This window comes from Falco peregrinus, chromosome 1 (genome assembly GCF_023634155.1).
Source record: "Falco peregrinus isolate bFalPer1 chromosome 1, bFalPer1.pri, whole genome shotgun sequence".
NCBI lineage: Eukaryota > Metazoa > Chordata > Aves > Falconiformes > Falconidae > Falco > Falco peregrinus.
Genome location: NC_073721.1, coordinates 26,882,832 through 26,995,284, shown reverse-complemented (window position 1 = coordinate 26,995,284; position 112,453 = coordinate 26,882,832). Strand labels below are relative to the sequence as shown.

Genomic DNA, 112,453 nt, shown 5'->3' with positions numbered 1-112,453 from the left:
ACAAATGAGAGCTTCCAAAACAGAATACTCACTGAACTGAGACAAAACTTCCAGCACCGACAATGATGATGGTGGGGGAGCAGAGGCTATCTAGTTATAATTGCCAATTTAGCAACAGCTGAGCCTGTACTTATCTGAATTGGTACTTCTGCTAAATTCATGATGTTTTTGTCCTGTGCTAAGCCTTGATGTTAGCAGACACAATGCAAGTGCAGTGTTCCAGGCATAACTCCTCTCTCAAAAAACAGCAGGTGGTGCTTAATCTGAGGACTGAATCCTAGGGTAAGATTGCTTTTTCCCTCATGTGGGCACCTGCTATTGAGCTGAGATTTTTTTTGAATCTGCCTGCAAGTATCAAGGTGATGAGCATGTGCTGTTTTTTTCAGTAGATACAATCACCAAACACTGCTGAATAAATTGTAAATATGCCTTATTCTATCAAGGATAGGTGATTTGTGGGACGTAGTTGCTGTTTAGCCTGTTGAGTTTCTCTCTCATTGCAAGATGTTTCAAGTTAATCAACAGTGTATAAAAGGATACATAAAGATAGGTAAGAACCATTTGTCTGAAATAAATTTTGCTCCAGTGCAGTGAAGTGCAGATGAGTGCAATAACAAAACAAATGTGCTTACCCTTTTACATGAAAACCAGTGTCTTGGGGGATTTATATGACAGCAATAACTCATAATCTAAAAATAATCATCAACATTAGGCATAGGAAGTCCATGTAAAAAAGGAACATGTTGAGTGTATTGATGGTGTTTAGTATACAACATGGCATAAACAAAACAGAAAGAAGACAGAATCCTGAAATTAAACTTAAGACTACTCATTACAAGCATAGGGGATGGCAAGAAACTCAAGTAAGAAACAGATCTTTTCACCTTTCATCTATAGGTATACTGCTACCTGTTTTGGGACAGAAACCTTTTAACAGCCTTCTAACCCGCATTGTATACAGGAGGAACTGTGTTCCTTCTCCAAGACGACAGTTATTCTAGTCCCATAAATAGCTTGCTATAAATTATGCCAGAGAAAAATAAAATTGGAGGGATGACACAAAAATAAGCCAGATGATCCAGAGAAGGGATAAAGTTGTCTTCAGCTGAAATTTGAAATGTTAGAGACCAACATGCTGCACCGTAAGAGGCTTTGGCAGGTGTAATTTCCTTTCCTATCACGTATTCTCCAATGCATGGCTGCAGGCCTTTCTTCTTTTAATATGAGTAGTGTGTTTGGTTTGCAGTTTGGAGATGAGGCAGATCGTAGGTGTTTACACTGCCTGTGGTCTGAGGCATCAATATTTGAACCAGCTTTTACCAAAAATACTGCACTGGAGCTCATGTGGTGCTGCTGGAAGGGGTAGGAGCTGGCAGCACCCGTTCTCTGTTCGGAGCATGGGTGCATCAGGGAGTAGGAGCGCAAGTCTCTGTCAAAGGCCTGACTCGGCTTTTTGTGTACAGATTTCGCTTGCCTATTTGGAAGTCACACGTGGAGTGTACGTTCATGGGGAACGCTGTTATTCAAATATTGGTCTTACTTAAGTAACTACTATTACTAGAATTTAAGGAGACTTTAGATTTACAAGGCTGAATTCTAAAGTGAATGAAGAAAGATGCCGGAACAACAGATTCATGTATCCTTTTTATACTGTGTGTAGCATCGTATTAGACTTCCTATAAACCCGTGTAGTCCAAGGGCATGGCTTTAACCGAGCCAGCATAAAGGCTTGCGCTGTCCTTCCTGGCAGGAGCTGTTTCAGTTCCCCACTCCTAGCTCCTGACAGTGGCCCAACCAGGTGGGTGGCTGTGAAGGAAGATGGAGACACACACCTGCTTCTCTCAAGACAACCATGAGATTGCTGCAGTCATCTATAAAACTCGCCTTCAGACTCACCCCCATTTGAGTACCTGAATTCACCTTTTTCTTTGCTGCTAGGTTTAGATAATTTATTACAGCTCTGTGTATATGAATCTGACCTGTTCTCCATGAAAGGCTGTAGCAGAGAGGGTCAGAAGAAGCAAGCTTTAGCTTTCTCCCTCTTGCTCTTTAATATGCAAGTAACATCACACTTCAGACTTGCATCACAGTGGTTAGCCCGCATAAGTAGGTCTAAGGCCATTCAAGCTGACAAATCTCTGACTCATGTCTCCTCTCTGTTGGGATGATACGCTTTCTGCATTAGCTGAGGTCTTTGAAATAAAAAACTGACAAAGGAAAGACAAAAGAGAATTTTAACAAAATGTGATAATTAATTCAACAACGTTTTAAATCACCAACTGCAATGTTATTCAGTTTCAGTGAATGGGAAATTAAATAATTCAAAATATTTCAAATCCCACAGAGCAATTATTCAATTGAAAGCTCAAAAGTTCAGATCAATCTTCATAGGGGTATATTTCTAATGGATGGGACTTCTGTCAAGCCAAGAACATGCATTATCTCTGCAATGTTCTTTTCAAGCTTACAGCTCTGAGAGTACAATTTATTCATCTGTCAGATTTTATGCACTTCTTGCCAGGGTTTCATTTATATCTTATCTCTCCAAACCAGAAAAAAAAAATATTTTTAGAAAGAGAGAGCAAGCAGAATAAAGCCTTTAAATACAAATCAGCTGATTCAGAGTCCCTTCTCCATTTTCTGTCTCCTTCAAACACATTGCCTTGTACTTACCCTTAAGTTAAACCAGTCATGTGAACTTCTGCTCTCTGTGACAGAATTACAGAAAACAGGAGCAGCAGTTCATCCTTTCAGTGTGCAAACCAGGCATCTCTTCGAAGCAGATGTATTAGCAAGCCACCACAACCAGGTGAGCCCTGCGATGCTCACACCCAACAGTAAGCCTGACTCAGGGAAAAAAGAAGCTCCTGCTGCATGGCAAAGAACAAAGGGGCAGAAAATTCCCATATTGCTGTGTAATTCTGTTCTTCATTCACTGTGCTAAGTATGCTGTTAATGACAGTTACCTACTGCAATATGAGGACTCGTATTGCTGCTCTTTCCCCAGCACTCACTGCACATACCGATGTGTTCACAGACTTCCTCCAGCCGAGAAAGTCTAGCGACAGGGGGAGAACTATTAGTACAAACTTTTGGAAGGCTTACATCCAGGATCCTTTCTGTTCAAGGATATGTCAGCCTTAAGTTACAGAGCTCTGCAAGGAAATCCTTCGTCTTCCTCCACTCGCACCTGACGCAGGAAGCCTGCTCCCGCCACCAGGTCGCCTGGTGTTTCCTTTAATAAGACCACATTTCCAATTGCTGAGAACCTTGTCAAACTTTAAACACCATCCTCTGGGGCCACAGTGAGTAACTATCGAAGATTTCTTCTGTGATAGTTTGGTCACTTAATGGGAAAATGCTGCAGGTCTGCAACAGTCTCAAAGTTTGAAGCAGGGAACTAAAAATAAGGTGGTAAGGAGAACTTCAGCTTGGTGGTTGAGGTGGTGGCTTTTGTGACTTGTATGAATAATCTTCCCAGGCCCCTTGCAAATTTGAACGTTGGAGCTGCTCAGTTGGGATTTGGTGAAATTGAACTGGAATTTCCCAAGGGTTTCTTGTGTAAAAGGGCCACGTTAAGAGAATAAATGGGTCTTAGTGCCTTATCACTGCCCACAGTGCTGTACAGCTGGGCCTGAAAGCAGAAAGCCTGTCCTCCGGAGCGCTAAATGTCTTCCTCGCTTAGGCTGTCCTACTCAAAGGCAAAAGGTACAATGTGGATTCAACAACAGGCGCAGTGAATGAGGGACAAGGAGGCTGGGGACTGAGCAGTCATTGAGAAAAATGGGTAAAAGATAGTGGGTGTTATCTGTGACACACAGCCCGGGAGCTGTGGAAGGGCTCAGGGTGCCGGGAGATCACAGGTCGCACCAAGGAGGGTGGTGACAGATGGGCGAGATGAGGACTGAGACTGGCCAGGGGAGAAGGACGTGGACCCAGAGACAGGCGAGGGGATGGTTGGGTGGAAGACGTGGAGGTCTGTTACCATGAGAGGCTGGAGCAGAGTGTGTCTGTCAGCAACTTCGCTGCTCTCCAGCACCTGGAAGTGCCAGTGACGGGGGCTTATCACACAGCCACACGTCCAGCGCCAGTGACGGGGTCATCGCACAGGGGTTATCGCGCAGGAGTTATCGCACGGCGGTTATCGCGCAGCCGCACACGTCCTCGCTGGCGCGTCCCGCACGTGACAGGCCCCGTGGCCCTCCGCCCTGGCGGTATCGTGTGTCCCTGTCACTACACGCACTTCACTGTCAAGCCCCCCATGATGTCAAATGCTGGAAATACCAGAACCACGGCAGCCCACGCAACCTTCCTTCTTCCCCCGTTAGCGAGGGGTCTGTCACTGCCCCCCCCCGCCCCCTGCATGCCGCTCTCCCTGAAACCGGCGCCGAGGCGGAACGGCCGCCGCTCCTGAGGGGCCGGGGGTGCCGGTGGCTCCTGAGGGGCCGCGCACCCCGCAGCACCACCTCCCCGAGCCGGGGGGGGCGGGCAGCGCCGGTGAGCGCAGACAATCCCACTGGCGATGCCCGTGGCCCGGTGCGTGCGGCCTTTCCCCTCAGCGTAACGGGCATCAGCACGTTCAACGCACGGCAGAGCCGCGGCTGCCTTTGCTGCCCTCAGCGCTGCCACAGATCAACCCCCCGTTAATTCATGGACACCCCCAAGAAGAAAGAGGGCGCCGGGAGATAACGGCGCCCGTGACGCCCCGCTGCTCGCAGAGGCCCACCCACAGCCCGCCGCGCCCCAGCGCCGCCATGCTGCCCCGCGCACCCCGGCCCCCGGCCCGGCTGCAGCTCCCCCCCGCACGGGCCCAAGCCGGCGGCACGCGGGCTCCCGGCCCCGCCCACCCGCTTCCCCTCGCCTCGCCCCGCCCTTCCCGGCCCCGCCCATCCGCTTCCCCTCGCCCCGCCCTCCCCGGCCCCGCCCGCCGCCGCTCACCGCCCCCGCCCCGCGGCCGCCCGCGCCCCCCGCCGCAGCCACCGGCGCAGACGGGCGGGGAGCACCGGCCGCCGAGCGCGGTGCTGAACGTGGCCAGGCGAGCGGCCCCGCAGCCCCGCGCCTCCTAAAGCACACGCCTGGTCCACCGCCGCGATTTACAGTGATTTATTTTCCTCCGATTAAGCATTTAAACTTCTCTTCAAATCTGTCTCTGTACAATCGTACAAACACGCTTTTCCTCAGCGGAACGAAGAAAATTATTTTCATGCAGAAGGACGAGCCGCACAGCCCTGCACATTGCTGCGGGGAGCACCGGCCACCGCCGCGTGGTAGCACCGAGGAGGACTTTAACTACAGGCGCCACCCAAAGCTGCGGCGCTCCTGGCCCGGCACTTCAGCTGGCAGTTTTGTTCTCAAGTATATGCGGTTTTCCAAGCGGTGAAAATTAAACTCTCCATTTAAAAAATTGCCACTTTCTACAAATTAAGTTACGAAATTGATTTCTTCTTTTGCATAGCATTTATTAAAAAAAAAAAAAAATTCAAAACAGGTAAGAAAACAAAACCAAACTAATGAATTCTTCCTTTCCTGGTCTTCCCTTACCCCCACCTTGTCAAACAGCAGGAATTAATTACGCAATATGCATGACATGATGAACCTGAACATTCCTCTGCAAATTAAGCACGCAGTCCTACTCTTAAATTCATTAATGTAAAAATGGCACTGAAGAGTTTGGTATTTACTGTCAATTAAGTCACTTCTTGACTTTCCAAGTCAAAAAATATTTTGGGAAGCATGAGCTCTAAAGACTCAAGAAGGGGCAAAAAAATTTCAGCTTTAGGTCTTTCAGTCTCCCTCACCATGACCAGAACAGCCCGTCCTGGTGCTCGCTCCGCAGACCGGGACTAGATGGGGCAGGTGATTCCCCACACGCACCCCCAGCTGGTGCCTGGCCGCACAGGTAACTGGCTGGAAACGGCACTAATTAGCGCACTATAAATACTGGAAAAGAGGAGATATATTTAAACGTCCTTTCTGTCGTGGAAAAGGTAGTAACAATAATATCTTGAACAAAAGGAAAGATCGGGTGAGTAGGAGACTGGAACTGCTGTGGAACAGAACCTCACCGTTTGCCCAAGGCACCGAGACTGGGAGAGGCCAGCAACGACGGGATCACCCTCCCTCCGGCCGCCCTCAGCCATTCACACCGTCAGGACCAGGAAGAAACATTCTAAATTCAGCTTCCGCGATCGACAGGCTGCTGTCGGTCCCCGGATGCTGTAGCACCATCCATCCCCTTCACACCTTCCCAAACCGTGCAGTCTCTCCCCTGCAGTACCCGGCTACCAGGACTGCGCACGCTGTGGCCAGTACGGCTGCGGTATCACTTACGAGGGCACCTCAGAATGTTCAATAAACCAGAAATTACCAACAGAATAAGTAAAACGGTTTAAGCTGATTGTACTATCCCTTATAGTCTTATTTAATGAAAAAGTTTAAAGTCTACATTCTGTTTTGATTTTGTGTTGCAGTCTATTTTGTGAACAATTACCTCTTCCTAAGCTGCTGCACAACCAGAAATATTAAATCTTTCCACACAGTTTTGAGAAGGTCTATTATTTACTGTAGCTTAAGAGAAAGTGATCAATTTATTACATAGCAAATGCATTCTTTACAAATGTAGAGACACGTTATCTTGGGGTTTATTTATTTGCTTGCACGGTGGATGGTGACTCCTGGGGAATAGCGAGGCAGCTCCACCAGCACCTTTGTAACAGATTTCTGTCACAGAAGATCTAACATTGCCAAATTAAAGCTCACCCCAACAAGCTATTAAACTACAGGACTCTGTTTCTTTCTATGCAAGACAGAGACCCTGCATCCGGATCTCAAATTAAAGAAAATCCATGAATGTTACAAGACTTCCAGGACTATTAAGCTATTCCAACAGTATTTAAGATTATTTGAAATTACTAATCAGTCTATGCCAAACCATTGTTAAGATACGCATTTTATAATCTAGGCCCATCAACACACCACAAGGCAACACATTTACTCCAGTTGTTAGGCCAGCTTAAGGATTTAGTTATTATCTCCATTAATTTGAAATTAATAATTATCTCAACTGCCTGTGTGTGTGTGTGTCTGTCTGTCTGTCTGTTTGGTAGAGAATGTAGAGCTAAAAAAATTAATGAGATTCTCCTACTTTTATTCTGTTGCTTTCAGAGCTAAAAGAAACTTACGATTGTTCAGACACTACGAACTGTCCTGAAAACAAGGTCTTGTATTCACTCTTAATTACTCAATTCAACATTTTAAAAAGCTGAATACAATTATTAGCTATACAGCACCACAGTTGTGCATTGGTAGTTTACAGACATAACACATGACCCCTTTTCACAGGAATTTGTAACTTATACACAGTGACATAACGGATAGACATGATTATCAGACAAGTGCAAAATGGCATGCAGCTAGTTGCTTTCAATTTATAAGCATTATCTTCCATTTCAACATTATTTTTATTAAGTCGTTCATTGTGTGGGCAAGCACCCCAGCTCACACTTACATTTTGTATACATTGAGCTTAATACAATCTTTTGTATTTTCACATTCATCACATCTTTAAACTAATGATTACTGACACTTAAATTCAATTGGAAAATCCAAACTACAAGCATTCTTTGTATATACATTCTTCAAATTACATCAAGCCTACAACCTATTCCACTCTTAAATATTCCCACTTCCAGGAAAAGGCTGCATAAGGTACATTTTTATTAGATTATTCACAGCAATAAAAACAAATTGTGCATACAACAGCAGATCAGTCTCCTGCTGCGGTTGAGTAGCACCTGTTTTCAAATTAATTCTGAAGCAGTCCTACTTGCTTCCCTCTCCCGCTTGGCTGAGCTTCAGCAGCAGTCCAGTGTGGCTCTCCAGGCTCAGACATACTGTAAATGCCATCTTTGTATAATTTTATGGATAAAGCTTGCCACGATTAGAAGGTAAGTTCTAATCACAGAAAAAAATATCCTAGAAAACCCATGCAGCCCACACCCGGTGCATCCCAGTGCTAAAGGGACATCAATGACACCTTTGGCTGATGTAACAGTGGGTAACCTCACCTTGCTCAGAGAAACATGACACAATGCGAGATTAACACCGGAGCTTTCTGCCTCGGAAGGTGACACACAGAGCATCAGAACTGAACAATCAGCTTGTGGAGATGCCACATGAAGTTATACATACAGATTCCTGTGTTCCTAAAACACACTTAATGCTGCAGAATTGTCACAATTATGTTGTTTTCCTACATTTTTGTCTGGAAATTAACACTAATCAAATCTGTGAACAACAGATTTGTCTGCGTAGATTTTTTTTCAGATTCCTGAAGATTCACCCCTAACAGGTATGTGCCAGTGAATGATACTGGTATCTCAACACACTGAACTTCCCGTGCAGTAATTGGTCGTTAGAAACACCTTTTTTTCCCCTACTACTGCAGAAGGCTTGGAACACACAAGTGTTAGGCAAGCTAAAAGTTACTGTAATGACAAAAAGATAAAGTGGGGAGATGTTGACCTGCTGACAGCTTACTGACTCCAGAGCACCGATGGGCACTAATCTGTTGTGAACTTCCCTGGCTTCTACACACATGCACAAATAACCAACTGGGCTGAAACCTGCCCTGCTAAACTAACTTCATTCCAAAGCAAATTAGAATGTCTGAAAAATACCAAATGAACCATTTTTGAGCACTACTGCTGTGAAATGATTACGTATTTCTGGTAGTTTAAACCAGTTCCAGCACTGCCTTATCAAGCACACCTCTTCAACACTCTTCAGCAAATTTTTAAGACCACTAAAAGGCATCACGTCCAAAATTGTGATCTTCAAAACCCAGTCTCAGCTTTCACTAACATTTGTACACACCCACATTTTCTACATTGATATCCCTGATACCATTTTTGCGCATGCTCTGAAATGACTCAGTCTTAACTATGTAAAATGCATTAGTATCAATCTCCTACATCTCCCTGGAAGTCACAAGCAGTTGTCTTTATCTCTGCCCTCACAGGAGTTCATCCTTTACAACAGACTTCACATAAAAAGCATGTTCTTCTGCACCACAACTCAGTGGTTAGTGCGAGTTACCAACAAAACCAAAAACCAAACAAACAAAAAAATCAACTTAATTTCCACCTTCTATTAGAATTTTCTCTAGCCTATTTTTCCCCACTTCCCAGAGGTTAGTAACATAGCTTGGGGACCTCCTCATTCCCTTCTCTTGAAGGGAATCTCTTCTAATCAGAGTAAGACTATGTGCATGTATGAGCCCACACATACCACTGGATCCCCAGTTCTGCGTACGGGTGGAGGGGAGGGCTGGAAGGGGGGTCCTGAGTTCTAGCTGCTGCTGCTCCAGTGAAAAGTTTACATTATCTTTGGCAGTCACTACAGAAGTACCACGATTCCTTACTCCCCCTTCTTGAAAGGAAAGCCGAGCAGGTAGTGAAAAGCTGTAATGGAAGTCTGAAGCAGAAGGAAGGACAGCTAACACACAGTGAGGTGGTGATGGATCCTCAGAAAGATGTGGGATTTAAACCTGGACGCCTCTCACTAGAGTTTCCCATTGGCCAAGCCCAGTCAATTCCTTGCTCAGTGCAACAGGAACCTGAAGCCCACTTGGAGCTGTGTATCCTCCCCCAGCCACTGCACAAACAGCCAAGAACTGTAAGAACTTGCATTGCATCACTGCAGAGGGAGTCCTCTAAGTTAACAGCAGCAAATGCTCGGCAGTGTGGTGCCTACATCCCTTAATGCTGCACTTTCCATTAACAGCCTTGGGGTGGCTTACAGATCTTAATTTAAGAAACCATAAATATTTTCAACCTTAAATTCTGTTTAGATGCTTGAGTTCAAGTTGGTTTAATTGTGACATTTCCCATTCTGCTGAGCCTTTGGCCTTACACACTTTCTTCCTTTGAAGTAGACTTCAGATTTCACATACTACTAACGTTACAATCAATCTGGATAGCTTGATTTTTGCAAAAGACAAAGCCAATGAGTCAAGATTTACACCAATCCCTAACAACTAGGAGTGGAGAAAGAGAGCCCTGATGTCAGGGTCAAATGCTTTTCCAGGTGGGTTGCAGGCGTTTTATTTCTTCACCGAGAGTACCAACCACTCTTCCCAATGCCAAGGACAAAACCTGTCTCTTAATGTTGCTAACTGTCAAATATTGCTTCAAGTAGCCCCATTAGGAACAGCAGAAGTACCTGCTGACCTGTATCTTTGCACTGTCAGAATTTGGAATTGACACTATTTACTGTTCTAACAGTCACACTTACTCCTAACCTTTCGAAAAATAATCTTTTGGCACGCATAAAAAAGAGATCAGGGAAAGTAATTTCTCAAAAGCGACACTGTAAAGCTGCGCTAGGCACAATTCAGTGTGGCTGCAGCACTGCTCTGAAATTACACTTTCAGATTTGATAATTAAAATCCTGTCTTGTGCAAATATTTCTACCTTTATATTATTAAGATTTCATACACTCAGAGAGCAACACAGATGGATCTACCTTAAAAGGTGTGGGATGCCACACAGGGAAGTCCTCTGAAACTTCCCTGAAAGTGACTGGGAATACTTTTCCAGCAATGCTGTATCAGCCTAGTAACTAGTCCAAGCAACTGGATAGCAAAACACTGTATAATAAAAAACATGCACAGACTGATAGATGTAACATTACCAGTATGCAAAAAACTGAAATGAAACAAATTAAGAACTCCAAACATTAAATTCAGATTGTTTATTGTAAACAGAATAACTCTAGCACTCTGTCATACTGGCTGTGTCACATGCACCCAATTCCACATCAACTGCTTAAAATAGCACTTGCAAAAATTACAGTTATGTAATAATAATTTATGGTTTCTTACATAAACTAATTAACAAGCACTAAAATTGAATTACAGTGTATTCTAGATAGTTTTTTATTGCTTGTAGACACTGCAGCTTTGGATCCATTAAAATGAACCCATTAGTATGCCTGAGTTTATCAAAATTTACTGCTATATCAAACTCAGAAACTGTAAAATGCTGGAGAACACTTAAAATCAATTAAGAGTTGCTGGAAAACTACATGGGTTTCCACATCCAGTCACAGAACTCTGAAATTCTGCATTTTTTTTCCTCTGGAAAACGTGATTTGTGAGCTTTTATTAAATACACTGCTATTCCAATTTATTTATATAATTTGTTAAAATTAGAGTTGATAGTACTTCCATGAATATATATATATATATCTATTTTTACACACGATAGAAGCCATTTCATTTTATTCACCATAAGAGTGGTATGTTTAAATACTAAATCCCAAAATATATATTTTTATAATATGTTGTCAAAAATTTTAATATCTATAATACAAATACTTTTACTAAAGGAAAACTATAAACAAAAGTGAAATGCAAGAGGGTAAAAAGCCCATTTTATGTGAAGGATCCATGAAAAATGCGGTGAGCAGAGACACCTTTACTGCTTTTGTTATAATATGTTTAAATTTTTTTCCTCTTGGGCTACAAAAAAATGCTAGTGCCCTTCTTTGGCAACAGGTTACATCACAAATTATCAAAAAATGTATTAAAAATAGGTTGAAACATGTACTGTTAGGCTTTAAACAACTTTTAAATACACTGCATTTATTCAATTAGAAGAGACTCTCAGATAAAACACAACTTAAGGCCCTTACCCTGGCAACCATTCATTTATTTTGGCTTCAAAGCCCGTGTAAGAACACTGACTCAAGGAGAAGAACAGCCCTATCAAATATATCGGGATTCTGACATATGACAACATGTGTGTCACATCAGGGCCTTGGTTTCTGGTTCTTTCAGTAAGAAGCAAACTCACAGTAACACCATCAATGAACAGATTTTATATCTTCGGTGCTTTGCATACTCTATTCCTGTCTGAATTATTACTATTGATTTTATGCATTAAGCAGGTAGGAGAACATCATTAGTAAGATGCTCCCTTACCTTTTTGTATTTGGGGACTGTCTCAAGTACAAGACAACTCTGCAGAAGCCAGTAAACTTGGTGAAGATTAGTTACCACGAATGTTTTCCCAGTTTACTAAATTATGGAGATACATACATACAGTATTTCAGCATAATTCTTGATCCTGTTGGGTTTTGCGCAGACTTTTTAGAAGAAGTAGGAACAAACATTTTGTGATGCAACCTAAACCACAGCCTGTGCTACAGCAGTACCGCTAACCCAGTACTGCACTGTCCCAACGCCTTCCTGAAGGACAAGGACCCACGCAGATGTATCAGAATGATGTATCTGATTCACTACAGGGCCCATATTTGACATTCACCTGTTCTTGAGTCAAGAACTAAGGTGTGCTTCAAGTTATTTGCACTATTAAGTACTTTGCTGGACTTAGACCTAACATAACAAATGAGGCAAAATAGCTCGAGTTCTCCACCAGTAAACGCACAACTGAAAACAAAAAATGACACCAAATAAAGTATTTTATATACCAAATGGAAACAATTCACAATAACACTGAAAAACTGAACAGAATGTTGACAGTATTAAGAGACTGGGACAATACTTTTGGTAACAAAAGTAAGATACACTATTAAAGTGTTTCCAGCATTTTACTAGTTTTAATATAAAATGTCCCCAAATCTGTATAGAAAGATTAAAATCATGCCCGTGTCTTCAATTATGCTCATTAAGACAATTCTCTCACTTACTACTGCGTTGTCAAATTTCCTTTCCCCTCCCCACCCTGGTCTTCATAAAACTTAAATAGAAAACATGTTGGTTGCATTAAGGATCAATTAAAAAAGTATCATTCAACACGTCACTTCAAAAAAATGTGTAAGTCCCTATTTTTAAGAAAAATTGTTGACCCCATCTCAAAAAGGACCTACTTTTCTCACCCTTTCCAGCCCCCAATAAGATAATTATTGGGATACTAAACGCTGTTTTTCAAGAGTAACGAGGATATTTCAAGCCATTGTTTTTGCTCTGGAGGGTTATTTTATCAAAATGAAAATGTGAAGGGATATACTATTTTAAAAATATACTGCATCTACAAGTTTTTTATTATTATTGTTTCAGTTGATTTTGGTTTTCAACAGGTAGTCTGTTATATAAATGACACGTGACCACAACTGATTTTTATATGCTCTCTATTCCTAACACACAGCTAATGTCAAATGAACCGAGTAGTAATTTGGGGCTTTCATAACGGACAGAACCATTTATGCTAATGATCTTTAATAATTTTGTTCATCATGGAGTCCCCTGAAACCATGTCAGTACTGATCATTTGCATTTCTTCATCCATTGGGGTTCTTCACAGTTTTGCAGCCATGAAATTGATATGTGGTTTCACCAGTGGAAACAGTGGCAGACTGCGCTTGAATTCTGTCATATTTTCAATCACACTTGGCTGCAAAGAAGCGTACGCAAGAGAAAGTCTGCTCAATATCTTTGATCAGAAAAGTGAGAAATTCCTTGCTTTTATTTTAACTTTTGCTACAGCTACATATGAACATCTTTCTTGCTCTTTTCTATGTTAGTGATTCATGCTTCATTATTACAAGATCCCCAAAATACAGTGTTATTTCTTATAAAATAAATGGTTTCATATTTACTCTAGATAATTTAAAACAACAGCTATAATGCCGTAATTGCATTACTAATAATGGCAGGAACTTTAGTAAATGCAGAGCTTGTCTTTACATTTACAAATTCTACTTCAAAACATCCCACCTACTCTTTGAATATCAGAGGTAAGATCATAAAAACAATAGCAATTCAATGAGCTATTATTTTTAGTTGCAGTAACAAAGCAACTTTTAAATATTTCAGTCATAATGGTTAACATAGCCACATATAATTCATAAAGAAATCTCCACCCATGGTGATTACCTCGCCTATTATTTCTGAATAAGAACACAAATCTACTTACTACTGCATTGTGAAAAGTTAATTATCTGCTGGGGCAAACACTACCATCCTTCTTCAAGAAAATTCATTTAAGGTCCAGTGCTATCATATTGAACCACAAAGTGAAATCTATAATACTTTTATGCATAGAATTTGTCAAATTTCTTCCTCCACAGGTTACACATTGACAGGAATATGCATTAATATTTTAAGATTTAAGATAATGACCAGATAGTTGGTTTTGTTGTTGTTGGGTTTGGGTTGTTTTTCTGTTGTTGTTGTTTGTTTTTAACAAAGATGATAAAATTGTTGATGCATATGCATCTTTCTCTTGACACATCTGATCATATACAAATCAGTATTTCCAGACAATAATCTGTATTTACTCCACAGTGTAGATACTCTACTACTACTATTAGCTTTCATTTCAATGGACTAGAAGGAACAAAAGGTAACAAGACAGACTGTTAAAAAGGAAAAAAAAAAAAAAAAATCAGGAAAATTCCCTGTTATTAAGGATAACAATGCATGTGGAAAACAGCTGAAATGTCAGCCCCACAACAGCATGAAATTAAAGAAGTTCATTTCTCCCTATATTTTTATACATATTATACATAAATATATTTTATATATTATATTTAATAATACTAAACTTCCATATTAAGAATACAGGCTGGGATTTTTTGTGTGTTTTTTCTTTTTACCTGTGGTAGTGGTGGTGCTGGTGCCAGGTTCACATCATTTTGGCATGGAAATTCTCCAACAACAGGGCCTATTTAACATCAGCAAAATTAATTCAGGACCATAATTTAATCAGTACCTTTTACATAATAAACTGTTTTCTTTTATAAGAGGTATCACAGGTTATTAATTTTCAAGTATCTGTACATAAGATTTTCGGAAGATTTTGCTTTTATATCCATGGCTGTCTGTAGCAATACAAAGAGCTTAATCCATGATTTGACTTGAGAACATGTGCTGGGGCAGTGCCTTTTATTCATTTTACTTACACATTATAATGTAGAAATAAAAATTGCTAACCTACAGATCAATGAATACTTAACATTGTTTTTCAGCATGGATTCTGAGAACAGTAGTAAATGCCATTGGTGTATGCAACAAGAGCAATGCAACAACAGCACACCTTTTAGCGCGGACAGGCCTACGGACACGTGAGGGTTACTCTACGTACCAGAATTCTGGATAGCAACCCCAAGCCTTCTGTGCCCATCCCCACGCATGCCCTACTCCAGTTCCCCCAAAACTTTTTCCTGCATCCAATCTACTTGTCCATGAGAACTTCTAGTCTTAAATTCCTTAAACTGGCCTCCTACATCCATACTCAAATTTCAACCCTAACCTTCACCCTGGGAGTTCAAGTGCTTCGCCCTCCTTAAATCCAAGATTTCTACTCTACTGCTTCCGATTCTTTTCCACTCTCAGAAAACGGTGTGTCTGCCTCCAAGAGGAAGGGTTCTCTCTGGGAAGCTTTTTAGCCTTCCTCCTTTGTGTTACTCTCTAGAGGATGGGCACCTGCTCTTGGAAGAATGCTCATTTGGAGCCACAGAAAACACATTAAAGTTCCAATTTCTCTTTCACGGCAGAAGAGAGGCCACTTGCCAGATTAAATGGTTTACAACTGAGAAGTAGGAGAGAATACCTTGCTGTAATCTCTGTAAGAGTAACCACTTGTTAGGTTTTCTCCCATGCTCACCCTTGTCTTAGGAAGATAGTATTTCAAGCAAATGCTAAACCATTCTGGCAATATAATTATTAGACTTTAAAAAGTCTTCTCTAGATAGGAAAATTATTAGAAATATTTCTACTTAGCAATGACTAGTCATGAAAACTGGAAAGATGCTTTGAAGCAATTCTTCCTTACTCAGCTGCAGAGTTACAAATTCCACAGTACCATAAAAAAATCAATCATTCTGAGACTGGAAGTGTTTCATGACAGGCACACAGCTATCTGCTTCTTTCTGTTCTATGGACAAGCCTTTAATAGTCTTGATTTTGCAACCAGTTACTTGTTGGAATTTAAGTCCAGTAAAACTGGTACAAAATCCGCACAGAACAACATAGAGGTTTTTCCCTTCTGTTTATTTATATTAGTGAAAAACACTTCTGATCTTTTCCTTCTTGAATTCTAACATAGAACACCACAGTATACAATGCACAGCTAATCTAGATTATTTGAAAATAAAACCTGAATAAACTTCAACTTTCTCAAGTTGAAATATAATGTTTGCATTCCCAGAGGGTTGGTTGGTGGTTGTTTTGTGGTGTTTTTTTCCCTTTAGCAGTGCTTGAATAAAGTTGTGGATTCATTCATTGCTTGTCAGGAAAAAAACCCAACCCAAACCACACCACACCACATTGTATTGATAACTGCAAATCCGAATTTTGTTTTTCCCTGTAGGACTATTACAGAGTTTTAAGTTTGTTTTAAAATAGCCTGTTGAAGAACTAGGTGCTAGTTTAAGATACCAAGTTTTAGTATCGATACACTTCAGAATGGCTGAAGAACTTTGTCACAAACATCAATCAGAAAATTTGAAGCACCCATGTGAAGAAAACCTGTAAAAAGAAATACTTTTTCCTCTGAAACATATATAAACTCCAGGGCTGAGTTCTTCTTACAGTGCATTTGTATCACATAACATGGTTGTCTTTAACTAGGACTTGCTTGAACAGGAATTGATTAAATGCTATATTCAGCACAATACTTACAGGAATCCATTTCCCTTGCAAGGACGTGTACTGATACCTTGTGTCTTCTGGGAGCATCTATTGCCAACAGCACCTACAGTAAAAAACATCAAGTCCTTCAGGTGTGGGAAGTATCACTCAGACATTATAAAACAGTAGAAGAATGAAAGCATTTAATTTAAGCTTTAAAATGAGGGATGAATTTTGGGATGTCACTTCAAATATTATTAAGAGCCATCCATACAGTACTTTGAATTATTTTACAAACAAGTTAAGGAATTTATCTACTGTTTGGGACTCAGAAAAACTGGAAGTAACATAAATTCAGCCATTAACTATCACATTATCAGGAATGCAACCTAAAATCTCTGCAGAATTTTCAATCCCTAGCGGCCTTCTGGAAGCATATCACCCTGAACACAATTATTTAACTCAGCTGGACTACCTCACCAATCTAGCCAGCTATTTCTGCTCTGGAATACTGGATAATCATGTATTGAGCATTAGTGTAAGCAAAATAGTATATAATTCTACAAAACCAGAATGTGAATCAAGTTAGTATTTATTAAACGATGGCTGGCTACAAGAACTCCATTTACTAAGTTTGTATTTGTTGCAATCTTCACCCATGCTATCATACTATTAATAATAATAATTAAAAAAAAAGACTAAAATGTTAAGTGTTCACTGTGCCATGTAAATAAGAACCAGTTTTAAGCATTAAGACTGTCCCATAAAAATAGATGCTAATATAAAATGACCTTGGATAGTGAAAATAATAAAACTGAATACAAAAGAGAAATGACTTGGAATAACACTAGCCCCCTTCTAAGAAAGAAAAACAAGAACACACAGATACACACATACACATGCTGCTTCACGGGCAGAATTTTTTCCATCCAATAATGAATTCCAAGGATATATATCTACATTATTTTTCAAAGTACTCCCTGAGCTATTAGCTGCTCTGTAAGTAATAAAATACTACGTACATTTCACAATCTAGTGAATTATCACTGTCCATGAAAACTGTTACAAAATGAAAAGAATGAGGCCCAATTTATTCGGGGGGGGGGGGGGGGGGGGGCACCCCTAGTATTTCAATTGCTTATATTAGATATCTGTCTAGCAACTTCATGCTGAGCTGCAACATACAATTATTGCATCATTATGCTGCTCCTTTGTTCTGCCTAACTTATTCATGAAGGAAGGATAAATGAGACAAGAGAAGACTAAGAGCTGGTAAGAAGAAAAAAAACCCGTAACAAAAACCAATCCTTCTCCACAAATTTTACAGTAAGCTAGATGCCATTAAACTAAGTCAGATCCAGGAAACAAGATTATTATTATTAAGGTATCTGCATCAATCATATCATCTACCTAAAACAGGCATAACTATATGCTTTCATAGTTCACACAAATAACATCCAGTTATATCTACAGCCCTTTCCAACTACATCACTAAATTACCTTGTAGAACTGTATAATATCATCCTTGGTCAAGGTCTTTAGATAAGCCACTTCAATGTTATCTGCACAACAATAGCAAAAATTAGAACAAGTCTGCAAATCGTAGTTGGTTATTAGCACACTACTTATTCAAAGTATATTTCTTTCAAATACAGATGCTGTAATTGACTGCAAATGATAAGCCTTTCACTGTTAACTTTCAAGCTAATACTTGCATCACTAGAAGTATCATTGGAAGCTTGGCAGAATATTTTACTTCAGCAAGTCCACTTGATTTACCAAAAAAAGTGCACGTTTGAAGAATACCGACTGCACTGTACGTTATTCAGTAGCTAAAAAAGACACTCCTACATATTATCTTCAAATCAATGTTACACACTTCTAACGCAGCCTGACTATAGATGCCTTTTATTCACAGTTAGGGAACAGGATGGTAGGATGCACCTTGGCAGGATGTACTTTTAAATAAATGTAAGGAATAGTGCCTACGTCATACCTGTTAAGTAACAATAACCTTTGAGGTATCTGGAAACAATGTGTCTCAGTAGCTACATCGCTTCATATAAATTAAATTTTAATGAACTAATCATGAAATATCATTCCTGCATAAGCCAGAATGTTTTTTTTGTTGCAGACATGCTTGCTTTTCTTAGCAGGAAGATCAAGAAAGAAATGTGTGCATGCAAGAGAACAAATAATGCAGCTAACAAGTCTGTGAGGCAGGCTGTAAGTCATTAATATGAATTTCTACATGGAGAAAATAAATCTTTGAAAAATCAACAAAAATTAATTACATTTGAGATAAAATTTTTAAGCAAAACCATAAAAGTAGTCATAATAAAAATGTAAAAACCTGAAGAAAAAAACCCTTTACTTCTTCAGGCTGGAATACGAATTTCTGATTTTGACAAGAGAATTATTAATGAAATAAAATTACTAGTGGGTAGAGGGGAATTAAAGATATAAAAATCAAGGGAAGTAATAACTTGAGTGGGATTTAGATATTAAAGATATGGCTACAGCTAGCAGTCAGATATTCCAGAGAGGAAATATAGATCCAAGTATAGTAAAAACAGAAACACTTAAGGCAGAGAAAAATTAAACTGTTTCATTGGACACACAGAAAGTACTCGATGGGGTAAGTTCCTGAGCCTCTCCTTATACTTAAGCATGAAACCTTGTCAGCAGTTCTCATTCTCTCGAGACCAAGCTAGATAACAATTCAAAACTCTTTATGATTAAACCAGTTCAGTTAATCATTGTCAACCAAAATGACTGTATTTGCTATTGTGGAAATCTGTGATATTTACATGCTCAATACTGTGCATGTAAAGCTGAAGAGAAGCACAGGATACAAAGTGAGTTTTATGTAGGAAGTATATTATGGAGGAAGATGGAAAATTGTAGCTCTGAATAAAGAGTCGAGACCTGAAAGCGTGAGGAAATGCTGATCTCTACCTAAAGCTGTTTGGGGTTTTTTTACGTTAGAAACTATATTACTAATATATCTCAGCATTTTAGATTAAAAATCTTCAAACAATGATGAAAAATGGAAAAACACAACTTAAATACTATGTAGGATCACAATGCAAATAACTGTCCGTCCGTTTTCAGTAACAGTACTACAAGTTGGATCTCGTGGTTTTCTGTAAGTTTAAAATCTTCAAAGTATCACAGATGGAAAAAAAAATTATGTTTCTTCAAGCCTACTCTAAGCTGAGGCAGGCCACATGTCAGTCAAGATACCTGCTGCCTCTGCCACCACTCCCTCGAAAGAACTGCACAGTGGGAAGAGGAACAGGGTTCATGTGAATGTGTGCACTGTCAGGACTGTCAAAGTGTATCTGAATCTCAGTCAAGGGTTAGGCATGTAGGTAATACAGACAGCTGAACATCACAGAAAGAAACTTGAGTTTATGCGACATCGACATTTGCATTCAAACCACTTCCAATCCTCGACCTACTCTATGTCTCAATGAACTTTAAGGGGAAGAACGGAAAGTCAATGAAGGTCACATTCACCAGTTCCCATCACGTGGCTGAGCATTAGGGAGCACGCTAATCTCTATTACTAATGGCTCCCACAGCAGTGAGAGCACAGGCTCCACAAATGAGGTATTTTCTCAGGGAAGAAGGAAGAAATACAACCTAGAGGACACAAATCCAAAACCTATATGAAATTATGCAAAGGCTATGTAAAAATTTAAGTTGTTCCCAAACGAATATGACACTCAAGAGGCACAAGTGTAGCCAAACTACAGCATTCAGTTTTAAAGGAATTATAATTTGTCTTACCTCTGTCAAAGTTATACTGCTGGGAAATGATTTCTCCCCAGTATTTAGCACATTCTGCAGACAGCTTCTTTGGTTTGTCTAGACGACGAATTGCTAAAGCTTGGATGTGTTTTTGGAAGGCCTCTTCTGTCATATCTTCTATGCATTTCTCCATAGTTTTTAAGAACGCTTCAACTCTGCTTTCTAAATAGTGTGGTGGCTTTTCCGACTGGATAATAAATCGCAGTCCTTGTATGCCGTTTGCCCGACGTGGACCACTGAACACAATGTAACCTTGGCAAAACAAGAACAGTCAGAGACTAAAAGTCGTCCCTTGTTCCAGTGTTGTTTGCCAAACGTGGCACATTTGGCAGGAATGTAATTTTATGCAAAGTTTAATTATGTATTATAAAGGAAATAATGCAGGTTTTCAAAATATGCCATGGTATTTTTTTAAAAAACATCTTTATTTCAACAAGGTAAATATCAGTTCAGGGGAGGGGCAAGGAGGAGATGAGGCAGACCAAGACAGAACAAAAGGAATTCTGTCATCAGGCTTAGGTAGCTCAAAATTAAGCTGCATTCTAGTGCTTCATTAGACTCAACATTAGGAACTTATTATTTTTTTTTCATCATATCTAACCTGAATTCTCTTTGCTGCAATGTAAACCCACTATTTCAATTAGATACAAAGAAAGCATTACTCCCTTCATTTTTGTTGCAGCTTTTGCTTATCTGAACCACTAAGCCTTTCTTTGGTCTTTCCCTCCTCTTATAATAACAAAACTGTCACATTTCAGTCTTTTCAATGTTGTTTTATAGCTCTCTAATAATTGCTTGATGCTTATATGTCAAAACCAGATAAGTATTTCAAAGTCCTTACATGAACGATATAGGACTATTACTGTATGTGCATCTTGGAAGCTCCCATTTATAAATCCCAGTGTTTTTCACAGCAGTACGACACCGCTTATTTATGTTCTACTTCTGATCCACTGCAACCTGTGGATTGTATTCTGTACAACTGCTACCTAGCCAGCTGCTTCCGAGCTTGTATCTGTGCCATTGATTATACCTGCCAAACTGTTCCTACCAAACCGCATCTTATCTTCATTCAAGTCCTGTTTCCAAAATGTCAAACTAATTTTGAATTCTAATTCTATCTTTCCACACACTTGCAGCCTCTCCCAGCTTGGTATTATCTGAAGTTTTAGTAACTACATTCACTCTTCTATCATCCAGAGTTTTGATTAAAATACTAGAAAGCATTGGATGACAATAGAGCTCTGTAGAACACAATTTTTCAAAAGAACTATTATCTATTCTCCAGTCACGACCTTCCAAACAGTCTTGCATCCAAATGTGTAGCACTTCCACCTAGACGCTCTCTCTAGCTTGTTTGAGAATATTATGTGCCTTTCATACTATCAAAGAGAGACCTACGACATCACCACTTCCATCCATACAGCCAAAGTCTGTACAAAAAAGTTAGGTTCGTTTGACCTGAGTTTGTTCAGTAGTAGTCTCTCATTTAACTTTTATCAATTCAGAACTGGTTTGATAACTTATTCCATGTTTTCCAGGAATCAAAATTAAGCTCACTGCTCTGCTCTTCTCTTTCCTTTTTTAAGGAAGCATAAAACATTCACCCATATTTATTTTTCCAGTTTTTCATCTATCACCCGCAAATTCTCAGTTATAAGACTTCCAATTCCAAGATTCCATGATTTTGATTGTTTTGGGTTTTGCTATGGTTTGGTTTCTTTTGTTTGGTTGGTTGGGTTTTTTTGATGTAATGTAGAATTCATCATGCCTGAACTCTTTAAAAGCTTCTAATTTACCTGAACAAGCTTTAATCTGTTATTTTCCTGTTCAGAGGTAAGCCGGACTTTGATCACCAGTATTTATTTTGGAAATCATCTGGTCACAGTTGACATGTTAAGTGAAAACTAACAAAGCCATCCTAAAACATTTTGACACTTTGTTCCACCACTGTTAAATTTTCCTTTTTCTCATACTGCTAAAGCATTTATTGAATGAGTTCTTGTTACTGCTTCTACTGTTTAGTGAATTGGTAACTCCTGAATTTCTCTTTCCCTTAGCTTTCTGAGATTTTATTAACAATTCCATAAAGTTTACTGAATTTTGCTGGTACTTCAACTGTCTTCCCTCCTAAGTCTTGTGAACTCTATCATTTGGCAGTTACACAGTGCTGGAAAAATAAAGTTCTTCCTTATTGTTTCCCCCTCTTCTCTTTAGCTGTTACCTCCAACTTCTACACAAAACCTGCCACCAGCACATTTCAAAAACTTGGTAAATAACCTAGGTCCAGCCCTATTTTCTCAGGTATCTAGACAGTTTAAATCCCTATGATGAATATGGTATGGCTGGTTCTGCTAGCTGCTCACAAAAGGGTTCATCTTGCCTGACATTCCTGGTAGTTCATAGTCATCACACTGAGACATTCTCCTGCCTCTCACCTTTGGAAAAACTGCACTCCTCCTCGTCAGTATTTCAGTCATGCAAGCCATCATTCAAAGTCTCTGTCTCTCCTTGTTACCCTGTTTGGAACAACCTTACCAGTTCTCAAGTCTTACTGGTTCAGGTAACAATTATTTGTACTTATAGGTGAACAGCTGTATTCTTAAAAAGCCTGAAACGTATTTAGGTTTTTAGCAACAAGGCAGCTTACCATTACCCATACAGCAGTATCCCTAAGATAGGGCTTATGAATCATCAAGTGTACCTGTAAGTAGGATCACAAGCAGAAAAGACTGAACTACTACTGATTCTTTAAGAAGATCTAAAATTTAGGAAACTGATCTAATCTCCTTCTGACAAAAATTCTAAATAAGAAATTGTCTGTACAGTGATCAAGTTTTTTTTTAAGCCAGAGTTGGTTTCAGATATTTCAGACTTATCTTTAAAATTATGCTTGCTTCCTCTCACTTTAGAGTCTGTGCACAGTAACATCCCTTTGAGTCATCAGCAGTTAAAATTGTTTACATTTACCAAGTGCCCTTTAAATGGCATTCACTAAGCAGGGAAAGAACACCTCATCATGCCTCATGTAAGTCGTGAGTATGCACACATGTGTGTATACAGACACTTAATCACTGTGGGGAAACTTACCCAACTGTTCCTTGGTGCGCAGAGTATTGAAGCATGGTTCTGAGATGATTTGACAAAAGAGCTCCAAAAACATATTCTCAGAAGTGCTCTGCATGTCTGTCTGGTAATATATTTCAATGCCGCAATTGTTATGAACTTCATTTCTCTGTTGATATACAAACCAACCTCCTAAAGACAAAGTTAAAATATTTAAGTTCATAAAAATGTATATTGTTATTGTCCACAAGTAAAAGGATAATGGTCTATCACTTGTGAAATGGAGCTATAATAAATGGTCTAGGACTATTAAAGCAGAATTTCCACTAACAGCATACTTTTCTTGAAACAAATACAGAAAAGATTATTTTAACATATTGAAATGTCATAGCCCAAGCAAATTGGCAAGTAAATTGAAACTGTCTACTTCTCCTCAAACAAATGTTTTCGGAACAAGAGTGGAATTCTGCATTGCTTCTACTGTGTAAATAGCTTCTAAAGACAATTTGTCAATACCAATAGCTTCTTTGGTATATAGTAAGTTTCCACAGGCTGATTATCAGCTATGGATAAATGGCTTTGGCTGTGTAGCTATGTATGTCATCACTCCTGTGTAACTCCCAGCAATGCCTTAAGCCTCCTTTCTTATATATATTTTTTTTCACAATAGAAAAAAAATCATACATAAGCACTATGAGATCAGATTTATATTAGAAAAAACCCAGAATTACTTGAGTGAAAGCTTATAGTTTTCTTAAAAAGCAAGAGTCATTTTAGGACAATCCTTCACTGAATGGTCAATAAATACTCGAAAGTGCTCAAAGGATGGCTCTTATTCAAATATGTATACTATGTGTAGCAAAAAGTGGGACAAGGCTCTTATTTCCATAAATCATACCGAATGAACTCAGACTGAATCACAAAATCATAGAATGGTTTGGGCTGGAAGGGACCTTACCGATCATCTAGTTCCAGCTCCCAAGCAGTACAATTTAGATACACAGATTAAAATGGAAATCAAATTAATTTTCAAGTATACCAGAAAGATGATATATTAGTGTATAATATTATTAACAAAACTCACACCTTGATTATATTTTTAAATTTGAAGTTTAAAGTAATTTGGAGTAAGTCTGATTTCAAAACAAACTCCTAGCAACAGAGCAATATTCGTTTTAAAATGCCATTAGCAAACAGAATTTCAATTTAATATGCATTTAAAAAATTTAAATAAATCATTTAACTTACTGTCTGGAAGTTGCACTTCTCTGTACCTCACTAGCTGACTTGGAAGGAGTGGCTTTGTATGAGCATGCTCAATGAGAGTGTCCTCAACCATCTGCATAATTCCTAATGCAGCCTGGAAGAGAAAACAAAAAAGGATTTTTAATGTTCATTAGTTATTCTGTACCTAACAGCAGGGTTAAGACTTTCCAGTTATTGATGGTGACATAAGAGGGGGAAAGGAAAGCAAAAAAAAAAAAAAAAAAAAGAGAGAGAGAGAGAAGAAAGTAGGGATATTGTAATTTAATAAAAATACAGTAGAAGTTAAGGAGATGAGAGGAAGCAGGGGTCAGGGAACAAGGGTTTTGCGGTGGGTTTTTTTACTTTTTTTTTTTTTTTTTACATTTACCTTGTCTACTTGTTTAAGTACCTCTACTCCTCCCTAACACTTCTGAAATTAAAAGTTCAATGGCCTTTTTTTTTTTTCCTTTCCTTTCACCACTTTGATGTACTCATCTTTCAAAGTTTGAAAACGAGGTATCTACAGTGTATATTTGCAAAGCAAATGACATCTCAGCAGATGGAATTTTAAGAAAACGAATTAACGATTAAGTTCAAACATGCATGCCATTGATATGCTGGTAGTATTAGTACTCATTTCCCAGACACTTCCTTGTATTTGATGTCTTAAAATAATAATAATTAAACAACGATAAACAGTGAACAAATTTTAAAAATCATTGCTTTCATTGAAGGATTTAACTTCAAAAGCTTTACCTGTTAAGGGTTGTATGTTCTTGTAGCCTGCATAATGGAATTACAGTAACTTGCTACGTTTTAGCTGAAAGCCAAAATCTTTCAGTCTGCACTGCCACAAACTCGTAACACAAGTGATCTTACCAAAAACATACAAAAGGTCTGAAAACTTAATAAACAGATGCCCCACCCAACATCAAAGACAAAAAGACTGAAGGTCTAACAAAACACAGTTTGAAAGGTTAGAGGAAAGTACTATATATTCTTCCAATCAGGTCACCATATTAAAACAAAATATTTACCACAAGACTGTTCAGACAGATGTTTTGCACTGGATTAGTTTACTATTCATCCACTTGCAGCAAATAAATAAAAGGAACATTCAAAGAAAAAATACCAGAATTAAATTAATTCAAGAAGAAATGGGAATTTTAAGCTGCTGGATCGGTCTAATTTTTCCTAAAGTCACTAAAAATTTTTTCAGTATTGAAAGGTGTCACAAAAGTCCGTAAATTTTGATTTCACTTTAGTTGGAAAAAATTCTTAGAGCCAGGTTAAAATCTCTGAGCTTTGTCAATGATGATCACATCACAGGCACTGAAGGACAGAGAAGTTTTCCTACCTGCATCTGTTCAGGGAGGTTTGCAGATCATTTCTAAACATTACACAGCTATGGGCATAACAGTACAACCCTCCCAGTTCTCCAGCTGCAGGACTCTTCAATAGCCACCCATTATGCCAACTAAAAAATGTATTTCTCTGCTATGACTGCATCGTCATGGAAATCTAAAAAATCTGGTCATTCAGTTATATTTCATAAGGAACTGATTTTCATATACAGATGTGTAAGAAATAAGGAAGGAAAAAAGTGTCAATATTTTTTACATTCCTCCACATGAAAAATAATCTATAAGATAATTTAAAAAATATTTTAGAGACATCCTTGAGAAAGAAAACTTTGTGTATCCAGTGCTATTGGCTCCTTCATCCTTTTATTTTTCCCCTCCTTGCTAGTTATCTTTCTTCTCCATACATTCAACAGTCACTAGCAGTGTTTATAACATCTAGAGAAGTATCAAAAGCTGGTTAAACACAGAAATACTGCTATACCAGTTCTACAAAAAAAGAATGCAGAAATGTTTAAGAAAGGTACTAGATTTTGTTTTGGTACATATATTCAAATATTTGCTTAAATTTCTTATGCAAATATAAACCATTACTGTTTTAATGTAAGATAGAACAAAAGTTTGGGGATTTTTACTTCCAAAAAGACACAAGTGAGAGCTGACATTTTTTATGGCCCACCATTCCTGTTTAGCTTTGTGCATCATACTTCATTTGGAACAGTCCTGGATTCTTAAGTCTTTGCTAGTTAGTGTGAAACTTTTAAACGGAAAAGCAGGATCTGCAGCACATCATTCCTTATGCAGCTTGATCACATCACAGTAATGATATGCAATACACACTTTAAAATATTTAGATCATAAGTTGCTTTTCATTAAAGTTCCAAGAGCAATACAAGGGCAGCACTTAGCCTAATAAATCTGAGGTGGGAAAACATAACACTATGATACTCCCAGAAAGATAAAAAAGTACAAAGTCAAATTATGAAACCACATTTGGCAAAACTGCTTTAAGAGAAGATTAATCTGAGAAGATTACAACTAATCTTCCATTTTTTATGCTGCTTTTAAATAAAAATTGTTTTATTAAAGGAAGTATCACACCAACCTGTTTTGTTATATTGCCATGGAGAAGAGCTTCAATGTGTAACCGTGACAACAGCTGAGCTATAAAGGCCTTGAGGCGGGGAAGAGTGACATCTAGAATAGATATTTAGACAGTTAGATCAATTACATGTGTTTTTACATTAAGTAACACCTAACTCATCATCAGATACAGCGCATTTCTTAGAGGAGAAGAAACTCATTATCATAAAAAAGTGAATCTCTCCTTAAAAATGAAACACTGGAAAATTTCCAGGTCTAAATAGCAGCAGTCATCATTTGGTTGTTTTGCTTAGAATTCACATACTGTCTTGACCCAGATTCAAAAAAAAAAAAGAGCCTTCTCGCCAATTGTGCTGAGCAAACACACAATCTCCAGAGAAAACAGTTGCAATCGTAATCGTTCAGGTGGTGTTCCAAGATAAAGCTTTAGTGATGAACTAAACAGGCAGCATGTAGTTTACAACGCTTGAGAAGCGGACTGTGCAGTTACCATTTAGAGTAAAAAAGGAACCTTAACTCCAATATGCCGTTTTGATAGTACCTTTGTAACTAACAATACACAATTTTTGCAATATAGCTCAGGGTACACATACACACACATTCTATGCTAGCCTGTCTTTGCAAAGCAGTTTTCATATATAATGCAAAGGACAGTTTAATGTATAGAATCAATGGAATAAGAGAGGAAGGATGGTTGAATTGATAGGGTGTTCATCCCAAATTCAACATCTCCATTCTTAGTTCCCTTGTTGCTACAAGAATATCCATACTGTATCACTAAACCATTTTCTCATTTTGTCTTTTTCTCAACTAAAATAAAAACTAACAATACTCCTTTATCTCACAGAAGTTTTGAAAAGAAAAATTCAATCAAGATTATGAGATCACTCAGTTATATTCAGTGGGGCATGCATACATACCTAACAGATTTTTATGAGAAAAACCTATACCATGCTTACCAGTCTTTCCCTCTCTTAAGAGGGGTAACTGACCACCAGTAAAAAATTCATTTCCACATTTTTCCCTGACTCCAAATCAACTTTTTATTTTTCTATAATCCTAATATTGACTTTTGCTTCTAGAATTGCTTATTAATAGTGCAAAAGATTACAGTCACATTGAATTTAAGAGAGGAAAAGAGGAAAAAAAAATTACACATAAGCTCCCTGTATTTCAAGCAGATTTCCAGCAGTGCTAAGTAGACAACATTCCTTTCCAGCACTCCATTTTTAGCCATCCTTATGCTGAATACAATAGCATTAATCTTATAATGACAACTTTATGGAACAGAAAATCTCTTATTCTTTCAAAAATCAGTAGTCATTAAAAAAGGAATGACCTACATATAGCTGAACCCACTGCCATGAAAAACAGCATTAGTTTTATCATTGACTTCACAGGCAGCACTGGCACAACTGCTGATCTCAGACATACCTGCAATCATTCAAGATACTATACAACTAAACATTTCTACTTCTATCCTGGAGCAATCCTATAGAAAAACCACACACCCCTGTGCAGCTGGCTCAGGGCACCTATAGAGTCTATCTTTTTTTCAGCACTGCAACTTCAAACAGTATGGCACGTGTCTGTCTGCAACAACTATGGATGTATATTCCAAATCCACCCCCCTAAATAAATACAAAGCTAGACCTTCCTCTTGAAAAGAATAGCTTGGTGTATTCCAAGAAGGTATTACAAGATATTTTGCAAGCTGTCCCAGTAACAGCCCTTTGTTGTAAAACAGTAACATAAGGGTAGGGAGGAGTTCTTCAGCTATCACCAAAATCAATTCCATCTCTTCGTTTGAAATTTCCTCTTCCTCCAAATATAGTGCGGTGCCTGCTATTTGTTAAGAATCACAGTATTCTTTATTATTGTTATTATCTACAGAAATTGTATCTCTTTCCTTTATTAACTACAGTTCTTTATCATCTACAGAAACAGGCATTAGGATTCCCCGATAACAGAAAAACCAAAATAGCATGCATATCAGGAAGTACAATACAGGTACACTCCAATGTGCCTGCAAGATGTCAAATAGAGGCAAACGGCATCAGCTGTGTTGGTTAAAGCACTGGCTCCACCATATCCAGGCTCAAGCCCACAAAACTGTTCAAGTTTTGCCTGAACTTTTGCCTGCAAGTTTTGCCATTTGAGGCTTTTGCCTGAACTACTACACTCTTCCAGAAACTGGAGGACAAGTGTGGAGGCATTGACAGCCACCAGCATCAGCTCAAGTCTGGCACTGCAGGGGCTTCACTGGAATAATGGGCAGAGTTCAAAATAGGTACCTTCATTAGTTCAGTAACAAGACATTTTCTGTAAGGAAAAAAAAAAATAGCTCAGAGAACATTACCATCTAGAGCTTCTTTTAATTCATCTTTGGTCCAAGCAACTTCTGTCATCAGGAGTCGGAGATAATACATTGCGTGCTGGTGAGGCTGTTCAGCCCTGAAGTTGTTAAGTGATCTCATGTACTAAAAAAAAAAAATACGTAATTAAGTTCAAATTATAGAACTCTATTTTTAAGCATAAAACATTAACCTTGTATTCTCAACTTTGTGTACCATTAAAAAGATACATTTTAAATGTCAAAAAAATTGTCTTCCTTGTTAGACCTGTTAAAAAATTGTGTTAAACTACCTTAGTAGTAGTGTGGGTTGCTAAACCTATGGATTAAGCAAACCATTAATATACTGGAAATGAGCATGAAATCAAACTTCCCCATAAAAGTAATGACTGGAAATTTAATTATTGCAGTTAGATTATTTAGATCAAGTTGCTCTACCCAGGAAATACACATTCTACGGTCACTGTCCAGGGGTGGGGGAATATCACTAATAGAAAATGTATTTTTCTCCCAGTTGCTTCCCTGGGCAGACTTGGTTATAAAAATACAGCAACGTCTGGGAAATTCTTTGCATTCTTTGCCTGAATATAGGAAGTATGACAGAATAATCAGTGAGCTTCTCCAAATAAGCTTTTTCTAGTCCAGCTGCACCTTTACAAAATAAGCAAAACCTTTTTTCTCTACCAGAGGAACTGGAAAGTGCAAACTATTAGTTTTGGCAAGGTGGGATCATTTCTGGTACAGGAGAAAACTAACTCATTTCAGGGCACATGAGCGAGAAACAGCGGGCATGAAGTTGCTGAGGATGCATCCTTCTCCAAACAGAAGCCAGAAGCTGGTATCTCCCTTATCTGTTAGGTACACACATAAGGAGAAAAACCTGCAATGTCCCCATCTAATTTGACTTTTTCATATTTTGTCCTTACTTTACATACACAAAAGGCCTATGTAACAGAAGTCTATAAAATGATAAAACATGCATGATACCGAGACAGAGTTCAAGCAAACTGTAAAGATGATCAGGGAAACATCTGAAATTAAAAGAAAATAATCCAAAACAGATCATTCACAGACCTGTGGGTTGGGTTTTTTACCTTAGCATTTGTCACATCCAGTTAAAACTTTTCAGATGATTAATATATCTTAGGTACAGAAAGGCCTAAGTGCTATTATAACAGATCTATCTCATGTTTGATGCCCACCTGCCTAGAATTTCCTACTAAATAATAATGAACTAAAGATAGCCCCGCTGTCTGCCTTGGCCAGTCACCTGTTCAAAAATAGCCAGCAGCAGAGGATTAAACTAAGAGTGTAGCAAGCAATGGAGTGACTTTCCCTGCAGCCCTAGCTCTCTTATCTACTGCAGACTATCTGCAAGCTTTCTGGGCCAGAAGTCAGCCTGTCCCCCAACACCAGTCTAATCCCTGTGCCCTCCTATACACCTCCACTACAACTCATTGCTATGAGTGCCACTATCCAATTTGCTCATTTCCTTTGGTCGACGGTTTACCTCTGTCTTGCTCTAAAGAAAGCACCAGAAGAACAATTATATGTCTTGTCTGCCTTAACAAATGTAATCACTGTTCATAAATTTACTTCAGGAGCTAGGGGGAAAAAAAAAAAAGTAATCTAACTTACATTCCATATATATAGATCAGTCATTAAATTTAGGAACTGAGACTTCCAGAAGTCAGCATGTGCTTAACCAGCTCATTACTTTTGAACCAAAGGATCTTAACCAAGGAGCAGAGCTCCTCTTCATGTCTGGGAAGAAGAACTGTTGCAAATCTTCTTAACACTTCCTTTCCTCCTTCATCCATTTTCCCTTTCTTTTATGGCTAAATCCCATTGGGCTTTTCCAAATTGTAAAACAGGATATAAAGTTAACATTTCCCCTACCGCCCCCCTTAATTTTCTACTCTTACCAAAGCATGTTGTAATGCCTTAATCCTTCATAAGAAAAAACAACTGAAAGAAGATTCCAGGGCTAGTTACTTTTAGCCAAAGGATGTAATACAAATGCTCTGGGGAACTCATGACCCCAAAAAGGACAAAAGAAAAAAAGCTTCTGCAGCCCCAATGAGGCAGAATTTCAGTCTGCATTTCCGTGGATAATCATGGCCCTCAGATCTCATTTAGAGCAATGCATTCAATTTTAAATTAGTCCAAAATGTAAATTTCTCTTGTAGCTTACCGCTTCCTTGATAATTTCAAATCGTTTTTCATCAATCTCAAAAGTAGCCATTTTCTCAATGATCTTCTTGAGCAAGATATGTTGCTTGTCATTATAACCTTTTACAGAAAGCTATGGAAAAAGTGCATTAATTTGCTTTAAATATGGAAGATAAAAGAATAAAAGCAATTACCAAGCCTTGTATAATTCAACAAACAATACAGTTTTCAACACTTACTCTAAGTTCAACCCTATTCAACACTAGATCATTTTGAAATAAAATCCCTTTACCCATCGAATATAATATTGCATATTTTCCCAAGAGGTATGAATGCAGAGAATTAATGTAATTTCATGTTGATGTAAGCAAACTGTACTCAGAAAACATATTTTTAATTATTACAAGTATCGAGTTCAGTCAGTAAACTGTACATTTGCAGTACTGAAATTATTTCACTCTAGGCTTCTCATTTTACTAATGCAATCTAGATTCACAGCCTTGTTAAATATTCACTCCGGTTTACTTTTAAGCCTGTCTCATGCTTATCTTGCTGCTCAAAAAAAAAAAAAAAAATTTACTAAGTAAGCAGTACTACAAGAAAAGGGGTACTGTTAACAGCAGCACAATTTATAACCAGGATGGTGCTGGGCTGAAACACCAAGGTAGTTAATCTACAATTGTAATGAGATATTGATCTGATTATACACATTTTTTTGAAAGTATACACTAAATAAACTTAGTAATTAAAAAAAAACAACACAGAAACTAAAAAACGATTATATGATTCCACCAAGCTACAGAAAGTTTGTCTAGTGAAAAAAGGCCTTAGAAGGCCTATTTGGGAGGAAAAAACTTCAAAATGTGGTATCTCAAAACAGGAATTCAATTGAGTTTGTGTATTTTAATGATTAAAGGTAAAACTGAATATTTTAAAAACCAACATCCAGGTGAACTCCTGCTTTCCAGTAGAAGAATTTTTTCTTCTATAATTGCTGAAACAAACCTAAACCACGAATATGAAGAAGCTACCCTAAATGAGCATAAGAACTCAAACCATTCAGTATAGCATCTGTCCTTGCTTGAAGTATCACTATTGTACAATTACACCTGCTAACTATAAAACTTCTTACAATTTGGAAAATAATATTAAAAGTTCCCAGGTATCAGAATGGAGTAAACTGATTTTAATATGCAAAAATAATCTTTACAGTAGAAGAACACGAAGACCTTACAAAAACCAGCTAACATTTAAAATAACTCTAAACTGTGACTAAAGAAGAAAATTACACATACCCTTCCCCCCCTACCCCAAAGAAATTAACTTTGACCATGGAAGCATCAGAAAGATTGGAAACTGAAAACAGATAACCATGTTTGCAGTAAGTTAAGCGAATACTACCAGAAAACGAGATGTGCACTGGATAAAAAAAGAAATTGCAACACTTTTTTCCATACAAAAAATGTAAAGACAATGTACAGTATATTCTCTTACTAAGATGCTTTGGAAAATAATACTTCTAGAGGAAATTTCAAAGCACATTTTGGTATAAAATGATGGTTAATAACAGCTCTTAACAGAAATTCAAGAGAGACTATTAAAATCGCCTATCGTAAATCTCGTAAGAAAAGCTGAATAAGAAATAACCATTTGTTACAATACCAGTATTTATCAAGTTAAGTATTGTCAGCACTTTAAAACAGATTATAAAACATATAATAAAAACAAACACTAAGGAAAAGCCATAAATATCCAGCATTGCATTCTGAGAACACATGCACAACCCATTTCCGTAGGTCACTACAGCACAATTAGGGAATTACAATAAAATCTGTAAAGTTTAGATTCATTCAACAGACAAGTTAATCTTTTTATACAGAAACCAGCAATACTACTTTCAAGGTTACCATGCAAGCAAGTAGAACTGTGAACTAAAATGCAACAATTGCACTGCACACATGTTCATAAGGCACTGCAACCTTAAGGAGGTCACTCAGTATTGATTAAAATACAGTTTTGCTTTGCCTTTAATTCATGAGATATATGCAAGGAAAAAAACATTAACCGTCTCATTTAGAAACGCAGAAGTCAAATGTTTTCTCCAAGCTCAACAACTCCCAAGCTGTTCCATTTCCTCCTGCGTTTTTTTCTTACTTACAAGTATTGCATTCATTCCTGATGCAATGCCATAGATCAAACCTGAGAGGCGTGCTGCATATGTATACTCTTTTAAATCATCCTTCAATAACCTGATAAACAGGTATGTCATGTTGCAATGGAGAGGATCAGCATAAATGTAGCGACTAACAAAAAGAAAAACAAAAGAAATGCTTTGATACCTCAAGCAGTGACAAAGTAATGGATGAAGAAACATGACTGAAGAGTATGTATATGCAGCCTCATGATCAGTAGTTCCTGAACAGGAAAGCTGAAGCGTACCATTTATTTAATAGCATGAAAAAGGGGGTCTCCTACCCCATCAGTCAGAAGGCTTTTAGTAGATATCTGACAAACTGAAATAAATATATGTAAGCTTGGATTAGGGTTGCTTTTTTTCTTTTTTTTAAATGGAGGAACAAATCTTATAATTAATTTCATGAATGATATAAAAATAAAGAAGAAAATTTGTCTAATATGAATGGAAAGATTGTTGAAGACTTTGAACAAAATTCAACTTAAAATTCAAATTAAAGAAAGGATGGTTAATAACCAAGATCAAAAGGAGTAACAGCCTTAGACCCATTTTTTAAATAAAAGTCCTTCCATCAAATCAATATAATAATGTTGATGAGTGGAAGTAGTTTTAAGGCTCTAAGCTTTTCCTTGATTTGGGTACTTACATACATCCCATAGATGGTATTTTGGAGATCATAGTTCAAGCCAGCTAGTTCTGCTGCATATGCATACTCGTTGAGGGAGTCTTTGAGTAGTTCAAGGTACAAATAGGCCATGTTACAATGCAAGGGATCCACGTAAGCAAATGGGCTGGAAGAAAATGTTGAAAGTAAAATAATGCAGTTTAAAAATTATTTCTCAGTTTCTTCTGGCCTTTTAAGTTTGATCTGAAGGAAATAATATTTAGTGCAAGTATGCTGATGGATCCCGTTATGAAGGATTCCTATTTTGAAGCCAAATATGAACATACCTGTAAAAAATTACTTAGCTTGCTTATGGTTTGAGCGATGCCTGAATATATTGGAGATTCCAGAGATATTCTCTTATTTGTGCTCATAAATCAAGACACATTATATTTACTTTGCTGCACAGTCAGAATTCACCAGGAGTTAAATAAACTCAATACACCTGAATAACCAACATGATTTAATAGACTGAAATTAAAACTCACATACTGAACATAAATTTAATTAATACTTCTACACTACGAGAAAACTTTTCTATCATGAAAGTTAAGATATTAGCAATTTGTGGTATGAAAAATATGCAGTACATGCTATGTTCAGCTCAGGAAAGAAGTCTGGTATATCCATTTTCATATTAATATAATTATTTCATGTTACCTTTGTAATTACAACAACTATATAAGCTCTACTGTTGTATTAGAAGCATATGATCACCCAAAATACTGTCACAAGTTTCTGAAATAGAGAAATTCAACTCAAAGGCTCAAGCCATGTTTCAGCTGTGCTAACTATTAAATATCTGTGTGTTTTAAAGATTTGCAAGGTCAAGACAAGTTATTTGTACTATGACTGAATGTTTATTTCTAAAGCTTCTGAAGTGCATGTAAATTCATTCTCAATTTCACAGAAATAATGAGCAGTATCTAAAACAATCTGCTGTCAGGATATGGCTTAAAATTTATAACCACACCATTTGCATTTATTTTCCCTAAACAGTCACTTATGGTCATATTCAGAGACACGCTATTATACATGTTTATGCCTGCACAGCATGGTATTTCATAGTGTATACCAACATTCATGTCGTAAAACAAAGATCACATTGCCAAAACACATATGCTGGTAAGTTTAAAATACATTGCAAAGGTATTTTTAAGAAGGTTTCTATTAGTTTTCAATAAGACCTTACCCTCTTTTTCCTTTGATGAAGGAAAGCAAGCATGGGAATAAATTTAAACAAACAAAAAAAAGTATCTATTAAAGAAGCAGAGCCTGCTTCTTAGCCTAGGATATGCTTTTTTTACTAACTGGGTTAGTTATTCTGGGCTTGGGCTTGTTCAACTTAAGCAAACAGGTCAGGGGTTAAAGAAAAAAAAACAAGAAAAAGGAAAAAAAGGGGGGAAAAACACAGGGAAAAACAAGGAAAAAATGAAGGAAAAAAAAGAAAAAAGACTTTGCTGCTTGCCTTTCTCCCTACAATGAGAACTTCCCAAAACTGAGAAATTTCAATATGCCCAATGATGCAAATCAAATTAAGACTGAATTCAAAGTATATAGGTCAATCCTATATTATCATGAACCTTCCTCCAAAATCATTATATTCTTTTCCATTTTGATGCTAGAATAGAAACTTAATCAAGTTTGAGTGATTACTATGTCTGTATAAATTATAACTTCTATATACTCATATAGCTGGCAATGGCCAACAAAGAGTTTTGAAAATAATGAAGACTACTAAATCATTAATCCTCAAGTGAAAAATATCAGAAAACAATTATTGTAACACTGTTCTGGGAGTTGCCTTCTACTACTGACAACTTTGTAAATAAATGCTTATTTCTAGTTCACCTTTTTTTGACAAGACTTGAAGAAGCAGAACAACTCAATCACTGATAGTTTATTTGAAAAATCTTGAAATCCAGTCTTTTCCCCTTTCACTAAGTGACACAGCTGGAATCAACACTGAAGTGTTGATCCTGGGTTACCTTATGAGCAGCTGGAGTTGCTTGAAATATTTCTTAAACTGGAAGGTAGCAAGTATCCAGTTAAAAATAACTAGCACTGCATTTTTAACATCCATCTCTCCAAACCCTGGGAAACTTGAAGTGCAGAGTTTGTAACTACCTTTTGAAAGTATTCAAAGCAACAGAACATTACATTGTTATTTCGCTTCTTTTTAGAAAAGGATACTTGTTAGGTTCTTGAATCATAATTCATACAAAAGCAAAAGCTTAGCATCATCCTTTAGGCGGGATGATAAGTCCTGCGTCAGAGGTTTTTACCGTGGTGTTTCTTTAATGCAAGATGTGTGCCATGTAAGGATGCACAGTTTTGGAACAAGGCTACTTTAAACGGTTCATATACTCAGATTGTTCCTACTAGATTTGTATGTTTGAAGGTGACACAGCCTTCATCAACTTCCTTTTATTTCATTTACACAGCAGTTGCTGCTGTAACATCTGGGTCAGGAATCCTTCCAATGATTTGTGATAATCAGGGCTGCAGGCACAGATTTTTTTCTGTCTTACTGAAGCAGTATGTAGTGTGAACAAGTTCTTGTAATCTGCTACAAGGCAGTATAGTATAGCCATCACATTCTGATTTATAATTGAGGCTAAAACTTTTTATGAAAATCCGAGAATTAAGATGGCTTTATTCACCAATTCACTTGGCCACAAGAGCTATCTGTAATTTCATCAAGTCTCATGAATAAATATTATACATTTCACCATTTCCTCCAATGACAATCAGTATGACCAGTGTCAAAAGGAAAGAGATTCAATACAAATCTGTCTTAAGTATCAAACCTAGACAAAGCTGCTTACAGCTTCTTTTGGAGATATGTACCCAATATTGTCAAAATCTCCTCACATCCATTCATATATAATTAGCATCTCATTTTTAAAGAAAAGGAAAGAACCCACAATCCCAACCCTAAGAAAACAGCCAGCTTTCCATCTGTAACCATTCATAGAAGAAAGAAGCAAATCATTCCATTGCATCCGTCAGTAAAGCTCAAGTACTCCGGGCTTTTTAAAATGGCTCACTGAGATTAAAGTACAAATCTAACTGGGAAAGATTGTCACCACATATCTAGTTGAACATGTCCCTGCTCACTGCAGGAGGGTTGGACTTGATGATGTTAACGGTCCCTTCCAATTCCCAAACCATTCCATGATTCTACGTTATCGTGCATATGTATGCAGACTTATACTTTTGTGTGCTCTACATAAAACCAATTATTATGTTTTAATTGTTCACAAACTGGTATGAAGATTGGAACACTCATAGTCCATTTGGAATTGATTTAAAAACAAAACAAAACAAAACAAAACCCAACCCACAACTGTATAACAAACGTGGTGCCTATGAATAAAATCCTATTTTGGATTTTGGCTAAATGTAGTACAAGGGAAAGCCACCATGTATTAACAAACAAGGCAAACTACTGCAGTTGTTGATCTCTGAGTAAGAGATGGGCAGTTATCATTTTGATCTTCCACATCCTGACAAATCAAAGCTGAAACAGTTGTAACGTTTGCCCTGTGGTTTAAAAAAGCAAGAAGAAAGAGGAAGTGCCCAGGCAACCTATTTTCCCCAATTAGTACCCACACCAGTGCCAAGATCTGACACACATTGAAAAAAAACCCTATCTAAAATTCTGCCAAGAAAAATGTCAAGTGGTCACACAAAACAAGGACTCTACAGTGCATCTATGAGTGTCTATCAAAGCCCACACAGTAGCCTTTCCAGCAACATCACTGAATCATTTAATTAGGCCAAAGGAGGAGAGTTGCTGAAATTACTTCAGCCTTCAGTAGTCCAGGACAAATCGCTGCACTCTTTAAGACAGCAGTAATTATTTTTTTTAATCCAAAAGTTAGAAATCATTACTTGAAAGAAACACTCAGAAGGTACATCACTGTCATGCTCACATAAGAAAAAAAAAAAAATCTTCCTGTGACAAAAATAATGCAAGACCAGAATTAACGTTCCAGCACTTTATCAGTGAGAATTTTGAAGTGAGAATCACGCATTCATTGTTAATACAGATGGTGTCCTTCTAAAGAAAAAATAATCAGTTCATGGAGTCAGTTAAATAAAATCCCAGAATTTTAAGTACTTAGGGTTTTATACTGGCTTGCAGTATGCAAATTAAAACAGATTTTGAACCTAAACCCATTATCAGAATAGCATTTTATAAAGAACATACTATCTTAAAATAGTTGTGATTAGTTATTAATTAAAAATAACACACACCCATTTTCAAGGAGGTATGCTGCAATATGTAGTTGGTCCTATTGGTAGGCATATTTCAGATATAGCAAATACAACATAGAAGAAAGTTCTTTTAGAAGTATTTTTAGATAAACTTTTTCTGTTAATATACATGGAGCACCTCAAACTGCTACTCAGCTGCTGTAATAACTTACATGAGCCTTCCTGCCATCTGTACCTTACTGCATACTCCCAAGTAAAGACAAACATTTTAAAGCCTCAATACACGCAAAAAAGTTTTTGCCACAAAAATGCAGATTCCCAACAAACAAGAAACTTCTGGAGAGCAATTCATGTGATATACTTAATGCATACCTGAAAAATTCAAAGTTGAGACAAGCTTTTGGCAAAAAAAATTTGTCATCTTGCTTGAACCATAGTTTGCTCATAGCAGTGTCCTGTGTCAAGAAAAAAGCTTTTGTTAAGTCACTTAACTTTTAACTGCAATGTATTACCCTATTAAAAAAAAAGTCTCTTCACTACTTTAAATCTCAGTTTAGTATTGTCCCCTCAAATTCATGTTTTTGCTATACACATTTCTGTATACATTCATCTACCCTTATTGAGACTTCTTACCATATGTCACCTTAACAAGTAGTTACATGGCTGCAGCATTGTGAATGAGTTTATGATTAAAATGGGAACTACTTTTCTACAGCAGGAGAGACCAAAGACAAACATGAAGTTAGCTTCACAAAATTCCCTGCTAATGCTAGCATTAAAACATGTGCTGTTATGCAGCACTACAACAGCACAGTTACATGTTTTAGACTAAGAATACAATTGTGTATTTAATGCTTTTAGTGAAAAAATACTAATGCATTGTATGTTGTGGTAATGAAAAAAAACACATGCACTTTTAGAAAAAGTAGTAAAACTAGTTTGAAATTAGTTAAAAAGAACTGTCACCAAAATTGTTTAGAATAATCTCCTAGTAAAGAATCTAAACAGCCTCCTCAATTGCTTTTTCTCCCACAAAAGCTGTGAAATAGATTCTCTCTGTTCAGCTCCAAGCTAACTTTACCCCCCTCAACACCTTTTCTTTTAATTGCTTTGAACTGAGTAAGTAAGAAGAGAGAACTTTTAAACATAAAATTATTTCCCTTTCTCATATTTTTGAGCAGATGTTCTTCGCTTCTCAGGGATTTGGCACGTTACTTTCGTCCTCCTTTTTGCATAAATGTCTCTTACAGCACACCTTCCTCTATACAATATTCAACTCATACTGAAATTACAGCTTCTCTCTGAGACAACAAAATTTTTAATCTGTTGAATTGCTACTACACAGCTATAGAATACATCTTGCATCATGGACAGAATGATAAACAGTAGAGCCTGTCTGTAGTACTGGAGACCTGATCCAATAGCTAGAGATCACTAGCTACAGTCCATAGTTCAATTTGGCCCTCCAGCCAAAGCCCATATCCTAACTTCCCTCTTTCCTGGGGGTTCTTTTCAGGGCAAGATGTACCATTACAACAGAGGCAACCTAGTGACATGCTGCCAGTGAAAATGGCCATCCTGTTCCTGCACTTAAGATCCCATCCCTCCCCTGCTCCACAACACTGGTCCAATCCATAGTAAGCTCACTTAGACATATAAAACAGCAGAAAAATCGCTTTTTTTGTACAGCTTATCTCTGTTGATTTAGTTCTTGCAGTGTTCTGCTGTGGGGTCAGATAAATGCCAGGGCCCACAAAAGAAAAATGGCACAGGCATACAGCTGGGGAAAAAATGAAAGAGATGCAGGCAAAACAGATAGTATCTATTTCACCAAGTACAAAAGATTAGAAACATTTTCCCTCAGAAAACAAAGAAAAAGGAAAAACTAAAGCAATGCATTTCTAAAGCAATGATGCCTTAAAACAAAGCTTTTGTGTGAATCAATTGCCTAGCTGCTACAGAGACAATGAAGGACCATCAAGTTTCTGTAGCAAACCAATTAGTGTTACTTAATAGAGCCACAGTATGTGTCCCTGCCAAGGTTTAGGGTTTCAGTTCAGGATGAACATCAACATAGGCTCGAAGTCTTTCTCTTCAGAATACTGCTTCAAGAATATACCTGGAATGCCCTGTGCGGAACAAATAAATATGTTTTCCTGAAGGATTACTTTGACCTAAAGTAGACTTATATTAGTGTGCAAAAAGTACTCCTGATTTGAGTATTCAAGCTGAAACATAACATGTAATTGTAGAAGACTTTTCCTATTTAAAGTCCGACTAAGCCTAGAACAGAGACGAGCATTAGCAAAGACAACTCCACTTTAGTAGTGAGAAGTATTTTTAAAGTAAATTTTAGGTACTCAAAATAACCTGAGATTTGCTAAATGTATTGAGATCATTACATGATGCTTCCAGGAGACTGGAGAGTGATGTTTATTTACGTGTTTACATCTCCCTCTCCCTTTTTCTATGCAATCACAAGCTTCTTCCATACACAGCTACACAAGAATAGCCTTGTCTACACCCTCAACTTACTGAACACTGCTCAAAAAAATTAAGAGTGGGAGTCACCCTTCTGCTGAATAAACAGCTTTAATATGAGTTCTATCAATTTTTAACACATTTTCAAAAGGGCAAAGAGAGTTCAAGCTGTTTGTAGATACATTTTTGTAGGAAACCAGTCATAATCCAAAGTTCAGCAAGAATTAATTTTCTACTGTCTTTCTAGCAGTATCTTTTTGTACTTTTTTGTTTATTTGACTTTAGAATATTACATGATCTGTATTTTTAAAACACACAGGAATTAACTGCTAACTTCCCAGAAGGTTAGCTAGCAAACAGAACAAATACAGAGCTTACCTTGACAAGGGCAGGGTACTGTGTTGCATCTTTTTCCAATGGCAAAATCTCGAAGTTTGTAGGAATGAACTCATTCTTCATTGGAAGCTTGAATTTCCCATTGAGGTCAGCATTTTGCCATTTCTAGATAAACAGAAGAAACAATGAGGCAAAGCAGAATTTCAGCTTAATTAATGGATATATACTTATTTATTTTATGCTGTAACAAAAGATTTAAAAATGTGTTCCACTAGCTTATGTGTAAATACTACTAACATAACAGGGAAAGAGAGAAATATCTGGGAAACCAAAAAAAAAAAAAAAAAAAAAGTTGGAGTAGACTATCAGCAGGATGAAGTGCTCTGAGGAAGAAGGCAAAAAGATAAAAAATAATTCTGAAAAGTTTACAGTAGAGTGGAAGGTGGTTCTATGTCTCATTATTTCTGCTATTCTGAACTCTGAATGAAGGTATTAAACTAAATACATAAGCAAGAATTGTAATCAAGAACATAAGTATGGACAAGCAAAAGGGAGCAAAGTGTTCCTATGCAGACTGTATTCAACATGTGCTCAGCAGGTCCGATTTAGCTCTAGGATGTATTTTATAGCCATCTCTTCTTAAAAGAATAGATCAGTCCTTTACTGGAGTTTTGATTTTTAGAAGCTCATATAATTGGCAAAACATACTGATTTTTTGCAAAAATCAGTCTCAGAAACATGTTACATAGAGCAATTATAAAAAGATCCCTTGATCCCTTTCTTAAGAACAGATTAGTTCATTAACATTTAATAGAGAGTTTTAAGAAGTTAATGCCTACATTTTTAAGTAGCCACTGCATATTATGGACCTTTTATATATTAAAATGGTATAATATTCCCTGTACTTAACACAGTTTAAAACCATTAAAAAGTAAACATCCTATGTCATACATATTTGAAATCTAAAGACTAGCATATGATCCTTACTTCTCATCAATACTTACTTCTCATCAATACTAAACAGACTCATCATACAATTTTCAAGCTATGCAGAGCAGCAAATTTAAGTTCTCCCTCCAACTAAATGGAAAATTACACAAAGAATTTACAACTCCTTCACTTGCAGATATTAGAATATATTAGAAGTTTTAACATGCCTTAATAACTTCATCAGAAATTGCTTCTTGCTTGTACTGTGTTCCATACCAGTCTTCAGTTCGATCAGTTTTTCCTTCAAAAGACTTGGAAACTATTGCAACTCTGAAAACAAAGAGAAGCAAAGCACTTGGGCATGAATGTGTCTGAGAAAAGACTGCGAGATATTATTCAGGGCAGTATTTCTGTTCCATCACCAGAATGCATTTATTTCTGGAAATGGGCCCTGGACAACTACAAAATACATTTGGATAGCAAGTACACGTATACTGAACTACACACTGAGTTTAACCATGAAATCAAGTTATCAGCGTAATTAAATTTTACTGGGTTTCTGAAGAGTTTCAGCCTAGAGTTACACACAATTATCGTTGCATGCAATTTCTATTTTTTAGATTTTGTCCTTGTTCTAGAAAACACAAAAAGCAGTCCTTGAGATATTCTATGAAATTAATGAAGTGACTACAACATTTTTCATACTACCTGTATCAACACTCAGATATATGGAAATACTGATTACAGAAATATTATTTCTGATGTAGCATTTTAGATTATGTTATTGCAGTTTCACCCTCCCATTCATAATCTGATAGTTAAGAGTTTCTTCATTTTGTATCATTCTCATATTTTCATTTCAGATTGGTATCTGCTTTCATATCAAATTGCTATGCCCCCCCCCCCCCTTTTTTTTTTTTGTTTTGTTTTGGGGTTTTTTTGAGGTGAAGGGAAGAAAATCAGCAAAATCAGGAAGATTGATACTTTATACATTCAATACAGCATAATTATAATCAATTAGAAACCTGAATCACAGAATTTCTTTCTCAAGTTGGAAGAGGCCTATACAGAGTTCAACTTGCTGCTTCTCACAGCACTACCTAAAACTAAACCCTATGACAAAGAATATCATCCAGATGCTCCCTGAACTGAAGAATACACTTAAATAAAAGGAAATCCAGAATAAAGGAAACTACAAATTTATCAGTATTTTTTCAATAGTTTTCATAATAGGTATCAAGAAAACTCCTTTAATCCTTTTTAACAACCTACAACACAAGAGACTATTCAATGGAAGTAGCTACCCTTAAATATAAATTGATTATAAGAATTCTGAAATGGTCAAAAAAAGGTAGCACAATTACTTCCTACATACATTTAACAATCCCTAGATGCTGAACAGGACAATAACCAACTGTCAAATCTTCTGCAGATGGCTAAAATGCACATTAAAACATCAAAATATACACAATGTTGAGTGTTCTCTTTTTTTAATCACAGTTATCTTCAAGGCCAGGAGCATTTTGTTGTATATTTCTTATGTGCACGGTAAAGTGGGCTGTAAATCAAAACAGGCATAAGGATGTGCCTCAAACTATAATACTTCACAAACATGTTACTGGAGAATCCCCTTGGGACTAATTTTGCAATACACTGAAAAGTTTAAATACATGGATTATTAATATGCCTATGTCCTCACCCCTCCTTTTTCACCTAGTTTTTACACATAAATGACTAAATTATCCAAGAAGGTTGAAGAAAACAGGATTCTGCTGTATTTAGTTCTAGATTCTCCTATCACGAAGATTCTCAAATTATTATTTAATCTATGTGTTGCAGTTTGAGTAGCAGAACAGTGGGGTAAGTAGCTAGCATTAGATGCACTTAAATGACAAGTACATCTCAGATCCACATGGGATTGTAAAGACACATTCTCTAGCAGTAGATTAAAAAATTAAAGCAGGACTCTAATTCTGAGACATAAATCATACACACTACAGAGGGGCAATCAAATCTCACGTTTCAGGGATGTAGATTTCCTCTGGGTTGAGGAAGGGAGAATTTTTTACTCCCTACCTTTGAAAGAACATTAACACGCACAGATGCACACACATACACATGCACAAAACAACTCCTGCTCCTCTGCAAAAGTTGTACAGTATCCAAACCAGAATAAGAATATTCATCTTCAAGAGATACATTATTTCATCTCTCATTGCAAATGGCAATAGGAATGGTTAACATTTTTATTGTGACTTCATATAAAATTGTTTCATGTTTGCATGTTACAAGTATTTAATTTTTTATATAAAAGGAACAATACTATATAAATACTCAGCAAAGAACTAAGCACTTTAACCTTGGACAATATCTGCAACACAGCAGATACTAGCTCAGTCAACAAGGTGAAATCTATTAGAGATATTGTTGTTTACATTAAAATGAGCCATAGAAATACTCTACTGTTTTGCATTTTAACTTGGACAGCTGGTGAGCAAAGGCTCTACGATGTACAGATGAAGTTGCTAAGAGACTATAAAAACCATAAAGTCTATCAGAATTTCAGAGCAACCTATCAGGCTTTTCCATCCATTAAATAATAAATAAATAAATAAATAGAATCTTAAACTAAAAGATTACCCTGATAAAAGTCCAATAATCATGCAGCCTGAGCAGCGAGACAAAGGTGTTTTACGCTAGAATACGCAGATGTCTGTTATTCAACATTATCTCCTTCTACCCTTCTCCAGGGTACCAATGCTCAAGCAGTAGTGACAATCCAAGCATCCAAAGATTTGCTGTAGGAACATACTAAAATTTAAGAGCTAGAAATAATGGTCTGCTCTATGTATAGAAAATGAAATTGCAGAAATCAGTACTGCAATTCTTGAAGCAGTTCTGCTTCAAGGGATCCTCCTGCTCTCCCCATATCCCAAATCATTACTGGAATGTTTACTTATATTTTGAGCTCTCAGAAACATACCCACAACCACATGAAACAAACCAAAAGGCATTTTATCTGCCTGAGACTTACACTCTAAACCAAGACAGGAGCATCATCAGCAATGAACACAAGGACAGGAAAAGAAGAGGGGAAAAGCACCACCACAGTTAAGTTGTCAGCTATGTAACATTGCTTTTGCTTTTCATTTCTGTGTTGTGCTGTATAGCACTAGGAACATCCGCATGGTTTAAGACAGCACTGGAAAATCAAGACAGGCAATTAGGTAATCTTTAATAGGACCCGCTTATAACATATTTAAACTCAACAAGTGCAATTAGGCTTCTAAGCATTTCATGAACATGCAACACCGTTGAAAGTGTAAATGCAGTTTACATCTATATGTACATTCTTGTACGTACAGTCCTCAGTTATATTCAATTTTAAAAAACAAATGCAATTTCTATAATGTGATACATATTTTACTAGACACCATCTTGTTTTTCACTCTCCTGAAATAAGTACAAGTGACGGATCCACAGAAGAGTATTACTTGGGAAGAGAATGTGTGCCTTAAAATGAATGTACTTCTAGGAAAGATTACGTACTATTACATTCCAGATGTACATCACAAAACTCAAGCTTCTAAGGGTGGAAAAAGTAATAGACCTTGAGACCACGGTATTTGTTATATTAGTAACAGATATGTCAAAGCAGATTTGTTGCAAAATGAATTTATACTTAAAATGGAACAATTGCTTTTTTTAGGAACTAATTTAAACTTTGTCTTCCGAATGATTATATTGTCAAACAGCAGAAAAAATTACAGGTATCTTATCCAAACGCATAAAATAACATGACTGAGACAAAAAGAGCAAAAGCCTAGAATTTTTATAACCTCCCCCAAAACCATCAGTAAAACTCATGCGAGGCAATACAGGCTGTTCAAAGCCACTTCCACACAAATCTAATTGGGTAAGAGGGGAAACTACAGAGATGCTGCTGGGGTGCAGCATTCTAATCATTCTGCAGAAGCATAAGTAATTTGCAAGGGTTCAGTAAAACTAAGTCTCTACAAACACCATGGTTTGTATGGGGAAATAAGCAAATTGTGATTTTCAAATTCTTTACTCAGATACAATGCAATTAAAAGATGAACACATACATTCCGTATTTGTAACATGTTTATCATCACAGATGAGCATCACCCACTGCACTGAAATAACTGTTTGCTCAGTATATGTGAAATACTAGCCCTCAGAAATTTCATTTTGGCATTCATTTTATTTTTCTTCCCTCTAGGAGAGTACTAGTACTGCACTTCAGATATCAAAAGAGGAAAAATTCCATCTACTATCAAGGGGAAAATGTTCTTTAGATGCTTAATCTGATGAGTCACTAGCTTCTTAAATTTTAATAAGAGCATTTATTCTGCAGATGATGAGGGGAAAAAAATTGTATTGGAAATGACGGGGAAATTACATTTGTCAGCTAAGATTGTGACACATGCCAAGTCTTATCTTCACAGATGGCTGGCAAAACTCAGTGCAGTTTGAACAAATAAAAAATTATACTTACATCTTAAAAAGGTTTCTCTCTTAGGGAAATTAAGCCACTAAATGCAACAAGTAGTGTGCGGGGGCAGGAGGGGGGAGGAGAATATGAAAACTTCCTGTTATGGTTCAGTCAAATAGAAGCACATATGGATACTTGGCACCATCTGTGAGTATGGATATTTTTCCATACTTTTTAAAAACACAGTTTGTTAAGAAAATAACAGTTGAAAAGCTGAACTTTTTAGAGAAGACATTGAACAGCAGTTTCTAACCGTGAATGCAGCTACCTCAATATAGATACGCCAAGAAAAGTTCTTAGTGTAGGTGAATACCACTAGGGTTATGAAAAGGAAATTACGAATAAAATCATAATACAAAGGAAAAATTCATATCAATGGGAAGTAAACCATTGCAAGACACAATTTATGCAAGGCATAAAAAGAAAAAAACCAAACCAAACAAAAAAAATCCAAAAGAAAAAAAAAAGCAGCAGGTAGAGTTGGGATGAAAAGGGAGAACAGAAAGGTAAACATGAGTGTAAGTATCAGTAAAGAGCAGATAACCAGAACACTATATAGATACTTAAAAGCACACGTCCAGTTTTTTGTAAGTATATACAATTTGCTCAAGCAATGACAAAAGAAGAAAACTAGCTACTGGATTGATAGTTTACTACATGCACATAGATACAGCCATAATTAGAAAAAAAGTAAACCACAAGGGGACCCTTTTATTAGTATCTATAATCTCAACTCATTCTTTCAAGAGAGCCCACTGAAAATGCAAATCGACAGTGGCTTTCTTAAACTGTTGGTAACAGACCATGAAATCACTTTTAGTAATATTTAACTAAGTTCCCTCCCCCCACCCCCAAGTTATCCTACCTTGCCAGCAATTTAAAATAAAAAAAATACTATAAAATTGCATTCCTTGTTATATTTTACCATACTTTTTAAGTATCTTAGTCAAGTAAAAGATAAAAAAATCCCTAATTCATTTCATTCTACTTTTAATTTCAAAAGGTAAGTGCCTAAAATGTGTCTACAAGGAATATAGTTTTGTTTCCATCACATAAAAATAGGTAGGTCTAATTAGCTCAGATGTGTAAACACCTGATACCTCGAATAAAAACATTTAATACCCACTAAAATTGAAAGGACTTATACTTCTACATCTGAGAAAAATCAGCTTTCAGTATTATCATAGAAGCACAACTAACTTCTGAGTCTACACTGAAAAACCATGTAATATAGAGAAGCACATAAAAGCAACAACACAATCTTAAATTTGGTTTGATGTTTTGGGTTTCTTTTTATAACTTACAGTTTTGGAGAAGACAAATAGTCTGAACATAAAGAGAACTAAGGTGTGATTGTATAGCTGTTACGGCAATAGCAAACACTAGCATGGTTTTAGTCCACACATAAAAAGCAATACATTTATTATTACTCGGATCACATACAATTCTAACTCAAAGTATGCATGCTGCTACATCATTATAGTCCTCCCGCAGGCCTCATTCAATCCATTTTAGAATACCAGTGCTTTGCTGAATTCTGCTGTTAGAACTCCACATAATCAGTCTCTGTTAACTCTCTAGTTCGTACATATTTAGATTTAAGCTTTAACAGGACAGCTGCAGGCACAGCTGTGGGCATTACATCTCAAGCCTCAGAGAACAAACCTACCTGTATTTACTATCTTTAAGCCCTACTAAAATCTCTGTAACAAAAAGAACATAAAATTTCTTCAACAGTGAACTGAGGAGGCCATAAACCCAAGTACATTCTGATTTTGAAAGTCCCTTTATCTCCCAAAATTTACCTTTTTTATTCAAAAGCTTAAAATTACCATAGCATTACAATGTATTTCTTAAGCCATGTAAAGTGAAGAGACAATGGTATTTAGTCCTGAGGGAAGACTAAACACAACGTATTTCTTCTAGCATCCAAAAAGAAAGCACATTGACAACAAGCTAGAAGCAAGCAGGGTGAGACCCAAGACATTTAAAGCCCGAGATTACATGGAAACCCACATACATGGAAGTTACTAAATGACCATCCCTATCTGATCACAAACTTTCTTGATTCAGTCACCATGCCGCCATCCCTCTTCCATTATGGAAACTTTTGAGGCCTTCCTGTACAGAAGAGGATACCTATTCTACCAAATTTAGTTTCCAAAACAGCCCCACCACTGTGCCTCTCCACTCTAAATGTACTACAGTTTGCTACTTGAAAAGTCACATACAGAGCATTCAGAACAGGCTGAATTGATTTAAAAAGCTGAGATGAAACTGTCGCCATTATCCGAAGGATCAGTGCTTCCCAGTTGTTTCAAATACTAAAGCAGATCACCTTCAGTTAGTGTTTGCTCTAGATGTTTTCCATCTTGAAAAAAATCCTTTTTATTTGAAATTAATCCACAATTACCAAGTGCAGAGAATATACTCATCTCCAGCAAGTCACTTTGTCCAATGTGAGAAGACTGATGTAACTCTACAAAATTACTATAAATAAAAGATACATATAATAGTAAGCAATTGTTTTCTTTGGTTACTAACATGTCAGTTAAGTTACAGCTAAATTCCATCCTTTTAGATTTACTTTTTCTTCTCTCTCTCGTAAGATTCTTGCTCATTTCTTGCCTGCCCCCCCTATTTTTTTTTAACCCAAGGACAAAGAGGAATGCAGATTTGAAACTGCAAGTGCAAATATGCGCTTATATTAATTAAAAGAGCATTGTGAAATGGCTCTTTATTACCTATTTGAAAAAAAGCACATCACATAACATTCTAAATTCTTCTAAAAATTGTTGCCGCTATTCTTGTACCTCTGACCACATTCTATAGACTTGAATTTTCTCCCTCTACCTGTATTCTCTACAATTTCCTTTCTCACCAAATAACTTTTGAACAAGGTTAATTATGGCTATTTTATGCTCAAGTACCGTCAACTGGAAGGAACTGTCAAAAGGCTGGCATAGCCAGCAACAGGAGTGACACAGAAAAATGATGAGAGGTCTGTGGCATCCAGCAGCTTCTGATCGGTTTAAACAGTCTATGAATGTATTTACATATATTAAGCTCCTCTAGCAATTTTTGAAAATTTAAGCAAGCAGATGCTTTGGAAGTTCTCTGGCTAATAACAAAGACCCAGTTTACATTACAGAAAGGTATCCTTCCCTAAGATAATATTGACTGTTTTCTTGCAGTGTCAAGACCCATATAGTAAGGCTATGTGAAGCGATAATAAATGCCAGATGTGATTAAGCACCTGTATCTTGCTTACTAGATCAGTGTAAAAAAATGGTTTACCTATTGCTTGTAAGCAATTCTAAAAACAGTTACAAAAGTTAAAATTCATGTGGAATTTGGTTAAGCTTTCTTCAGAGAAAAAACAATTATATATTCTGTCTTTTAATTACTAAAAATACTCTTCAGGTTAAAGGTAAGCTCTTGTATCAAATTTCCAAGAAAGTCGGTAGTAGATCAACATGCAAATACATCCAAAATATAAGTATTTAATACAACAGGAGACAGAACCTGGAAATTTTCTCTACTGTTTGTTCAAAATATGATCTCTCAAAATATTCAAGCTTCAGTTGCAGTATCCCACACACATTACACACAGACGCACACCCACCCACAAAGATATAGGCCCTTCTTTAAAGGGCATTAATTACTATGGCAACTACTGTCACTGACATAGGCAGCTCCATTCTATCATTACTGGTATAACCCTAGAAACACCAGAACCACATGAATCTACAAGACAGATTTTTGTCACACAAATGAGCATAGTGAAGGCATGTGCCCAAACTTTTAAATAATTCACAGTAATTTCAGAAGACTGAAATATATAAACACTAGAAATATATGAATGCATGCCTTGCTGTCCCTCTATATCCAACACTGTCTGAAATTTCAGCGTGGAACACATTCAGAAACAGACCCCCTCAAAAATCACCATTATTTATTTTATAGTATACCTGGCTTCCAAAACACTGATAAACAAGTGTTCAAATACAGTAGGACTGATATACAGAATCACAAGCAAGAGCTTGTTTCTGTTTTTCATACATTTTCAATAGTATCCTTACACCACTGATTTTACAATTTATTACAATATACACAAAACATATATTAAGAGAACCAAATTGCAAAGATTAGCAAAAAAAAAGAAAATTCAGGCTCCAATATGATAGTGTAACTGTTGCCCATGCACCCTTCTAGTAATTAAGATTGTACCATATTATACATATCGATATATGCACACACAAATTCATATTGTTCTACTGAACCTCTGCCCTGTTCAGTGCACAGAACAATTAAGAAACAGCTATTCAGTATTTTATGTTTTGCTCCACGCATGACCTGACTTCTCTTTCCAATATTCGCATCTTTCTCTAAATAAACAGAATTACTACAATGTCTCTTCTACAGCACTCAGTGTTACAGGAACAAATTTCATATTTTAAATACCCCTAGAGACGTTATTTTCATAGATAAGAAGCAGAAGCACATAGAGATACACGGAGTTATGCAGTACCCACTCATTTGAGATGCTCACTTTAAGACTTCCCCCCGCCAATTCTTCACATTGTATGGTACCTCAAAGGTTAAAAGCAAAACTTCTGTTGTTTGTGGATTCAGATGCTCAGCAATCCCTCTAGTTAGGCCTTAAAATCTCAGGCATACTCAAGAACATGAAAAGGAGTAAGTAATTACTGGCCTGCTGTGAAAAGTTTGTTTTAGGAGCTTGTCTCATGCCCTTTAAGAAGCTTGTGACAAAGCAAAGAAGGAATTCAGCTTTAAACAGTCTAAACCTTGAATCTCTACTTTTCCCTTTCTGAAGATTCCTGTTACTTTCATTACACACATTCCAACTACAGTGGTAGGTCAGGCAGAGCAATAATAGCACTGGCATTTTATCATGTAATTCCAGAACATTCCTATTCTCTGAGAACAGAAACAGAAGTTGTATGGGGGAAGGAAAAAAAAATAGCAATGCTCGGTAAACTTTGGTTTCTTTGCCCTTTTGTAGACTATACAGCACTTAGTCCGCACAAGCTTTTCTGCTTTTATGCTCAGTTCCTGCAAGTTTGGTCCCATTAATCCTGCTGCTGTCCTGCTGTGGTGGTCTGACCAGAACCACTCTATCACTCCCTTCCTCAACCAGACAGCAGGGAGAAAATATGTAACAAAAGGGTCGTGGGTCAAGATAAGGACAGGGAGATCACTCATCAATTACCACAGGCAAAACAGACTCAGCTTGGGGAATTTAGCTTCATTTATTACCATTCAAATCAGAAAAGCCACCCTCCCCCCAGCCCTCCCTTCTCCCCAGGCTTAACTAAATTCCCAATTTCTTTATGTCCTCCCCCAAGCAGCACAGGGGAATGGGGAATGAGAGTTACGGTCTGTTCATCACACATTGTTTCTGCCACTCCTTCCTCCTCACGCTCTTCCCCTGCTCCGGCATGGGGTCCCTCCCACAGGAGACAGTTAACCTCCACGGGCTGCAGGGAGACAGCCTGCTTCACCATGGTCTTCAACACAGGCTGCAGGGGAATCTCTGCTCCAGTGCCTGGAGCACCTCCTGCCCCTCCTTCTTCACTGGCCTGGGTGTCTGCAGAGTTGTTGCTCTCACCTAGTCTTAATCCTCTCTTCCACTGGCATAGACATTTTGTAAATTTTTTTTTCCCTTCACAGCACGCTACCACAGAGGCACTACCACCACTGCTGATTAGCTGGGCCTTGGCCAGTGGTGGGTCCGTCTTGGAGCCGGCTGGCACTGGCTCCATTGGACATGGGGAAAGCTTCTGACATCTCACAGAAGCCATCCCTACAGCCCCCCTCTATGAAAATCTTACCATGCAAACAGACTGTACCTACCTCAGGCTCCTTGCCTCAGACCTCTTCTCTTTGCCTCATTTGCCCTGTTTCCACAATTCAGGACTCTCAGTTGAATATCCTTGCTAAGCCTGACAATCTTTTCTTTTAGACTTGCTCTCTTCGCTCTGCTCTGCCTACTAGTCCAAATTCCTATCCCCTTCTCATTTTTTTTGTCCAATCTGCACTTAACCACACCCCCAGCAGTTCCACTAGCCAGCCTCTCTATCCATCCCTGAGATACCAGCTACCCACAGCTACCAGCATCTCCCCTTAAATTATGCCCATGATGTCCTTTGCCAGCTGTCCTGTTCCAGGCTCTTCCTCCCTTTCCTAACCATTTACCCAGCCCTTCCTCCTTCACAACTAATAATGCCTTTTTTTTCACCTGCCCTCATTTTCTTCTGTACATCTTCCAGATTCCTTCACTTGTAAATCATCATCTCAGAAAAATATTCTTTCCCTCATTCTGGTCACACTACTGTTCTTTAGGTATTCAGACACTAGGTACATTTGTTCTTTCAGCCTCCTTTTTCTACTCTGCTTAGGTGTCAACAGAAGATCCTCAAAAGCACAACAGAGAGGCATTCCCTTTTCCTTTCAACATCCAGCCTGACCAGTTACTGAGCCATGAAATTTGTACTGCAGCACACTCTGCAAGGAAAACTCATCTACACTATGGTCACATTCACATCAAAGAGATGCTCTGGAAGTCTGAGAGATTTTAGCAGCTAAAGACAGCTATTTCTACCCACATAAATAGATATTTTTCAGAGGTTCTGCTAAGCTGCATGAAGCTTTCCATAGGAAAAGTAAAACATATACAGCAGATAAAAGCCATCCTCTTAACAGATTTCCAGACCTAGCTCCAAATCATGAATATTAGAGCATTCCGTATAAAGTGTCCCAAGAATTTAGACAGGCAGGATAATTTTACTAGGCTTTTTCTCAGTAACAGTTGAGCGATTCCAAATAAGTAACTTCCAAAAACTATTTCGGCCTGAGGAAGACATCCTGTATAGAGAGGACCAAAAGGATGTTTCTGTCTGAACAGGAAGAGTTGCATGCACTTAAGAGTGCTTATTTTCAATGGTGAGCAGAGACATTTAACACAGAGAACAACTAGCTCTTTTTCAGTAACATTTACTTTGGAGCTGTAAGAGTCACCTAAGAATTTGTGTTTCCATTAGTACATCTGCTTTCTTATAATGTGTGGGTTAAAATGCAAGTCACTGCAGTTTAACTTACCGAACATTTTCTGGTCTCAGTTTATCCAGTACCATCTCTATTAAATCAGGCCTGAATTCTTCAAGCAAATATTCAGCAGCCAATACTTCTTCTATAGGATAATACTAAAAAACAAAGCCCAGAAACACGTAAATGAATTAATAAACAAGTAAGCATGAGAAAACTACTGTTTTGAAAAGGAAATAGAAGTGTATACTTTTGGCCACTAAATCTGTATTGCCTTGGCAATTTCAAATTTGAAGTGCATAGAAGTTTTAGAACCTCTCTCTTAAAACTAACCAGGATGGAGTAGTACTCTATGTAATTACATTTCTCCTATATTTGGTAATTTTATATACTCTGTATTACCATTCTTTTCTCTTGAAATATTTTGTCTCAATATAAAAAGTCACCCATCTTTAAATAGTTTTGAAGTAACTACAGTAAAAATAACATGGTAAATGCTGACCCCTGGAGGATACGTTTAAAGATAAAAGAACTCTTAAGTACTCACTAGAGTGCATTTGGGAAAAACAAAACATAAACAAAACTATCCCAAAACAGTAACAACAAAACCCCAACCACCAACCAAAAAAAACCCCACCACTAAGTTTTTTAGGATCCTAAGATTCCTATTTTTTTAAGAATCCTATTTTTATTTACAGTAATTTAAAGGAAAGTATATGTCAATTTTCTAAAAGTGTAATACAAATTTACAGAGTTTTAATGCTAACGTTTTTTAATGAGGATCAAACTGAAAATCTCTTAAGGTACGTCACAATCTAAGAAGAAAAAAACAGTGAAAATTCCTTTGAAAATTATTAGTGTGGTTGACAGGAAAACTTTATTGATAAACATCTGTTTACCAAGGGGAAACTACCAGGTGACCTAAGCCCTGAGCACTTGCAGTTTGCCATATTGGTATACATTCTTTGACCAGAACTATTATAAAATGGCTTTCTGAATTACATACATTATACAAAAGACTACAGTGGAGTAGTTACAGAGTAACTCACACAAAGATTTCGGAAAAGAGAAAGGTCCTGGGGGGTGGAGACCAAGGGCAATAAACCAAACCTGTGTTAGAAAAAATTCAAATGTGAATGCTAAAAATCCAGAATTTGAAAGAACTTGTCAAAAGATTCCTTGTACACTGCAGAATACTCATTTAACTACATTCTTCATAAATGGCTAAGCAGACTAAGCAACCTAAAGGGGAAATATTAAGTAATCTATGCACTTCTATCTGAAATCACCAATGCAATATAGATTTTGTGACCAAAAGTCTACACGCTATTTCCTTTACAAACACAGGACACAGTCTGCCCACCAGCTGGAACTGAACATTAAATTTACTTGGTTACTTTGTTATTTTTGTATTGCTTGAGAGGTGGGTTGGACAAGATGACCTTCAGAGGTCCAGTCCAACCCCAAACACACTTCTGTGATTCTGTGACTACTTTCCAGCAAAGTCAGAGCATAATGTAACTAAAATAAAGCAGACTAAAACAACGTAGATACAACAATCAGATTAAAATGAAGTTTTACAAATAGGAAAATTAAGAGACAAAACAAAACAAAAGAGAAGGGGCACTGTAAACCAGAGAACAACTACCTGGAAAACGTCAAGACTAAACATGACAAATATGAAATATAATTTCACAGCAAGACCTTAGAGGTGACTCCTTAGACCAGCACAAATGTGCTTTAAAGATGAACTTCTTGTTTTGTTGAGTAAATAGGTTTCTTAAACCCTTTTGGTAAATACGTAACAACTCGTGACATTACATTTACTCACGCTAACTTATACACAGGTTCTTCTCCAAGTTATGAAAAAGTTAGTATTCGTAAGCACATGAAATCACCGAACAACATTCTAGCTTGGTTAATTCAAAGCACAAGCTTAGTATGACTCAGAGGCAATAAAAAGAACTAGAAAAAGTATTTTTCTAGTATTTTGTAATCAACTAGCAGCAGAATCAGAATTACCATGCATACTGCAAAGCACGGCAAAAGAAATGCAGTGGGGAAAAAAAAAAGGGTTGTGAATCAATACCCTGCTCTTTGGAACACTACTTGCAACTTCCTCATCTAATTTTTGGAGACAGCAATTGTAATTGGGAATGATCCAACAAATACAGATCACTGAAAGACTGTTTCAGAAGTCAGAAGTCCATTTGGTAAATAGATTTTATGCATTTGACACAACAGAAGCAATAGATAGCACCCCTAATAGGGGGTTCAGTTTTTTATGGTTTATTTATATGAATTTAAATGGTTTCAGTTAAGTCTAATGCTTTTTAGTAATCAGTAAGACAATTCTAAAACTAAAGATTCATTATTTTGAACTTTACAAATTTAAGGTGTAGGAGCATTCACAGGAACTCCTGCAAAGAAATGAACGATGCCTCTGAGTAGATGTAGACATTAGCTGTGCAATGGAGAATGGCTGCAATGTATAAAAGTTGCGTGAATTTCACTAGACAAAAAAAACCTGCCTGACTTCCTTTAATGCAAAACGAGGGAACTGAATTTTGCAAGAAGTATACAGACTAAGTATAAGCTGCATGATGATGCTTTCCATGCCAATACGTAATCACATTAGTAGAGTCAAACATTTCTAATTTGCCATCTTAATGCAGACATTTTTGCTTATTGCAGTATTTCCACATTGTTAACTATAGAAACACTTAGAAACATAGTGCTTGTGTTTACGATAAAATATTATTTTTCTCGTATCCCCCTAGAGAACATTTAGGCTATCAGGTAGACACAGAATGACAAGGTACATATGTCTTAGGAAACACTGAAGCAGATCAAATAGCAACTCCAGTTAGTGTAAAACCAGTTCTACCAAGTATAGAAGTGTAAAACGGTAGAGAGTGAAGTAAGTGTGACATTGACCGCCAAAACTAAGATCTGCGCAGCATGGTATTAGCCTCTTAAGCTCAAGAAGTGCAAAAGACCCTTGCAAATACCTGTATTTATTAAGAGAATAATCAAACATGCTGTTAAATGATTACTATAATGTAAAACAAACAAGAAAAAAAAAACCACACACACAACCAACTAAACAAAAACACTTACATGCAACATTCCTCCAAGCTTTGATGTATAACCTCGTGGTCGTTCTTTGTCTTTAAATCTGAATGCCACAGCATTTAGATCCTAGGAAACAATGTAGGAAGAGTTGAAAAGCATGTAATAGAGACTATTTTAAGAATAATTATGAATAATTATTGGCTACTCAATTCCTTTTTATAAGATAAAGAAGGAGTTTTGTTGTATCCATTTTATATTAGTTAGACAGGTACCTAACAGAAGTTTTCAGTAATCATCAAGTTATACAAACTCACAAGCAATTTCAGATAGTCTTACAATGTGAAGTGTTACACAAGTCTTCTAAGCCCTGCTTGTAGTAAACCTGTCCCATAGCTCATATATTTTGATTTCCTGATAATGTGAAAACACACCAACTTTGATACAAGCAATGTATAGTGTTCCAGTGCAGTGTTAGTTGTACATCACTGAACCAAAGCCTTTCCTTCTTCCTTTTTTGTTCCTTTTGTTCAGCCAGCTAAAAGGTAACTTTAGAGACAGAAAAAGTGTGTGTGTTTATGCTGTCCTAGCCACAGAAATAGAACACACCATTCTTGGAATACAACAGCAAGGGTGAATTCAAGAGGTCTAAGACTACAAAGCCAATGAAAATAACAGCTCATCCTTTTGTTAAGCCATGCAGTCTAGTTAATTCAACAATTCAGCTTAAAATAAACTCAAAAGAAGATTCTTTTGAAACTAGTTCACCAGTTCTTCCGACTCACCTCACAGCCTCAGGAGTGCTGGGGCTGATACAAGAGAAGCAAGGAAAAGACACAGGGACAAGATGGGAGGATGGAACTACCTCTTTTGAATCTTGAATTTGCTTACAAGGACAACGAAACAATCATGATTCCATCATGACTTTTAGCAGAGGGTAAAGAGAGATTTCCTTTGCAGTTGTCAAAATGCATCTGCAGAATTTCTGCTCTTAGAGAATCAACAGTTTTCACCAAACAAAGCTAAGATGGAACATGAAATCTTTACCCAAGTATTTGTAGCGAACCAATGAGCCTACATAGATATATATCTAATAAAACTGGGTTTATTTCACACTGTCATTGAGAATTATTTAATTCTAACAGGATACTTTACATTTTTGCTTTATGCACACAGAATCATACACACTTGATAAGAAGTGTGAATGGTTCAGCAAAGACTGAAGTGTACAGCAAAAGTACTCCATGGAATTGTGGTTCACCTCTCAGAAAGGTGAAAGAACAATCAGCAGATTAAATGTCCTACTGCCTTTATAATCTCAACTATATAATTTGACACATGAAAGAAGAGGGGTAGAGTAACAGCCATTTCAATTTCCAATTCTATGTTGCCCCTCACAGTAAATGCTTCCCCACCTCCACCTTCAGTGAAGACTAAGGAAGGTTATGCAAAACCTTTGCAGACAGAGTAAGGTACTTCTTCCTCCACCTCCATTATACCATCATAAAATGTCAACTCACAGCTCTGTAAGAGCACTTCACATCTACATCAAGACAATATATCCTGAATATACTTGTCATTTGTGTCATGTTGTACTTTAAAATTAATAAACTTCACTACTGTGTGATTATTAAAGGCTATTTCCACAGCCAAAGAATCTGTTTCTACTTATAATCCAAAAATTTGCGAAAAATACTACCACTACATATTTCAAGCACCAACTGTTGTACCTTGCACTCTTGGAAAACCCATTCCTGAGGTCCTTCTGTACGTAGTTTTTGAATGTATTGAAACATGTGCAAAATAATATCTTCAACATGCACTGGAAAGAAAAAATACTTGCTTAATAATTCACTCAGTTCTGCACAAAGAAAAAATTCTGATGAACACAAATATTAAGGTTTTATTTTTAATTGCAGCCTGATACACCAAGATGTTTAAGTACATATGCAATCCCACTGGCAAAGTTAAACATATTTTTCTCAGTCATGAATTTAAGAGAAGTGTTCAAGTCCCCAGCTAATTCTGAGAACAGCACTGAACACGTCTTGTGTTAAGATACTGATTTATAATATAATTTAACTCAGGTCTAAATAGTATGAATAAATAGCACATAAAGGTATTAACAGCTTTCTTTTGAAGAACTTTAAAACATTCAATGAAATACTTTCGTATAACCTCAAATAAGTTTGTTTCTTATGTTAGATGAAATGTGTTGGCATACTGAGAGGATCTAAACACAGAAGAATAACCAGTTAATTAAAATACATTGGCTTTCAAGCTAAAAACACAACTAGTCTCTGTGGATACAAACACAAACCCATCATATCAGGAATAACATGGAACGCAGACATCGCGCTTCACTTACAAAGTCCTTCCTCTGTCAAGTCCACATTAATGATGAAAAACATGAAACCTCTAGCACCTTCCTTCTGTCCTCCAACAAGAGTATTTACCCACCCTATGAAATCAAAAAGCAAATATATTACATAAACAAATCTGTAACAATTTATAATACTTTTTGTATGCTTCAGCAACATTAAATTTTTTTTTTTTTTTTTTAACATTTTGAGTACTTAACATGTTCCCCTCCTCAATGCCTACAGCAACAGCACAAATTAAACATAACACAAGTCAGACTTAACTGGTTTTGTGCTGAAAGTGATATGACAAACTCAAGACTATTTGATTACTGGGCAATTTATTTCTGCTTGGAAGACAGTAATGTAAAGCAAAATAGTGAAAGATACACTCTTGCAGTCTTCCAGACATTAAGGCACCTGACAGCAGTCTCTGAGCCCATGGCAGAATAGAAATAAGTTCATTATGGCAAAGTTCGTGTACTTCTCTAAACACGAGTAGATAAAGGGGAGCGCAGGAAATAACAGCTTCAGCAGTCAGCATGACTGTTGTTTATTACTTTTACCCACCACAGACACAATTTTATGTGCAAAATGACTTACAACTCGAGTTACTCAAACAGTTTGGGGCAGAAAGAGGTCAATTTTAAGTGAAATGTAGCTAAGCTTTAAAAAGTTGTGTAATAAACGACTTTTTAATTCTTTACCTTCAAAGGACTTACCTTTGGCTTTAAGCTCTGATAAAAGACTCCCTGGGCCTTCATGCCCAATCAGATGACCAAGATAATGGCCAGGGTTTGACTTATAGTACTTCTGAAGGTCTGGTATAGGAAATGTGACATAAAGATTTCTAATGTCCTTAATGGGTACCACTTTGTAAAGTTGCTGAGGAGGAAAATAAACAAGGAGATCCATAAACAAAAGGTAACTCATTATTTTATTCATCTCAGGAGCACATACTATGTTCCCTTCACACACACACGTTTGATTACAAACATATCAACAAAATCTTGAAAGTAAAAGGTATGTACTTAGGGCATTGTATGTACTTTAGCCATTCATGATGCAAACAAAAAGAGGATTAATTATCTCTCAGTTGCTTACAGCTGCAACCAAAGGTACAGCCTTTACTATGAACTATATAAAACTATACTAAGCACGGAAAGGTGAGTAGAAAATTAAGAAAGAAATATGGAACTTAACAGGGACACCGATACAAAAGTAGTGAAGTGCACAATGTATTACTGAAACATAAAAAATACCATTTAAGAGAGACACTCTGATGGAAGATGTATCTCTACATACCCGAAGGTGTTCTTCCTGGAAGGGATGCTCAGGAAACTCTGGTATAGGGACATTTTTATTCTCTACTTCTGAAAATAACTTTACCACTAAGCAAGTCAGTTCATCCAAGGATTCTAGAATACAAAAACATTAGAAGAAGCATGATCATTTTCTGAAGATTCTGGTGAATTTGGATTTGGTGTATTCTGTGTAATTTGAATTACACAGAAAAGTAGTGTTAATGGTATGATGATTATTAATTTCAGAAAGGAAAACTTTATTATTACTTAAGTTTTGAACTATAATGTGCTGTAAGCACTATGCTTATTAAAGGAACGCTTCAACCATGATTAAAATAAATCTTGTAACCGGGAAAAACATCTTTAAATTTTACTCGTTAATCTAAGCTGGACCTAAAGAAAAGAAACATTAGATATTGAACATTTACAAAAATAAACATTCCATAAAAAGCTTAAGGGATATGGAATTACACCTGCAAATTTTCCAGAGTGAAAGCAACTTTGCCAAAACCTGGATTTTCTTCAGCCTCAGCTCACCTCCAGTACTTCATGTACAATGTGAGCCAGGGTGATTTATCCTCAGTGCCCCAAAATTTCACACACATCTGTAATCTGTTTAAGTACTTCCACTTTTACAATCATTCCAATTCATGACTCCAGTACTCTCCAAAAACGAGCGGAAGACCATTTGTGAAGAGAATTTAATGTTGTGCATGAATTCACCTAAACTGACCTAATGCCATTTCTGTTGAAATACTGCCTTCAAATTAGCTACCTGCTTAAGGAAAGGCATTCTGAAACACTTCTGAAAGCGAGAATAAGTTAAGAAAGGTTCATCACGTTTTTTAGCACACACCTTTTAAGGGTGGGCATTGAAGAAAAGACTGGGCATTTCTTGGATGTCTCAAAGTACAATCTTAATCCTGGAAAGATTTCAAAGAGTGGTCACCTTGTTAGACAGAACAATCCCAGTTAAATGTAAAAAGCAGAATCCTTCCTGGCCAATATATGCATGCTCCTACACTACACAGAGAACTGTGCAGGAAAAACAACCAATGCAAACCAAGATGGGGCACTGTATAATAACATTTTGTGAACTACATGTATTTCTATTAAAGAGCCCTATTTTTCATCCACATCAGCAAAATACACATTTATCTGCTTTGGAGACTTCACTAAACATGAAATTGTTTGGTCACTCTGTACAAGTTTTACTCTTCTCCCTTCCGTAGACTTTCAGACACTTGCATACACTTCATTTTCTTCAAACATAAATACATGTAAAGTCTTACTCAACCAACAGAACAAAACTCACCTCTTCCTAAGACACAAATAGCCATTACATTTGATGAATAGTAAGTAGAATGGAACTTCAATAGCTCTTGTCTTACATCTATTCCTTCTTTGGTTGGCCTAGTTTCCAGGGTGAATTTGTTCCCTGTAACATAAGTTAAAAATACTTGTTTATGAATTTACAAATTAAAAAGAAAAATATTAATAAATCTGCTTTTCTCCAGATGGATAGTAATTTTTAAAATAATTACTATGCACAGTAAGTAAACTGAATCAATACTGTCTCAACTTATCAGAGACAACAAATACTTCCACCCTCAATCTGCACATTCCTGAAGAACCAAGGATGTTTTACTTTTCCAAATTATTTTTTTTAAATTTGAATGGGTTATTTCAAAGCAATGCAAGTAAGCCCAGGCTCTAATTCAGAAGAAGAGGAGTTTTTTTCTTTGGCACATTTGGAGTAGGTTTTACTCCCATATAAACTCCTATGACTCTTGTCACAGGAATCACCATGTGCAATTATTTGTGGCCACAAATTATAGCCTAGTATATGAAATGAAATAAACAATTACTAATTTACAAACACAATTTGTAAACTGCAACTGTTCAGCTTCTGCTCCACAAACAGCCAAGCAGCAGACAAGTTCCTATAGAGGAAGACAAGTACAACTCTCCCTGAATAAGCGCATAAGCAGAAAATACCAAACTTTATCTGTTAAGTTATCCTCCTATTAATTAGTGCAATCTTTGCATCAAGCTGTCAATCATTTACTCTACAGACATACTCCACATTTATAGTCAAAGCAGAACTCATGTTTAGTGAAGGTAAGAACATGAAACAACGGAAAAATTAGTCTACAAAGAGCACACTGGATTTCAATCAGCTCCACTTCCCATTACTACACAGACACACAAAATAGTCAACAGAATCTACCAACCAGAATGGCACACTAATACTCCATCTGTTAACTCTAAGATCAGTAACTCCCTTAAGTGACAACTAGACCAGGTACAGACGAAAGCAAGGCGTGAGGAGGAAGAATAAGGCAAGGAAAACATAACAGAAATATTAACTTGTGTGCTTACAGGAAAAACAGCAAGAAAGAGAGAAGAGACTGGGAGAGCATGCCTGCTATGCATATATGTCCAGTGCACAAACCCTACAATCACAGATATAAGTTAATACAAATCAATGAAGCAAAATTAGCTACATAAATAATATAACACAAGTATATTGTCTAGATGTTCAGTGGTTAGACACAAATCCAATTACAACTGCAACAATTAACAAATCATCATAGAGAGGCCACCTGAAGAAATATACTGCTTTAACTTTCAAAATGTGCATGTTAGTAAAAGCAAGGATTCTTAATGACACCTAAAAAGAATAATTAGGGTATTATGTTTAAAATATTTTGTGTATATTCCTCACCATCCATAGACCAATGAAATGCAGAAGTTTTAGATACCCTACAGTGTTTACTCCCACAGAATCAACACATAGGTTAACATAAAATAAAGACAATGCTTTAGCTCAGTAACTATGCTGTTACAGTACTGGCATTCATTAAGGGGCAAGAGTCAGGAGACACCTTGCAGATGTAGGAAAATGGACACTAGAGAGTGCAAAAATGTCTGGGAAAGGACTTGACACTGTTGAGGGCACTGATGGAGAAGAATTGCAATCATTGCAATCATAGGCATTAGTTCAGGTAGATGGGTGAAAGATACCTGCGACAAAATACACATCCTAACAAGAAAACTGCAAGATTAAGGTGCATTTGTCTCTGGACAGACAAGTAACGGAAGGTTTGCTGGCAAAACAGGCTGCACGGCAATGAGTGGACCTGAAGCATCAAATGGATTCCTGTATTCTGCTAGACTAAAATCATCTCAGCTGGTCAAAAGGAAACAATAAGAAGGATGCCAACTGCAACTGCCATGAAAACCACATCACAGTTGTCATCTCTTTGGGTAAATTTAAACCATCAAAGTTGGGCTCTAATTCTGCAAAGTCAGATCTACAGGAAGGCTATGTGCTATAATTTAATTTCAGAATCGGAGCCTAATCTAAGAGGTGAGTATGACTACTGCTACTGAATTTGAGCACATTTCAGGTATTCTCTCCATGAAACCACTTCACTTGTGTCAGGTATAAAACCTTCTTAAATTGTAGAAAACTATTTCTGAAACTTCCACTTAAGTTTTCTGAGTGCTATGTAAAAAGTAAGCTCTTCAGTAGCAGAGATTACAGAATGTACTTTGGATGCTTGCCTGCCTGTAAATATGCACAATTTATTTTCATATTTATCTGTCTGAGGAATGCAGTTACTGCTTCTCTGTTTCAGGCAGCCTCTCTTTATTGATGAACAGAGCAACACATACTCTTGTAGCAGTTGGCTACCAGCCCCTCAACAACACCCTCCATCAACAGGTGCAAAAATATTCTCTTTTTTGAGACACAGGAAGAAACACATCCCCAAAGCCCATTATCTGCCCTCCCATCATCCTACTGTACCCAATATTTGCATCAACTATTCATCCAGCAAACTAACCCAGCCACAAAACACCTTCATGCTCAAGGATTAAACAGTGCAGTTCATGAATTAATAGCCCTTTTACTTTGATAGTTTCAAAATAAATTCATGTATAAAGTAACTTCTATGAAAAAAAAGCACATTTAAACTTCTGCCAAAGCATCAAACATGTGGTTTTGACCATAACTGTGGTTTTGACCATAACTATGGTACCTTTAATGCTTTTTAAATTGAGGTTTTGGGGTGTTTGTTTTAAATTGTTACCAAGCATCGCGTGAGTAATAAAGCCTGTAAAAATACCTACAGACATAAGATTGGGATTTGTCCAAGACCACTTTATCTGTCCATCTACTACCGTTGTAGTCTATGCTTAAGACTTTGGGTTTATATTCTTAGTCAGTAGTTTTCACATTACTTTGCTGTTCTTTCTGATTCAACCTAGTCCCTGTCATCTAGCTCTAATGCAATACTAGTTAGCAGAAGGAGCATGTGGCTAACAATTTAAACAGTTCATTCACTCTGCTATGCACAAAGACTTAACAGTACCAAATTATAACAAATCCAGTAATTAGAAAACAGTATTCACTGCAGTAATTATCAGAATCATAAAGGATGCTTCATCACTGTACTGCAGGTCTTGGATCACTCTGTTTCCTATGTTTTTGTCTCGCTCTGTTTGTTCTTACCATGTGGAGAATGTGATAAAACATCATAATAGACATATATGGAGATGAAAAAAAGGGAGTTTTTTCAGTCTGTCTTTAACAATTTTATATAAACAATAATACTATGTATGTTACACAGAACTCCAATGGATAATTATATTCTAACAAACCTGTTCCAAATTTACTGAAGGGATGGTTGGGGTTTCCAGTAGCCTTCTCCAATTGAAACAACCTCCAGGCATCATTCATCAGATTCTTCTCATGCTCAGAATCAACAGCATTCACTTCCCTGTCTTTGCAGCTTTCATCAAACAAAGGGCACAGGAAAAACTGGGCAAATCTAAACAGAAAAAAATTAAATCAAGTCAAGAATACGGTATATAAATGGTAACAGAGAAGTAAGAAGCTTGGTACCTCCTGAAAACAGCTGAATATATAATATTTTTTACACAGAACTTATAAATTCTCTAACAGTTTTGACACTGATTCACTATCTTTTACTTCTCAATTTCTTTATCCATAAATGCAGACAACAACATATTCATTATATGAGGTACTACAAGGATCAAGGACCTTGGATCATAATTCATAACACTGATAATTTCTACTGTTCTCAAGTTTAGCTGCAAGAGGTTCTTAATCTTGGAAATCAGTCTTGTCAGACATTCAGGGAAAATACAAAGGGCAAATACACCCACTGACTACACACCTTTTAATTGCTGGCCCCTCCCACAAAAGTCAGAGATTTCCATGAGTTCCTTTTACTAATATATTACTAATATCTTTCTAGACTTATCCCTTTTTTGCTATCAATGAAACAAGGATCCTATGGGATCATCGTAAAATCATCGTATTTGATTATACAGAGTATTTGCACAACACAAGTTCATGATCATATTCTGTGCCCTGTGCCCCACATTTCCAAAAATACTCAGTGTAAACACAACCTTTGAACTTCAAAAATTCTGCCTCAGTGGAGGACTCTGCTAGCTGAAAAAAACTGATAAAACTACCAAAAAACTTTTACACAATTTCAAACAGCACCTATATAAAAAAAAATTAAATATAAGCCACCACCACCCCATGCTCACCTGTCCAGTGCACCTTCTAGATGTTCATGTGACACATCGAAGTAATAGTTGGTATGTTCTCCACTTGTGAAGGCATTTGAGCTCCCAGCATGCTCACTAAGAAATTGACTATACTCATTCTCTTTTGGGTATTTCTTGGTGCCCAAGAACAGCATATGCTCACAAAAATGACTAAGCCCAGCAATGTTGGGGGGATCAGACAAAGATCCTGCAGGAGGAAAAATTTCATGTAACCATTCATAAAAAGTAATACTAAAATGTTAAGTCTTTTAAAGTGCTTTATGTTACAGTATGTTGCCTCAGGCAATTACATCAATTCTGTCGATGTAAAATGACACTTGTGCAGTTACAGTCAACTAAACCTAATCTTAAAAAAAATAAAAGAATTAGAATTAGTAACTGAACCAATTAGTGTCTCAAATTGCCTCTCCAGATCAGCCTGCATTGCCTTAGATAGATATTTTTTCAATTGAAGCCCGTGACTCATAATCTGTAAAGACCTGGCAGATCACAACGTTCTGACTTGTATACCTTGACTTTATTAACTGCACTGTGTTAAAAGGCAGCAATTGCCAACCACAATTAAGGATGTATTTATCCTGTGGTTTACAGGACAAGTGATAACCTCTAATTACCTGAACACAGGCAGCTATTGGTGACCAGTTAGTAGGTGTGAAGGCAGACAGATTAAAAGACAGCAATGATGTGCAAAAAGGGAAGCCATAAATGCTGAAGTCTGAGTCTTGAGAGTCCTGCTTTGGAGTGTGCAACCATGTGCAATGGGAGAGTAGAGATTAAGTCAATGGATACATCTCCTCCCGTACATGTACAGGAACTGGATACTGCAGTTGGCTATTACTGTCAAAGTACCTAATACAACCACATTTGAGATCCTCTGAACTAGATGATTTGTGACAGCCATCTCCATAATCAAAAAGGCCAGAAATTTAAGTTACTCTACTACTTCTGCCCTAACATCAACAGCAGCAAGAGCTGGATGCTTAGGTAATGAGTAAGGATGCTTAGGTAATGTGTGTGTGCATCATACTTTTGAAGCAACCAAGAAACTACACAAGCTTGAGAAATACCTCAGATACAAGAAAAGACTTCTATTATTCCAAAGAGTCAAAGTAACTGCCTGCCTGCCCCTTCCATTTCCAGTATTTCTGTTTGCACATTTAAGCATTATTAGAGTTAAGAGTGCCTCTCCAACTCCTCCAGCACTACAGCATTTTCTCACCTCTACACATCAACAACTTAACATGGGGATCACAAAAAAAAAAAAAAAAAGTTTGACATGACAGATGGAGCTGTCTGAAATAATTGCACTCACACCCGCCCCTTTCATGCTTACAAAAGATCTTTCATAACATGAAACTTAATGGTTAAAAGAAGACTTTCTACTGACTGAGCTACACTTGAGTAAACACAGAGTACAATAAGAGCATTTAATTAGCTCTATTAATTTTCAGTTTGATGTGTCAAAGAATTTAATAAACTCTAAATTACAACAAAAGGCCAGGCTGACAACTGGATACCACTCCTGTCAGTTTAGCTGCAATTAAGATACCAAAACTTAAAGCATTTTATTAATGACATAATGAACACAACATGCATTAAATACCTATGTGCACATCTAGTGCTGCTGAAGACTTATCTGTGGTGGGGTCACTAATGAGAAGAGCTTTAATGCCATTTGCCAATTCCAGTCCACGATACTCTCGTTTATCCTCAGGCGATTTGATAATTTCATTTGTTATTCTCTTAATAGCTGGATTATTCATTTTGTTGTTTGTCTCTTTCTGAAACCTTGATGAAAACAGAAGAAATGTCACTTACTATTTTTACTTAAACCCTGCTAATATTTTAATATTATGTTAGAAAATACTGAGCAAAACTGATAGCAAGAAATTCAGTTCTGCGCAAAACTCACAGAAATGGCCTAAAAGCATAGTTCAGATCCTGAAAGAAATTGCTGTTAAAACAAGCACAACAACAAAAAACAAAGACTAAGCAACATTATGGAATTATAGATCACGTAACTGGATGTTTTAAGTTTCATACTGACGGTAATTAAAAAGTAACTCTACTAATGAAACACCATCCCCTTATACAATTATGAGAAAAATTAAATGAAATGATGCACATACTGCTACCTCAAGTATACTTTCAGGCATCATGGAAGTACTGCATGTGTCTGAACTGGTGGTTATATTATGAACGTTGTAACTCTGTGACTGTCATAAACAAAATTTTACTAATAAACCACTAGATTTGTATACTCAAGCAAGAAAGGGTGACACCATTTACAGTATTACCCTAAAAACACACTGCATGTGTTTTTTTGCCATGACAAACAGGAACAGACTGTCTCACATATTTAAACTTCTATTAGTTTAACAGACATGCTGTGATACATGTTTCTTTAATGGCACGATTTTGATATGCTAAGAAACTAAGTATGATTCTGAAATTACAAACTCTGGTTACTCAGGTTTTTTAAATCCAAAGTGAAAAGGTGAGACATTCAGACTTGGATATTTGGGAAGGCAGAGTGGAACCACTCGGCTGCATGTTAAAAAACAAACAAAAAACACCAACACAAAAAACCCAACCAACCAACCAACCACCACCACACACACAAAAAAAAAAAAGCAAATCCCAGAAACAGGAGGTCAGAGCGCTATGTTCTGAGCCAAACACGTGGTGTATTCCTGCATGGAACAGCCACTGAATTCCAACCCTGTTTCACAGGAAGGGTTCTAGAATGGGGCCTGTTAGAAATACACAGTACCAACGAAACTCAGCCTTCCTGTGGTGAAACGTTGCTTGACATACTGCCAAGTAACTTACTGCACGAGCCTCGTTAGTCGTTACTGAACTTAAGATACTGTATAAAATTTATGAAGTGAGAATAGGTACTACTTTTCACAGATGAAAATCATTAACTAAACTGTTCTTAACTGAATTTCACTTGCATACAATTCTATTGGATTGACAAATATAAGTATGTAGGAAAGCAAAGAGGTCTCTGACGCTCCTGATTTCACCGCTGCTAAGGAATATCTGTCACTTTCAGCTAAAATATTCTATCTCATTAAGATACTAGTTGCTTATCATAAGATGCATATATCCTATAAACTTCTCAAGTTGTTTTTTTTAAATGTTATACAATTTCCTTGTCATCTGATATCTCCTTGTTATTCCTACACCACATCATTAAGTCACAGAACTTTACTGTTGTTAGATGACTCATCTTTCCAATGTGATTCATCAAATTACGCAGCTTCTGTGAAATCTTATGAGATTTCAATTGATGTCTTGTGAAGTCGTACACCTCCACCTCATTTTATTATCATTCCCTACTTCTGCCTCCTCCATAGGCTACCTCCAGCTTGGTAGTCAAATTTCAGTACAGGAGAAACCTACAATTTTCAAAAGGTCAAAATCAGTCATTAAGCCTTCAAACCAAGGACTTAAACTTGTATCTCCATCTTCACTGTTACTTCAATGGGCACTGCAAATACAACATTCCCGTCAACTTCAAATGGGCTTGCATGATTAACCCACAATTATTTCCCTACAAACTACATTGTAGTACCAGACAACTCCTATAAAATCAAGAGTAGATCAACTATTCAATACTTCTGGGAGGCAGTATGTCAAGGAACAAGACCAATACCTTCCTGCTTAAGTGGCGCTATATTACTACAATAGCTAGAAAAGAAAATTTCACTTAAGCTAGACTATTGATAGAATGACTTTTTCTTAAGAAGTAAACTGCAAGACATAATATTAAACATTCCCTTGTGTGACTGCTTTTCTGCGCAACTTTTAAGTTCTCAAAGTACAAGTGCTTTATAATAATACCATGTTCCATTCTTTCATCCAAGATTCCTAAAACACTACAAACCACTTTTTACCAATGAATTGCTTTTGACCATAGGAAAAAAAGTAATAGAAACATAAAGAAATCTATACTTCCTGTAGTTTTTTTGAGAAGCAGCTTAATTCCTAAAGTCATGTTCAGATGCTGCCCTGAAGTACATGTGCTGTATCTACCTGCTATGCTGTCATTACAGTGAGCACTGGATACCGATGGCGAGTAGCAAAGAAATTCATCCACAAACTAGATGTTGTGTTTATTGCAGAGCTAATAGCCTAACAAAAATATCATTAAAAGAAAATTGTCATACTACTTTCACAAAACAGAAGCAACAGAGAAAGACCCAATAAAGCAAAGACAGCAGGAACAAATACAATATATTACTGTGGCACCTGGAATTCTTCCACTGGCTCAAAAATTACAGGTGGCAAGAATACAGAGCTGAACTGAGAGCAGCGTCCCTATTCAATGACTAGGAAATATTAAACATTCTTCCTCCTCACCGAAATTACTTCACTTGTACAAGAAAAGTATCAGCTAAACCAGATGCTGAATTTTAAAACTATAGCACTTTGAACTAGAATTATATTATATTCTTTGAGGCCCCGTTTTTGTAATGATTTCCAGGCAGGCAGCCCCTTGGAACCAGTGCGGCTCTCTGGGGATGCCAGGCTCCACCTGCAAACAGAGTACTACAGAGTGGGATTAAGTTACATATGATTCTGCCTATTTTAATCTTTTGAAGTTATTTTAGTAAACTTATTTAATTAAAAATTAGCCACTGTAGTCAAATCTAAGTTCAATGTTTGAACAATTAAAGGAGCATATTTGAAAACCAATTAACAGAAACTCCTGAGGGTTGCTTTAATGCGAGAATGTAACTAGCTAATAAAAATATGACCCCCAAAGCACAAACTCCAAAGTGCTTGTCAAGATTTTTTTGCCATTACAGGCTGCATGTATTTAAGTCAAATGCTGGTACACAGGTCTGAGCCAGATGAATGGCTATAAACACTAATCAGCTTAAAGTAACCAGATGAATGGCAACAAACAGTTACCAGCTCAGCAGATTTTGATGCTTGCTTTCAATTTGTATCAGTTGCCTTAAAATTTGGGGTTTGCTTGAAGCTTTTATGCAACTGAACCCAAATTACTTCTGTGGACACACTTGTGGGTGTTGCAACATACTCACTTTAAGTTTACACCTGTATATACTAGGATCTGAATTGCTCCTCACTTTCAACTCACATTTCATCTGTCTTTTGAATACACTTGATGTTATGCTGACCACAGTACAACTGTTACTCAAGTTTTAACTGTGTCTTTGAAACTATACAAAGACCACAGTCATGTTCAATCTCAAATTTTGCACCTGTTCCAAGTTCTGTATTTTATTTATATCCATTTCTTTTTAGTTGTTTTTTGATTCGATTTGGGTTTTTTAACTCCAAACTTAATTGCCCACCATTTACCAGAGTGAAGTGAAACCTCTGTTAAGCCAAAACCTCTCCCTGCTCTGTCCTGTGCAAGGGAGCTATAATTGATAATGTGTTCTCTGTATTATTTACTAATCCATTTTGTTTTACAGTTCCTCGTAACTTTTATGAAGATTTCTTCAGCTGCCAATGCCTGGCATGAAAAAAGTGCTGTGTGCTTCGGCAGGCGGCCCGGTGCCGCAGAACTACCAGCCAGAGTTTTCTCACCTCTCTCACAGGGATGACAACACTGAATTGAGTACTCGGGAGGAGTCCATGAACTTCTTCAGCTCCAAGCTCATGGCTTTGCAACAATAAAATCAATCTCCATTCTTCCACTGGTCTTCACCCCTCCTCTTCATATCTTGCACCTACCTCTCCTCACGCTAGCACTAGAACTCAATGGTATCGTGACATCCTCTACGTGTAACAGTGATATTACCAGTAAGTCAACCAACAAGCTACTTCCTTAACTTCTTGATTCAGCTGCATGCTATAATCAAAAACTATTTTTTAGACTAAACTGTACAGGTTTTTTCCTAAAAGCGGACAAATGTTTTTATTAAGTTCTGTTACCAAGAACGTAATTTTAAAAATGGAGCAGAGAAAGATTACTCAAAAGTAATAATAAAAAAATCCAAACAACCCAACAAACCAAAACCAACATCAAATTAAATCAACTCAGGAGACCATTATCATTAAAGGATACTTCAGGAGACTATCCACAACTCTTTCAGGCTACAGGTTCATCAGTAGACAAACCTAGCAATTCTTCTTTTACACATTTAGAGATCAAAACAGTTCATGTTCTTCAACATCATCTGTGAATTTACTTGTCACGAAGCTAGAGAATGTCTAAGATTCCAACACATTCCTGATGCTGATCTAAATAAATCTGATTGCATACACAGGCAGATAGACTGCATAAGTAGATAAACTGCTCAAAATGCTAACAAGTTCTATCACTTTTAAACTCATCAGGAATTTAGCATATTGCTTCATACACTAAAGCTCCAACTACAAAGACCCACAATGATTTAATCAATGCTACCAAGTTATTAAGAATAACTAATCATACCATATCACGCAAATTTGAAGACAATATTTATACGGTTTTGTTATGTAGTTCATCTTGAAGAAATTCTGAAGTCTCGCTACAATTAAAGCATTTTCAGAGCCTCAGTCTGCAGCTTTTTGCCAAGTCTGTAACTGACTCAGAAAATTCCCTCCTAATGATGGCCAGGGCAGATATCTGCTTTGCTCTCATTCCCAGATGGGTCCAGCTTCTAGATCACAGCAGTAAAACTTGGTCTGCCACAGGTTTCACTGCCAACATGACAGGAATTACCAGTAGCATTAATGAGATAATACCACATGTGAACTTGGCAAAAACAAGAGCCCTGGCAGCTTCACATGTAAGATCAGGCCCGAGCTGAGTAACTGGCCTTAGCAGTAAAATCGTGTGTTTTCAACAGTCTTGTGTTGATCAAACAGGATGGATATACAATAAAGACACCACAAAGTTAATTTACTGCCCTAAAACTACATTCCTTAACTTGACCATTCCACAGTTTCCAAAACACTAGGTAAAAATGTTGAACAAATAGGCAAGATTTTATACTGTCTGATTTCAGACTCAGAAATAAAGGATAACAAGTTTTTAAAATTTTCTAAATCTCTTCAGCTTACTTTTCCTATCTCATCAAAAATTGCCCCAAACAATTCATGAAAACACACCCTCCAAGCTAAACAAGTTTTATCCAGGTTCACCAGAAATATAAAACAATTTAAATTAATCTTTCTCTAGCAGTTCTTTGCTTCAATTTTTTTACCAGATTGTTGAAAATTAGGCAAATTCCAAAAGGTTTTTGAAGCCTTTCATTATCTGAAAGATTGGTTCTTTCTTAAATTTAAGTAAAATTACCTGGTTTTAATCTTTAGATGACATGATGCCACAGGATCTTCAGAACGGTTTCACAAACCTGACATAGTATTTTGGCTTGTATCATTATTTTCATCAGTCTCTCAAATGCATGCTAAGAGTAAGACTGATAAAACTAGTTTCTGTGTCACATGACCAGCTGCTTAAAATGTGTTTTACTCATTTTCTTCAGAAATGTAGTCATTAATTCAATTAACTGCTTTATGCAATGAATATTTGCAAGTCAGTGGTTCTCATTCTCTCTTCCTCCCTCCCTGACACTCTTCCTCCACCACCCTACAGGTACAGGGCTTGGTCCACAACCACAATGCAGCAGGGGTGTCTACTGCACAGCCCTGCATGTGCGAGGAAACATAAAACTGGATGCTACAGGAGAGACTTCTGTGCTTTATTCTAACTGTATTTTAATGTGTGTTTCCTACATTTTATCTGCAAGCAGCACATCAGATTGCCCGAGACTCTTTCTAAAGCCAACTCACTTAACACTTTATGCTACCATCTGTCTCATACCCTCAAAAAGAAAAACTCGTGAGGTCTGAATTAAAAAAACAAGATGAGACTAAAACTTTACTTATACTGCATAACAACAAGGAATACACGGGAAGATGAGAGAATTGGCAAGAAAATCTGATCTAGCAACAAAAACAGAAAGAACTTTAGGATTCTGAATCATGAAAAGCGCTGTAATCCCACATTAAAAGCAGTTGCTCATCTAACACAAGAGCTTCGACATAACCAACAGACTTAGAATAACAAGCAGTTTACAAGAGTCAGTGGTGTGTTTCAACAAAGGAATTCCTGGCTGTTTACCTATTTTGTGCTTTAGTTTCTATGATTTTGGACTATTCGATTCTAGTTCTACTGTTAATGTTGTGAGCAAACTCTCGACTCTACAGCATTTTTTTCAATCGTTCAGGCAAGCTATAGCTCTGATTCATTCCAAAAACAAGTTGCAGAAGGTCAGATCTAAATAGAAAGCTATAGTAAAGCAACTTTCAAACAAGCTCCATCACAAGTAATCTTATTATAAATATGCAGTGCTATCTCATAAGTGTATTTTGTCAACTTAAGGACATCACAAAAGCTGAGAACATAAAGATGCTCACTGACAGACCATGCATATACAAATACATCATCAGCGTCAAAACTGATTAAATTGATTCCCCTACAGATATTTTTATTCCAAACTTCTTGATTCCGAACTTGTTAAAAGATCAATATAACAAAATTATTATGAAAGCATCAAATACAATAGAATTAATATATCAGAAATATCAACACATGTGATCTTTAAAATGGTCTGACAGTATTTTTAGTAAATGACTTCTACAATAACCTGTAATGACCCCTAGCTAGAAGCCCAACACCACCTAGTTCAGTAAAACACTGGAGGTAATGAACTTTTTGTTCCTTCCCTCTTTCTTCTTCTGGACCTAACAGGGTAGGGAACTACTTTTGTATTCATGTGCAAAGTAAGTTATACCCTCGACACTTTGATCAAATTCCCAAAGATACCATTTTTCTTGTGATCTTTCAAATGGTCTGACAGTATTTTTAGTAAATGACTTCTACAATAACCTGTAATGACCCCTAGCTAGAAGCCCAACACCTTCCAGTTCAGTGAAACACTAGAGGTAATGAACATTTTGTTCCTTCCCTCTTTCTTCTTCTGGACCTAACAGGGTAGGGAACTACTTTTTTATTCACGTGCAAAGTAAGTTATACCCTCGACACTTTGATCAAATTCCCAAAGACACCATTTCATCTAAGGGATTAAGCCACAGTCTTACAAGCAACTGAAGACAGAAAGGAAAAAGGGAGAAAAAAAAGCATGCAAACATGTAAATATGAATCCTTCTAGGGAATCCCCAGCTAGAATAAATAATTTCAATGCTGTACATGGCATAAAAAGGAAGAGATAAGAAGTTCCAACTGAGAAATGAACTTGCTACTTGACGTGCAGATGAAGATTAAAAATAATATGACAGGAAAAAGTTACAGCTGAAAAGAAGGTGAAAGTATCAACAGATTCAGAAATGTGGAACATGTAATTCAAACAAAGATTCTTAATTTTCACGTTCACCATCTTAAAAAAAAGTCCTCACACGAAAGCACTACGCTCTCATTTCATTAGTATTTCTGTAAATCCTAATCCACAATTAAAATTAAAACAGATTATTAAATAATGGTTGTAGGCAGTATGAAAACGTAACAGGGCTACTCACATATATAAAGTGAAGCCCAAATACTGTACATATTCACATGCTTAAAGACGAGTAATCCAGCAGGAGGAACTACAGCCTGAGAAAAGCATTGGCTCCGAATATACACTGTGGATTACCTTTACAATACTGAAGCAATTATGAACAATAATGCTGCATCCGAATTTTGACTCAAGAGCACTGACAGCATGAGTCATCATAGCTCACTTCTTCCCCCAAAAGATGCTACTTTTGACATCCCTTACTCTTGCAGTGTTAAATATAGGGTTTGCTATGAAGGTAACAGATACGGTGTTAAAGAAAGAAAGGAAACGACTTGGTCTCTTTCCCTTACCCAGCTCCCTTCCTGGAAAAACTTCGCTGCCGAGTTGTTGTCGCAGCTCGGTCTGCCCCTGGCGCGCGCGCTGCCCAGCCCGCCCCCGGCGAGGTGACGGCCCGGGCCGGCCGCACGGACAAACCCGACCCGCGGTGTCCGCGCCAGGCAGCTCCTCACAGCGGAACAGGCCGCTCCCAGCAACCCGGGGTAACTCTGCCAGCAGTTTCTTTTTAAACAATTTAAACTTTTTTTAAAAGATTATTTATGGCTTAGGAAGACACGGCAAGTTAAACAACATGGAAATTCCGCGGTTTTTTGAAGGGGACACACACACACACACCCAAAGCAAGCCCGCCGGGTAGCTAAAGCCGTGCCACAGCCGCACGGCTGATGCCCAAACCCGATATGTCAGCCGAGGTGCAGCTGGAGGCAGACGAACCCGTCGGCCCCGCCGGGCGCCCCGGGGCGGGCCCTGCCGGCAGCGGGCTGGGCTGGGCAGGGCTCAGGCCTCCCCAGCACGGCGGGCCCGCCGCCCCCCGCTCCCCCACAAAGGGCTTCGCCGCCAGCCCCGCGGCCCGCTGGCTCCCCGCTGGCCCAGGAGTGGCGAAGTCGCACTCGGGGCAGAGCGGGCGCCCCCCTGGCGGCACAAGGTGCCCCCCGCCCCGGCCGCGCCGCCGCCACCACACAACACAGCGGGGAACAGGGGCAGGTCTCCGACCTCACGGCCCGTCACGCGGTGCCGGGACCCGGGGGCCTGCCCCGGCCCACCCGCCCCGGCTCCCACCGCACACGCACCGTACCCGAGAAAGCTGCGCCGCCGGCACTGAGGGAAAAACCGGGCGGCCGGGGCGGCCCAGGGGCGCGCTAAGCCCAGCAGAGCCCGCCTCAGCGCAGGAAGCAGCCGCTGCCGCATACCCCGGCCCCGCCGCCAGCACCCGGCCTCTCCCCGCCGCTGCCGCTCGCCTCAGCACGCGCCGCTCCCCCGCGCCGCAGCCGGCGGCGGCGCCATCTTCTCCGCCCGCCTCCCCTCGCCTCCTGGCCAATCCCTCCCCGGCGCCCTCGGGGTCCCGTCCGCCCTCCTCGCCCGGTGGGGCCGCCGCCGCCGCGCCGGGCCTAGCGCGGCCCGTACCTGGGGGTGCGGAAGGCTGCCTCTGCTGCCGGGAGGGCCGGGGCTGCGGCTGGGGAAGGGGGCAGGGGGCCTCTGGGAGGAGGCGGAGGCGGCGGAGGGGGTGGGTGGGTGGGTGGCTGGGCGGGGAGCCGGGGCGACACTGGTCGCGGCGGGGGGGGCCGGGGAGCCGCGCCTGGCTGTAGGCGGACGGGGCCGCGGCGGGAAGGGCACCGGGGCAGCCCCGCCACCGCCGCCGCGGGGCTGGGAAGGGACCGTGCTGCGGCCCGCCCGCTTCCTGGTGGCCGGGCTGCGCGTCCCTGCCGGCGAAAGCCAAGACAAAAGGTAACGAGACGCCTCGGATGAAAGCGCAGCGGGTGCGATGCCGTCCTGAATGGGGGGATTTCGGATCTCCCGGTGCCGCGGGTGTCAGACCCCCAGCACCCCGCTCCCGCCGCGCGGAGCTCGGCTGCCCCGGGGGTCTGCGGCCCCGCCGCTTCGGGCACGAGCCTCTCCCTGCAGAGTGGGTTTGTCGCCACGTCGCTTGGTTTAGCTTTAACACTTGGTTTAGTGTGTTTCAGCGTAATCGCTGTGGAGAGACCGATAATACACAACCCTGCTTGTGTAATTTTATGCCGAGAGGGAAAAAATCGTCTAAAACTTAGGATCGCTGAGGAGACAACGGTAGCTGAGGAGGCCGTGTATAGGTAACTCATGAGACAAACTTGAGACTCTATATAAGAGAAGTAAGTTGAGGTTCAGTGTTCGGTCAGCTGTAACTATAGCGCCGGCTATTTGAGACCCCCTCAGAAGACTGTAATACCTGTAAGGAGCATGCGCGACATGTAATTAACAGAATACCGCCTATTTTTCCGAGAAATGTAATGGATAAACATATGTGTGGGCTGTGTCATTTTGCTTGAATGAAACATACGGTATGCACGTTAGGTGGAGCGATCCCCCGTGCGTCCAGCGCTGCAATGAAGGAATGCCTGCTTCTTAAACTCCTTAACACCAATGTAGCATTTCTTATTCCAGATTTCTGTGACAGGTTTACGAGATGTAAATAATGCATAAGGTTGAATTTCTATTACGACTCCATGTATTTGGTTTTCTGGGAAGATATTTTTTTCTTGGTAGATTACACTGTGGGAAAGTCACAGTTGTGGCTGGCTGTTTTAATTCCTTTCTAGGCCAAAAAAAAAAAAACCACCCCAAAGAACCCCACTTTTTTCAATTCTAGTTATGTGCTTTCTGCAGATACATCTATTTTCCTATGTCTTATTTTTCAAAGCTAAAATAAACAAAAAACAAACCAAAAAACCCCACAACTTTGTGTGCTACACTTACTTCCTGATTTTAGCTTCCCCGCTGCTTGCCTTTTCTTAGGGGTGGTATCTCACAGCTGGAAGTTCACAGAACCCTTCTCCTGTCATAAAAAGTTACAAAGATGTGACCTGATGAGTTAGCCAAGGTTATTTCTACACCCAAAGATGGGACTGAAGATGTATCAGAAATAGCTTTAGACTAATCAGCTTTGGTCAAATTAGTTGTTAGAAGTAGCAGCATGCTACTTCACATGGTCAACAAAATCTGCCAGGAAATTTGGGTAGACATTCTGCTCCTGGTTTTCACTGAGGTCTGTGCTGCTATAGAGACACTCTTACCAGTACCTAAGCTACCCAGTCGAAAACAACTACACCCACACTTCTGGCCTCAGTTTAGACAACAGAACTGTCTCTCAAGTTAACTAATCCTGGTTGGAGCAAGGCAGTTGGTAGCTTTCACCTAGATTAACCGGTTGCATTTAGAACTGTGTGGGAGCCTAATTTTAACACAATATGTTAACTCCTGTGAAAATGAAGGGTATCTTTGTCCTCGTGGGATTCTAGTTTGAGGCAATCTGTTTTTTCTCCATTTCCTAGTGTGTATAAAAGTGAAGACCAGGCCAGCCAGAAAAAGGACAGGATAAACTGTGAGATTTTACTTCTGCCCTGTTGCCATTTAGCTGGTGTGTCAGAGGGGCAATACTGTTGTGTCTGGCAGAAAGCACAGATAAGTACCTCTTCATGATCTGTCTCCTCGCTTTCTGAAGCAATTGAGGGATTAAGAGGTGGTGAATTACTCTCTTGAATTGGATGTGTAGCAGAAATGCTTCTGCCTTTATTAACACAAACTGTAGGCTGTTGCATCTGTTACCATGTAGGGGTGGAAGCTATAAAAGTATACAGTGTTTCAGGAAGTTTATTCTTTTTTCAGGTCCTGAGAGTTTGCTAGCCTAATGTAGCTGAATGTATATATTTAGCTAATGCTGGCCTGATGTATATTTAGCTGCTCTGATAAATCCTGCCTTTCCATATAGATCTTGTCTAGGATATATACAAGGGCAATCCTGAGAAAGCAAACAGTGGTGGTCTGCTCATGATTGTGTCTAAAGCAAGTGCTTCTGATTCTGTAGCTGTGGTGATGAAAGATCATTCCTCATGCATCTAACAACTATTGCAGCAGAGGTCACACCTACTGTACTTTACACCTGTTTTATCCACTGTAAGCTTATTTAGCACTATTCAATGGCACTGATGTTTATTCAGAGCAGATTGTGTTCTTATAATCTAACCCCTCTCTATTTCAGTTTATACTAGCCAAAATTACACTCATTCAATATTTTGGATATTTTTTTCATGTTTTAAAGATATTTTAAATATGACACCATCAGCAAAAGTAAAGAGGACTTCCAATAAAATTCCTTTCTCAGTGTAGTCCGGCAGCTAAGATTTCTTCCCTGTGGAACTTTAATTGCTCAGAGACGATTGGTGCTTTCAGTCCTGCCTCCTTCATCTACCATAGTGGAAAAGCAGGTGTTGTCCAAAATATCAAAAAGATTTTTAAAAAATTAACAAGTATAATTTAGAGTAAGTGTGGAAATTAATCAAAAATTCCTAGCAGTATGGAGATCCCTCTTCAGGATATATGACGTAACTCTGCAGTGCAGGGCAAATTATCTTCAAAGTACAAGTTACAAAGGCAAGTTACAAATAATGTTGAATAAAACCAGTATTTTATATTCCTCTTGAAACTAAGAGGCATCAAGTGTAAAACTCTTCTAAGTATGGTCTTGATGTGCTTCTAGTGGAAGCATACTTTTCCACCTAGCTAAAATTCTGGTTTAAAATCAAATTGTAACTGTATATAAAAGGGTTTTGTAGCAAACTGGACTCAGGCTGAAAGAAGCATAGCTTATGGTTGTCATTTCTACTCCAAAATAAATAATGGTGATTTCATAACAAGGTATGTATGAAAAAAGATTGTGTGTTGACTGCTCTCCATGTAAAAATACTGAATGAATGAAATTTTGAAGTATTAAAGTCAAAAGGTAATGAGAAACCAAGGAGATATTTCCTTTTGACTTCAGTGGGCCTTGTCAAGTTTCCAATGTTTCCAATTTTCCCATTCATTGTTTCTTTCCTGTTTATGTAAATGATGTCATCCAGCTGCATGCCTTAACTGAAAATAGGTAAGCATATGGAAAATTACTAGCTTTCCTCTGAGCTAATTACATAAATGCATATACCACCCTACGTGTGGCGTTAATTTATTATGATGGTGACTATAACTATAAAAATATGTAAAAGTGCTACCATCTGTGTCTGTGTTGGACAGCGTTCTGGTACACGTGCAGAAAAAAAAAAAAGAGATCCTTTATTCTCCTTATTTTCCCTGGTTAGTTGAAACCAATTCTGGTTTTAGTCATGTTATATATGCATTGAGTCCTTAATTTTTAACAATAAGGTAGTTTTATTTTGTTGCATTATATTTTTCATTTTTAACAGTGAAATAATTATCCTGTTACTTTGACTGAAAAAGAACCCTGTGCTCAGCTGAGAATATACCAGTACAATGTGTGTAAATCCTTATTGTTTAACTTTCTGTATGTGGACAACACAGAGCTTAGAACAGTACAGGCCAACTGGACTAGCTGTTCAAAGGCTAGAAATTGCTTCATGTTATCTGATGTGCAGGTCATGTCCCCTTTAATGTGAATATGCAATTAATCAGTAATTTTTTCCTATGTCACATAAACAGTGTTAAACTCTCCACGTGTTCAATACAGCTCATACAATGTGTACCATGTTGCTAATCAAAACAAGTGTTACTAAGCCTTGAAGAAGTCTCACCTAAACTTATAATTAGTATTAATTATATCTCTCCATTATTATAACCTTTCTTAATTCTTAGCTAATCATGTTTAGTGTCAACAATCTTACTATATTTCAGGCCTCCATTCTGATAGTTATCCAGGTCATCTGATATAAATCCTAGGAAAACACTGTTGGTTTTTTTGAGACATGCATTGTCTGTGAATATCACTATAATACAATGAGTTCGTTGGCAAGCTTTAGTGAAAAATTACCCTTTTTGATCAATGAGAGTGAGGATTAGTAATCTCTACTGAAGTTGTTACATTAGCAGTTGTGTGTATTATTATGTAATTTATTTTTCTGTTATGTTTTTGTCTGAAGAAAAAAAAACCAAACCACCTTATCTGTCACAGATGATGCACATACCTTCTTAAAGGTCATTCTCCCAACCACTGCTGGGACTAGCCTAAGTATTCTTGTTTCTTTTTTCTCATATTTATTTTTATTCCTTGTGAAATGCTAGCTCCCTGTTAACTCAGTTTGTGTTTACAGTATATTAGTATCTTTAGGCTCTAATCTAGTCTAAGAAAATGTACAACCTATGCTATAAATTGACCTTGTAAAACAAGAGCTGTGGCTATTAAACTGTATGTATTTTTTGAGCTAACTTCATTACCAGAAAGACATGTTTTCCACTGACCACAGCTATGGCAAAGATATATATGGCAAACCTATCGGCCAGAATCAGGTCCCAATAATTAAATAGATTCCTGTTGTTTAAATGAAGGTTTGAATGATCTCCTCTTCTGTGTTTGTGAGAGACATGTTTATATTTTGAGCAAAATTCTGACTAATGCAAGTTACATTTTCATACTAGCAAAGAACAAACAGGCAGAAATGGGAAGAAAAGACTACTTGTGTTCCAGTGCTGCCTTCTTTTGTATGATCCACACGAAGGAGTATCAAACAAAAGGTGAAGATTCAATATATTCAGTATACCTGCATTTGACTTCTCAGTCTAGCAGTAGCTCCTACACAGTTGTCTGCATGAATTATTTTTGCTTTTAGCATATATAGAATACAGAAAGCAAGTCAGAATCAGGGTGGTCTCAATATGTTTGCAATGGATATGGCTTTTGTCTTGTATCAGTTTTCTCACTTGGTTAAATCTTCACTTACCTGAAACAAAATAGATTACTGTGATTTTTAGTGTTTCATTAGAGGGGAAAAAATAGCATGTCTTAGTAATACCAACCCACCAAACTAATTTTGATTGGAAAGGTAAAAAATAAGACTGTAAAAAATACAGATTCCTCAGTTGTCTATGCACATAAATTTTAACTGTTTTAAGCTTCTTCTACAGAATCACTGCCTTATTTCTAGGTTTGAGGACAAAAGGTGTATTTCTCAGATCCTGTTCTTCATGCCTAGTATAAGATTGGTTGGATTGGCTCTGACATTGTTCTAATTTTTGAAATAAATTGTAGAGGAGCATAATGTGATGCCGCTTCACATCACTGTTGGAAAAAATACCACAAGCCTTACGGGTTAGGATTCATTTGTTATTAAGAACTCATGGAGGGGAAGTCTAAGTTGCAAAGTAGTTTCAACTTAGAAAAAATGGCAGGGGAGAACCTGCAAAATTATAGATGGGTAACCTGAATTTCAGCAGTTGGGAAGGCCCTAGAACAACAGCAAAACACTGTAGGCCGTAGCAGGTAGATGACAGTATGACAGTCTGTAGGAGCCAGCACAGATTTGTTGACAACAAAGCATGCCAGACCAGGTAAATCTTCTCAAGCATCTGCTTCTTCCCCTCTACCCACAAGAGCTGTTATCCTGTCATAGATCTCCACCTAGCAAAGCTTTTAATACTGTCTCAAAGGAAGCTCTCGCAGGGAAGCTACGGTGACATAAATTAAACTGCTAGTGAGAGGATGCAAATTTGCACTGGGTGAGTGGTTCACATGATCTAGTTTCAAAATAAAAGGATGGATGTAGTGCGCCCGCAGTGCTTTGTCCTGAGCCTTAAAGTATTTATTTTTGTTCTGACATTGGATTTTCCCACTAATTGAGCAGGCAATAGCAGCGTGTAAACATGTTGAAAGTTAGGTTTAGAATTCAGAGCGATGTTGATGAATTGTGCTGCAGCAGAAGGCACAGAGGGACCTGAGCAGAGCTCTGCAGGCAGGGCCAGCACAGCGCACAGCTGCGCTGGGCGAGAGAAATGGCCTGGCCCGGCAGTTCCGCTGCAAGGTGGCAAGCTGCAGTGGGAGACCAGCCGGGGGGACAGCAGGGTGCCCTGCTGGGAGTTAGGTAAATCAGGTAAATTAGGGATGCGATACGGGCAAAGCGATGCTTGCACTGCAGCGGGCACTGGCTAGGGGCGCTTCTCTCGTTTTGAATGCGACACGTAAAGAAAACGAACGAAGTGGAGAGCCCGGTGGGGATGGCGGAGCGGCTGGGCCAGGCGGCTTGGCCTGTGCGGGAGTGCACCCCGCGGATGGTGTGTATCCCGGAGGCAGGTGAGATACCTGGGTGCCCCCCGCCCTGGGACGTGCCGCGACAGCGGCGGCAGCAGAACCGCCGCGCGACAGGGTGGCGCTCGGCAGCAGGTACAACGTCACAGCAGTGCGAGCTGCGCGCGCTCGGAGCGCCGGGCCTGAGGAGAGCGGGGCGGGCGCCGTAACGCGAACGCGCCCCCTCGTCCTGGGCCGCGGGATCCGCCTTCCTCTGTCATACCCGCGACCCGCCCGGCCTAATTCGCTTTGTCGTGCTGCCTGCTGTGCCGTGAGACCCGCGCCGCGGCTGCCGGCGGGCGCTACCCTGCCCCGGGCGGCTGGGAAGCCCGCCACCGCCCGCCGCCCCCTCACTCGGTCACGCGGCAGAGGCGGACCGCGCACTACAGCCCCCAGCATGCAACGCGCTGACGGCGGGACGGCCAGGCCCGCGCGTCGCCACGAGAATTTGAAAACCAGCCCCGTGGTGCCCCGCGGGCCCACGCTGATTGGCCGCGCGGGGGGGAGGTGCGTGGTTCAAACGCGGTGGCGGAGCGCGCGCCGCCGGCCGGAGCGTGGCAGTGTCTGAGGCGGGCGGGCTGTCCGAGCCGTCGGCGCGTCGCGGCCAGCGCTTCGCCCCTCTTCCCGATCCAGCCGGCAGCTTTCGCGGCGAGGACCGCCATGGCCGCCCTTACCTCCCAGGGCGGCGGCGCTAAGAAGGAGGAGAAGGGCAAGAACATCCAGGTGGTGGTGCGGTGCAGGTAGGTGCCCCCACCCCGCCACGGGCGAGCGTTAGCGGCTGGCCCGCAGCAGCGGCCTGCGGGGATCCGGTGAGGTCCGTTCTCGTAAACCGCTCTGGGACTTAGTGTGAAGCGTTTGCTGCGCTGTTCTTCGGAGAGCCCGGTGTGCCCGGCGGGCCGCGGCCGCCGTGGTGCGGCAGGGGGCTGGCGGGGCGCCCCGCGGCTGTGGCGAGCGGGCGGCCGCCGCGCTGCTGCGAGCGGTGTCCGCGGCAGGGCCCGCTGTGCTGGGGGCGGCCAGCGGCGGGGCTCGGCGTTTCCGCAAAATCGGCGCTGCTACGAATGATCTCTTTCAGCTTAAAAAGGTGCAACTTCTTAACGTGATTTAGTGCACGCTTCGGTATGAAGCCATGTAGGAAGGTTAAGAAGGGCTCGATGGCAGTTAGTGTGACTGATATTCAAGACACAAAAGAAGCCAAACTGAATTTTTATCTTCTACAAGCTTCTGTGGGAAGCTGCTACGATTTAAACGGCTAATAACAATTTTGCTACACCCACTTCTTTATATCTTTCATATAACTACAGTGATGCAGACTCCCCGAATTCAGGTGAAAAGCTCTGGGGTTGGTCGATGAGATGAATTTCTTTTTTAGTATGAGATGACAAATCTAATGTACCATATAATTAGGTTATCTTTGTAATTTTGAAGTGACTTTAAAGACCTGCTCACTGATACTGGATCTTAACCGTTCTTAAAGTGTTGCTTGTTGAAACCATAGTGCTGCTAATAGGTTAAGAATAATGTTCAAAATATCTTTGGAAGTTGGGTGTGTTTTTGCGCTGGAACTGCAAATGTTGGCTTACATATTATTGTTAGTAATGATCTGCAATCATTATATCCTCACCCTTGGAAGTTTTACTTATACAGATGCACAATGAAAATAGAAGTTAAAAGCTATTTTCTCTGATTTTTACAACACGATTAAAAAGCTGCTGAAACAAATGTGGGATTGGTGAAAGTGTTGATTTAAATAAATGCTTTTGCAAAAGAAGAACAATTGAAGCAATTGAGTCTGAAACACTGTTAAGAGCAATTATTTTCCTTTGCATCTGATGAGTCTCAATTGTTCTGGAATAGTTTCACTACCTATCAGTGTATATATATATACAATATGACAGTAGCGTCAAGACTGTCTGTGGTGTAGCGTTTTGCTTTTGTTGCAACTCATAAACTAAGTCCTATGTCAAGATTTAGTCTATAACTCCTAAAAACTTTATGGCTGACCCTTGCTCTTGCCTCTTGTACAGTTGTTCTTTTTCAATAGAGTTTTGGTGTGTTTGAACTTGTAAATGTGCTTTCCACCTCTCCTTCTTCTGCATCAGTCAGGTTGTCCTTATCTTACAGGTAGGTAGGTAGATGTAATCGTATTAATTTGTTTCCAGATTTGCTTCCAAAACCTGATGTGTCTGAGCATACCAAAAATCTTAAGCAACACATTTACTATGCTTTGATAAAACATGAATTTGCAAACTCAAAATGCATGCATTGGCATTGTTAATATGCTTCATACCTAAGGGAATGAACCTGTAATCACATGTCACCATGGCATACCAGTTTGCTGCTTGTCTCGTGGCACACGGCAATGATCTGCATGTGTGCTGCAGCCTAGCCGAATTGTTCCCTTTAATCGTGGTTATGGGTGGGCTATTGTACCGTAAGGCTCCTGCATTTGACGGGTTCACTGTTACATAATTACAGAGGAGAATATATTCATCGTTCAGCCTCCTACTATTTTAAGTCACAAAACTGAAGCTGTGACTTGCCTCTGTGAATAAAATTTTACTGATCGTCTGTTGTCACCAGTCAGTCTTGCACCAAAGTGGTGCACTTGCACCTAGTGGTCTGTTTAGAATCTAAGACTTCAGCCTCAGTGCTAAGTTGAGGAAGAAATGTTAGCCACAAGAGTCGGGGCACTCAACATGCCATGCGCTTGTGGTATAGTTTTTGTTAATATTTTTACATTCTAATTTAAAGAGACAGCATCTGAAATGTCTCTACTGTCAAAATATTTTAAAGATTACTAAGCTTGTAGAAAGTTGTGTTTTCAAGTTGACGCTTCAGGTCTACTATACAGGTAGCATAGACATTCAGTGCAGTAGCACTACTAAATGAGTAATAAAGTAGCTTTTCATACTTTTAGTTTTCAGCCCATGGTCTTCTCCATGATTATTTTTTTTGAGAAATTGTCACAAAGGCCCCTTCAAGGAAAACGGTGTGCACCAGGTTTAAATTAACTTAGTGATGAAACAAAATGCTCACCACCAAGTTTCTAACCTTTTATTACATGTCTATTAAACTTTACTTAAAACTCGGAGTAAAAAGGTACGTGGACTTTTTTACCCAAAAAAACTGATGTTTTATCTGTCTTATTAAATTCTACTCATAATTCACAAATTCTAATCAAATGCATCAGCATTATAAAAGTACTGGTATTGCAGTCTACTGTGCTCCTATTAGTAGGGTCTGTTAGTATTTCTGGTGCCTTAGAGTCTTTTGTCATAAGTGTGAGGCAGGCATTGCTTCTGTAAATGAAAAATAAAAAAGGAAATTTTTAAAGTTAGTTTCATTCACTATTGCCTTAACTTTCATGTATAAGTGTTTCCTTTTTTGAAAGCTCTTATTTATGCAACTGTTTGGTATGTTTAATCTTCTACTGCCCTGCAACTGAAAATTTTCTAATGCAAGTTAGCTATGCACTCGTCTAAATGATCCTAAAAGTGTTTATGGATTTGTTAAAAAATACATACGTAAACAAACTAAAAGCTATAGATATTTGAGTTGTTCCACAGTGGGTGGAAGGAGAAAAAAGGTCTGGGAACTGCCAAATTGCAGCAGTTTTTCCTTAAACAACTATTAAACAAATTAAGTTAAAACCTTTGTATTCCTTTCACCCAGTTACACTATTCTGGGTCTTTAAACTTGAGTGGAGTTATTGCTGTGTCAGTTTATTTTCTTCTTAGCAATGATATCAATCTGATATTCTTAACTCCTGTCTTTTTAGGCCTTTTAATGTCTTGGAACGTAAAACAGGCTCCTATGCTGTTGTAGACTGTGATCAAGCAAGAAAGGAAGTTAGTGTCCGCACTGGAGGAGTAACAGATAAGACATCAAGAAAGACTTACACATTTGATATGGTAACTGCTTGTCAAGTTGGGGACTTCTAGAAACAAGCTAGTATATTTCTCTAGTATGGTCTGATTACTGTACTGTGTGATGCTATACATTACTGTGTGTATAAACAGAATGTGTTGGTTTTGCCTCAACAGGTTTTTGGAGCTCAGGCAAAGCAGATCGATGTATATCGGAGTGTTGTGTGTCCCATTTTGGATGAAGTGATTATGGGCTACAACTGTACAGTGTTTGCGTAAGTAAGCCAATAATTATTATTAGGAAACTTCATTTAAAACTTAGCTTCTTATTTATGTTTTAATTTTTTGTTCTCACAGTTACGGCCAAACAGGTACTGGTAAGACCTTCACAATGGAAGGGGAGCGGTCACCCAATGAGGAATATACTTGGGAAGAGGTATATTTTCACTCCTGAAATTTCTGTTGTCTGTGCTGTAGTTTGAAGTTAGAATTTGCAGAATGCTAAAGAAAACCTAAAGTTGATGCCTTTCAAATCCTGAAGCTGTCTTTCCTTAAATGTTTGTAAATTAACAGATGGTCTCATTCATTTATATGAAAATCAAAACTTTTGATCTTTAACGGAAGTCTTGGCAATCCTTAATAAGGAATATGATCTTTGTGCGAAGTATTCTTGCTTATATCAGACTATTTAGCTGAAATGCCAGCCCACATCTGCACATCTTTCAGTACATTTGTGTATTAAATACTTCACTTTAATTTATAGGATCCACTAGCAGGTATAATACCCCGTACATTGCATCAAATATTTGAAAAGCTCACAGAAAATGGTACCGAATTTTCAGTCAAAGTCTCTCTTTTGGAAATCTATAATGAGGAGCTTTTTGATCTCCTGAATCCTAGTCCTGATATTGGAGAAAGACTGCAGATGTTTGATGACCCTCGAAACAAGGTTAGTGCTGTCTTCCAAAACTTGTTATCTTAAAGGTTTTCAGGATTTTTGAGAGATGTATAATAAGAATGCATTATTTTCCGACAGAGGGGTGTAATTATTAAAGGCTTGGAAGAAATAACTGTACACAACAAGAACGAAGTCTACAAAATCCTGGAAAGGGGTGCAGCAAAAAGAACAACTGCAGCTACTTACATGAATGCATATTCCAGGTACAGATTTTCCCCGTTTCAGAAACTGTTCCTGTTTTATTAAACAGAATCTTACAGAATAAGTAAAAGACATTGAAGCTAGTACAAACCTGGCATGATCTTGAGATTGTCTATCACAGTTCAGATTGCCAAATTTGGGTTAAAAAGCCATAGATAGAACTTCTTTTATATCAGATACCATGAGGAGGTTCTAATAGGTGTATGAAGGGGCATTATAAAATCTGAATGTTTGTCATCTTAAAAATGGGCACGCTGTTTCTCTCTGCGTGATTTTTTACATAAGCCTATAAGCTTCCTCTCTTGTTTGGAGTTGACATGCTTCGTTATGAATATATCCTGTTAAGATGCAGCGGAACAGTAGTTGGAACAGTAGGTCTGGCATTCCACCTAACTCTAGCTGAGATATAAGTAGCAGAATGTTCTAAATCTGGCATCTAGAATATTGAAATTTATTTATAACTTTTAAGTGAAGAAGTTAACTTTTTCAAAGCTTTCTGTGCCTGTGGACACAAAAGACGGAATTGTGACAGATACACGACTGAAATACATTTTATGTACGAGCACGGAATAAATATTCTCTGCAGTACATACTGTACATCTTCAAAAAGAAAGCTGTAGTTCTTTCAAGTGGGAAGAAGCTTAGCTGCTATACCTGTATTGGAGAGGCGGGTTATCTTTGCTTTAGCTTTTACGGGTGGTTGGGTATTTTTGTCAATCCTGTTTTTTAAATGAGACTCTTCTACACCAAGTTTTTAAGTATCTTTTCCTCACCAGCAGTGGAAAATGATGTGTTGAAATTTCAAAATACTGCTAAGATCTGTATTTACAGGTCAACACAAGGCCCTCTTTTCAAAGCCCAGATTCTGAAAACTTGCAAGCTAGATTATGGAAAGTGGAGATAAGGTTGAGCGAGTTTTTTGTGTGGCAATGCAGGCTACTTCATATGACTGCAGCTGGTATGCAGAATCTAACAGACACACCGTGGTCACAAACCTTGTTGTTTATTACTGATTTCTCATTATTGAACTGCAGGTGTGCTGTCTATGTCACCGTGAACAAGTAATGATCCAGTGGTACAATAAGCAAGGAACACCCTGCCCAGTCATATTTTAAATTAAAGATAATACTGAGCACATCTGTCTACCAATGCAAGGGAATGGCTATTTGGCTACCACAGATTAGAACACAGAACAAATTTCATCTCGAATTGCAGGGAATTTAGAGAATTCATTCTACCCAAACTGTTGTTTTACACATGGTCAAACTGGTATAATTTGACATCTCTGGTTTTCTATATATGTCAGCTTCCTGTTGTAAAAGCTTATTAAAAGGAAGAAGCTCAAGCTAAAATCTTAAACTGTACTACTGTTTTGAATGAAAACTGAATTGAACTTTTACATTTTTAATATTGGATTTTGCTACTTGCTGATTTTCTTAGCCTGAACAAAGAAAACTATATTTCTTAATCTCACAATCTGTAAAACTGTTCTTAGTGTGTTGGCTAAAAACAAACAAAACAAAAAATCTACAAGACAGTTTTCTTGCCATGTCTGTGAGTTGAGAACACACAACTGTAAACAGAACCAGAATGTTTCTCTTGGTTTTGCTGGAAATAAGATAAAATTTACCAGGCTCGAAGGAGGTAAACATCCAGTTGCTGCATCACTGCTTGTAAGTACCATATTCACAAAAATATACTTGGTAGAGTAACTTTGTGTATTGAAAATATGTAAGTCCCAATTAATGAGCCAAATATATTCCCTAAAAAGAGCATGGATACTGAACTTGCAGCAGTGTCATGTAGCAAGCAGATCATTTGAGTTTAATGGGATATCTGTCTGAAAATGAATTCTTTTCTAGCCGTTCCCACTCTGTGTTTTCGATTACCATCCATATGAAAGAAACAACAGTAGATGGAGAAGAACTTGTTAAAATTGGGAAGCTGAACTTGGTAAGTATTTGAACTAAACATTATTGATTACATTCTTAAAGTAATGAACTAGAATAATCTGACATCATTCTTTTGAGAATCTAAGGTGGGGGGTTTTTTCCCCAATAAGGGAAAAAAATTACTGGTTTTCATAAAGTGGTGTGAACTGTATTTGTCACTGTGAAAAGTATCAGTCCTATTTGTCATGCCAGTGTCTCCTGAACAGCTCATAAGCTAGTTCATGTGTGTTGCGTTCTGGAACGCTATGGGGCAAGCATTCTTCAGGGTGATTTGAGACAGAAGCATGTCCTTCCTCTTGTCTTTCAGGTTGATCTTGCAGGAAGTGAAAACATTGGTCGATCTGGGGCAGTTGATAAAAGAGCTCGTGAAGCTGGAAATATCAACCAGTCTCTCCTGACACTAGGAAGAGTTATTACTGCTCTAGTAGAAAGAGCCCCACATATTCCATACAGGGAATCTAAACTCACAAGAATCCTTCAAGACTCTCTTGGAGGACGAACAAAAACATCAATAATTGCCACAGTTTCTCCTGCATCTATAAATCTTGAGGTAAATTTAAGTCTGAAAGTCTATTCCTAAAATAGATACTATATTTTGCTACTGATACGAAAATATGAGTTAACTCCTCATCTTGACCTAGTATTACAACTATTTATCACAGGAAACACTGAGTACACTGGAATATGCCCACAGAGCAAAGAACATAATGAATAAGCCTGAAGTTAATCAGAAGCTAACAAAAAAAGCTCTTATTAAGGTAAGCTATTTTAATTTCTGTTACGAGTTAAGTTTGATTCTGTTAACATAGTTTGTGTATACAGAAATTAGAAAGTTGTGGAGAAGCTATAACTAGTAGCAGGGCTGTTCCGAGGTGATTTTAATCACTGAACTGATGCTTTCATGTACTCTACTGGTTCAGCATTAGTCATTTTGCAAATACTGAAACTGTTGTTAAGACTAAAGGTGGGTAGAGAGGGCTATTACTGCTTGCTATGACTGTGTATGGATTACCCGTTTACAATTTCATGGAGAGCCACTAAATTACACTGGTTATTTTTTCTGGACTTGCTGTGTCAGCAGGTTTGTTCCCTAGAAAGTGCCTGAATTAAAGTGAACTTGTCAGTAAGTATGAAGAGCCACCATAAAGTAGCTGACTGCTACTAAAGAAGCTGTGATTCCCCTTGTAAGTGGTTACCAAATACAATTCAAATGGGAGGTTTCAATGCTCTACATATATCCAATGGTATGATTTCTAAATGGTGATACACTGAACTTGTTTGGAACAGAAATGAAGCGCTTTGCTTCTGTGCCTATGCAAAACTTCCATAGAGCCCTACCTTTATGAAGTATCTGTTAAGCTAAATCTTGAAAGCAAAGTAGAAGTTTCCAGGTTTACATGCGATTGTTTCTTTATGCAGGAATATACTGAAGAGATTGAGCGCCTGAAGCGAGACCTTGCTGCTGCACGAGAAAAAAATGGAGTCTATATTTCCCTTGAAAATTATGAGTATGTCTTCAAAATTTCTATAACATGTGTTGCGTTAAAGGGAGATGGAGTAATTTAGCAGGAAATAACACCATCACCCTCCGCCTTCCAGCTCTCCTCACCAAGGAGACTAGCAGCAAATCTCAGATACTGGTACCTATACTTCTGCAGAAATGTTTTCAGATCTGTTTTCACACCAGAAAATTGAAAATGGCCAGGAGAATTTAACTAACTGGTTGACTTGTTCTTTAGAAATTAATTATTACACAAATAGAAACCTCAAGAGTAGGTTTGTACTGAGGATTTTATTTATTTGTGGATCTTAGTATAAGCATAGCTGGGAGGCAAATTTACACCATGCAGCCTTTCTTTCAGTGGAAGCACATGTAGGAGAGCAAACTTGATACAGTTTACCTCACTTTGTAAGAGGGCTAGTTGACACAGAAAGTTTACAATGTAAAATTGTCTCATATCCTTTCTGCATTAAGTGAAAACTACATGCATTTCATACAGAAGTTAGCAATGCTTATTTTTCAAAATTACTAAATACATAGCATAAAAAACCAGCTAATCTTGAAATCAGCTCTTACTTGACTAATTCATTTTTTTTAATCCTTGCTTGAGAGCCCTTAATGGAAAACTGACAGTTCAGGAAGAACAAATTGCAGAGTATATAGACAAAATCAGCATCATGGAGGAAGAAGTGAAAAGAGTAAGTGACATTTCTCAACTGTGGCTTAAATCTTCCAAAAAAAAAAAAAAGTTTGAGCAAAGAACACTGAAGATTTTTGGTTCTTTAAGTTACCCAATTAATCAGGAGTGGAAGCTTCCTAATCCTTGAAATGAGGAAGTTGAAATATCACATATAAAGTTGCAGGATGCAATACTTACTTTTTAAAACTGTTTTAATGTCTACCACTTTAATTTGCTTTGCTGGGTTTTCTGCAAAAATCTGCTTGTAAAGTAGTATTATCTCAGTTGACAGATTTCTGTTTAGGAGCAGAGAATGAGGGGAGAGAGGAGAAGGTGATGAACTCCCATTAACAAACTATACAGAAAATGGGAGCTTCCTCTTTAAAAGAAATGCAGATATTAATCTGCTGGAATATGTAACTACTCTGTAATCAGCTTTACTGACTCTTCATTTTATCTGCTTAGGTTTGTTTAGTGGGATTTTTCTTGTGCTATAGCAATTGTTTGGTCTTGTGGTTTGAGTGGGGAAGCAAGGAATTATGACAGTGAAAGTGGTGTTAGTTGTATTTTCAGTGAATATAAAGACTACACAAATCTATAGTCTAGTTCTAAGACCTCTGAGCCTAATACCTGAAACTACATTGCTAGATAACAGTTTGTCTTCTGGTATTGTGGCATAATTTGAGAGATGTGAAGTGGGAATGTTGAACTTATAAGAAGTAATGCTGCCCTATTAATGTTTGTCTTCCCTTTAAGATCACTGAACTTTTTGCAGTTAATAAAAATGAACTTGAACAGTGTAAAAAAGATCTGCAAATCAAGGAGAAAGAACTGGAAGAAACACAAAAAGATCTGCAAGAAACCAAGGTTCATCTGGCTGAAGAAGAATATGTGGTTTCAGTCTTGGAGAAAACTGAACAAAAACTCCGTGGCACAGCCAGCAAGGTTGTCACAGTTCTTGCACCTAACTGTAACAGTAGCTTTCCATGTTTAGGAGTTTCATAGGCTGTTCCAGGACATCGTTGCTGATAAAGCATGATGCGAGTGTGACAAAACCTGAATTTAAGATGGACCACTAAAATTAATGTGCTTTTATAAGTTATATTATGATGAAAAACTACTTACGGTTGCAGGACTTTGTGGTAATATTGACTGACAGTTGACTGCTAAATGTGCTTATTGGTCTGGAGCTACCTTTCCTTCAGGCCAGCTTGTCCTGAGAGTTCCAGTGCTTTGCACTATCTATTGTCATGAGTTGTTTTGCAAAATAAGTAGTTTTCTTTACTAGAAAATGATGGCTGGCCCTACAAAAGATTAAGTTATATATTATATAAGTGGGGTGGAAAAATAGCAAAAAGCTTTGCAGAGATGTGCAGCAGTTTACACTCACTGAGTGAATAATGGCAACTGTTGCCCTGTTACCTCTATATTTTAAGGTATGTTTTTGATGTGTTCATAAATTGGTCATAATTACGGAAACAGACTTTATATGGGGGAAAGTGTCCTGCTGTATAAACTGTAAAGTGATGAAACTTGTATCTTTAGTTGTCATGAATATTTCTTTCTATTCAGGTTCCTGTAAGTTTAGGAGGGGATGCCTAGTTTTGTGCATGTGGGTTGTGGAGTGTTTGTGTGAGAGAGATGGGTACAGAAATCGTTTACGCTGACTAGAGCACAAAGAATACACTATGTTTGAATTCTGAATTTTGTCACAGAACTAGTACTGGAAACTTCTTACTTGAGTGCTAGTAAAGAATATATTTATTGTCAAATCTTTTAGAAAAAGTTGAAGTGGCCAGGAATTTTTCCAGTTAATATTCTGTGATAAATGCTATCTTCATTCCTTAAATACCGAGGGTGTCCTTTATCAGTACTTTAATTTCAAAGTCAGAACAAATGGTCTCTAGCAGGTAACTTTTTGCTATGTTCTAGGACTATAAATGACATAACACCAGGATTAAGAACAATTGTGATTTGATGATGTAAGGGGAGAAATACCCTTATATAAGATAACTTCTCCTTTAACTCAAAACTACAGTTGCTTTTCTTTAATATATATGCAATTTCTTGTTTAAAGACTGATTAAAATAATTTTTAAAAAATTGTAGTTACTTAGTACAGTTGAAGAAACTACAAAAGATGTATCTGGTCTCCATGCGAAACTGGACCGTAAGATGGCTGTTGATCAACACAATGCTGTTGTCCAAAATACATTTGCAGGCCAAATGAATGCTTTGTTCAACAAAATACAAGACGCGGTTAGTGAAAACAGTTTGAAGCAGCACCAGTTCTTGACATCTTACACAAATTTTATAGGTAAGTGCAATACCTGTATCAGTATGTCACCCTGAATTTTTGCAACAGTAGTACCAAAGACCATTTACTAAAACACATCTGGTTTAGTAAGTGGAAGAGGCTTTATTTTAAGCAATGCGATGATGATAGTTGTACCAGTAATAATGTATCTGAGATGATCAACAGCTTTCCTGTGCTGTTACAGGCAATAAGGTGATGAGCAATAAAACGAGTTCCTATTTTACAGTGGAAGTTTTAAAAAAAATTTGTAACGCTTCTCTATTTCTTTCATAGGTGACCTCCTGTGTACCAGTTCTTCAGCAGCTAATATTCTTGCCTCAGTTGTATCAGAATCTTTTGCCTCTATTAAAGAACTGGCATCTACTGAAGTTTCTCACATGTCTGAAAAAATAACACAACATGAGAATCTGTCACTTGATTGTAAAGCCGAACTGCTGAGATTAATTGTTAGTAAATTTACATACTCTTATGTTACTTAAATATATGAAGCTGCTCTCCATCAAAAGGGGATCTGCATATATTGAATAGTTTTTTCTATATACTCAACCTGTCTCTGCTTCAGTACTTGGCCATGATTATATCCCTCCCCACTTCCCCTCCCCCGTCACCACCACAAGCTGTAATGTACTATATAGCAAATACAGTCATAGGAGAGTGTATGGATAGCTTCTTACAAATGTAGATGAAGGAACAGTCATAACCTGTTTTGCTTTTTTTTTTTTAATCACTGTTTCTAGGAGGAACATACATCTGGATTAAGAGGAGCATTAAGTAGCTTGACACCAATGGTAGAATTTGTCTTGGGACTAAACTGTCAGTTTCAGAGTAACATGAAGAAATACTCTGCTGTGGCTGATAAGGTAATGCGTGCAACTTGTCTCTTACCTTTTGCTCTTCTACTTTATTTAATTTACTGATAACCCTTTGGTGTTTTTTCTGCAGTGTCAGTGTTTCCTCTTCTGGTCTGGCTTTTTCTCCTTTATTCTGTCCCATGAGTTCTACCTTTTAGCTCTCTTTCAGACTTTTCTACTTCTGAGTGTGGTATATTTGGCTGTTTCCTATATGCATAACAGCTCACCTGAATGCCACAGAAGAATGGCAAAATGTGAATGCTTAAAGCTATATGTAACAAATATTTCCTAATATCCTTAATATGGTCTCTCCTGTATTTTAAAAACCTAAAGTAACCAACTTAGATAAGTCTTATTATTCCCAATTTCTCCTTCTGTCATACCAAACTTTTTTCAGTCTCTAAGTCCTTTGCTTCAATTTTTAGTTCTAGTCTATCTCATGGTGTTTATGTAGAACTGCAGCCTCTTTCTTTCATTCTATTTTTTTTTTCTATTTTGTCAAAAGCAAATCTTTGTTCCTGGTTACCTGTTGCTCTGACTGAAAAATTTCCCCCTTCTGTCAGTTACAACTCAGGTGAAATCAACTCCCCTTGACTAGAGGCTTTTTATTGGATTTCAGACTTAGAAATCAAATAGTCCATGGCTTACCAGCTCTCGCTTCTTGCTTTTGTCTTAACCAAGTATCTTGTTTGTATCTTCCTATTTTTGTCTACCTCACATGCCAAATTTTGTGTTTGGAAAAGCCCGTGCCAAATTCCAGTCTGTAATTTCAGATTACTTGTAAGTGTTATTTTCCACCTTTTGTGCATAGTACTTTATTAGTGCCTTTTGAAAATTTCCTTGGGCTAGAGTTTGTTTCTATATAAATTATGTAAGGCAAAAGTATCTGTTTCTTACAGAGAGACAAATCTCTAACTTTTTAAATAAAACTTTTTTCGAAGATGGAGGGCCATAAAAAGGAAATGGATACCTTTTTTGGAGATCTTTCTCTCACTCTGAAAAAATTACGGGAAGAAACAGCAAATGTTTTTGCTCAGCTTCAGAATGATTGCGAGAATCTAAAAGAAGAAGTGGAAATGACGAGGTTGGCACATACAAAGGTATCCTTAGAGTAAGAAGAAATCCTAACACCAAGTGCGATTGCTTGCTTTGATATAATCTCTTTGTAGCAGTGAACAGTTGTACTTGCTTCAGAAGAAACGTTAGGACAGTAACTTGATGCTAATTCTTCTCAGCCTTTGTTGGGCTGCTTTAAGAAGCTTATGTGAAGAAGGTAACAAAAATTACCCTTGCTCTATGCATGTCCGGTGTATACACATTTACATATATCTCAAAAAGCAAAGTGTCTATAGCTTCTCTACATGAGTTGTACCTTCAGCATTAGAATGACAAAGCTTTATTTGCTGCATTTTTAATAAGGCATTCAAGTACCCTTTACGAACATTAATAAGTACAGAATAACAGTGGAATGTATGACGCTTTTCTTAATAGAGCGTAGCTGAATTGATGTCCTCACTGCAAAGCCAGCTCAACCGGTTTGCTCAGGAGACTCAGGAGAACTTAACTAATGTATTAGCAAAAAATGGAACCTTGAAGACCACCATCACTGCTGTGCAAGAAAATGTTCACCTGTAAGGAGCAGATTACTTTTGGTGTATACTGATTGAAGATAAAACTATGTATGAAGAGGATTGCAAAATTAGATGCTCTTCATATTTATATGCTTATAAAGTCTTCTGGAAAAGAGCTGTATGTTAAAGCTGAGTTCCACCACAGAATGTAGATCATAGTTCATCTTTTTCCAGATAAAAGGTAGCTCTACAAGGCTTTTCCTCAAACTTGTCTCTTGAGCGTATTGCAGATAAGAGACCATAGTTTGGGGATCAATATGCTGACGAATGGCCCTCAGTGTGGCTGGGCTTCAGAACTTCATACTATAAAGCCTTAGCTTGAAGTATAATAGTGTATCTGTTGCAGCATGCTTCATTCAGTTGCAGACTAAGGTCTTGCCAAAGTCAGTTTTTAGTTTGTGGGGGCCGGGGCAGGGGGGGGCGGTTCTGGGTGTTTGGTTTTTTGTTTGGTGTTGGGGTTTTTTAGGGCATTTAATAAACCTAATGCTCAGAGTGCTGCAACTTGTAAATTTACTAAATAGAGCAACAACATTATGATTAACTGATTGGATAAATTGCACTACTTCACTGGCTTTGGTCTAAATATTTCTAAATGTAAAACGTGTTAGAATTCACCTTTCAAAATCTCTGAACTGTTACAATATATTGTTGCAGGAAAACTACAGACCTAGTCAGCAGTACAACTTCCAATCACAGCAAATTCATTGCATCTCTGGATAATTTCTCTCAAGAGCTCAGGATCATAAATGCTGAAAACAAGATGATGCTGGGAGAATCCACTGACCACTGTCAACAACTTCTCGTCAATCTCAAAAATGTGTCTCAGGATAATGTTAAGCGGCATGAATTTGCAGCTGCTCAGATAGTTGACCTTACCAGTCAGCAGCTATTGTCCTTCAATGACCAGAAACAGCAATTGCAGTGTTTGCAGAAGGTACCTATAGTCATTGGTAGTCTAATACAACATTCTGACACCAACTTCTACAGTATAATTTGTAGGGGGAAAGAGTTCTTACTTATAGTCAGAACAAAATTGTGGTTTCTTTCAGTCACAGCAGATTCGTGTTACTCAGCTTAAATAGATGCAGAGTAATTCCAGAGCTTAATTTAAGAGGAAGACTTTGAACTTAGTGCAAGTAACTTCAAAAAATGGTGTCTTCATTAATCCCGTGTAACTAACTTCTATTTGTAGTTTGGGCTTTTTACATCTTTTTAGTAGTATATAACTCTAGCTAGTTACTATATATTTACCCTACCAGTAATGTCCCTGGGAGACTTGCACAGTGATCAAATACGGACTATATTCTGGAGGATGCAAATGACTTTATTGGTCAGATGGAGTAACGTTATGGGAGAAAGCTTTTTTTTTTTTAAGATATCTACTAGTTCTGGCCCCTTACTTGAGAATTTCTTTTCTCTGATTTTTTTTTTTTTTTAAATTTCCATCACAAAGTTCGCTTCCTGCCCTTGTTGTTTTATTCTAACAGGTAATGAAATGGGAAAATCCAACGTTTTGTTGACTCTCAGAAATAAAAACATAACTGTTAAAAGCATTTGCAGTCTCAAGACATCCCTGTATCTGTTATACCTACTGAACACTTAACGAGTTTCATTCCAGTGGGAATGGCTAAAAATACATGTTTCCCTTCTTTTCCCCTACAAATGCACAAAGCTTCTAGTGCTTGTAGAATTTTCACTTTCGCTTGAATATCCTAATTCTGTGCAGGGTTGTGCATTGAAGCATGAGGAGTCTGATCTGAACCAGATGGCATCATCTTTATGAGTAGCTTTCTAAAATGATCATACTTTCTAAGAAACTGACTCCCTTACGAAGATAGTTCTCGAAATGAGAGTGTAAAACTGGCACTGAAACTTCTCAATTTGAGGTCTCAGTTGTTTCGTTTCAGGTCATGTCACTAATCATGCACCACATCTTAGAAAAGAGGCCATAACTTTACCTTTCCTGTTAACTTGGTGGTTTTAGTTGGGTTTTTTGTTTTGTTTTCAGAAAAATGAAGAAAGCTGCGATAAAGCAATAGCTGAAGTTGCTCACCATATTGGTAGACAAAGGGCTGCTGAAGAGAAGGTACTAAATGGCCTTCTTGATCAGATAAAGGTTGATCAGGAGATACTTCTGGAGCAGAAGCTGGCACTTAATGAGGAAGCACAGCATGGACTGACTCAGGTTAATGGTTTCCTGCAAGAAGATCTTAAAGTGGATATTCCAACAGGTATTTAAAGTTAGGTCAGAGACAGAATGGTCTTAAGAATTCTGCAACTCAGATTGCTTTCTGTAAGTGAAGTTAATGGAGACATAACTAGCAGCCTTACACCTTTTTTAAGATGCATGCAAAGAATAATGACTACACAAAGCATGAGTTCTGTATTGAGTTAACATAAAATTGAGGATCTGTAACTAAAGTAAATACTGAAATTGTTTTATAGTGGCTTTCATTAGTGTACAATCTTTGTTAAAGGGACAACTCCACAGAGAAGAGACTACTTCTACCCAGTCACACTTGTGAGGACAGAACCCCGGGAACTTCTACTGGAGCAATTGAGGCAAAAGCAACCAAAGCTTGATGCTGTGCTAAACAGTGAGACAGGGAAGGTGGAGGATAATGCAGATCAGGTATGTGTATGATGGCAAATGAGGCTCTTCAACGAAGACCTCACATTTTTAGAAGTTTTTTCATGCCATTGTGGAGATTTGACTAGAACCTCAGAGCTGTTGCAGCTGTTGTGTTTTACAGGGTACTTTGAGTCATGTGTGATGAGCAAAAACAGTATCTTGAAAAAGAAGGCAAGACATTAATAATTTAGAGGATTTAATTTCCATTTTTCAGAAATGGAAGTGCCATGTCTCTTACAGATCTGATCATGCTTAGTACATTCACCTAGGATTTTCAGACATTAAACAAATTTTTCTGAAAACTTCTGTTTTAGGACATGTTGGAAGAGGAGGAAGGATTGCAGAATTCCAGTGAAAGCCTTGCTAGTGACAAATCCTTAGTGGATACAGACATATGCTGCCACGTAAATGGTGGCATTCCCTTTTTTCAGGTAACTTCCCCAGATATTTCAAACAACTGTGTATTTAATAGTGAAGGAAAATTATTATTCCATAATAGTGCTGTAGTCTGAAGTCACTTACTATCATTTGGTGTAGCCTCACAACTTCTTTAAATCCTGCAGAATATGCTTTGTTAAACTTGAGCTAAAATAGCACCAGATTCTGATAAGTTAACAGCAGATAAAATAATACAAGTTTCTGACAAGCGGGACAGACAGTAGAAAACTCCTCAGCAAATAATCCTGCATGAAACAAATTGTCGTAACTTATTAGACATAAACACAATAGAAAAGTTGAATTTCCGTCTAGCATATCTTCCTAGAGGCCGGACAGAAATACTAGCATTCTTGATTCTTCACTGTTGTCGTTGGTTGGTTGGTTTTTTTGTTCCTTCCTTTTGACCCTCTTGCTCTACCGATGTATCAGTGCAAACCCCTGGTAATTAGGCTTGGGTTTGGCTTGGGGGGAGGTGATGTATTGGTGTATTTACTTACCATGGATCCTTTAAAAGTAGCTGTTGAACTTCTAGATGCCTGAAATAAATCTCTTCAGTGAATGCAATGTTAGGAACCTTTTTCAGAAGTGCTACCACCTTTTTTTCTCAAAACATTACATACTGCATTGTACATAAGCAAGTAGTATTTAATTTCTTTGCATTCTCTTAACACTGAGCATTTTCTTTAAATCCCAGCACAAAAGGAGTCACAAAAAGGATAAAGAGAACAAATCTGCAGCTACACTGGAGAAGAACAAAATAGAGGATACAATGGAACAGTTTCTTGCCAAATCTAAGCTTCCTTTGAGATCACTGAACTGAGATATATCCACTGCAGATCCCTGTTTTGAAATACTTATGTCTGCTTGTCTACTGAGCCATAATTCCTTTGTTATTCTCTGTCTCTGTATATAGTGATATATTGTTGCAAGGTTGGATCAAAAGATTGTTCTGCCAGTTGTCCTGCCTTTGTCCCATTTTTAGATGCTGTAACTTGCAAAGTATTAAGAGGCTTTAAAAAAAAAAAAAAAAAAAAAAAAAACAACAAATCTGCAGATTTTGGTGCTCTGTTAAATACTTTTATGTTGTCAAGTAAGAGATCCTTTTCTGTTTCTAGATTTAAAACGGCAGAAAGAGATGTGGGAAAATGCTTTGTCAGCATTACCAGCTACCTTTTTTTTTTATTAACTGTAAAAAGCGTTCTGATTTTGTACCTGCTTTTTAGCCTTATTCCTGTTTTAATGAATTGGATAGCTGCCTTTTGACTGGGATACTTCAAATAAATCATTGATACATGGAAAACAAATGTATAAGCACCTCCCTCAGAGTAAAACAAGTTTATGTGACTTTCACCTTACATTACTAGGTTTAATTTAGCTAAAACATTAGGGGCTATGTCCTAAGTCTTGTGCTGTAGAAAAGGATGGTTCCCTCCCTTGTTTAATAATAGACAATAGCTTTATTTTGGTGCCCCTTTAGTATAGGAAAGCTAATATCACTGCTGGGGTTTAGGTGGCTTTGTTTTTGTTTTTTAACCCCACTGTTCTTATCTTCCTCTTAACCCTGCTGTTGTGATGTGTTGGCTTGGATATGATGTCAACCACAGCTTATGTGTTGTAAACTGGCAGCATTTTTTCTAAGATGTAGATGCTTAACATGTAACCAAGTTTGCCTGTGTTAAAATGCAGCTCCTACGTTGTATAATAACAGTGAATTTCCAGCAATTGGACAGTAGCATTGACCAGCTGCACTTTTCATGCTGCTTACCTGACAACTTGAAAACTTCAAGTTATGACGTACTAAAAAGTAGATGAATAGTGCTGTGATGGGAGTGGGGAGAGATACCAGAAGGCACCTGTAATTTACCTTGAAGCCCTATCCTTAGCTAGTTGTCAAAACATGATTTAAGAGTTTGTTCATTTTTCTCTATCTAGCTTGCAGGCTTAAGTTGGTATTTCTTCAAGTGGGTGGTCTGTATGTCTTTGAGCAGGTACGCCAACTAGATATACTTCGGGCACCATTCAGACAGCACACTGCGGTCCTGCTGATAGAGACAGAGAGACGTAATGTGATGTACACCCTTGCAATGACTGAATCTCTGAACTCTAGCATGAGGCACGTGTTTCAGACACTCGCAACTGATTAATGGTCTATCTTAGCTGTTATTTGTCTGCTCTCTTTTGCCTCTGGGCAAAGCTAATATGCTTTTTTTTTTTTTTTTTTTTTAAACAGCCTGATAGGAGGAGGGAAAGCATCAATTCCCTTTCAAAACAATAAACACAAATAGGGAAAATTATTTACTTTTTTAGGGGGTTGTTATGGTATCTTGGTACCTAGCTTATATAACAGAACTGTCTATTGTTGTAAGGGACTTGAAACACTGGAAGCTGCAGAACTGTGTCCCTCAGAGTGTTTGGTGTATTGTCAATTTCTGGTACTAGAAACTTCATGGACTTAAGAACTGTCCAGGGCCTAGGATCCATTTTCTTGCACCACATGTCTGTTTACACTGAGAAGATATTAGCGTAATCTTCCAAGACTGTTCAAGAAAATAATTTACTAAAATTCAACCAGAAGAGGTAGTGGAATGGCCTCAGCTAAATTGGAGAGGCTTGTACAAGCCTTTCACCCTACTACTTTATTTTCCCTATGGAGTTCACAGGATCAGTATGGAACAAACTGACTAGAACAGCCAGTACGTGGGGAGGGTCATATTCATAAAATCATGCCAGAATATGTGCTTTTCTGTCTTTGTCTTCTTTGAAATAATCTCCTCTACCTTGGCTATTTGTTTTCCCTGGTACAGGTGCGGGCTGCTTTTCTGGTAACTGGGAGCCTTAACAGCTGTATGGCTTTCATGCCTGGCTTGTATGCTTTCTCTTTTCCTAAAGTATCCTTCAGTCATGTTTTACTTCATTTGCAATACTGACGTGGCAGATCATTGCTTCATTGGCCTTGGTCCAGAGGTTACACCAGGAAGCTGGATGGGATGAACAAACTGGATGCAGAACCTGTCTCTGCTTTCCTGTCCATGTCTCTTCTCCCACTAGATGGCTCTAATGCTAAAGTCTTAGTCTAAAGCTCAAGTTCTGGACACTAACCAGGACTTGGAAACTAGCATTTTACCAAGCTTCTGGTGAAGCATCTGTTAAAAGAACAGGTTTCAAAAACTAATAGTAATTTATCTTTCCACGAGGATAATTCAGTATTCAAGCTTGGGTGAGGGTATTTTTTATTTTTTTTTTTATAAAGAGCCGCATTTGAGATGACCGAACCGATGTCTTGAGCTTTGCTGCAGGGCGGATAGATGCTCCATTAACTAAATTCTTGTCCTGACCTGCTCTCTGGCTTCACCACCGTGTGGCATTGCCCAAAGTAGGAAGCAACACCTATTTGTTCTGATATATTGTATAATGTATGATGGAAGGAGAGAAGGAGGGTAAGAATAGTAAAGCAAGAGTTGTTTCTTGTACGCAGTCGCTGGATTTGCAGGTGTAACACAGAGGGAAGGTACGGTGTGCTCCAGGCTAGCTCACATTGGTAGCTTGAATTTGCCGTGTTGTTATAAGGCAATCCTTTAGAAGAGGAGCAGGAAACCATTTCCACAGAATAAATAGCGAGGCTGTATCCTGGCTGAATTAGTCCAGCTGAGGATGAGAGTTGGGGTGGCCGGGGCTGCGGTACACAGCCGTGTGCTAGTTAACCTGGTGAGGGTTTTTCGGATTCTGGATTAGTGGCCAAGTGGGACAAACTCTTGAGTTAATGAAAAACCCAGGTGGGATGAATGCGATATGGGGAAATGAAATGAGGAAAAATATGAGTTTAAATGCATGTAAAGGGGGGGGAATGCAGAGAGCGTGACAAGAGGGCCGGGGAAGCACAGATAATCAAAGCCACCAGCTTGCTTTTCAAGTGAAAAATGAGCAGTTAAGAGGAAATGGAGGAAAGGAAACTTTCTGCTTCCTCCTGGAAATCGGGAAGCTGTGGCACTTGCTGCATCAGAGTTGTTGAGGGATGCAATGTTTATTTGAGGAGAGGAAAGGAGACTAAGCTGGCTGGCTGCTGTTGATGGCTGGTTTTATTTGGGGTATCAGAAGCAATTGTGTGGGGCTAGAAAGGAGCGAGGAGAAGGTGCATAGCTGCTAGACTCTGCCTTTCTTTTTTGTTAGGTGTTAGTCACCATTACAATCATCTGTTAAATGGGTAGAGGAAACAAGGAAGCCTGAAACTCTTTGGGGTGATAAAAGAAAAAGCTAGAAGGAACTGGAAAAATTAAAGTTTAACATATTTTTTCCGTCAAAACAAGATTGAAAGAAGAAATTCTAATGTTCCAGAGGTTAAAAATACGAAAAAGAATTTAGAATATATAGGTGGTAAATATATACTTTTTAAATAAGTGTTTACAACCATTGGACTACTATTTTTTTCTTTCCCTGTTAGAAACTGCTTTTTATGATAGAGGGCAATGCTGTATAAACTGCACGCCCACCCACACAGTTACTTTATGAAGTTAAATAACAATAACTCATGCTAGGCTTTGCATTAGTAGTAGGCTTTAAGTGATACAGCGTTACAGGTGAGGTGCAGACCACCTAGCAAAATAGGCTGTTCTGGTAGGTTGGACACAGCAGTGTTGCTATGCTAACATTGTAATTCGAAGAATGAAGCACAATGACTAAAACTTTGACCTCGACTAGCGCATTTACTTTATTAAAAATGACCAAAATGTAAGAAAGACGAAAACAGAAATATAATATGAAAGCACATGAGATTTTTACAGAGCTTACCAAATGTGATCATCTACAGTTGTTGATAACATATTTTTGACCATAACTTTATTTTGACAATGTTCAGAGCACTAAAGCTACTATGTGAAGATTTATTTTTCTCACGTGACTTGTATTTTCATTGGCAGAAGTTAATTTTAAAAAACTTTTTTTTGCCTAACAGAAATTCTGCAAAGAGAAAAATAATGATTAGCAGGAAAGAAAATATGCTTTTTTAGCATTTATGACAAATATTAAACAAAACAGATGAAACACATGGTAAGGTACGTCTCCTCCTCCCCAGCCATTTGAGTAATCATGAATGTTGCTTCTCAGAGGACCAATTTCCCCACTGCACAAGTTCAGTCTTACGTGGCACTAACTCTGCTACAGTCACTTAATTCATACTAAAATAATAAGGAGAAGAATCAGATTTTCCATTTTCTAAAGTACATACTCAGTTGATAATGATGTTTAAAAAAAAAAAATAATCTAAAGCCCTGTTTGGTCTCTATAGCCACAAGATTTCATGGCATTTAGAAGGGTTTGTCTGGACAAGCCTGGAAGTCGTTTTCATCCCTAATTCTGTATGTTCTTTCACAGGTACTTCAAGCATACCTGCTTCCCCTACTTTATGAACTGACTTTGGGTTCTTTCAGGATAGGTATGATGGTATCGTTCTGCTATTAAAAGACTAGACCCAATGTCAGATGAAGCTAGTGCTGGTTGCAGTGGCCACTGTATCATGCCAGTATCCTTAGGCATAGTGTATATCTCAGGAAGGGAACCTTTTTAAACCTCCAAAGGATGGATAGATATCCCCTGTCTTCTGGAATAAAACTTCATGCTCAATCGGAACGCCACTTGGAAGTAAAAACTCATAAACATGTTTCTGAGCGAGTAAATTCCTTTTTTTTTATTTTCTTTTTTTTTTCCCCCTCCCTGTGACATAGAAGAGCTTAAGTAACTCCTGTCATGTATAAAGACTGTTTTGGGAAATTGGTTTTTCACATTTCAATTAGCTTTCCCTAACACTCAAACCAAAACATAAGCAGCATTATCATTATGTTCAGAAGCTAAAGGAAATAAAGAAGTGAATCACTTATCATTTTTTATAGCCACCATCTTCTGTGACTTAATTAAAATATGACATTAATTTCAAAGCCATTCAGCTATAGATACATATTCAAATGGTTATAATGTAATAATGATAGGCACCAAAATTTTGCTCATTCACTCTAACAGTTTATTTTAGGAAACTCAGTCCAGCAGGATGAACCTTGAATATACAGATTAATGCAAGGAAGGAAATTTTATGATGTCTGTTAGTTAATACAGAAGCCAATCTTATTAATCATGGATTTACAGAGGGCTGTTTTATTAGATGTTAACCATAGCTTATGTTGACAATTGATTTTCATTGTAGAACTAAATTTATTATTTGTAATAAGATAAAGATAATTAAATTGACTTTATAAAGGTTACCATCATAAATGTTAGTACCTGTGAATAGCAAACACAAAACTGCCTTAGCAGCAAAAATTCAGTTAAGTGATAGGTGTTTTTTTTCCATTACGTTTAATAGTCCCTGAACGTTTTTAGCCTGCATTTTGTTTTCCAGAGTTTATACCTACTGCTGTGAAAAACTGTTTGGGTTGAAGCCTTGCTGCCAGTTTATTTTCTTTCCAATAAAACAGGATCAAAACATTTTTAAAGTTATAGAAGTAAAACAAAACAAAGCACTAAGTACAAATGTATTAGGCAATGGAGTTTTTATCCTGTCATTTCTCAAACTTGTAATTATTTAGAATAGTACGTTGAAAAATATGTTGGATCTACAATAAAATATGATTTTCAGGGAGTTTCAAGTATTAAGATAAGTAATTATTAAGAAAGTTAATTTGGACTTTGCAAAAATGAGAGTATGTAGAACTTATTTGATCTCTCTTAATTGTATTGTTTTTTTATGATGTATCTCCATCCACCCGTCTGGGTATGATCTTTTGAAAACATGGAGGAATACAGCAAATGTTAGAGACCTTGGAAAATCACGTACAGTAGTATCTTCCAACCTGGTGACAGTACATTCCTGAGCTTTGACAATGTGGGAACTATCCAGTACAAAAGTAATTCTGTCAGAACACTCACAATACATTTTTACTGCAATATTAGTCTTTGGTTTCTAGTTCTAATTTGCCGCATCATGACAGGCTTGTAATTTGTCATTGCTGCTTTGGTGTTTTGGACCAGTAATGAAAAGAAAGAGAGGGGGTACTTTAGGAAGACTGTTTTAAAACTGTGAAGACTGAATATTTGCTAAGTTGGGGTTTCTTAATGAAATACTTAGCTGCAGGTTCTTTGTATTATTAGAGCTAACTGTGCTAATTCTTTAATGGATTTGCAGCCTGTGGAAAGAAGGGTTAGCTAGATGGCAGAGTACAGAGGAAGTGAGCAGCACATCACAAGAGGTACCGTTTACCAGAGATGTCAGGCTGCTGGTTGCTGGGCTGCAACACAGATGCTAACCCAGTGTATCTGTTACGTTCAGTTTATAACATGGCAAATTAGCTCAGTGCCCCGAGCAAAAAGCACTGATATTCTTTGTAACTTAACCTGGTGGTCAGTTTCCCCAGGGCATTGTTACCGGTGCAGTTTTCTCTAACAGAAGACCTATAAACCACTTTGTGCCCACTGTAGTTTTGATGCTTTGCTGTTCTTGTGTGGACGTCCCTGATGATCTGACCCCAGAGCCCTTTGCTCCAAGGGTAAGTACAGGGCTTGCGCTACTAGGATCCAAGCAGTACAGAGAAATTCCTCATCTCTGGCATTCCTGCTGTGTGAATAACCACAGAAACCTGGTCAGAAGTGGGTACCTGCTCTGACTGAAAGCAAGGAGGCTGCTCACACGTGGGTGCTGGCAATTTATGCTGCTGTGCTTTGAGGGCTCACTGCCACTGCTGCCTACCTGCCCTACCAACAGAAGCTGCTGTCAAAGAACAGCCCACATTATCTCTTCCTATGCCACCATGGTTTGGATCTTGTCACATCCGTGGAGTTGCAATTATTTCTGCTTGCACTGTGTGCTGAGGGGCCAAATCTCAAACCCAGCAGGAGCTCAGTGCAGCAGAAGATAGGAGTTTCCACCCTCACCACCTCTTCAGCAGCCATGGTTGATTTTGATGGAGCTCAGAAGTCCAGGTGAAGCTTTGGTGGAGATTGTAATCTTGTGCTTAAGCCACCTCTTGGCCCCAGGTTTTCGTCTCAGAGTAAAGCACGGCCTGGATTCACCCTGCCTATGTATGTTCAGGCACCTAAATGGAGATACCCGGGTGAGAACCCTGTCATACCGTGCTCTCTCCAAAGTCGGGGAGAGAGAAGGGAACCTCAGCATAGGATTCATTGCTAGATGCCCTCCTTGTTTCTCTCCATTGACTACACGGGAGCCTAAGGAGGTAATGATTTTAACTTGGATGCTACAAGTGCATAGGTGAATCTGGGATAAGCTTCACTCACTGTACATTTTCCTATTGTGGGTTTTTTGGTGGGTTTTTTTGTTAAAGACATTTATTGAAACATAAAACACAGCTGCCTTGGCTGAATTTTGACTCTTCACAGCTACCTCATGCTGTCCTGTTAGCCACCTTCAGGTCCTTATAAATGGCACTTTCTAAGTCTCTGTGTGTGCATTTGTAGTGAAGGTGCTGAAGCCGCTGAAGAATCTGATATTGTCTGGTTTTAATACATTACTTAATCTGCTCAGGACTAAGCCAAGACAGACTCATTCGTCAGGCAGTTTCCATTTTGATGTAGTATTTACTTTAAATAAAAGGCCGTGATCCTGTTCAAAGACGTTATTTCCCCCTCTCTCCCCTGCTGTCATTAGTCAGATAACACGAAGAGACAGTAAGATAACTGCCACTTATTTGGATTTCACTGAAGCTTTCAGGCAGAAACAGGGACGCCAGCCACAGCCAAATCAATTCATTTGAATGATTTGCTGATTATCTGTGTTAGTTATTCCCTGATTATCTTACCTGGTGTCCAGGTCTAGCTTTTTGCCTTTGGGCTTAGATTGGCTGTTTATTTTAACCTTTTATTTAGCGACAGGAGAAGAAGCAAGAGGCACAAGCTGCGACAAGAGAAGTTCCATCTGACTATGAGGAAAAAATTCTTTGAGGGTGACAGAGCCCTGGGACGGGCTGCGCAGCGAGGCTGTGCAGTCTCCTTCCCTGGAGATATTCATAACCCACCTGGCCACGATTCTGTACAACATGCTCTAGGAGAACCTGCTTTAGCAGGGGGTTGGACTAGATGATCTCCAGAGGTCCCTTCCAACCCTGACCATTCTCTGTGATTTCTAGAAAAATATTCTGCATAGTGAGTAGTGCACCCCAGGCTGTGGTGACAAGAATAATTGGGGTTGGAAAAACTGAGGACTGGTATGTTAATAGCTGATTGACAGAAAAAAAGATTGATCATGGTTTTTCACTGGAGCATCCTGTTAATGAAACAGGGCTCATAAAGTGGCCTTTGATAGCTCCTTTCCGGGCTATGGCCTGAACATTTGTATCGCTGCTCTTGTGTCATAATTAATATTTAAATTATGGACATTCCAAGAGCTCTCTGCCAAGATACGCTGAACAGGGCACTATGTAGATCATACCTGTAGAGGAATTTTGTCTAAAAGACTGGTCAAGGAGCAGGTGAACAGGCACAAACAGGCATGGCTGTGGTGAGCTGACCTCCAGCAGCAGCATGTCCAGGTCCCCAGTTTCCAGCCCAGAGCCACCAGACCACAGTCTTCTCCCTCCCCTGTCTGGCAGCGCAGTGCTAGTGTAGTCAGTGCTGAATCCCTCGCTGGGGGATGAACTCCATCCCATTAGCACTCAGACAAGAAAACAGAACCAGTGCTGCTTCTAATGCTTGCCTTGAATGTAAGATTTCCTTCTGGAGAGTCCACCATTGTAACAGACCAGGAACTCTAGCAACATTTAGGACATTTGAGTTAATAACATTGAGATGCTAAAAAGTACTGCATGATGGAGCTAGAGTAACAGGTGGCTAATTTGGTCAGATTGTGCAGCCTGACCTTCTTCCTTCTGCAATGGAAAGATCTGAAAAAATCACCAAAATCCAAGGAATTGTCCTGCACTTTGCAGTTTCTGGCAACAAAGAGAAAATGAAGCCTCTGAATTTGATCCTCTCGCATTGCCGTTACCTTCCCAGTGAGGCAGACCTTTAGCCAGCAAACAGATTTTCTGGCTTTTAACCATGTGCATTTTAACAACATCATGAGAAAAACACATACAGCCATCTCCACAATAGAAATAAATCACTTGATTCTATTCATTACCCTGCCTGAGTGTATTTGTCTGCAGTAACTGAGGCAGTTAGCACACGACCTGAGCTAAAGCAGGAGAAGTGAGGAAACAGAGCTGTAACCAAAATGAGATTCTGTCATTCTGAATCATGCAGAAAGAAACCTCAATGACAAAGGAATACAGATGAAATCAGACTACGTTTCACAGCCGAACACACAAAACAAGAAATGAAAGCAGCTCATGATGCTATCAAAATTATGGGCCAGTTTTCCCTCCCTCCCTCCCTCCTGGACCGGAGCAACTGGTGCAGCCTGTGGGGTGAGGCTGAGGCTCCCTGCCCAGGCGAGAGCGCGGCAGGGGCTAGGGCTCGCTCCCCGCCTCGCCAGTTTGCCATCCTCTCCTTCCTTGTCACCCTGCCATCCTCTCCTTTCTGGCTTTGTGTGTGCATGCACAGCTCTGCTGGTTTTGCTCGTCAGTCAAGACAAATTGAGAAGTCTGAGGAGAGACTGATAAACCAGCAATTATGGAGCACAGTCAACAAGAAGAGATGGCACCATGCTGGCCGGCAGGAGCGTTTGTTCAGGGAGGGGAAGGAGCTCCAAGAGCAGATACAACTTTCACAGCACAGATAACAGGTTTCCTCTTGACATCAGTCCCCAGTGAGGCTGATCCAACTTGTAATATCTGCAAAATCAAACTTTTGGCTAGGCCATCAAACATAGCAGTCATGAAGCCTTAAAACACCCCATTTCAGTCATACTCTTTTCTGTAAACATCATGTATTAATGACAGCTGGATCAGATCTGATAAAAACATCCAAAGAGGAATTCAGAAGTGTCAAAGTCAGTTTTCAGCTTAAAGATTGATTTTTTTTTAATTTACAGGCATCTATTGACATCTGTGTCTCTCGTTAGGAGAGGAACATTAAGAGCCACTAAGACAGACCATTAACTCCAATGTCGTTTTCCTGCCAGTGACCACAAGAGGCTACTGAGGGGAACCGTGTGAGAAACTGGCACAGAGAGAGAAATCCTTTCCTGCCTTCATCAGACAGCAGCGTAAGGGCTTCCTGAGCCAAACGCTGTGAGCAAAGCTACGATGCTTAATGCTCATCAATGTACCTATCCTCCATTAATTTGTCTTCTCTTTTTTTCTGAACCCACTTGTATTTTTGGCATCCAGTGCTTCCCATGGCAACAAGTTCCACTATTTAATTGCACACTGTGTGAAAAAGTACTTCCTTTTGTTTGTTTTAAACCTGCTAAAACAGAATTACAGGATGCACAACAG

At 38.3% G+C, this 112,453-nt stretch overlaps 2 protein-coding genes across 7 annotated transcripts; one reads left to right on the top strand and one right to left on the bottom strand.

Moving 5' to 3' along the window:
* Positions 1–7,130: 7,130 nt before the first annotated feature.
* IDE (insulin degrading enzyme) lies at positions 7,131–77,548 on the bottom strand. 5 transcript variants are annotated; one of them, XM_055791768.1, is made up of 25 exons: positions 77,420–77,548; positions 68,074–68,258; positions 66,450–66,657; positions 65,529–65,698; positions 62,176–62,298; positions 60,862–60,974; positions 60,279–60,441; positions 59,565–59,657; positions 58,927–59,018; positions 57,245–57,325; positions 54,179–54,282; positions 42,768–42,870; positions 41,653–41,775; positions 39,166–39,248; positions 34,552–34,696; positions 31,734–31,844; positions 29,546–29,666; positions 27,188–27,279; positions 24,725–24,836; positions 23,501–23,668; positions 20,390–20,662; positions 18,095–18,156; positions 16,646–16,718; positions 14,620–14,687; positions 7,131–13,415 (listed from the first exon to the last, which is right to left on the bottom strand). In XM_055791768.1, the coding sequence occupies exons 2-25, from the start codon at positions 68,231–68,233 to the stop codon at positions 13,320–13,322; spliced, it is 2,937 nt and encodes a 978-aa protein (XP_055647743.1). In that variant the 5' UTR covers positions 68,234–68,258; positions 77,420–77,548; the 3' UTR covers positions 7,131–13,319. The 5 variants fall into 5 exon arrangements, with proteins under 5 accessions (XP_055647743.1, XP_055647965.1, XP_055647787.1 ...); XM_055791990.1 differs by lacking the exons at positions 34,552–34,696; positions 77,420–77,548 and adding exons at positions 33,870–34,014; positions 77,091–77,308; XM_055791812.1 differs by lacking the exon at positions 77,420–77,548 and adding an exon at positions 77,091–77,307.
* A 5,908-nt stretch (positions 77,549–83,456) lies between these two features.
* Positions 83,457–102,382, top strand: KIF11 (kinesin family member 11). 2 transcript variants are annotated; one of them, XM_027788880.2, is made up of 22 exons: positions 83,457–83,488; positions 87,832–87,964; positions 88,097–88,194; positions 88,277–88,355; positions 88,683–88,868; positions 88,956–89,080; positions 90,941–91,031; positions 91,338–91,580; positions 91,693–91,788; positions 92,450–92,538; positions 93,142–93,229; positions 93,967–94,155; positions 95,319–95,526; positions 95,800–95,972; positions 96,264–96,386; positions 97,319–97,477; positions 97,869–98,008; positions 98,663–98,942; positions 100,017–100,239; positions 100,486–100,640; positions 100,955–101,071; positions 101,773–102,382. In XM_027788880.2, the coding sequence occupies exons 1-22, from the start codon at positions 83,472–83,474 to the stop codon at positions 101,896–101,898; spliced, it is 3,138 nt and encodes a 1,045-aa protein (XP_027644681.1). In that variant the 5' UTR covers positions 83,457–83,471; the 3' UTR covers positions 101,899–102,382. The 2 variants fall into 2 exon arrangements, with proteins under 2 accessions (XP_027644681.1, XP_055648151.1); XM_055792176.1 differs by lacking the exon at positions 83,457–83,488 and adding an exon at positions 84,570–84,793.
* The last annotated feature ends 10,071 nt before the right edge of the window (positions 102,383–112,453 follow it).

What these genes read in the sequence shown, in the direction of transcription:
- IDE (XM_055791990.1), bottom strand. Translation starts at nt 77,203, where the DNA reads ATGCGGCAGCGGCTGCTTCCTGCGCTGAGGCGGGCTCTGCTGGGCTTA. An exon ending in CGGCGGCGCAGCTTTCTCGG is followed by an intron (nt 68,259 to 77,090) that starts GTACGGTGCGTG and finishes GTTTTCATCAAG; the next exon opens with GTTTCAGAAAGAGACAAACA. An exon ending in CAGGAATGAATGCAATACTT is followed by an intron (nt 31,845 to 33,869) that starts GTAAGTAAGAAA and finishes CTTTTTCCATAG; the next exon opens with CTTTCTGTAAAAGGTTATAA.
- KIF11 (XM_055792176.1), top strand. Translation starts at nt 84,714, where the DNA reads ATGGCCGCCCTTACCTCCCAGGGCGGCGGCGCTAAGAAGGAGGAGAAG. An exon ending in TACAACTGTACAGTGTTTGC is followed by an intron (nt 88,195 to 88,276) that starts GTAAGTAAGCCA and finishes TTGTTCTCACAG; the next exon opens with TTACGGCCAAACAGGTACTG. An exon ending in TTGATGACCCTCGAAACAAG is followed by an intron (nt 88,869 to 88,955) that starts GTTAGTGCTGTC and finishes ATTTTCCGACAG; the next exon opens with AGGGGTGTAATTATTAAAGG.